The sequence below is a fragment of the Odocoileus virginianus genome, chromosome 10 (assembly GCF_023699985.2).
Source record: "Odocoileus virginianus isolate 20LAN1187 ecotype Illinois chromosome 10, Ovbor_1.2, whole genome shotgun sequence".
Lineage (NCBI taxonomy): Eukaryota > Metazoa > Chordata > Mammalia > Artiodactyla > Cervidae > Odocoileus > Odocoileus virginianus.
The window spans coordinates 12,315,738-12,439,706 of record NC_069683.1 but is presented as its reverse complement, the minus strand read 5'-3'; the positions used below and the strand labels follow the sequence as shown (position 1 = coordinate 12,439,706).

The 123,969-nt window shown below is 48.1% G+C and overlaps 4 protein-coding genes across 35 annotated transcripts; 1 reads left to right on the top strand and 3 right to left on the bottom strand.

Moving 5' to 3' along the window:
- The first annotated feature begins 8,252 nt into the window (after window positions 1-8,252).
- SLC39A13 (solute carrier family 39 member 13) lies at window positions 8,253-16,696 on the top strand. 3 transcript variants are annotated; one of them, XM_020870969.2, is made up of 10 exons: window positions 8,253-8,508; window positions 10,055-10,357; window positions 12,568-12,681; window positions 12,877-13,001; window positions 13,676-13,780; window positions 13,873-13,962; window positions 14,627-14,677; window positions 14,979-15,107; window positions 15,298-15,397; window positions 15,491-15,622. In XM_020870969.2, the coding sequence occupies exons 2-9, from the start codon at window positions 10,063-10,065 to the stop codon at window positions 15,358-15,360; spliced, it is 972 nt and encodes a 323-aa protein (XP_020726628.2). In that variant the 5' UTR covers window positions 8,253-8,508; window positions 10,055-10,062; the 3' UTR covers window positions 15,361-15,397; window positions 15,491-15,622. The 3 variants fall into 3 exon arrangements, with proteins under 3 accessions (XP_020726628.2, XP_070329132.1, XP_020726614.2); XM_020870955.2 differs by having other exon boundaries at window positions 8,259-8,508; window positions 14,979-15,111; window positions 15,491-16,696; XM_070473031.1 differs by lacking the exon at window positions 13,676-13,780 and having other exon boundaries at window positions 14,979-15,111; window positions 15,491-16,696.
- Window positions 16,697-18,560: 1,864 nt separating this feature from the next.
- PSMC3 (proteasome 26S subunit, ATPase 3) lies at window positions 18,561-24,189 on the bottom strand. The gene is made up of 12 exons (XM_020870948.2): window positions 24,082-24,189; window positions 23,747-23,830; window positions 22,981-23,106; window positions 22,502-22,606; window positions 22,332-22,394; window positions 21,952-22,089; window positions 21,405-21,548; window positions 21,138-21,286; window positions 20,195-20,291; window positions 19,831-19,976; window positions 18,996-19,077; window positions 18,561-18,717 (listed from the first exon to the last, which is right to left on the bottom strand). Exons 1-12 carry the CDS (start codon window positions 24,106-24,108, stop codon window positions 18,607-18,609), a joined length of 1,272 nt encoding a protein of 423 aa, XP_020726607.1. The 5' UTR covers window positions 24,109-24,189; the 3' UTR covers window positions 18,561-18,606.
- A 3,091-nt stretch (window positions 24,190-27,280) lies between these two features.
- RAPSN (receptor associated protein of the synapse) lies at window positions 27,281-41,753 on the bottom strand. Of its 2 annotated transcripts, XM_020870941.2 has the most exons (9): window positions 41,486-41,753; window positions 40,576-40,914; window positions 32,596-32,754; window positions 32,002-32,100; window positions 31,798-31,920; window positions 31,193-31,246; window positions 29,706-29,905; window positions 29,276-29,356; window positions 27,281-28,965 (listed from the first exon to the last, which is right to left on the bottom strand). In XM_020870941.2, exons 1-8 carry the CDS (start codon window positions 41,675-41,677, stop codon window positions 29,284-29,286), a joined length of 1,239 nt encoding a protein of 412 aa, XP_020726600.1. In that variant the 5' UTR covers window positions 41,678-41,753; the 3' UTR covers window positions 27,281-28,965; window positions 29,276-29,283. The 2 variants fall into 2 exon arrangements, with proteins under 2 accessions (XP_020726600.1, XP_020726593.1); XM_020870934.2 differs by having other exon boundaries at window positions 27,281-29,356.
- On the bottom strand, window positions 32,736-121,078 carry CELF1 (CUGBP Elav-like family member 1). Of its 29 annotated transcripts, none has more exons than XM_070473008.1 (17): window positions 120,990-121,068; window positions 105,753-105,901; window positions 105,004-105,050; window positions 89,751-89,805; window positions 88,494-88,534; window positions 74,772-74,959; window positions 73,187-73,269; window positions 72,626-72,674; window positions 70,450-70,584; window positions 69,854-69,933; window positions 69,151-69,312; window positions 66,692-66,755; window positions 65,114-65,242; window positions 64,599-64,754; window positions 63,789-63,974; window positions 61,144-61,287; window positions 54,341-60,688 (listed from the first exon to the last, which is right to left on the bottom strand). In XM_070473008.1, exons 3-17 carry the CDS (start codon window positions 105,021-105,023, stop codon window positions 60,561-60,563), a joined length of 1,620 nt encoding a protein of 539 aa, XP_070329109.1. In that variant the 5' UTR covers window positions 105,024-105,050; window positions 105,753-105,901; window positions 120,990-121,068; the 3' UTR covers window positions 54,341-60,560. The 29 variants fall into 29 exon arrangements, with proteins under 29 accessions (XP_020726451.1, XP_070329109.1, XP_070329108.1 ...); XM_070473007.1 differs by having other exon boundaries at window positions 66,692-66,767; window positions 70,450-70,581; XM_070473016.1 differs by having other exon boundaries at window positions 64,641-64,754; window positions 70,450-70,581; window positions 120,990-121,067.
- Between the last annotated feature and the right edge of the window lie 2,891 nt (window positions 121,079-123,969).

Genomic DNA, 123,969 nt, shown 5'->3' with positions numbered 1-123,969 from the left:
TCTCCTCCCAGAAGCCCCCACTTCCTCCCTCCTTCCCTTTCACCTGCCTGAGAACCTCGGCTCCCTGCTCTTCTCTGCACGACCAGGGCCCCTGACCTCCCCCTGACCTGTCCTGATCTGGGAGAGCACCGGAGCTGGGGTTCCCAGCCCTTCCCCAAGGCACTCCATCTGTGAGATGGGTCCTTGGAGACTCAACTCTTGCCCTGGCAGGACTCCCCACGTCTACTCGCACACTTCCTGCCCTCCCAAGACACCCCCTTTCATCCCCAGACAGCCACACGGTTTGAACAATGGGTAGTGTTCACCAGGCACTCTGTGCACACCACATCTTGTAATCTTCGCAGCTGCAAGTATTCTTATCCCCATTACACAGATGAGGAAACTGAGGCTCAGAGGGGCAGAGGGACTGGTGTGAGGTCAGCTGGCTAGAGAGGGGCAGCTCTGAGCTGAGAACTCAGTTCTCTCGTCGATTAACCCAGAAGAAATCCTAGGCAAACGTGGGGCGAAGCAGCACCTCTTTGCTTGGAAGACTTTGAATCCTTTGGGATGTCACTGTTGCCCAGGCTCATGTGTGCGTGCACGCGAAGTAGCTCCAGTTCAGTTCAGTTTAGTTGTTCAATTGTGTCCGACTCTTTGCCACCCCATGAACTGTAGCAAGCCAGGCTTCCCTGTCCAGTAACTTCAGTCATGTCCAACTCTTTGCAACCCCATGGACTGTATAGCCCAGCAGGCTCCTCTGTCCATGGGATTCTCCAGGCAAGAGTACTGGAGTGGGTTGCCATGCCCTCCTTCAGGAGATTTTCCAGACCCAAGGAAAGAACCCATGTCTCTTACATCTCTTGCACTGGCAGGCAGGTTCTTGGTTCACAGTCATGGCCTATTCCCAGTTCCCCAGCTCATCTCCATCCCCAGAATCTCCTGCTTCTCCTGGTTCAGACTGAAGTATGCCAGAGTTAGAAAAATTCCAGTCTCAGGTGACCGTAAGATCAGAGATTACAAAATCCAGAAAGGTGAGCAGCCTCCTGAATCAAATGCTCCCCCTGGCTCCCTGCCCTGCACATGCACACCTAGCAGTGGGTGGAGACAGGCCCAAGGGGGCAGTGTTCCCGAGTGGTTAGAACCAGGGCCTTGCTGCCAGACATTCATGGGGTCTAAATCTCAATTTTGGAACCAGAGACACACCACTCCACCCACCCCCACCCCCACCACTGCATGAGTGACAACCCTAATATGGAGAGAAAGATGCCTCTCCTGACCTGGAGATTTCACAGAAGGGAAATTTGCTTCTAAAGGCCGAGGGCTCAGCCCTGCTTCATGCATGGTCTCATTTAAGCCTCGTTACAGCTCTGACGAGTAGGTACTATTATTACTCCCATTTTACAGATGAAGAAACCAAGGCGAAGGAGTCTTCCCAAGGTCACATGGTCTTGCAGGGACTTGAACCTCAGTCCCGTGTGACTCCAAGTCAGATGCACTTACCCTGCCCCAGATAGGTCCCCCTTCCTTTTTTCCTAGGAATTTTCCCTACCACTGCCAGCCCACAAGTCAGAGGCCCTGAGTGGCAAGTAAACCTTGACTGGCTGGGACTGAAGGGCTGGGCCCTGCCCAGCTGTGGTGCAGTCCCCAAATGCCTGACTGCTCTCGCTCTTGGGCTGGGCTGGGCTGGCAGAGGGCTGCCTGGGCATGCAAGGGGGTGCGCCCAGCTGCTGCGGGGACCCCTCCAGGCCCCAGCTGTCCTGCCTTGGGCCAACCCTGCAGCTATATTGGTGGCCGACCGGCTCCTATAGGAGGGGTGTAAGCCCTTCCTTGGGGCCTGCAGGGTGGGGCCAGGAAACAGAAGCTGGACTTGCGCTTCTCACTTGCTTGGACCCCTTTCAAGGCCCGGGGAGAGGACTCAGCAAATTTGTGTTTGTGATTTTGTAATCTTTTTCTTAAACAGGGCCCCCAGAGTGTACAAGCATCCCCAAACCTAGCTCTGTTCCCCAGGTTGGGGGCAACAGAAAGAGTTCCATTCCGCTCCCCACTTGTTTCCTGACGGCTGGCTCTGTGCCTTAAGGCAGGCCCCCCAAATCCTCATCTACATAGTGGGGATCAAGCCTGGAGAGTCAGCAAGAAGAGGCAGGGGCCATAGGAGGAACGCAGGGTACCCCTTCTTTACAAAGGTCCCAGATCTACAAAGGGGTTTCACCAGCCTGCCCCTGTCCCATCCCCAACGGCCCTGGGGTGGGTAACTGGAGCTCCTACCCCCATTTGCCAGCGGAGATGACTGAGGTTGGAAACACAACGTGCAGGCTGGAGCCCCATCCCCCACGGCTCCCGGGCATCAACCCCCAGGGTTGGAGGGAGGGGGCCGCCGGGGCTGACAGTGGCTCCGGGGAGTTGGGACCGGAGGGTGCGGGGGAGGGCTGGGCGGAGGCTGGGGGGAGGAGGCGGCGTCCCGCACTGTCTCACCGCAGGACCGACCTCCGCTCTTATCTGCTCGGGCAGCTTCCGCCCCCCGCCCAGCCCCCGCCGCAGGCCTGGCCCGCGCCTCCGCCTCCCGAGGGCCTGGCCCGGGGCGCCCCTCCCCCGCGGCCGCCCGCCCCCAGGGAGCGCCCGGGCTGCTGCCCAGCGGAGCAGAGAGGGGCCCGGCCCCCAGGTGAGCAGCCGGAAGTGATAAATAACTCCTGGGAGGGGGCACCACCGCGAGGAGGCCCTCCCTGCGGCGGCACGTCCACCCCCACCCCGACGGGGGCTCCCCACCCAGGCCCCCTCCACCAAATACGGGAGGGCGGGAGGGCGACGGGGTCCCTTAACGCCCCAGGGAGCATGAGAGGCAGTGGCGTTGGTCTGCCAGGTGTTCTGAGGGACAGGAACCCCCCACACACGCCACACACGCGCCCGCGTGCACACACGCACGCACGCACACTCGCATCCCTGGCACAGGTGTGGGAGGGAAGAGAGACGTGGAGACACCTTAGAGAAAGTGAAATGCAAGCCACAAACTGGAGGAGACGTCTGCCTGTCGGCCAGGCCCAACCCGTGAAGGATAAACATCAAAAATACATAAAGGACTCTTGCAAATCCACAGGGAAAAAAACAAACAACAACGATAAAACAACCCTAGCCATGCAACAAAAAAACAGATGTAAAACACGAACAGGCCTTTTTACAGAAGAAGAAACACGTTTGTCCAATCAACATCTAAGGGATGCTCAAGCTCATTGGCAATGAGAGAAATGCAAATGAAGACCACAATAAGATGCTATTTTACACCTTATGAAGGGCAAAAATGAACAGCACCAAACGTTGGAGAAGAGGTGGGGCCACGGGATCTCCAGTGCCTGGTTAGTCAGAGTGCACTCCAGACAACCTCTGGGGAAAACAATCTGGCCTTATCTTGTAAAGCCCAGCAGATCCCCCTCCAGGCTAAAATCAAGAGAAACTTGGGCGTGTGCTCCAAGAGACAGGGAACATTCAAAGCTGCGCTGTCCTGAATAGCAAAAATCTAGGAAATATCCCAAATGCCCACTGACAAAGAGAATGGGTACGTTACAGAGGACTCGTTCACACAGTGGCACATTGCTCAGCAGTGCAAGTGAACAAGCTTCTCCCAATATTGTGAATCAGTCTTAGTACCCATGAAAGTGCTAGTCGCTCAGTCCTGTCCGACTCTTTGTGGCCCCATGGACTGTAGCCCGCCAGGCTCCTCTGTCCATGGAATTCTCCAGGCAAGAATAGTAGAGTAGGTATCTATTCCCTTCTCCAGGGGATCTTCCCGACACAGGGATCGAAGCTGGGTCTCCCACATTGCAGGCGGATTCTTTACTGTCTGAGCCCCCAGGGGAGCCCTTAGTACCCATGTTGTTGATGGAAAAAGCCAGTCCCCAAACACTTCCTACAAAGTTCAAAACCAAGCCAAACTGTGTCTCTACAACAGATGATGTGGGTCCCTTCCTTCTGCTACTTTTGTTATTAGGAGATGACGTGATTACCCACCAAAAGACTCAAGAGTAATACTGAGAATTGACCAGAACCAGTGAGAAAATGGAGTTGGCTTACCAGGTTTCAAAGGAGTGCATAAAAATCATTTGCCTTCCTGTGCACTACATTTAAAATGTGACATTCTTTTAACTACCCGTAAAATGCAAAATATTTAAAAGTCAGCTTACTAAGGCAGGAGGAGAAGGGGATGACACAGAATGAGATGGTTGGATGGCATCACCAACTTGATGGACATGACTTTGAGCAAGCTCCGGGAGATGGGGATGGACAGGGAAGCCTGGCGTGCTGCAGTTCATGGGGTTGCAAAGAGCTGGACATGACTGAGCAACTGAACTGAAGTGTATTAAGAGTTAGGCAAAACCTATATGAGAACAATTGTTAAAAAATAAATAAAATTCTGAATAATATAAAAGAGCTCTTTTCCTTTTTTTTTTAAAAGCCAGATTCGACAGAATATTGCCTGTCATATTTCTTAAAAATAAAAGAATTGTTAAAATTCAGGTTCCCCAAGAAGGAAGCAGAGATATGGAATTCGGACTGGGCAAAATGTAAGGAAATCTATGAATAAATGTGAATTAAATAGGGCGATTCAGGAGTTAAGACTCAGCCTTCCAACGCAGGGGCTGTGGATTCGATCCCTGGTCAGGAAACCAAGATCCTGCATGCCTGAACTAAGGTCCCACTTGCCGCAATTAAGACCTGGCACAGCCAAATAAATAAAGATATATATTTACAAATACATAAATTAAATGAAAGAGAGCCCTGCAGTCTCAGAACACAGTGTGTAGCGCACAGGAATTTGATCCCATTCTGTGCTCCTGAGGCAGGAGAGGAAGAAAGGGAGACATTAAATTGATTTGGACAGACTTCTCAGGGTTATAGGCAAGAGCTTGTCTTTCTTTCCAGAAGCCCACAGCGGGGTGAGGCTGAGGAGGGTGGGGGGTGGAGAAGCCCCGTGTATTCAGGGGACAGGTCTCCGGGTTCCAAAGACACGACCACTGACCCAGAAGGCTTCAGAGAGGAGGCGGCCTTGTAAACAGGCTGGATTCCAATTGACAGAGAAGGTGGGCATCACAGGGGGCAGTGAAGGCAGGGAGCTGGCAGAGAAAGCAGTGAGGCAGGGCTGGCGCTGCTGGGGCCAGCAGGGCTGGGTGGGAGGGAGCCTGGTCACAGGGAGCGCCTTCGGGGGAGTCACTGGGCACTGTCAGGCCAGGCTTGGAAATTCAGAGGAGACAGCACCCCAGGAAATCACGGGGGAGCTAAGGCTCTCTGGGAAGAAGTTGAGAAAGAGTTAGGGTCGTGGCTTCCAGAGGGGTACATCCAGTGTGGAGAGGCAGAGCCGAGGCCACAGTAAGAGCAGAGGGGCCCCCGGTGAGCCCTGGGCTCCACCTCACCTCACCCTGGGCCCCCTGAGCCTCAGACGCCCTTCTCCAAGAGACTGCTGCCTCCACAGGCCCCCACGGAAAGCCCAGAGAAGGCCGGCTTTCTCAAAGGCCACGCTCTGGAAGCTGGAGGAAGGCGCCCAGCCCCCGGGCCTCCAGCCCGGACCGCCAGAGGAGGAGAAGGTTGGCAGGGCTGGGCAGTGTGGGCCGTCGCCCGGTAAGGAGCAGCCCCACCTTCCAGAAGCAGGGGGCTGAGGATGCTGAGAAAGACCCCCCAGTAATGGGACCAGAGCCAGGAACAACATGTTACAGTCAGACCCTGGGCAACTCGGTGAAATCAGAGAAACTGGTCTGCGCCACCCCGACCCCAGGGTGCCATATGCCTCTCAAACATAAGAAAGCAGCGTCCAGGCTCACCTTGCCCTGCTGGAGTGTGTGGGCCCAGTGCCGTGACCCAGGACATCCCTGAAGCCTCCAAACCGATTGATAAGTGTGTTGGAAACCATTCATCTGTGCTCAGCAAGGAGAGGCAGGCGTGGCCCCCACCCTGTGTCGTCCTCTCTTTTCATTACTGTAATACCATCTTTTTTCTATATGTATGTTTTTAAAATTTAATTAATTTGACTGTGCCTTGTCTTCCTTGCAGCACACAGGATCTTCGATCTTCATTGTGACATGCAGGATTCTTTTTTTCAAATACTTTTATTTATTTACTTATTGACTCTTCTGGGTCTTCGTTGCTGCGTGGCGCTTTTCTCCAGTTGAGGCCAGTGGAGGCTACTCTCTAGTTGTGATTCATTGTCGTGGCTTCTCTTTTTGTGGAGCACAGGCTCAAGGCGCCCACAGGCTTCAGTGTTTGTGGGGTGTGGGCTCAGTAGTCATGGATCCCAGGCTCTAGAGCACAGGCTCAACCATTGTGGCACCTGGGCTTTATTGCTCCACTGCATGTGGAATCTTTCTGGATCAGGGATCGAACCCGTGTCTCCTGCATTGACAGGTAGATTCTTTACCACTGAACCACCAGGGAAGCCCCAGCATGCAGGATCTTTAGTTGTGGCATGTGAACTCTTAGCTGCAGCATGTGGGATCTTAGTTCCCTGACCAGGGATCGAACCTATGCCCCCTGCATTGGGAGCATGAGCCTCAACCCACTGGACCGCCTGGGAAGACTGATTTTCTTTAGTTTTTATTTACTCACAATTATACATGGGATTATATATATACACCAATACCTCTATTCATCCTCCTTGTCATGAGTTTAAACTGGCAGATATATTTCTACATTTCTATTTTCTTACTCGTCCACATCCGGAAACCCCAGGCAGGTCTAACTCACCATTTTTAACAGCCACACAATGGTTCCCCCACTGAAGTCTACCTGGGCTCTTCTGGCTCATGACCATTTTCCAGAGTCTCATCCCAACCCTCAGTACATTAGGGAGTCTAATGATGGAAATTCCGGTCCGAGTGAGAGGAAAGGGCAGAGAGAAGGCAGCATGTGGTGTTTCTAGCTGGGTCTTGCCCATCCCCTTACTGGTGGCCAGCAGTCCTCAGCTCCTAGTGGCGGGAATGCTGACTGTGTTATTGTGAAATCATTTGTATATTGTGAAGTGCTTTGCATATGATGGAGTGATTTGCATAGGTGGGGAGGGCATCTTAAGAGATCCCAAAGCAGCATCCTGGAGCGTCCTCCTCCCTTCACAAAGTAAGTAACTTGGGGCTTCTACTTCAGAATTCTGGAAGCAGAACAGGAGGGCACCCCAGCAGACCTAAGGGCCTGGTGGATGAGGCACACGGGAGTTTCAGAGGAAAGCCGATCCGCTGTGTAGCTGGGGGCTTAAGAAGGGCAAACGTGGGCGAGTGAGGTGGAATAGGGCAACTGGTGTAGCCCGTGACAGCCCTGTGCTGTCTGAGCCCCCTGTAACGGAGAGTGACACATGACGGATGAAGGACCCACCGCAGGAGTAGAAGAGGGTCAGAGGCTCGGAGACTCTCAACCCGCTCAAAATCTCTACCCAAGGGAGCACCCAAGTGCCCCTTTCTAGTATTATATGGTCCTGGCTGATTCCCCAAGAAGAATGCAAAAGTGGAAATGTCAAACCGGAGTCCCATGGTCCTGCAAGAGAGAGGTGCTCTCACATGCTCTGGGTCCAGGGACACCAGGTTTGAATCGGGCTTCTGCCATTTGTGCGACCCTGGAATAACATTCCCCCACCTTAGTGGGACAGACCCGAGGATTCAGTACAGCAGAGTGAATGGCACATCGTAGATGTTCTGTTAAAACTGCAGTTATAATCACAGTAATGATGCTACTGTTTGCTGCCTTCGTCTAAAGTGAGGGAAGCACAGAGTCTCTGCTCCCCAAGGTTCGGAGTTTACCGGGCAGCAACGTCGGGCCACCGTGCATTGGACTCCAAAGGGTTACAAGCCCTGGAGACAAAAGGCTTGAGGTTCCCAGTGAAAAACCAAAGCATAAAAATAATTCGATGAGTAAGAATAAAATTCCCTCTTCTGAGGTTCCCGGGGCTAAGCCCCTCCCTGTGGCAGGCACTTCCCCTTTCCCTGGCTCATGGAGGAGCCAGGCCCGGCTGACTCAGAGCGGGAGCGCGCGGCAGCCGTCCCCCGCCCCGCACACCCGGACCCCGTCCCGGGGCGGCGCCGTCCGGCGGCCGAGCGCGCCCCCGTGCGGCCGCAGCCGGCACCGCCGCCCTAGAGAGGAAGCGGCGGCCGGGCCCCGCAAGCCCAAGTCCCCTGGCCACTCGCGGTCCCTGCGGGGGCCGCTGCCTCCGCCCTCGCGCTGCCAGGCCGAGCCGGGTGCCCACACGGCTCCCACTTCCGCCCGACACTCCCCGCCGCCGTCCCGGGTCCGGCCCGAGCGGAAGTGCGCCAGCCTCCTGGGTCCCCCATAGCCTCGAGGCGGAAGCGCGCCCCTCTACCGCCGCTCCCCCCGCGACCCCGCGGCGCGCGGCGCGCCGGGTTCCGGACAGGTCCCGTGTGACGTGGCCGCGCGCTGGGGGCGGCTCCGGGCCCGGGTGGAGGGGGGCGCGGGGCCGGGCCGGGCGGGGCAGAGCCGGGGCGGGGCGCGGTGCCGCAGCTGGATGGCCGGGGCCGCCTGGAGCGCCGCCGCCGCCACCGCCGCACGGTGAGTGACTGCCCGACGCCCGGGGCCCGAGCCCCGGACGGGACGGACTCTGCCGATCCCCTTGTCCAGGTCAGACCTGGGCCTCTCGCCCGGGAGCTCAAACTTCCTTGGGCTCTTCTCCTGTCTCCCCATGCGTCGTTCCCCTCTCTCCCGGCTCCGCATCCGTCTTTGGCTCTCCCCCTCTGCACTCTGCCGCTCTTTCACCCCCCTTCCCTCTTCCTCTCTGACTCTCTCGGTACCCCCCATCTCCTGTTCCACACTTGGGGCCCCCTCACCTTTAACCGTGACCCGCCTCTGCCTCCCAAGCCCGGCCTCCTGGCCGCAGTCCCGCCTTTGGTCCCCAGTGGAGCCCAGTGGGTTTCATCAGGGTCCCGTTAAGGCCTGGAGATCCCAGACCCCAGCGTCTCTTCCAGCTGCTTTCCCTCCCTCCCACCGCCATCAGCAGATGAGGAAACTGAGGCAAGAACGTCACCGGCTCAAGGTCACAGCCGGCTGGAGGCTGGGCAGACCACATTTAAACCTCATGCCTGAGTTCCCAGGTTGAACTTCCCTCTTGGTTGACTCACATCCAGGTCCTGTGATCTGCCCGCCGGGTGCTCCCTTAATGTGAGGAGGGCCATCTGTGCCTTCAGCATGCCAGGCAGACTCACCTGACCAGCAAACTCATCTCACCCTCACGACCACGGGAGGGAGGCCATACTGATCTCCCTCAGAGGAGGCGACTAAGGGCTCAGAGAAGGGCTTTAGGGACTTGTCCGCAGTCAGGCGAGGAGGGCTCGGCAGCCCACTCGTCTTCTTGCCTGGAGCATCCCCATGGACAGAGGAGCCTGGCGGGCCACAGTCCACGGGGTCGCAAAGAGTCGACAGGGCTGAGCGACTAAGCACACAGCACTGCAAGCCAAGCAGCTCTCAGCGTGGAGCACAAAGTTAAGGGTGGGTCTTGGATGTGCATCTGGGAGGCTGCTCGTCACTGAAGGAGCCTCTCCAGTCTCATCTCCTGTCTGTCTCCGGGCCCCAGGATATTAGACTCATTTCCTAGGAAGAAGCCCTGATGGTCTTGACCTAGCCCAGCTGCTTGGCTTCCGCCACCTGCACTTCCTAAACTCATCCCGTCAATCTAGACAGTGCCGCCGGCCGCTGCCCCGGGGGTGTCCTCACTGGGGCGCATCCTGGCAGCCAAGCTTTCTCCCCTGGCAGCCAGACACCCTGATGGGGCGGGCCTGCCGGTGGCTGAAGGGAATCCAGCCAGCGCCTCACCCTGTCATTAAGGAAAGTTTAGCCTTAGGCGGACAGGCTGACATAAAGTCTGGAAATGGCTCCCAAGGAAAAAGAGAAATGTGTGTCCTTGGAAGTGGGGTGTGGAGGAACAGAGCCCCACTGCTCTGTGCACCCCTCACAGGGGTCCTCGGAGGCCCTGGGGGAGGCGGGCAGGACGGCGGGCGCCGTGGCTGCTGGGAGCGCGGGGAAGGTCCAGGTGCCATGTCTTCTAAGCAGGTGCACGGCCAAGGGTGGCCGCTCACATAAGCGGCCTTTGTGTGTCTTTCAGCACGTGGCATGCCTGGATGTCCCTGCCCCGGCATGGCGGGACAGAGGCTCCTCTTCCTCGCTGCCCTTACCCTGGACCTCCTGGGAGGGGCTGGGGGCTCCCAGCAGGCCCTCCGGAGCCGGGGGGCGGCGGCGGCCTGTCGCCTGGACAATAAGGAGAGTGAGTCCTGGGGGGCCCTGCTGAGTGGTGAGAGGCTGGAGACGTGGATCTGCTCCCTCCTGGGCTCGCTCATGGTGGGGCTCAGCGGGGTCTTCCCGCTGCTCGTCATTCCCTTGGAGATGGGGACCATGCTGCGCTCAGAAGGTGGGTGATGGCCCCTCTGGCACCTGGGGGCGGCAGGTGACCGGGGAACCATGCCGCTGCCCTTGCTGGGAGAGCCAGGTCTCCTCCCAGGTGGCAGCGTGTCTGAGGTAGAGGGCTGGACCGAGTACAGTTCTTCCCCGCGGTCCAGTGAGCCAGGGTGCGCTGTGCTTATTTGCTCATCCGTTTGTGCACCTGTTTATCCTGAAAGACGAACGTCAGCGAACATTCACTGCGAAGCGAGAGGCAAGGCTGGAAATAGGACGCCAGGCTGCCTGGGGTTCAAAGCTTGGCTCTGCCACTTACCGGTTGGGTGGTACAGGGTGAGTTCCTTAACTTTGCACTGCCTCAAGGTCCCAACCTTAAAAACGGGGAGAATAACAGTTATCGGCTTCATAGATGTTACTGTGACGATTAAATGAACTAATACTGGTAAAGCGCTTGGAAGACTGCCCAGCCACTGAACATCCTGGGGGATATCGTCCATCCTGGCTTCCAGACCTGGGAGGGGGGTTCTTGAACACAAGTAGACCTGCCTCCCCTGAGTGCCACCTTGTACCACATTTAGCGAGTGAGTTTGGGTTTGGGACCTTACTGAGACGTGGGGTGCTGGTACTGGTGGGGCAGGTGGGATGATGCAGGAGAAGATGGTTGCTACTCAGACTGTCTTGATGTTATACCTCTGGGGTGATACATGAAACACTGTACACAGACCTGATGAGCAGCGGGACTAGGCATTGCCTCTGGCCAGAGTTTTCTTGCTGTTTCAACCACGCTTAGGCATGGAGTGTGCAGGCTCACGTCCCGGGCTCCAGCAGCAGCGAGGCTGGCTTCGTGTGGCAGGTGGTGCCACGGTGACCCCTCCAAGGGTGGGGGTGGTGGGCCCAAGGTGGGCCATGGAGCACTCCACATCAATTAACCTGTTAACGTGGAAAAGAAGACTGCCCAGCACTGGGATCGGGCTCCATGTGCACCAGCCAGTGCCTCGTACAAAGCGCCGCCTCTCACTTCGGCCCCGTTCAGCGTGCAAAAGGGTGCTCAGACCCAGAGCCCCCAGGGTGGCCTTCCCTGGAACACGGAGAGGCCGGCAGCCCGCCTCCTCTGGGGAGGGCACCTGAGAGATGGGCGCAGGTGTGGCAGAGGGCTTTCCTTGGCTTCCCCTTCCTACGGTGTGCGCGTGTCCACAGTGACATTCTGTGATGAAAGATAAACAGGGTCAGATGGGGAGCCCTAAAGATGCAGATGCCTGTCGCCCCTAGCCAGGACAACGACACAGAAGTTCTGGACCAGCCCTGGGAAGCTTTGAAGCGAGGGTCCCCCAGGGACTTGTGCTGCCTGCCAGGCTTAGGAATTGTTCATTCAGCAGACGGTGAGGCACGCAGCCATGCTGGACACTGGGCTGAGGGCTGGCACCGCAGCTGTGAACACAGCCCTCTTCAGGCCCGGAGCTCCTTCCCCTCTCATAGCATCCCTGCAGGGTCAGCCTAGGGAGGACTTGGATTGTTAGCTCCACTTTACAAACGGGGACGGAGACACAGGCACTCTCTGTGCACAGGCACAGAGAAGTTCTTCGAGGAGCCCAAGGTTGCACAGCCTGGAAGCTGTAGCTACCCTGGGATCGTACCCCCCCACCCCCGCCACCAAGTCACCTTTTCCCTCTGGGCCTCAGTTTGTCTATTGAACCAAGGGTTTCAAGATGGCCCCCTTAAGGCATTTCCAACTCTGGATATTCTAAGTCTGCACAAGTTGTCAGATCTCTGCCACTTTGCTGAGAGTACCAGTGGCTGAGAAGAGAAAAACTCCTCTTTAATAAGCATTTCCTGTACGTGTTGTCATTTAATTTCCTCAAGATCAGTCACTGTCAGGTAGATACAATTGTCCCTACTTTGCAGATGATGAAACTGAGTCCTGGAAGTAATCTGCCCAGACTTAACCAGCTGCTGGCTTTGGGAGCCGGGACCTGTCCGGTCTCTTAGCCCTGGAGCAGTAGTGGCTCCACGGGCATCCTGGAGGATGCGGTGAATTCTTGCTGAACACCAGCCCCTATTGAGACTGGAGGCTGGGGGGCCCGGGAAGGCCAGCAGCCCACATGCAGCCTTCCAGAGACCTGCAGTCTGGTTGAGATCACACTAGGAGCCCAGTAAGCTGGGTGGGGAAGGGGTCAGGCCAGGGACTCAGGCCTCGGTTCCTAGTCCCGTATCTCTGCCTTGTAGCTGGGGCACGGCGCCTGAAACAGCTGCTCAGCTTTGCCTTGGGGGGACTTCTGGGCAACGTGTTTCTCCACCTGCTCCCCGAGGCGTGGGCCTACACGAACAGTGCCAGCTCTGGTGAGTGAGGCCACAGCCTGGGGGGCCAGGAGGGTGGTGGGCAGTGGGTGGGAGCTGGTGCCCAGGCCTGCAGAATGACTGGGAGAGGGGTTCCTGGACATCGGTCATGGTCCCGGTGCCCCGGTTCCAATGGGGGGTCCCCACCGCCAAGCTGTGCCCTGGCCGGGCCTGGCTTGTCAGTGCTGCCCCCTGCAGGTGGTGAGGGGCAGAGCTTGCAGCCGCAACAGCAGCTGGGACTGTGGGTCATTGCTGGCTTCCTGACCTTCCTGGTGTTGGAGAAGGTGTTCTTGGACAGCAAGGGGAAGGAGGAGACCAGCCAGGTGAGCCCCAAACCCCAGAGCCTACACAGGTCAGCCTTCGTTCTGTGGTGGTGCTAGGGCCTGGAGGCCCAGGTTTTGAGTCAGTTCAGTTCAGTTCAGTTCCTCGGTCAGGTCTGACTCTTCGTGACCCCATGGACTGCAGCATGCCAGGCCTCCCTGTCCATCACCAACTCCCGGAGTTTACTCAAACCCATGTCCATTGAGTCAGTGATGCCATCCAGCCATCTCATCCTCTGTCATCCCCTTCTCCTCCCACCCTCAGTCTTTCCCAGCATCAGGGTCTTTTCCAGTGAGTTAGTTCTTCACATCAGGTGGCCAAAGTATTGCAGTTTCAGCTTCAGCAACAGCCCTTCCATTGAATATTCAGGTTTTGAGTCAAGCCCTTAGAAAAGAGGGTCTCTTGGCCCTTTCCTGGGAGCTCTGGGAGGCTGGGCCAGCTTGTCTGGAAGGATCCGGGCCCCAGCCCCTGCCGTGACTGGTCCCCGTAGATGCCAGTGACAGCAGTGTGGGAGGCAGAGGGCCTGTTGGGTCTGGGGTCACCCAGCTGGTGGGGCAGCGCAGTCCAGCCAGATGAAAGGGGTGTCCCCTGACTCCTCCATCTCTCACTCCCTTTGTTTACCCTGGCCGAGTGGGGGGCATCTAATGTCACCTCTCCCCCCTTCTCCTGGCCCTAGGCCCCCAGCAAAGACCCCGCAGTTGCTGCCGTGCTCAATGGAGGCCACTATCTGGCCCAGCCGGCTGCAGAGCCCGGCCTGAGCGCCGTGGTCCGGAACATCAAAGTGAGTGGCCCGCTCGGGGCCCCCCGTCCTACAGCCGCCCCGGCTCAGGCCCGCCTGCCTGGCTCAGCCCAACCCTGTCCCTCCTTACCCAGGTCAGCGGCTATCTCAACCTGCTGGCCAACACCATAGACAACTTCACCCACGGGCTGGCCGTGGCCGCCAGCTTCCTTGTGAGCAAGAAGGTGAGTGAGGCTGGGGGGTAGGCCATCGCGATGGGCGTGCAGGGCCCGCATTGACCAGGTGGCCCTGCCTCCAGAGGCGGCCTCCAGTCCGTCTCCGCCACGCTCCCTGCACCCGGCACCTTATCCCAGCCGTCCTCTTTGGGACCACGGGCCTCAGCCAAGCTGCTAGACTCGGCCCCTGCCTGCTTCCTGATGCTTCTCCCCAGTAGGCTCCCTCTGCCCTCTGTGCTTGGCCCTGAATGCTGTCTGCCCTTGAACTGGCCCACCTCGCCCCCACCTGTGGCCTCCTCCTCCCTGCTGCCTCTGCTTGGAGTGTTCTTTCTCCTGCTCTCATCCTCAGGCCTCCATTCCAAAAGCAATCCTCAAAGAGGCCTCTGCTGACCCCTCATCTCAGTCAGGCCCCCCGTGTCCATTGGCTCGCAGTCCCTCCGGTCCCCGTGGCCCCTGTCACGGTGTGTAGTCACACGGCTCCAGTGTTTACACAGTCCTTGCCTCTCCACCCAGGATGGTTAGCTTCTTGAGGGCGGGTTCCTGGTCTGTTCTAGTCGCTGCTGTATTTTTAGTAGCCAAATGGTGTCCAGCCAGGGACCCAGAGCAGACACTGGTAGGATGAGCGGGCAGGTGGGTGCCCTCAACACAGACCCCCCACACACACTCCCTGCAGATCGGGCTCCTGACCACCATGGCCATCCTCCTGCATGAGATCCCCCATGAGGTGAGTGCCACAGGCTCGCCGTGATCAGCCGGCGTGCAGCTGGTGGGGGGTACTTTGGGTGGGACTGCCCAGCAATGGGGGCTTGGGGGGCCGCACCAGAGACCTGGGGCTACACACGCTGCAACCACCATTGCAGCCACGCTGCAGCCTCCTGAGGACTGGGGGCCCAGCAGAAGGGATGTGGGCCGGGGGTCCCAGCGATGGGGCTGCTGCTGGGGGCTCAGTGGACCTGTGCACACCTGAGATGCTCAGGCCGTCTGGCCCCACCGGGCCCAGAGTGATCGTCTGGACCTCCCCTCAGGTGGGCGACTTTGCCATCTTGCTCCGGGCCGGCTTTGACCGATGGAGCGCAGCCAAGCTGCAGCTCTCGACGGCACTGGGGGGCCTGCTGGGCGCCTGCTTTGCCATCTGCGCGCAGTCCCCCAAGGGAGTAGGTACGGGCGTGGGGGGTGGTGGCGGTCCGCAGAGGGGCCCTGGCCAAAGGGCACAGCCGCCCTGACCCGGGTATCCAAGCCCGGCTCTGCCCTGGTCCGCCCCACAGTGGGGAGTGGGGGGGCGGCGGTCGGTACACGTGGCCGCCTGGCGCCCCCAGCCAGTCAGGGCTCCTCCCCCTGCTGCAGAGGAGACGGTGGCCTGGATCCTGCCCTTCACCTCAGGCGGCTTTCTCTACATCGCCCTGGTGAATGTGCTGCCCGATCTCCTGGAGGAAGACGACCCGTGGTGAGCTGCCCGCCGGCCCTGCCATTGGCAGGCCCCCGCCCGCTGCCCGCCGGCCCGCGCGGCCCCCTGAGCCCCGGCCCTCTCCCCCCGCAGGCGCTCCCTGCAGCAGGTGCTTCTGCTCTGCACGGGCATCGTGGTGATGGTGCTGTTCTCGGTCTTCGTGGAGTGACTGTGCCCGGCACCCCTCCCCTGCACAGCAATAAGAGACTCGGATTCACTCTGTGACCGTGTGTGAGTGTGCATGTGTGTCAGAGAGCGAGTGCGCCTCCAACCCAAGAGGGTGGGGGGTGTGTGTGTGGTGTGCACATGTGACCAGAGGTGTGTGCGAGGCCGACACTGTGATCCCTGATGCCCGGGCCCGCCCACTGCGGTCTCCTCCCCCTGCCACCCTGTGGTCATGCACCCCCGGAGTCAGCAGTGAGGCACGGGAGCGCTGGTCCTGAGCAGAGGCCTCTGTGCACGCCGCCAGGAGGAGTGAGCTGCCAAAGGAGCCAGGCATACAGCGAGCCCCAAAGCTGTTCCCCCCGGGGCCTCGGGGGGGCCCTGGCCTGAGGGGTAAGCCCCTGGGCATGTGCACCCAGCCCCAAGCAGCCAGGGACCAAGGCTGGGGCACCTTTTCTCGGCCAGCGTCCTGGTCCTTCCTTCACCAGCTCCAAGGCCAAAGAGAGAGGCGGGTGCCTCGCCCCTGGCTCCACTCGGCGCTGACGGTCCTACTGCGCCCAGCGTGGAGCTGGGAGATGCTTTCTAAGACCTGTTCCCCATCAGCCCTGGGCTGGCTCCTGTTCCCCCCCTCCGCCGTGACCGCTTCCTGGCAGCACCGGCAGCTCTTGCCACCTCCAGCTGCCAAACGGCAGCCAGCAGGGCAGCGCACGGCCCCGGGCCAGCATCCTCCCCATCCGCTCAGGAGCTCCTGCCAGCCCGGGGTCCAGCAGACGCACTGGGGGCAGGAAGACAAGGAACCGTGGCCGCCTGCCCACCACGCGGGCCCCCTTGCCCGGCCCGCCGCTGGTGGGGCTGGGTGGGGGTGGCGAGGGCTCCACGTTGTCAGCGCTCAGGAATGTGCTCTGGGAGAATGCTGAAGCCATAATCCCCAGCTATTTCCCTTGGCCGACGCCCAGGTACTCAGCTGGCCCGCTCCACAGCCAGGCTCCAGCCCCGCTGCTCCGCTCGGCCGTGGGCGTTGGGAGGAGTCGCGTCAGGAGGGGCTGAGGATCTTACAGCAGTTTTGCTGTGGTTTCGTTTATATCTGTAAATGACCTGTTGTATAGACGAGATGCAAATAAATACACACGAACTGGCCGCCTGTGTTCTGCACACGAGAGCCGGGCACCCCGTGTCCCCGCCGGCGTGGCTGCTCTGCGCGCCCCGGCTCCTGCAGGCTGCCCAGCCTGTCATCCCCGCCTTCCTGCCCTTCTGCTGTCTCTGCACTCTTAGACTTTTGAGTTGCTTCTCAGAACAGGGTATGTACATTCCACATTTCCCTGGTTTGTTCTGTTGTTAGCTTTTTATACAATAAAAGCCTGGTTCTAGGTCATTATAGCCCACATCACCCCCAAGGCTGGTGTCCTCACAGGCCTACAGACCAGGGGATTTTTCCCAGCCTGGCCTGAGTAACGTCACCGCAGAAGGGAGCTCCACCCACAGTCGTCTCCAGGTTTGGCCTCCATGAAATTATTGTTAAAAAGGAAAAAAGACCTTTATTCTAAACCACACCCTCCTCTCCAGTGAACACACTGAGAGTAAAGCTGGCATCAGGCATGGGAGGGAGCTGCTTCCTGGGAGAAGGGGGATGGGGAGCCCCGCTTCCTCTCCCACCTTTGACAGGCTGGGGGTGGGGGGAACGCGTCTGCACCGCATCGCGGGGTCTGGTTCAGGGTGTGAAACCCAGGTCGGCTGGCTCCTGGCCGGGGAGGGCCTGGCTCTGACTAGCTATCTTCAGTGAAAAGGGACCTGCTCTACCTGGTTGTGACAGCCGGGGCCTGGTGGGCCCAGGCCTGGCGGAACGGAGGAACCCAGGGCTGTCCCCCAGCCCCCGCCACCCCCCCAGGAGGCACGAGGTGGCGGTGCACGCGCAGTTGCACTCAGCCCGCTGTGGGAGGCAGCCAGGTCCTGTTTACAGATGGGGCTCCGAGGTCAGGGGTGGGGCTGGCAGTCAGCAGCAGTTCTGGGATCCTGGGCAAGGCCCCTCCGAGGGGATGGGAAAACAAGGGTAAGGGGCTCTCGCCAGGGTGCACGTGAGAGCCGACGGGGCGTTCTCGAAGGGTTGCTGTTTTAACAGGCTGTTTGCGGAGCGGGGAGGGGGACAGTCAAACCTGCTAACGACAACACAGTAGGCTTCATGCTCAGTCCTGGGTTTGAATCCTGGCTGTGCCATCTAAGAGTTGTGTGGTCTTGGCCCAGCTGCTCAGATGCATCCATAAAACAGGGGTGCCCTACTGGTGGCTGAGATTAACTAGATACAATTACACAGAAGCCCCACAAAGCACGTGGCCCAGGGTGAGCCCTCAGCCAGCGGTGAACCACCCGGTCGGCTCTCAGGCGGCAGAGCTGCAAGGGTGGCGAGCAGAGAGGACCAGCAAGATGGTAAAGGGGTCTGACCGGACGTGGGGCATCACAAGGACGAGGCTGGGGCAGGACGAGGGGTGGGAGGGGACACAGCGTGACCAGGGTTAGGCCTAGAAGGGCTCTCAGTGGATGTTGCTTGAAGCTCCTTTTTCAGCCGGAGGAAGTGGGCCAACAGCGAACAGGGACGTGGAGAAAAACAGAAGGCTTGGCAGCCAGGACCCATGGAGCCAAGGCCCAGAGCCTGGCTTTACCAGGAAGCAGGGTCGAGGGCCAGAACACCAAAATTCAAAAGGAGGGGCAATACTAGTTTGGGTTCTGTGTAGGCCCCTCGGGAGAGCTGCAGGTTAAGGAGAATTTTCAGAAGCTCAGACTGAGAGGTGGGGTGGAGAGTGTGCAGTCAGAGGGGTCTGGAGGCCAGAAGACCCCAGGGAACAGCTGGGCACATACCCATCCCTGCCAGGGGGCCTCGCCCTGACAACTGGTCTGAGGCCCATGGCTCGCTCGGGTTTCCAGCAGCAGCACCGGGGCAAGGGCCTCTGGCATGCACCCCAACTCCTCCACCCAAGGCCCGGGGAAGGCGAGACAGACCGGCGGCAGGGACCGGAAACCATCCTTTATTGCAAGTGTTCCCCGGAGGAGGCTCCCTAGGCGTAGTATTGCAGATTGGCCTTCTTCTTGGCCTGGACCTCCAGGATGCCCTCCATGTAGTCCTCATGTGTGAGCTCCGTGGCACCTCTGCGCAGCGCGATCATGCCCTGTGCCCAGACAGACAGGCTCTCGGGTCCCTCCCCACGTCCCAGCCCCCAGGACGGACAGACAGGCTCTCGGGTCCCTCCCCACGCCCCAGCCCCCAGGACGGACAGACAGGCTCTCGGGTCCCTCCCCACGCCCCAGCCCCCAGGACGGACAGACAGGCTCTCGGGTCCCTCCCCACGCCCCAGCCCAGCTCCCGGAGGCCTCCACCTTCTCAGCCCCTCCCCTGACCACCTCCACCAGCCTGGGCAGGGCGGTGGCATGAAGTGCCCACACTCACCGCCTCCACACACACTGCCTTGCACTGGGCCCCGTTGAAGTCATCCGTACAGCGGGCCAGCTCCTCATAGTTCACGTCAGGACTGTGGGGAGGAAGGGGGAGACTCCGTGACTTTCGGGGAGGGGGCAGGAAGAGCATCTGTCCCCGACACACTCCCTCAGGCAGTGAGGTCGACTTGCCCGGGTCACAGGCGAGTCCCATCCCCACCATGCCTCTTCCCTCCGCTGCACAGGGCAGGGAGCAGTCAGAGTAGGTTAGACCAAGTTATTTCTAGTGTCTCCAGCCTTCGAGATGCACCTGGACTCCGGGACACGGCCCGGGGGAGCAGGAGGTTGTGCAGACAGAAGACAGTGATCTGTCTCAGGCGGCGCGGGCCCTGACCCAGCACAGCCCTGAGCTGACTCCCCTCCTGCGCTGAGTGCTGCACCAGACATGGTCACAGCCCCGTGAGGTTGGAGCACTCATCCCCAAGTCCCAGGAAGGAAACCCAGGCTTATGCCACCTGCGGATGGTCACACAGATCTGAACCCAGGTCTGCCTGGCCCCTGGCAGGGTTCCCCTGGGCCAGGCTGGGCTGTGTTCACCTGCTGGGGCGGGGGAGGCCAGGAACCGGCCCGGGCCGGCACACCTTGCAGTCCCGGGGGAGGGGGTGTGTGCAGGGGAACTCTGAGGATCCCAGGCCCCAGTAAGGTTCTGCATCAGGTCAGGCGCCTGGGAGAAACGGAGACCGCTGCAGGGACAGCGCCGTGTGAACGGGAGGTGGAGGGAGAGGGGAAGCCCAGGGAAGTTCAGTCCTAAGAAGACGTCTCAGCGCCTCGTGTGTGATTTGACCCACCTGACGTTCATCTTCCGGGAGTGGATCTGCATGATTCTGGCCCGGGCCTCCTCGTTGGGCATGGGGAACTCGATCTTGCGGTCCAGCCGGCCGGAGCGGAGCAGGGCGGGATCCAGGATGTCCACCCTGTTGGTGGCTGCGATGACCTGAGGAGGAGACGCGGCCGCTTGAAGGAGGAGGCAGCTTTGGAGAGAGGCAGCAGGCACGGCCACGACAGGCAAGGAGGCGACCCGGCTCAGGGGAGACGGCAGGGGATGTTCAAGACCGCCTCTAATTCTAACTCGAGCTGCGCCACTGAGACAACAGAAGATCCCCTGATCTCTCAGCCCCACTTCTTCCCCTGTGAAGTGATGCAAACGCTCACCTTCACTTGGGTGTTGGGCTGGAAGCCGTCCAGCTGGTTCAGCAGCTCCAGCATGGTCCTCTGCACCTCCCGGTCCCCGGCCTTCTCACTGTCAAAGCTGGGCCCCGAAGGAGACACTGGTGAGACCACAGCTCGGGGGGCGCCCTCCCCTGCTCCACCAACAGAAGCCCAACCCAACCCATCCTGGGGCAGAGAGAAGTCTCGCCCAGCCCAGGGACCAGCACAGAAATGGTGTCAGAGATGAGAGGCTTCTGGGCTCAGGTGCCAAAGTGAGGACAAAACAGTGAGCAAACCCACTGGCTGGCCTGCGCCCCTGATGAAGGTGCCATCACAAACTGAGCTAAAACTCAGAAGAAATACAGAGATCTGGCCCAGACTTGGCATGGAACAGGGGGCCCAGGCAGCTGTCCCCGAGGAACTGTCCCTCAGGCTGAAAACACATCACTGGGCAACCAACCAGCGGAGATCAGGGAAGAAGGAAAAGCACATTCCAGAGAGAAAAGAGCAGGTGGCAAATCTCTGTCAACGAGTGGGCCTGCAAACCGCGGAGCCGCCTGGAATTAAGCCCGGCGGGGGGCGGGGAGGCAAGGGCAGGGACGGGGTGGGGCGGGAGGGGAGCAGGGGCACCACATGGGGGCCCTGCAGGCTGTGGCGAGCCCAGCATGTATGCCACAGAGCAGTGGGGAGGCCCAGAAGGGGAAAGCAGGCTCTGCCTGCCCGAGGGGCTGTGGGAGCCGGTGAGTGATGCTTCGGGAGGAACCTGCTGGCAGCTGTAAGGAGAGGGGATGGTGGGGGGAAGAAACGAAGCAGGGAGGTGAGTCAGAAGAGGATGAAGAAGTACAAGCACATGCAGAGAGCCGCCGCCATCCCAGGGCAAGCAGGGTGGGAGCACGGACATCCAAAGCAACCAGCCTGCTGGCACCCTGCACCCCGCGCCCCTTACCGCTTGGTGCCGATGGCGTCCAGCTCATCAATGAAGATGATGGACGGCGCTTTCTCCTTGGCCAGCGCAAAGGCGTCCCGGACTAGCTTGGCACCGTCCCCAATGAACATCTGCACCAGCTGGGGGCCGGCCAGCTTCAGGAAGGTGGCCTGGGGTGGGGGTGACAGAATCAGGCCAAAGGCATGACAAGAGGCCCCTTCGATTCAAGCCCACCCAGCCAAGTTTCAGCTCCTGCCCGTCTCCCCCCATCCTTCCCAAGGAACTCACCTTGGTCTGCGCAGCACAGGCCCGGGCCAGCAGGGTCTTCCCCGTGCCTGGGGGCCCGTACATCAGCACCCCCTTTGGGGGCTGGATCCCTAAGTTCTCAAACTTCTCCTTGTGGTTCATTGGCAGGACAATGGCCTCCACCAGCTGCCAGGAAGAAGACCTGGGTGAGGAGAGTGAAGCCCTGTGGGCTCCCACAGCCTTACCCTATCTGTAACCCTCCTACTCAACTCAGGGACACTGCCGTCTCCTTGCCCCACATCCAGAGGACAGAACACTGGCTCCCACCAAGGCTGGCGGTGGACTCCCAGAATAGCAGGATAGGGCAGAAGGATGGGCTAAGAACAGGAGCCTGCGCTCCAGTCCTGGCTCCAGCCCTAACGGTCTGAGATCCCAAGCAAGTCACTCAGACTCTCCAGAGCTCGGTCTCCTAAACTGTTCCAGCTGCCTCCCTTGAGTGCTGCGAGGATAAGAGGCACGGGAGGAAAAGTGCTCTGGTCACTGAAGCAGAGAAATACAAAAGGCTGGTGAGGCGCCGGGGCCCCCTCACCTCCTGAATCTGCTTATCCAGGCCCCCAATGTCACTGTACTGCTCCGTAGGCCTCTCATCCACCTCCATGGCCTTCACCCGCGAGTCGTACTCCGTGGGCAGGGTCTCCAGGATCAAATAGGAGTCTTTGTTCACACCCTGGGGACACAGCATGAAAACCTCAGCTCTATTCCACCTCAAGGTCTACCTGAGTGACTGGGAGAAAGGTGTCCATAGAATGAAAGGAGAGCCTCAGGACCGGGCAACACAAGAATCAAATGGCAGGCAGCTCCGCAAATGTTCAGAACCCACAGTGACCTGGGCTGGGGGCAGGGGCTCAGCTCAGCAGTAGGAGAAACCTCGCTGGAAAAGGCCCGCTGGGGCTCAGGGACACCACTCACCACCAAGTCTCCCGGCTTCAGCTTTTCAGCATCCACCAAGCCAATCACAGGCAGGAAGTAGGTCTGCAGAAGGAGTCCAGGTGCAGCCTCAGTCACTGCCCTCAGGGAGGCTCCCGAGTCCTGCCCTGCATCCCCCTCATCCTCGGCAGCCCTTGCTGAGCCAGCCTCACCTGCCGTGTAGAGGTTTTGATCACTGCACATTTGCCCTTCCTTTGGGAGTCTAGATCAATGTTTGCACCATCTTCCTCTTGGTCGTTGGGATCAACATCTAGAAGCTGGGAAAGAAAGCAGCTCAGATCAAGAGGCCTTGCTCAGCCCCCCTGTACTCTGCAGAACCCAGCACTTCTGGGGCCTAGACAACCTCAGCACTCCAGGGCTCACCATCCCAACCTCACGCCTCAGCCTAGTCCTGAGCCCAGCAAAGGTGTCGTCTACCCCCTGAGGAAAAATACCCAGCAGAAAAAGAAACATGAAGCTTCCGATGCCTTTTCAGGCCTGTATATTCCCCTAAAAACTTACACTGGGGAGGAGAACCTAAGAGGTTTAGATCCTATGCGATTTAGGCCTCAAAAGGCCTACCCACTCTTTCCCCAGTGCAGGCTGTCTCCAAGCCGCAGTGACCCCTCTTCCCCTCCACATACACACACACCTCGATGACGTTGGAGACCAGGTAAGGCAGGGTCTTGTTCACTTTGATTTTCTCGCTGTTCTCTTTGATCTTGTCCTTCATGGCCTGGAGTTCGTGGGTGACTCGCAACACTTCGCTCTTCATGATCTGGGGTGAGGGTGAATGGAAGGTGAGGGTGAAATGTTCAGCTTTACCCCCAGCTTATCCGAGGGCCACTGAATTGGAGCGCCTTATCCAGGATGCCAGAGGAAGCCTCCTGCACCCACCCCTTCACTCAGCTCAAAGGCTCTCTGAATGCTCAGCCTGACTGTGTCCACAACCAGCAAAGGTCGAAACAGAAGGCCCACTGGGAAACCTCCAGGAGTAGTTGTATTCAAGGGAAAAGAGCAGGACTTTGAGTTGAGCAAACACAGGTTTCAGATTCTGCCTTTCGGTACAGGCTCCATACCTCACCGCGGTAAAAAACAAAACAAAACTCTTTTAGCCCTCAGTTTGCTCATCTGTAACATGGGGATTTCTTAAAAGACAGACTCTGAAGAGGAATACTTCCCAGACCAAGCTGGGAAGGGCAGTCTCACCATTCCCCCTCTCAGGCCTGGTTTCCCACCACCCTGGGCCTCTCCCGTCCCTTTCTTTCCTCTTTTTCTGGTCTGAGGAGGAAACCGCGGTCCCCACACCTGTCCGAGGGAGGCCGGGGACGACGCGAGAGAGGGAGGACGCGGTGGGAGCACCAGGACCTGCCCTATGTGTGAGGTCGCGGGCAGCGAGAGGGGGCTTCACTGCTCACCTTGATCTCACTGTCCAGCAGCCGTGTGCGCTGGATGATCTCTTCTGTGGACATCTTGAGAACCTCCTCCCCGATTCCATCTTGCTGTGAAAAAAAATAATTTTTTCTTTTTAAATTCAAGGCAGTTAACTCAGCACTGTGACTTAGCCAACTCTTCGCCTCAATTAACCCACTATACGCCAAAAAAAAAAAAAAAACCGAATGGAGTCGCGACCAAACGGCCCCAATCCCGGGACAGGGCTCGACCCTGACCCCCGCAGCCACCGCCTCCCCTCCCGCCAGCGGGGTCTCCCCGTGGCCCGGGCTCCAGAACCGCCAGCTTTCCCAGCGCGCACCTCAGCTTCGTCCCACACAGTCGCCATCTTCTCCTGCCGAGTCACTGGACTCTCGAGTTTCGGCAGCAGATTCACCACTTGGAGAAGCAGCCTGAAGGTTAATCCGGGCGGCAGCCGCGGTGAGAGATTACTATTACCTCTCTTTACGTCCGCTCTTGACTAGTGAGACTCCGTCAACAAGTCCTGACTCTTGAAAAAAATTAGCTTGGGCCGCGTTGCGGCGGCGAATCTGCTGCTCGAATTCAAAAGATGAATCCCAGGCCACAGGACCCGCCCCCGCGGCTGCTGAAAAGTTCCCGCCCTCGTCTTGTTTCTGCCGCAGTGAGAGGAAGAGCGCTATTGGCTGGCACGTCCAGAGGGAGACTAGAAAGGGGCGAGAGAAAGACCCAGTGTCCCCAGGGCCCTTGGGAAATGTAGTCATAATCAGGCGCGTCACAGGGTGCTTTTGAAGGAGGGTTGCGGTGGGCGGTCTTTCAACGGCAGAATCGGCCTAGTTAGGGATTAGGGGATTCCCCAAAATGAGTGAGCCTCATCCAATCAGTTGAAGGCCTGAATAGCTCCAAAAGGCTGAACACCCCCAGAGATAGAGGGAACTGCTTCTTCCTGACTGTCTTGAGCTGGGTTTCTTCTAGGCTTGGGTTCTGTGCTTAGTCGCTCAGTCGTGTCCAACTGTTTATGACACCGTGGACTGCAGTCCGCCAGGCTCCTCCGTCCATAGGGATTCTCCAAGCAAGAATATTGGAGTGAGTTGCCATTTCCTCCTCCAGGGGATCTTCCCAACCCAGGGATCAAACCCAGGGGATCTTCCCAACCCAGGAATCAAACCCTACAGGCGAATTCTTTACTGAGGGAGCCACTAGGGAAGCCCAAGAATATGGATCCAGGTTTGGGACTTACACTGAAATATCAGTCCTTACACTTGATCCTTGGAAGAGAAGTTATGACCAACCTGGACAGCTTATTAAAAAGCAGAGCCATTACTTTGCCAACAAAAGTCCACCTAGTCAAAGCTATGGTTTTTCCAGTAGTCATGAATGGATGTGAGAGTTGGACTATAAAGAAAGCTGAGCACCGAAGAATTGATGCTTTTGAACTGTGGTGTTGGAGCAAGACTCTTGAGAGTTCCTTGGACTGCAACGAGATCCAACCAGTCCATCCTAAAGGAAATCAGTCCTGAATATTCATTGGAAGGACTGGTGTTGAAGCTGAAACTCTAATACTTTGGTCACCTGATGCAAAGAACTGACTCGTTTGAAAAGACCCTAATGCTGGGAAAGATTGAAGGTGGGAGGAGAAAGGGATGACAGAGGATGAGATGGTTGGATGGCATCACCAACTCAATGGACTTGAGTTTGAGTAAACTCCGGGAGTTGGTGATGGACAGGGAGGCCTGGCATGCTGCAATCCATGGGGTCGCAAAGAGTCGGACACGACTGAGCAACTGAACTGAACTGAACAGGGTCTTGTGCCTGTTGGCTTTCAGACTAAAATGTATACCAGCAGCTCCATGGGATCTCAGGCCTTCTGATTCAGACTGAAACTAAACCAGCAACATTCCTGGGTTTCCAGTTTGCCAATTTACCCTACCTACCCTGAAGGTTTCCCACCTCTGTAATTGTATGAGCCGGTTCCTTATAATAAATCTCTTTACATACATATATGTCTATCTGTTCCACTGGGGACCCCTACTAATACTTCTTAAAATCTGTTATTTTGAAAACTGCAAAATATTTAAAAATTGAAAGAATAAACAATGAATACCTATATATCGTTCACCTAGATTCACTAATTGATTTGCATTTTCTTTTGCTCTCTGTGTATTTTTCTGAACTATTTCAAAGTACATTGCAGACATCATGTTACTTAACCTCTGATATTTCAACTTTTGTCTCCTAAGAGTAAAGACAGTCTAATAATGGAACTCCAATATATTATAGCATAGTATACCTAAAGAATTTAATATTGAGGCAATAAAATCTAATATACAGTCCATATGGACTTCTTCAATTATCTCCAAAACATATCTTAGAGCCTTAAAAAAAAAAATCCAGTATCAAGTCAAGAATCACACGTGGCAGTCAGTTGTCAGGTCTCTACGTTCTCCTTCGTTTAGAACAGTCTCCCAATCTTTTTTGGCCTTTCATGACACTGACATTTTTGAAGCATCCTGGCCAGTTGTCTTGTGTACTCTGTTCTCAACACAGCAACCAAGGGAATTATTTTAAAGCCTTGTTAGATCATGTCACTCCTCTGCTCAAAACCCTGTGGCAGCTGCGAGACAGAGTAAAAGCCAAGGTCCCTGAAACAGCCTCGCGGGTCCTGCGGGGGGTTTTGTGCTTGCTGCTAAGTCGCTTCAGTTGTGTCCAAACTGTGCAACCCCATGGACTGTAGCCCGCCAGGCTCGTCTCCCCATGGGATTCCCCAGGCAATAATACTGGAGTGGGTTGCCATGTCCTCCTCCAGGGGATCTTCCTGACCCAGGAGTTGAACCCACATCTCTTACGTCTCCTGCATCAGCAGGTGGGCCCTTTAACACTAGCCCCACTTTTTTCCTCCCCCCCAGTTTTCTCCAGGACCTTGACTCCCACTCCTTTCCTCCCTGCCCACAGTTACACGGCTCCTTGTTGCTTAGAGATCAGGCCAGGCCAACTCCTACCTTGGCCTCTGTTCCGCTGTCCTGAAATAGTCTTTCCAGGATATTTTCTTGATTCACTCCCTTACCTTGCTCCTTCAAGTCTTTGCTTAAATGCCTCCTTCTCATCCAGATCCACTCGAACAGCCTTTAAATGCTGCAGCCTGCACCTCCTGGGCCTTTTCTGCTCCCACACTCCGCAACCCCTTACCCTGTGCTATTCTTTTTTTAAATTATATATTTTTATTTTAAAAATCTCAAACCTAAAGAAAAGTTTCAAATACAGTGTAAATAATTTTTTTCTTGAATCTTTTGAGAGAAAATTCCTAACTAAATACCACATCATTTCAGATACTTTGGTGGGAATTTCCTACAAACAAGGACATTTTCCCACTTAAGCACAATACAACTTCAGTACCAATAAGTTAACCTTGATATGTTTCTACCATCTAACCCCTAGACTCCATTCAGATTTCATCACTTGTCCCAGTAATGTTCTTCACAGCATTAAAGGACAGACTGCATTCAGACTTGGATTCAGTCCAGAATCAAGATCGGAATCAGGCATTGTATTTAGTTGTAGGGCTTTAATTTCTTTCAATCTGGGATCGTTTCTCAGTCTTTCCCTGGCTTCATGACCTTGACACTTTTGAAGATTACAGTTACTTTGGAGGATATTTCTTTCAAAAAAAAAAAAAAAATCTGGCATTAACAGTCTTTTAAAAAGTTAATGAATGTATTTATTTTTTAGTTGCGGCAGGTCTTCATTGCTATCCACGGGCTTTCTCTAGTTGCACTGACCGGGGGCTACTCTCTAGTTGTGATGCTTGGGCTTCTCATTGCAGTCTCTTGTTGCAGGAACAGGCTCTAGGGCTCCTGGGCTTCAGTAGTTGCAGCACATGGCTCAGCCGTCCTGGTGCAAAGGCTTTAGCTGCTCCACAGCATGCAGAATCTTCCAGACCAGGGATCAAATCTGTGTCCCCTGCATTGGCAGGTGGATTCTTATCCACTGGACCACCAGGGAAGTCCTGTAGAATATTTCTACATTTGTGTTTATCTGGTGTTTTCTCATGATTTTACATTCACGTGATTCATCTTTGCAGGAGCCTCACAGAAGAGATGCTGAGTTTCTCACTCCATTCATTCAGGTAGCAGCTGATTTCATTTTGTCTCATTACTGGAGATGTCGATCTCTCTCAGTGATTAATCTGGTTCTGCAAACCTTCTCCATGGTGAGGTTTTTCCCTTAAAATTGACAAGTATTTTGTGAGGAAGTACTTTGAAACTATGTAAATATCCTATTCTTTTTTTAATTAAGATTTTCATTTGTTCATTTATTTATTAACATCAGTATGGATTTTTGTTTAATCCAATTAATCATTACTATGCACCGAATTTTGTATCCCTGCCTCCAAATTCATAGGTTGAAGCTCTAACCCTCAATGTGACGTATTTGGAGATGGGACATTTGGGAAGTAATTAGGGTTCGATTAGATCATGAGAGTGGGGCCCTCATGATGGGATTAAAGAGAGGGAAATCTTGCTCTCTCCTCTCTACATATAAGCACAGAGAAGATGCCATGCAGGGACACTGAGAAACGGCTGTCTGCAAGCCAGCAAGGGGGGCCTCACCAGGGACCAACCCTGCTGGCACCTTGATTTTGCACTTCCAATCTCCAAAAGTTCGAGGAAATAAATTTTGGTTATTTTAGCCACCCAGTGTGTGGTATCGTGTTATGGCAGCCTGAGCTGACTAGAAGAGTCTTTCTTTTTTTTTTAGGGAGGGGATGTATGTACACCTATGGCTGATTCGTGTTGATGCATGGCAGAAACCAACACAATATTGTAAAGCAATTATCCTTCAATTAAAAATAAATACAATTCATTCTGTTTATTTATTGGCTGCCCTGGGTCTTCACTGCTGCGTGCAGGCTTTCTCTAGTTGCAGCTAGTGGGGACTGCTCTCTGTACTCTCCCGCTGTAGCACGCAGGCTCAGCAGTTGTGATGCATGGACCTAGTCGCCCTGTGGCATGTGGAATCTCCCTGGACCAGGAATCGAACCCGTGTCCCCTGCGTTGGCAGGCAGATTCTCGCCCACTGGGCCACCGGGGGAGTCCTCTGGCAGACTTTCTGTGTGGCTGGTTTGCTGTGTTTGTGCTGCGTCCTCTCGCCCACCCCTGCTCGCCAGCAGGGTCTTGCCTCGGCTCCCGCTGCAGCCCAAGAAGCCGGGAGGGCGGTGGAGGCACTCGTCCTGTGTGCAGAGAGACCGGGGTGTCTGAGGAAGCCCGCTACTCTCCCCCAGCCTTGGGCAGACCATGGGCGGGGAAAGGCCGAATCACTGGGACCAGGTACCAACGGTTTTATTTTTCTAGAAAGAGCAAAGTCCAGAGAGGCGGGGGAGGGCAGGCCGCTGGGCCAGGCGGAGCCGCGGTGGGCAGGTCGCAGGGGGCGCCCCCGGCCACTGCCCCAGAAGTAAACAGGCATGGCAGAGGCTCAGCCGGTCGGGGCCCTCCAGCGTGAGGGCAGAGAAGGGGCAGGGGAGGTGAGGTGAAGTCCCCGACCTGCTGGGTCACACGAAGCCAGGCTTCATGGACGAGCGGCGGCAGTTGGGGCAGCTTCGGGTCCCGTTGTTCTGCAGGCACCTTCGGGTGGGGAGGAAAGGGCGCTGTCCACTCGGCCGGCCTGGCCGCCCACCCTGGACCCGGCTCCCTCCTCCCCTCCCCGCGGCAGGCAGCCCTGCTGACCCCTGGCTCTGTGCCCGGGGAGGCCTGCAGGCCAGAGCCTGGGCCAGGGGTCAGGCATGGGTGAGGGAGGCACCTCTGGCCCCGGGCGCCGCTCTCCCATGACTTTCAAGAAGTCTCTCTCTGTGGCCTCTTTGGGGAGAACAGCAGGGCCGCTGGGAGGCTTCGATGAGTGATTAGACAGGAAACTCTTAGAACAGGCACCCGGGCGGCCCCGAAAGCACCGCCTCTGTGTGGTCAGGGCGCTGACCTGAGGTGGAAGATGTGGGAGCAGGGCAGGGCCTGCAGGCGGCTGTTCCGCTCGCCGATGGACTCGCCACACAGGCCGCAGTAGAGCTCGGTCTCCTCCACGCACTCGTGGAAGCGCACGACGTGGGCGCGCAGCTCCCGCTGCAGCCCTTTGCTGCGGTAGATGCCCTCGCTCAGGCAGTGCAGCTTCAGCTGGCCCAGCTGCGGCACGGGGGTGGGGCGGGGTGGGGGGACGAGACCAGGTCAGCCGCGAGCAGCTGCTCGAGACGATGTCTGTCCGCTCGGGGCCACAGGATGCTCCCTGAGACGCTGTCTGTCCGCTCGGGGCCACAGGGCGCCCAGGACACAGGGGGCCTGTCCTGGCCGTGCTCCTGCCTTGCTGAGGGACCTAGGAAAACCGTCTGGCCCTTTCCTGGCCCTAGCTTCCGTTCATGCCAAATGATGGGGTGGGTGGAATCAGCAATACTCCTAGAAGCAACTGGGGACCTCATGTTTTTGAAGGATTTTTATTGACCAGACCTGCTGCCTCGATGCCCTTCCTGTTTCTGTTAATTGCATACCCACAGCAACTCAGCATTTCTGAAGAAGTTGAGATATTTGGGTAAGCCAGAAGGCGAGTCTGTTTGGCATTTTAACGGGACTGTGCCCTGACCTCTGAGAAATGCACATCTTCCACAAGACTCTGAGGCTATTTTCAACATTTAAAGGTTTGGATAGGATGATGAAATTTGAAGAGGCCACGTAGACTGTGGGAAGAACACAGGCTGTGGAGTTAAGACCTTGAGCACCTCTCTGAGCCTCGCTTTCTTCATCTGTAAAAGGGGGCTTGCTATACCCACCTTGCAGGAAGCCAGTGAGTCCTGGAACCCACAGCTAGAAGAGCCCTGGGGTGCCCGCCTCCCTATCAGTGGCAGAGTCTTAATGACCATCAAGAAACCTCTGAGGGGGGCTTCCCTGGTGGCGCAGTGGTGAAGAATCAGCTTGCCAATGCAGGGGACGCAGGTTTGACCCCTGATCGGGGAAGATCCCAGGTGCCACGGAGCAACTAAGCCTGTGCGCCACACGTACTGAGCACGTGCTCTAGGGCCCGGGAGGTCGCACCTTCTGAAGCCCTTGCGGCACAGCAAGGGCAGCCACCTGGGCAGGGAGAAGCCTGTGCACCGAAACCAGAGAAAAGCCCAAGCAGCGGTGAAGACCCAGCACAGTCAGAAAGAAAGAGACTCAAAAAAGAGAAACAAACCACTAAGGAATTCTGATATCCCCCGAGCTATGGAATTCTCGCCCTGCCCACCCCACCCCCCAAGTGCTCTCGGAGTGGAGGAGAAACAGCCAGGGTCGGGGTGACTGGGGGCATCTCCTGGAGATCACGAAAGACTCAGGGCACAAGCAGGCTGGTGGGGGCCGTGGCCTCCTCCCCACTCACCCACCCATTCAAGATCCCACCTTGGGCTCCTGTCTCCAGACCCAGCAGATGGAATCAGGTCTGACCTTGTTCCCCACCTCCTCAGCCAGGTCCTGGGCTCTCTCAATGGCATCCAGAGCCTGGAAGGGGAGAAAGGCCAGGGCTGCAGGCAGGGCCGTCGGACAGAGGCCTTGGCTTGTAGGGAAGGAAAGGCAGGGAGGGGTGAGGCTGGGGAGAGGAAGAGGCTGGGGTACACAGGCCTGAGCTGCCTCAGGTTACTTGGATACAGAATGGGAAGAACATTCGTATCTCATGGGGGGTTTGTAAAATTTGGCTCTCTTGTTCAGTTGTGTCCAACCCTTTGCAACCCTTTGTTGCCTGCCAGACTCCTCTGCCCTTGAAATTTTCCAGGCAAGAACACCGCAGTGGATTTCCCACTCCATGTGAGATTGCAGGATGTAGTTCAAGCCTCTCAAGTTTCAACCCCAGGTCTGGCCCTTTAGGAGCTGGGTGATTGGGCAAGTCACACCCTGCTCTGAGCCTGGAAAATGACCTGGGATGCCCTGGGGTGAGGCTGATGCTGGACAAGGGGTCTGAAAGAGCCCAGTTGGGAAACAGACCCACACACGGTTGGTTGACGTGTGGGAGCGCTGGGGAGAGCTGGGGGGCGCAGGACAGGGGTCCCCCTCACCTTGTCCAGCGCCTTCCTGGCCACCCAGCACTTGGCCACGCCCAGCAACACCTGCACCTGCCCCAGGCGGTTTCCGATCTCGGTCATGATGCTCATGGCGGAGTCGTACCTGGGGAAGGCCGTCTGCGCAGCCGGGTTGGGAGGATGGATCAGGCAGGCCCAGCCCGGCCCGCACCGCCGCCCCCTGCATCCTGGTGACCTCACCTGCAGGTCCCCACGGCTCCGGTGGATGTCAGCAAAGCAGAGCAGGCAGAGAGCCTGCAGCGGACGGTCCCCGTGCTGCAGTGCGATCTTCATAGACTCCTGCGACGGAGCCGGTCCCTCAGGCCTGCCCGTCTGCCCCCCACCCCGGAGGCATCCTCGCCCTGGGGGCCCCTCTGACACCCTCAGAGCCCAGTACCCCTTTCCTGGTGCTGAGCCCCCATGTACCGGACCACTGAGGACTGACACCCTGGAGACTGAGGCTCTGAGAGCGGAAGGGGCTCGACCAAGGCCACCGGTGAGGTTATTAAGTGGCAAAGCTGGGATTCCGACCTAGGTCGGTGGAACCCCAGAGACTGGCTCGCTTCAGACTTAAAATGTCCCACAGAGTGGGTATTGAGCGGGGGGCAGAGGAAAGCACCCTCCGCTGGGAACAGGCTATAAGGGAATGAGATTTGGGGCAAGGGGAGCAGGCGCACCCTTCAGGGGCTCAACTGTAGAGAAGGGGGGGCCCAGGAGCCAGCCTCGGGGGGCCTCAGCTGGCTGGGCAGGCAGGAAGAAGCCCCGGGCCCCGCCCACCCCCTGCCCAGCGCCCACCTCACAGCACTCCATGGCGCTGCCCAGGTGGCCCAGCAGGCGATAAGCGACAGCCATGTGATACTGGCTCATGGCCCGGTACTTGAGGCTCCAGCCTTTGCCATAGTCGTTGACGAGCTCTGCGGCCTTGCAGGGGAAGAACAGGGCTTTCTCGTAGTCCTGCAGTGGGCAGAGGGAGGGGCCGGGATGCGAGGGCGCTGCTGAGTGCCGGGAGCTGCCCCTAAGTGGAGCGCTCCACCGCATGCTCCTTCGCTCATTCATTCATTCATTCTGGTGTCCAGGAAAACCGTGATCCAGGCAGAGGGAACAGCCTTGCAAAGGGGCGGGCTCATGAACGTAAGGGTTTCCATCTGGTTTGCTGAGTCTGGCAAGGGCCTAGCACAGTTCCTGGCTCAGAAAGGATTTGTTGAATGAATGCATGAATGAGAATGAGAAGCAAGAAAGGCAACTGGCTTCTCCTCTCAGGCAGTCCCGGTTGGGCCCCTCGCCTTCAGAGATGCACAGTAGGGTGGCGGGGGGGCTGTCAGAGCCCACCCTGACCCCACGCTGGAGTTTGCCTCCTGGCGGCCGGGTCATCGCTGAAGGCTGGATGATGGATTGCCAGCAGTCAGCTCCAAGAACATAGGACAGACTCACTGAGGCAAAGAAATCATCCTCTCCCCCTTTCCTTCTCCTCAAACTTCTAATGTCTTAGCCTGCCATGAGCACATGACCTCACCATACACCCCGTTAGGAAAGAGAAGGAAATCAGAGCGGCTCCCTCACCCGCCTTCTCCGTCAAGCCCACCGGCCCTGTCTCCAGGGCCTCCCTCCTTCTCCTCCCTGCGCCCATCAAACTAAATGAACCCCTCCGTGCGGGCTCTGGAAGCCCCCTCCCCAGTCTCTCACTACTGAATAATCCCATCACCATAAAAACACAGTCTGGCATTTCTTACCTCACGTGAAAAACAGAAATAACCCAACAACAACCTTTGGCTTCATGTCCCATTCAACTATAGCCCCGATTCTCTGTTCTTTTTTGTAGAAAACCTACTTGAATTTTTATTTGATATCCAACAAGCTAATATGACCCAAAGAGAGCTCTTGGTAACCCCAATAAAAACCTGTTTCTAATAACATAATTTGTACTGTTTGTATGGAAATACAAAAAACCTCGAAGAGCCAGAGCAACCTTGAGAAAGAAGAATGGAACTGGAAGAATCAACCTGCCTGACTTCAGGCTCTACTACAAAGCCACAGTCATCAAGACAGTGTGGTGCTGGCACAAAGACAGAAATATAGATCAATGGAACAGAATAGAAAGCCCAGAGATAAATCCACGAACCTATGGTCACCTTATCTTCGACAGAGGAGGCAAGAATATACAATGGAGAAAAGATTATCTCTTTAACAAGTGGTGCTGGGAAAACTGGTCAACCACTTGTAAAAGAATGCAACTAGAACACTTTCTAATACCATACACAAAAATAAACTCAAAATGGATTAAAGATCTAAATGTAAGACCAGAAACTATTAAACTCCTAGAGGAAAACAGGCAAAACACTCTCCAACATAAACCACAGCAGGATCCTCTATGACCCACCTCCCAGAATATTGGAAATAAAGGCAAAAATAAACAAATGGGACCTAATTAAAATTAAAACCTTCTGCACAACAAAGAAAACTATAAGCAAGGTGAAAAGACAGCCCTCAGATTGGGAGAAAATAATAGCAAACGAAGCAACAGACAAAGGATTAATCTCAAAAATATACAAGCAACTTCTGCAGCTCAATTCCAAAAAAATAAAAGCCCCAATCAAAAAGTGGGCCAAAGAACTAAACAGACATTTCTCCAAAGAAGACATACAGATGGCTAACAAACACATGAAAAGATGCTCAACATCACTCATTATCAGAGAAATAAAAATCAAAACCACAATGAGGTACCATTACACACCAGTCAGAATTGCTGCTATCCAGAAGTTTACAAGTAATAAATGCTGGAGAGGGTGTGGAGAAAAGGGAACCTTCTTACACTGTTGGTGGGAATGCAAACTAGTACAGCCACTATGGAGAACAGTGTGGAGATTTCTTAAAAAACTGGAAATAGAACTGCCATATGACCCAGCAATTCCGCTTCTGGGCATACACACTGAGGAAACCAGATCTGAAAGAGACACGTGCACCCCAATGTTCATCGCAGCACTGTTTATAATAGCCAGGACATGGAAGCAACCTAGATGCCCATCAGCAGACGAATGGATAAGGAAGCTGTGGTACATATACACCATGGAATATTACTCAGCCATGAAAAAGAATACCTTTTTTTTTTTTTAAAGAATACATGTGAATCAGTTCTAATGAGGTGGATGAAACTGGAGCCTATTATACAGAGTGAACTAAGCCAGAAAGAAAAACACCAATACAGTATACTAATGCATATATATGGAATTTAGAAAGATGGTAATGATAACCCTGTATGTGAGACAGCAAAAAGAGACACAGATGTATTGAACAGTCTTTTGGACTCCGTGGGAGAGGGCGAGGGCGGAATGATAGGGAGCATGGCATTGAAACATGTAAATTATCATACGTGAAGTGAATTGCCAGTCCAGGTTCAATGCATGATACAGGATGCTTGGGGCTGGTGCACTGGGATGACCCAGAGGGATGGGATGGGGAGGGAGGTGGGAGGGGGATTCAGGATGGGGAACACATGTACACCCATGGAGGATTCAAGTAATGTATGGCAAAACCAATATAATATTGTAAAGTAAAATAAATAAATTAATTAATTTTAAAAAATTAAAAAATAAAATAAATTTAATTTGTACTAGGTACTTTTTAATTTGAAGCCATGTAAATGTTTTACAGACTTAAAAATAGGAAATTTAATTTTAAAAAGCCTAAGATTAGAAAATGGAAACAAATGACCTTAACTGTATATTATTATATAAAATTATAATTAATTTAATATAATTATAATTAATATAATTAATTATAATATAATGATAATATATTATATACTTATATATTATATATAATAATATAATAAATTATATAATATACAATGAATATTATATAATATATAATTATTATATAATTATATTATGCATTACATTATATATTAATTATATAATAAATTATTTAATTATATATTATAATGATAATATAGTATAATATATTATATATTATAAAATAATTATTTTTATTATATATAATTATTATGTTATGTTATATTATGTAATAATTATGTATTATTATAATGAATATAATATATTATAATATATTATAATTATATTAATATTTAATTATATATTATATATAATTGAATATATAATTAATATAATATATAATGTTATTACATAATAATTATTATATATAATTACATATATAATATATAACATTATATTTTATTTATTATATGTATTGTAATAAATATAATAGGATTATAATATATAATACATAATATATAATAATGATCTATATTATATATAAATATAATATATAACATATATAATATATTATATATTATATGTTAAAATAATATTATAATACATAATAATATATAATTTTATATAATAATTAAATAACATAATACATAGTATATTATAATTATATCATATATTTATTATTATATATAATGTATTGTATATTTATTATTATATATTATAATATATAAAATATATATTTAAAATATAACATAATTATAATGATAATATAATTATAATTAATCATAATATAATTAAGGTATATTATAATATATTATGATGATTTCATAATTGCCATAATATATAACCTCTTATTAATATAACCATACAGAAAAAGTGTTATTTCAAATGACCTTAAAACATACACTTGAACAGTTCAACCATAGTGGGATATATCATAAAGATAAAAGAACAGCAGAGAAATCTTAAACCTCGTGTCATCTTTTTTTTTTTTCAGTAATAGTGGTATATTGTCTTTTGAAATTATTTTGTGTACTTTGTTAGATAAAGTAAATATTTAGTTATGTTGTTAGAAACTAAGATTTCCAGCCTATGAGAAAAAAAAATCAAGTTTGAAATAAAGAAAATCCTGAAACATTAGGTTTGAGTTGGAGATTTCAGTATAAAGTCCAATTGTCCTCGAGACCAAGGAGATTTAGCAGCAATAACAAGCCAGTGGCAGTAAGCATCCTGAGAGCCCACATCCGGTCTTTGCAGGTCTGAAGCAGGAAATACAGTGGGCCCTCAGAACCCAAGGGCACCACATCCAATCAAAGCTTGAAAATATTGGGGGAAAAGTCCAGAGAGTTCTAAAAAAGCAAAGCTTGAAGTTGCCAGGCACCTATTAATCTAGCATTTACAGTGTTTTAGGTTTTATAAATAATCTGGGCTTCCTTGGTGGCTCAGTGGGAAAGAATCTGCCTGCCAATGACACAGGTTTGATTCTTGGCTGGGGAAGATCCCCTGGTGAAGGAAATGGCAACCCACTCCAGTATTCTTGCCTGGAGAACCCCACGGACAGAGGAGCCTGGCAGGCTACAGTCCATGGGGTCACAAAAGGGTAGGACTCGACTTAGTGACTAAAACAACAACCAGAGATGATTTAAAGAATATAGGAGGGGGGACTTCCCTGGTGGTCCAGTGGGTAAGACTCCAGACTCCCAACGCAGGGTGTCCGGGTCTGATCCCTGGTCAGGGAACTAGATCCCACGTGCCACAACTAAGACCCACTGCAGCCATATATGTAGGTTCTATGCAAATACTACACCATATTACATAAGAGGCTTGAGCATTCCTGGATTTTGGTGTCCTCGGGGATTCTGGAACAAATCCCCTGAGAATACCAAGGGGCAACTGTACACAATACCATGGGACAGGCTATTGTGCCGGAAAACAAGAATGCTTTCTTTCAAAGACTAAAGGAAGTTTCGTCAAAAGGACATAGGGGTCATGCTGAAGAGAGTTCCACTGACTAACATTAAGATAACATGAGTATCAAAAGGAACAATGGTTGCAAATGACTGAAGAATACTGAATATTTTTTTAAGTCCAAGATTTCATGATGAAATACCAAAAAGAGGAAGCAAAACAAAACTATCATATCAACTTGTTATCATGAAATATGGCAATTAAAGGAGAGGGACAAAGATGTATCTACCTTTCCTTTAGGAACTGTATTTCAGAGTAATCAGCTAGCTCTTATTAATGAGGGAAAGTTCTTCCTTATAGGAAAATCCCAGCTGATAACTGTAGAAGGTATCATAGAACTTGGAAGTCACCATTTCATGAGAGTTGACAGAATTGATTCACGCAACAGACATCAACAAATGCTCAAACCATTATGGAAAATACTGTTGCCGAACTGAATATTCACAAAGTGTCACCCCACAAATTAACCTGCTGGTCCTGCAAGGACGAAGGCAAAGCTGAAAAGAGTGGGATCAGGTGGTCACTTGCTCAGATGTCATTACGGTGTCTTATGAAGCACTCAGTCCTGCTTGTATAGGTTCTCACCAGAAATGCATGACCTACAGGACTTCCCTGGTGGTCCAGCGGTTAAGACTTCCCTTTTCAACGCAGGGGGTGCAGGTTCAGTCCTTGGCGGGGCAGCTAAGGTCCCACATGCTTTGTGGTCAAAAAACCAAAACATAAACAATATTGTAACAAATCCAAAAAAGGCTTCAAATATGGTCCACATTAAAAAAAAGAAAACATTAAAAAATGTGTGACCTAGACCTTACCAAGTCATTTTTTAAATTCTCGTTCATAGAAAGTAATGGAGACAAAGAAACAGCTTATGTGACTCCTTGAGGAAGCAATGAGACAATGAGATGGAATATTAATTAATCTGGCTTCTTCAGTAAATCATGGAGAATAAAGAGTAGTCTATTAACTTTCTATTGAAAGTGACATCATGATCACTGCAGTGTGTGGTTCTTGCTTGTGTTCCAGTTCAAACAAGATGAGGGTAAAGGTGTATTTTCAGGATAAATAGAGAAATTTAAGAGATAATTGTTCACCATGGTGTGTGTGAGAATAGTATTGTGATTATATAATAAAGTGTCCTTATACCAGAAAATGGTCTTTTTATTCCTCAGAAATGCATACTGAACTACTTCTGGGTAAAACTTTGTGATGTGTATAATTTTAAAAAATTATTTATCTGGCTGCTCCAGGTCTTTAGCTGCAGCATGAAAACTCTTAGTTGCAGCATGCTGGATACAGTTCCCTGACCAGGGATCTAACCCCAGCACCCTGCACTGGGGGCATAGAGTCTTAGCCACTGGACCTCCAAGGAAGTTCCATAATGCATGGGATATAATGTGATATAATTTTATATCACAACACTTCAGTGAAAAATATGTAAGTCAACATGGCAAAATATTAATAATTGTTAATAATATAAGTAGCCGGTATATGGTGATTCATTATATCATCCTCTATGTATTCCTATATGGTTTCTTTTCTTCATAATAAAAAAAGGTTTTAAAACACCCCTATCTCTCTCCAACCCTATTTGATCTCACAGAATGACTTTCCCAGATGTCTTATTGCTGAAAACAAAATCCTCAAATGAAGGATGATCCATCAATCCATGGATGACTCTCATTTCCTCACATCCAGCTGCTTTCCCAGGTGGAGCTAGTGGTAAAGAACCTGCCTACCCATGCAGGAAACTTAAGAGAGGTGGGTTCCATCCCTGGGTTGGGAAGATCCCCTGGAGAAGAGAATGGCTACCCACTCCAGTATTCTTGCCTGGAGAATCCCATGGACGGAGGAGCCTGGTGGGCTACAGTCCACAGGGTCGCAAAGAATCGGACACGACTGAGCAACTAACACTTTCACACTTTGACTTTCGCAAGGTTTATTAGGCATTATTATGGACCAGGCGCTGACATCCCCCAAGGGCCAAGTGCAGCCTGGCTGTCTGGAGGGAGAGCGAATGCTCAGGACCGGAAGCCTGCGGCCACTGGCTCCATCAGCTCCTTCTCACTCTGCGATCTCCCTTTCCTCTTACCTCCTGGACCCACCACCTCCCACCTTCTCTCACCCTCCTGCGACAGCCACGCTGGCCTCTGTCCTTCCTGGAATACACAAGGCAAGCTCCCCTAAGAGCAGAGCTGGGCTTTCACCATTCCCTGCTTTTCACTCTTTTGCCAGATTTCTGTATGGCTCACCCTCTCTTCTCCAAGTCATCAGACATCACCTCTGCCACCCTGTTTGAACTTGCCTCCTCGGCCCTTCCGACCCCCTTTCCTTTTTCCTCAGCACTTTCCACCACGCTGGATACTTGGCTTTGCTGATTATATTTATTCAACTTCCTCCCCCAGCTAGAAAGCAAGCTTCATGAGCCCAGGCACTTGGCTGTTATTTTCACTGCTATATCCTGACCGACAATGCCTGGGGTATAACAGGTACTCAATATGTGTTTGATGAATGAATCCTTATCGTGTTATAAGGCGGGTTCCATTCACCCTCATTTCATAGGTCTGGAGAGGAGAAGTGACTTGCCTAAGACGATACAGCAAACTCATGGTAGTACAGGTTTATAGGAGCTTCCCACTCCCTCAGGAAGTCAGACAGACTGAAGCTTGAATTTTGGCTCTGCCCTGCCTGACCACATCTCTGCATGCTAGGTCACCGCACTTGTGTCTGACTCTGCGACCTGATGGACTGTAGCCCACCAGACTCCTCTGTCCATGGGACTCTCCGGGCAAAAGACCGGAGTGGGTTGCATTCCCTCCTCCAGGGGATCTTCCTGGCCCAGGGATTGAACCTGCATCTCTTATGTCTCCTGCACTGGCAGTTGGGTTCTTCACCAATAGAGCCACTGGGAAGCCTGGCCAAGTCTGCAGCTCCCGGCTAAGTCTCTCTCTTCTCAGACTCCCATCGGCCTCGTCCCTACTTATGTGGGAGGACTGGACGAGGTGATACAACAGGGAGCACGGCCCCTAGGAGGCCCTCCGGGAGCCGGAAGCTCCGCCCCCTCCCCCCGGGGCCCCAGGCGCACCTTGACCTGAGCGTAAAAGCTGCCCAGGCTGCAGCACACGCGGCACTCGAGCATGGCGTCGTCATTGTTGTGGGCATAGCGCAGGGCCTTCTCGAAGCTCTCCAGGGCCTTCTGGAAGAGGCTGAGGCCCAGGAAGGCGTTGCCCATGCTCAGGCTGACCTGGCCTCCGAGCTGGGCAGCCGCCCTGGTGCCGGGCAGGCCGAGGCAGGTCTTGCAGTAGGAGATGGTCTTGTGGAACTCACACAGCTTCTCGTTGCTGCGCGCCAGGTTCAGGTAGCTCTCCAGGAGGAAGTTGGCGTCCTCCAGCTCCCGGGCGGTGTCAATCTGGACCACAGCAAACTGCCCGCCGTGGAGGAGGGCCGGGGCGCTCAGCCTCTGCCCCTCCAAGGCCCCCCCACCCCCCAGCCCAGAGCCTCAGACCCAGAGCACCCACCCCTAGCCTCAGATATGTGCTGGGCTCCCCAGCCAGACTGGAAGCTGCACCCGGGAGCCTTCACCTCCCAAACCCAGACCCTCTGCTTTCAACTTCCATCCCGAACCTGGTCTGCAGTCTCCACCACCTGCCCAGCCCCCCAGCCTCGAACCTGGAGCCAGTGCACCGCCCCCACTCCAGGCTTAGACAGAACCCCATAGGAAAGGACTGGAACCTTGACTCAGACCTGGCCTCGAGTGCTTCAAACCCCGAGGCTGAGAACCTCAGACACCAAAGCTCAAGGCCACAGGCCCAAATCCAAAGCCAAGACAGAGCATCCAAGACCCAGGGCCTGAGATGCAGAGGATTCAGAGCCTCAGACCTCGGCCACCAGCATGGGGGGTGCGGGCGAGTCTGAGGAGGCGGGCAGGGGCCTGGGAAGCCTGGGAGAAGCCCCGCCGGGCCCCACCTGCCCAGCCTGGCCACGCACGCTCCCACCTTGAGCATCTCCTTGTAGCGGCCCATCTCCGAGTGGGCCGTGACGAGGCAGCCCAGCACGCGGAAGCGCCCCACGAGGTCTGAGCTCTTCTCCAGCACCTTCGTCCACACCTGCAGCGCCTTCTCCGTGCGGTTAGATTGGTACAGCTGGAGCCCCTTCTCGATCTGCTGCTTCGTCTGGTCCTGCCCCATCCTCCCAGAGACCCCTGGTGGCCCCGCGCCTCTAGGCTCTCATGGGACACCACCCCCACCCCCGGTGCCCGCCGCCCACCCAGCCCCGAGCAGGCGCAGGGCCTGAATGGAGAGCGGGCGCCACCCTGGGAACAAAGCCGGTCCGGCCCCTGTGCGCAGCTGTCCCTGCCAGTTGGGGCCACGTGGCCGCCAAGGAATGTCAGCCACAAGGTCACGCGGGCCCCTGCCGCACCCGCCCCCAAGCTGGGAGGAAGCTGCCCGCCCCCTCCTGCCCTGGGGCACCCCCCTCGGGCATCTCTTTAGCACCTCTGACCTGGACCCAAGCCCCCCGGGCAGGGCAGGCTCTCCCTGCAGCCTGAGAGGTGGAGGAAGTAGGGGTGAAGCTGGGCACATGGGTGGCAGGGAGGCTGGAGCGGGTGCCCAGCTCTGAGCCCTCTTCTGAATCTCCGCCATCCCCAGAGCCACCCTCCCCGGCTCTGCTTCTGTGAGGGACTGGCCACACACCTGCGCACAGGCCCACCCCATCCCAATGAGCCCTAACCCACAGCCCAGCCCAGCCAGCAAGTTGCTCCCCTCTCTGGGCCTCAGTTTCCTCATCTGTAAAATGGAACTGTCATAGGCCAATAAATCCTCACCTATTGATGTTCTATGAGCCGCACAGTGCGATGGGTAATAGCGTGGACCCTGGACCAGGCTGCCAACTTTCGAATGCCGACTTTGCCATTTACTAGTTCTATGGGCAGCGCGCCTTTGGGTGGAGAGGAATGGTTCCCACTTCACCAGGCTGTTGGAACTATACGCCTTAGTAGCTGGCTGGGACTTGGCACAGTGCCTGACACATGGGAAACACCACGTGACAACAAGCAAGAGGTTATCTCAAGCTGCGTTCATCTGCTCCACGGCAAAGTGTCCACAAGGAACAGAAATTGGTTTTTGAAGGTTTAAAAAATATCCAGCTCCAGGGATGCACAGTTTTGAGCCTTAGTCCACTGTGGCTCTCTTTGCCTGGCAAAGCAATAAAGCTATTCTTTTCTACTTCACCTCAAAAAAATAAAAACAACAAACAAACAAAAAATATAAATTTCCAATCCCAGTCTGAAAGAGTCCCTTATAATGAGCTTGAATGCCAGACACAATGGAGAAGGGCAAGGTCTTACAGAGGGAGCAGGCAGACCCGTGAAGGCTCCCAGGGTTGAGAGAGGGCTCTGCCAAAATTACCAGCTCTTCTCACTGCATGGTTCTCTCCCCCCTCTGCAAACCAGGCTCCTTCCTGCTCCAGGGCAAAGTTGTCCTTTCAGAGCAGACAGTGGCTTTGAGCATACAAGCATCCCTCATTTTATCGCAGTTCCCAGATGCTTGTCTTTTACAAATGGGAAGTTTGCGGCAACCCAGTATCGAACAAGTCTGTCAGCACCATTTTTCCAAGAGCTCACTTCATGTCTATGTGTTGCATTTTGGCAGTTCCCATAGTATTTGGAGCTCTTTCATTATTACGTTTCTTATGGTGATGTGTGATCAGTGCTCTTGGCTTAACATCTTTTTTTTTTGTTTCGTTTTATATTGTTAAGCTTTTGGCCGTATCGCGTGCAGGACACATGGGATCTTAGTTCCCCGACCGGAGACTGAGCCTGAGTCCACTGCGTTAGGAGCACAGAGTCTTAACCACTGGACCACCAGTGATGTCCTGTATCAGTGATCTTTGATGCTACTACTATGTCTCACTGAAGGCTCAGACTATGGTTAGCATTTTCAGCAATAAAGTATTTTTCGGTTTAGGTCTGAACATTGTTTTTGTAGACATGATGCTATTGCACACTTAATAGACTACAATATAGCATAGACATAACTTTTGTATGCACTGGGAAACCAAAATATTCATGTGACGTTTTATGGTGATGTTCGTTTTATTGTGGTGGTCTGGAACCAGACCCGCAGCATCTCTGAGGCGTGCCTGTATGCACAAAGTTGAGCACTGATCTAGCCCTAACACCAGAAGATTTTCATCACCCTGGAAAGAAGCCCTGTGCTCATTCAGTCGAGTTAGGCACTGCTGCCCGTGCCCCCGTTCACATGGGATGTTGACTGCAGGCCTCAGAATGTGACCTATTTGGAGACACCATCTTTTCCTGGCTTGTGGGAGTGTCATTCCCTGACCAGGGATCAAACCCAGGCCCTCAGGAGCGAGAGCTCAGAGTCCTAATCACAGGGCTGCCAGGAATTCATCTTTAAAGAGGTAAAACGAGGTCACTAGAGAGGGCCCTGATCCCGTGTGACCAGCATCACAAGAAGAGATTAGGACGTAGACAGAGAGAGGGAGAAAGAGGGCCGTTGACAAGCCAAGCAGAGGGACCTCGGAACGAAACTAAACCTTTTAACACGTGATCTCTGACTTCTGCCCTCCAGGTCTCTGAGAAAACACATTTCCGCTGTTTAAGCACCCCCCCGCCCGCGGCACAGTGTCATGGCAGCCGGAGCAAACGGACGCACCCCGCAACGGGCTCGTCTGCCCTGGCCATGCTCATCTGTCATGTAAACGGACGCGTACAACGTGCGGCCCATCAAGCCATGTAAGTGGCCCCTTGTGACCGGCTCCGTTCAGCATCAGGTTTCCAGTGTTGTAGCGGGAATCGTCCTTCATTCCTTTTTATGGCTGACTAGTATTCTAGGGCTTCCCTGTGGCTCAGCTGGTAAAGAATCCGCCTGCAATGCGGGAGACCCGGCTTCGATCCCTGGGTTGGGAAGATTCCCCTGGAGAAGGGAAAGGCTACCCCCTCCAGTATTCTGGCCTGGAGGATTCCATGGACTATAAAGTCCACGGGGTCGCAAAGAGTCGGACACGACTGAGCACCTTTCACTTTCAATATTCATTGTACATTTATACCATTTCGTTCATCCATTCGTTAGTTAATGCACATTGGGTGGTTTCCCTTTCTGATTACGAATAATGATGCTATAAACATCCATGTACAAATTTTCATGTGGACAAGTTTTCATCTCTCAAGTACATAGGAGTGGAATTGCTGCGTCATAGGTAACTCTGTGTTCAACTTGAGAGGAACCTGATTGCCCCAGGGCCTTTGCCCCTCATGATCCCTTTCCTCTTCCCTACTTCAAAGTTCTGCCCAGTTAAGTCCCAGTTGGGATGGATCAGCTTATGATACTCACAGAGAATTAAATTCCATTCTGATATAAGATGCATCTCTATAATTTCACATTCATTGATGAGGGTATCGGCTTAGTGTCTGCTTCCCCCTCTTAAATGTGTGGGCAGGAACTTTATCTCGCTTTTCACTGACCTGTCTCCAGAGCAAAACCTGGCATGCAGTGGCCACTCTAAATTCTAAAATTAAGCTTTCATTCCTCCCTGTTTTTTCCCACTCATTCATTTAACGTATTTTGAGTAGCTGCCCCAGGCTTACAGCTAACCTGCCGCGTCTCCTTCATCCTGGGGAAACTGAGCGGTGGCAGAAATCACCACCTCCTGTTCGCTGCAAGCAAAATGGGTCCAGAGTGGTGCAGTCTGGGCCTGGGGCGGGGAGGTCCATGCCCCAGGGTCATACAGCGAGGGGACAGAGGAATAGGCCCTTGGGACTAGACAGACATGGGAACGTCCCAGGGAAAGTGCTCTTTTTAAATTTAAATTCAATTTTTAAATTTATTTAACTGCGCAGTTGTGTCTTGAATCCTTGTGACCCCACCGACATAAGCCCACCAGGCTCCTCTATCCACTGGAATTCTCCAGGTAAGAATTCTGGAATGGGGTAGCCATTCCCTTCTCCTGGGGATCTTCCCAACCCAGGGATCAAACGTGGGTCTCTCACATTGCAGGCAGATTCTTTACCATCTGAGCCACCAGGGAAGCCCATTTAATTAATTAGTTAAGCTTATCTTGGGCCGTGCTGGGTCTTGGTTACTGCGCTCAGGCTTTCTCTAGTTTCGGCGCGGGGGGGTGGGGGTGGGGGGGGTGGGGGGCTACTCTTCACTGCGGTGGGCGGGCTTCTCCAGCCGTGCCTTCTCCTGTTGCAGAGCGTGGGCTCTAGGTGCACAGGCTTAGTTGCTCCGAGGCATGTGGGACCTCCCTGGAGCAGGAAGATGCAGGTGTCCCCTGCCCTGGCAGGAAGCTTCTTCGTCGCTGGACCACCGCGGAGGTCCTGGGGGACGTTCTCTCGAACCTGGCGCACAGGAAGCTAGGCCAAGGGGGAGAGCTGGGAGCCTCCTCTCAGCCGGGAAGGTGAGTCCTGGGTTGATCTCCAGAGGGGAAGGAAGCTGGACCCACAAGCCAAGCACTGAAGAGCCAGCAGGTTCTCTCCCATTTGTGGTTGAGATACAGTCCAGCTCCGAGTCCGCCATGAGTCTTTGGTGGGAAGGAGATGGGCACTCTGCCTCAGCATCCCAGAGCAATCTGGAAGCACAACCTTCCAGGTACCTGGGAACTCAAATGATCTCAAAACTCAAAGACCTGACCGAGTTTTCTCTGCCCCCAAGTGAGCCATTTGCTGACCTCTGAACATAGTTAGGTCAGGGTCATGCTCCTTTAGGGCAAGGGGGTGGTCTTTGTACTAGCATCCGCTCAGCCCCTGGCAAAGTGGGAGGAGAACAAAGGAAGGCTAGTAAGTCACACTGCCGAGCTGAGCACTTCTTCCCACTTACAGATAACTGGGTGGCACCCGAGGGTGAAGTGACCCGCCCAAGGCCACACCTCGACCTCGAGACGGAGCAGGGAGTGCACCCCAAGCAGTGTGACTCCAGGGGTCTTACTCTTGATCATGACACTGTCCCAGGAGAGGGAGAAAAGTCAAGGGGAAGTAGTTAGCCATATCCAGGAAGCTTAGTGATTTTCACCAGACACGACCAAGCCCCCTGGGAACATGGTCCAGGCTCTGACCTGGCTGGGCAGGAGAAATGTACACAAAGAAGGCTAAGGCGGGACTTCCTGGTGGTCCAACGTCTAAGACTCTGAGCTCCCAATGCAGGGGGACCGAGTTCAATCCCTGGTTGGGAACTAGATCCTACATGTCGCAACTGAAGATCCCGCATGCCACAATGAATATCAAAGATCCTCTGTTCAGCAACTAAGACCCGGCACAGCCAAATAAATAAAAATACGTATTTTTAAAAATTGCTCTTCAAAAAAAAGCTAAGGAGAGGGTGAATGGAATCAAGCCTTACTCACAAAGCCCAGCAACGAAGGCTGACCAAAGGTCCCCGGAACCAGGAGAGCAAGTCACAACATGAGTCTTTTTCTGGGCCACTTACCCTCACAGGGTGATGGGACAGCAAGGACCTGGGGGTTTGTTGTTCCAAGTGCCTGCTTTGTCAGGTTCCGGCTACTCGGCCTACATTTTAGGGCCCTGGTTGAGAATCCAAAGTAGAAAATGAGATTTGGGCCTGAAGTGGGGCTCACAATCTGGCCTGCAAGGGCTGAAGATTCCCACATAAGGTGGCTATATTGGCTACCTGGGAGATCTCGTGTAAGAATCCGCACTTCCTGCTTCTCCTGAAGACTAAAAGCTCAAGCGATCCCTGGGCTTGTGAGTCCACAACAGGTCAAAGGGTCAGTGCCTGGGCTCAAGGGGTTGGCATCTGAAGTCAAGAGACCAACAATATCCCCCTTTACCTGCAGGCCCCATCTCCCGCTGTCCGTGCCTTGACACTGAAGTCAAGCATCACTTATCATCGTAGCTTGGCCTCCTCTTGTAGGCTCGAATCACTGGCTTGGCCGCTGCAGGCCCTGTCAAGTGTAACTGGAGGTGTCCCAGGCCCCTCCCGCCACAATTACTGGCATCCTTGAGATGTCCTCCCTCTCAACAAACTTAGCTTTCCTATTTGTGAATGGGGATTTACCTTTCTGGGAAGGTTTCTGTGAAAACCAAACAAGATGATAAAGGAAGAACTTGGCTTTGAAAACAAGACGTGGCACCAACGGCCCTCTAAAGGAACCCATGAACTTCCCTTGAATTAGTTCTTCAGTTTACAATAGTGAACAATGTAGAGATAACCTGTGTTCAATAGGAAAGTCATTGAGAAACCATGAAATGCTACGAAGCCTCTAAAAGTGAAAATCGTAGATACCAGATGGAAGGGTGCCCATGAAACAGTAACTGAAAAAAAAATGCAGACAGCAGAATATTCTGTACATTAAAGCATGATCTCATTTTTATTAACAAAAATTATATATGCACACATCTTTGTATAGAGAGAAATTCTGGGAGCGTACTTCCCCCATCTGTTTGACAGTTATCAGTGAGGTATGGGACAGGGATGTGAGCATGCTCAGTCATGTCCGACTCTTGGCGACCCCATGGGCTGTAGCCCACCAGGCTCCTCTGTCCATGGGATGCTCCAGGCAAGAATACTGGAGTGGGATGCCATTTCCTTCTCCAGGGGATCTCCCCCACCCAGGGATCGAACTCGCGTGTCTGAAGTCTCCTCCACTGGCAGGTGGGTTCTTTACCACTAGCGCCACCTGGGACTTGGGTCTCATTTGGTGGAAGAGGCTCCTAAACACACATAAGCTTTACCCACGACACATTAAACCTTCTTCTATATACACGGTGCATTTAGAAACAACAACACCTCAACCCTTATAACCTTTAAAAGGGCCACCATGTCATGTTCGCTCCAGGCTCAGGGCACTCTTTGCACTGCAGGGATGACTAGGTTGGTGGCGCCCTCAGGGCTGGGGGGCCACGCACAGGCTCCCCTCTGTCGAGGGCCTTCCCTGGCTGCCCAGCGGGCTCTCCAGCAGTGGGGCGGCCCATGGAGCCGGTGGCAGCACCAGCCTCCCCAGGCAGCCGGAAGCTGTGTCAGCAGGACCCCTGTCATGCCTCTAAGGGACCGAGCCATCATTTGCCTCACGGCCACTGGGGGCCTACAGAGAATTCGGGTACTGGCTGGTAGCTAGTGGCTTATCAGCAGGTGTGAAAAATTCCTCAGCTTTTTCTGGAGTGGATGGATTTCTAAATAAAAATCTAATGTAATGCAGTTTGAGGGAAAAAGCATACCTGGAAGCTCTTGACAGACGCAACCGTCACCTTCAGATATTTATTTGTTCATTTTGGATATTTATTTGCTCACGTACTTATTAAATGTCTCCTGGATGCTTTGTATCTACCAGCCCGAGGGCTCTGGTGAGACTTCCCACGTGCTCAGTGGTAAAGGATCTGCCTGCAATGCAGGAGACTTGGGTTTGATCTCTGGGTCAAGAAGGTGCCCTGGAGAAGGAAATGGTAACCCAGTAAAGTATTCTTGCCTCAGAAATCCCATGGACAGAGGAGTCTGGCAGGCTACAGTCTATGGGGTCGCCAAGAGTCAAACCCAACTTAGGGACTAAACAAAACAGGGCTCCAGTGAAGGACAGCGCTTCCATGGTCCTTGCCCTCATGAAGCTCCACTCTACAGGTGGGATTTGTTTTTTTTAATGTGTTTACCTGGCTGTGTCACGTCTTAGTTGTGGCATGGGGGATCTAGTTCCCTGACTAAGGATCGAACCTGGGCCCCCTGAATTGGGAGCGTGGAGTTTTAGCCATCGGACCACCAGGGAAGTCCAGAAAGGAAGTCTTCATCTTAATTAATAGCTCAATTGGCTAACAGGTAATCACAGCGGACAATGCAGGCAGGGCAGGTCTCTGGGTCAGGAGAGATCACACAGCAGGTGGCAGGAGTTGGGAGAAGTAGAAGGGACCAGGCGCTGCAGAAACAGGAGATGAGCTCAGAAGGGCTAGAAAGGGCAGGAGCAGGTGGTCCCAGGTTAGTGTGGTGAGTACTTTTGAAGCAGGCGGAGGAAAGGGAAAGATGCCTCAGGAAGTAGGCTAAGTGAAGGCCAAACACAAAAGGCATATACTGTATGACTGCATTTATATGACAAATCCAGGAGATCCAACCAGTCCGTCCTAAGGGAAATCAGTCCTGAATATTCACTGGAAGGACTGATGCTGAAGCTGTAACTCCAATACTCTGGCCACCTGATGTGAAGAACTGACTAATTTACAAAGACCTTGATGCTGGGAAAGATTGAAGGCAGGAGGAGAAGGGGACAGAGGATGAGATGGTTGGGTGGCATCACCGACATAATGGACATGAGTTTGAGTAAACCCCAGGAATCAGTGATGGACAGGGAAGCCTGGCATACTGCAGTCCATGGGGTCGCAAAGTTGGACATAACTGAGTGACTGAACTGAACTGAACTGAGGGGCTGGGAATGGGAATGGGCAGTGGGGGGAAGAAGGTGAGTGACGTCTAAGGAATAGAGGGTTTCTTTTTAGGGTGATGAAATGTTTTAAAATTAGGTTATGGTGATGGCTGCACAATGCTCAAAACCAGACCTGGATGCTTTAGTGGGCAAACTCTATAGTGTGTGAATTACATCTCAATAAGGCAGGCAGTTCAAAAACACTCAAAACCACAGGGGGCTTCAGGTCACTGGGACCCTTCATGGGGGCGGGGGGATGGAAGTGGGGCTGAGGTCCTGTAGACTTGGCTGGAGTGTCAGGCCACAGCTTCCTGGCCAAAATGTGTTCATTCTCCCATCCCCAGATCTGACTGTGATTTCAAAGAACTAGAGCCCTTTCTATAGCTGGAGCCTGTACCAGTAAGGAGAAAGTCAATGTATGCAAAAGAAATTGAACACCAGATGGTGGTGGGGGTGGGTTGGGAAGGACTCCCGAGGAAAAGAGCTTGAGAAACGCAGAAGGCGCAAGAGAAAGCCACATTACGGTCCCTCATGGAAGGGCGATGTCACCACACACTAGTTTGACATTCCCAGAGGTGAAGGGACAAACCTGCTTTTTCATTTCCTTCCTGACGGCTAGTCTTCATCAGGGATTGAGATGTTCAGGTGAGCACAGTGTGTGATGTACCTGGGAGATTCAGGGAGGTCATGTACTGACTGAGAAGGCCAGGAAGCTGGGAACTAGGACTGTGGCAAAAATTAGGTGCCTGAGGAATCTAGTAAAAAAAATAAAGGTGACTGAATGGGAGCTTGTAAAAAAAAAAAAAAATATATATATATATATACATATACCCACACACACACACATATATATAAACAGTTTAAGTAAGACACAAATACATGATTATAGAGACGCACAAACCTAAAATTTTTTGAGGTTAAAAATAGTACCTTTGACATAATCCCTTTCTGGTAAATTTTTAAAGAGAAACAACAGCCTTTAAGTATGATGTTAAACTGGAAGATGTTCAAGTCATACTTATTTTTATGTCAAGTTTTGTCTCAGGAATGCAGCTGCTGCTGCTAAGTCGCTTCAGTCGTGTCCGACTCTGTGCGACCCCAGAGACGGCAGCCCTCCAGGCTCCCCCGTCCGCGGGATTCTCCAGGCAAGAGCACTGGAGTGGGTTGCCCTTTCCTTCTCCAGTGCACGAAAGTGAAAGTGAAAGTGAAGTTGCTCAGTCGTGTCCGACTCTTCCTGACCCCATAGGCTACAGCCCACCAGGCTCCTCCGTCCATGGGATTTTCCAGGCAAGAGTACTGGAGTGGGGTGCCACTGCCTTCTCCTGTCTCAGGAATACAGGAGTCCGAACGCAAAGACTTAAAGAGAGATCTGCCACCTCATTCTCTACCGTGAATCACAGGGCACCAGGGTCAGGCAGGAGTTCAGGTTCAACCAATACCTTCTAATTTCAGAGGCAACAGGTCCTGAAGAGTCCACGGGCAAGCCCGACTTTTCACCCTGGCCCAGATTCCGGAAGTGTGAGCACAGATCCTTTGAGAAGGTGCTGCGTGGCCGTTCTCTGTGCACCAATGCTCATGTGGCCTCAGGTGTATTTAATTTTGGCTGAGCAGCATGTGTGGGGTGTCGGGTCCCTGACCAGAGATCGAACCTGTGCCCCCCCACGTCTTAACCACGGGACAGCCAGGTACATCCCTTGATGTGTATTTTAAAACATACAACTAAGGGCATCAAACCTGTGACTTCACAAATACCAACGGCCAGAGGGAGGTGAAGTTACAAAAGGTGCGTTTCAAGCTGATTTAAAACATTAAATGGTGATGGTTGTACCACATTGTGAAGGTACTGAATGTCACTGAACTGTTTACCTGAAAATGGTTAGAATAGAAAATTGTTAACGTTTACTTTACCACAATGCAAAAAAAAAAAAAAAAAATTAAACATGAGGTAAAGATGAGCTTAAGTGGCAACAAGTGATGGAGACCAGAGTCCCCTGGACTGCAAGGAGATCCAACCAGTCCATCCTAAAGGAGCTCAGTCCTGGGTGTTCATTGGAAGGACTGATGTTGAAGCTTAAACTCCAATACTTTGGCCACCTGATGCGAAGAGCTGACTCACTGGAAAAGACCCTGATGCTGGGAGGGATTGGGGGCAGGAGGAGAAGGGGACGACAGAGGATGAGACGGTTGGATGGCATCGCCGACTCAATGGACATGGGTTTGGTAAACCCTGGGAGTTGGTGATGGACAGGAAGTCTGGCCTGCTGCAGTCGGTGGGGTTGCAGAGTCGAAAACGACTGAGTGACTGAACGGAACTGATGTAAAGAAAGAACTGCATGGTAGGAATGACCAAGTTTAGGAAGCACCCCAGTATTCACAGGGAGTGGCACCTTGTAGGGGCGTGCTGGCCAACAATTCTGAGGAGTTACTAGTGAATCCCTTAGAGTGACCGAGAGTCACTCTGAGGCCAAAGCTGAGAGATATGCACCACTGAGGGAGTCAGAGGGATGTAGGGCCCCTCCCCTTGAGCCGAGGACAGCACGCCAATCACACGCGATGAGACTGCACAGGTTAAGTCAAGCACTCGGGTGCTTTTACGGAGTTCCTTCTCCTCAGGGGTGATGGCCTGCAAGCCAGGCAGACCTGGTCTGACTCTTCAGTGCCCACCCCTTCCCAGGGACAACTCGGGGTCTCCTTTTTAGTATGATCCCAGGTCTATTTCTAAAACGTGCATAGGACAAAAAGACAATGAAATACAGCAGTACTCTGGACACGGGGGAGACAGGTCGTTGGGAAAGGAGGTCTTGGTGTGCTGCTGCCATCACGTCCACCTTCAGTCTCTGAGACTTTCGCAGATTCAACAGCGCTACTATGTTGGAACAGAGCGTCTGGAGGTTCCTAACCTCTGTGGTCTGTGGGAATATTTTCCCACTTTCAGGGGAAAACAAGGGGAAGCTACTAGCTATGAAGACTTTGTACCCTGTATCTGGATTTGCTGCACCTTTATAGTAAGACACTCACGACCTAAAATATAAGCCAAGAGGGAATTCCCTGTGGTCCAGGGGTTAGGACTCTGCCCTTTCACTGCCGAGGGCCTGGGGTTCAATTTCTGGTTGGGGAAGTAAGACCCCCAAAACTGTGCAGTGTGGCTGGGGCCGGGTGGGGAATTCAGGACACAGATATTAAGGGGAGCGTTCTAAGAGGTGCAATCTCTTTGATAAAAGGATCAAACTTGTGATCTCAACATATTAGATGTCTGTAAATAAACTACTGCATTAAAAAAAAAAAAACACAGTAACTTTGGTTACCTTTTTTTTGGGGGGGGGGGGCGCCAAGATGAACGCTTTCTCCCGCCCCCTCAATGCAATTTATTTTTCTTCAGTGAAGAATTTTATTTTTATTTATTTTGGGGACCATGCCATGTGGCACATAGGATCAAACCCATGCCCCCTGCAGTGCAAAAATGGAGTCTTAACCAGAGGACCACCAGAGAAGTCCACAACCCAATTTCTTTTAACCTCAGTGCTCATCTGCTAAGTGGGGATGGGAACAGCAGGTCCCTCCCAGGGGTTATAAAGACAAGAGCATTCAGTGCGTGTTAGGTGTTCCCCGCAGCACTAGATGGTGGTCAGTGAACACTAGCTGGGACAATTACTGCATAAACATCTCGTGAGCTAGCAACCAGTAAACCCACTCTGGGAAACGCTACTCCAGACTCACCCCACATAGAGCCAGTCTGATGAGAAGGCTGAGGCTTGGCCCACCTACTGGCCAGAGCTGGTTGTGGGCTCCCAGACAGGCGCCAGCTTCACGAGGACTAGCCTCCTAGAGGAGTGAGGCTGACAGTGGTAGCAAGGGGCAGACCAGCTCATGCCTCAGCCAGAGGGCCTGAGGCTCCTGGCCCAGGGGCTGACTGCATCCGCAGTTTAGAGGTGTGGGGAGAAGCCTCGGTACTGGCCTCACTCGGAAAGTGATCTAGAATTACTGAGTACTGAACCCAAGAAATCCTAGAAATGTGACCTTGTCCTAAGGTCAGAGAGAGGGGAAAAGGAGCCCATGCACCTTGGTCTGGAGTGAGGAAGCCCCCACGCACGGCACCTCAGGGCTCGCTGGCTGCCTCCCTGGGGTCAGGAACCCCGAAGCCAAGGAAGGGACTTGCACCCAACAGGTCTGGGCCAGTCCTGCAGGGTGGCGGCCACGACTGGCAATGTAAGAAGCACAGGAATGAAGGCTGCTCCAAAATTTTCTCAGTGCCTCCTTGCTAGTGGGTACGTTGAGAAGAACGCAGGATCAATACAGAAGTTGCTTTTCTGGAAGAAATCCTGTGCTTTCAGGAGTCTGGGGTGGTCCCACTAGATACTAAGGGCACATCAAAGTGGAACCACACTAGAGTGCCCACCCCTTCCTCAGGAAGGCCGACCCCGCTGCCCAAAGGCCACCGCCCCAACAATCAACAGCACAGAAGACAACGTCAGTTCTTCTCAAACAGTTTAATAGCAAATAAACAAAGAAGGTACCACACTTGGCAGATACAAAATGACTTTTTGTCCGCGTGTCTGTGCAATTAAAACAGATTTAGGTTCCCCGTAGGGACAGAAGGAAAAACACACAAAAAAGGAAGGAGATTCCTGTTAAACACATACTCCCTTGCTCCAAACTTGTAACAATTTTTTTTTTTTCTTTTTTAATCCACTACACAAACTCTGTGATCAGGTCAGAAAAGCTACAGGGGCTCTTCTTGCCTTTTTTTTTTTTTTAAACCATTAAAGTAAAATCCATAATTTTCTACATAGTACAACACAAGTTCACACAAAAAAGACATTTTCTTTTGCAAATCAAAACAGAAAGAAAGGAAAAGCTCAAACAAGGTAAAGAAAAAGCGTTTCTACGGCTGAGTCACGACTTTGAGTTGATTGAATCCCGTTGTTGCTGCAGAACAGACTGTGCGTTTGGTCATAGTGGCAATTTTTTCTCTTCACATTGTGAAATCACTTTACATTGTTTTCTAGTAGAAAAGGCAAAAAACTGTACAAAACCCCTAGTGTTAAATACAACGTTTGTACCAATAAAAAACTCACACAGGTTTGTCTCCAAAATGTAAAGTTTCTTTTTTTTTTTTCTTTTTAAATTATTCACAAAAAGCAGCTGGAAATCAGAAAGGCAGCTGCCGCTCCAGGGTCTCAAATCCATTAAAACCACCACAGAACAATTAAAACAATCAGAGAGAGAAAAGGAAAAGGAAACAACGTCCAACGTTTGGCATTTGGTTTTATCCACAGGTTTTCCCAGAGCTCCTCTTGGAATTGAAAGCAAAATGTATTGGCAAACATGGGTTCTGAACACAGGAAGGGGAGCCTCGGCGCCTTCCGCCCACAGAGGCCGCTCTGTGCAGTCAGACTGTGGGGTGCGTGGCGGTCTCGCTCAGGCTGGGGTTCCTGGCCTCCTTCCATCCACTCACCCCTCTGAAGAAATTAAGCAGCCTACCATCCCCTGGGCCTCCACCTGGCCCCCCTCTCCTCCGGGTAAGGGGGGCCCCAAGCTAACACTAGGCCGCCTGCCCGGTCCCGGGGCAGAGAGCCTGCCGAGACCCTTCCTCATCACCTGCAGCGTGGATGATGTGGACAGTGCTTCTACCATCCCCCCCACCCCCCGTCCCTGGCCCCCCTCTCCACCCCTCCCTGGACAGCCTTACTTCCCAGCTCGCTCGCCCACCAGCCGCTCGGGCCTGGGTGGAAGCTATCCCAAATGCCGCCCCCTGCAACCTCTGACCTCCACAGACCCACCCCGCGACCTCACGTCTCCTCTGGCCTCGCCCTTCGCCATGCACATTCTCACTCAAGTCCCTGCAGACCCTGAGGCTGGACGGTGCCCCGAGAGAGGAGGGCAGGCTCCCCTCAGGGAACCAAGGACCGGGGCTTGCCTGGCACCCGGGGACAGTAGCTATTTGGCTCTTCACCCAATTTAAAAAAATAAACACAAAAAACCGCCCTGACCCCCACCCCACCAGCTAAGCAAGAGCAGAGCTCCAGTGAAGAGCAGAGTGGGGCGGCCGGGGCCCGGGGCTGTAAACAGTGTGAAGACTGCAGTGCTGTGCTTCTCACAGCAGCGCTGGCAGGAGCGCTGCCGCTGAGCGCACGCATGCCCTCCTCCTCCGAGTGCTTGGGAGCGCCCTCCGCCTCCTGCCTGCCCACAGCCACCCTCTGCGTGCGCTCTCACTCCTGCGCCTCTCTGGAACCCCCTTCCCACACGTCTCTGAGCAGAGCAGCCGGCCCCCGGAGGCCCCCCGAGGCCTGGAGGCCGTGTGAGGAGACAGTCTAAGTGCACAGGCAAACGCTCTAAGGGCAATAGAGGAGAAAGTTGCCACTTCAAAATAAAACAATACAATCTTGGAAAGAAAAAAAAAATCAACCCACAACAATTCAAAACAGCTTCTTTGAAACCCTTTTAAATCGGTCAGTTTTTGCACAAACTATAGAAAACAGAGAGGTGAAGGTGATATATACGAGGGTGTGAAGAAACAGCAGGAAACATGCAGAACTTGTTTTTTCTGGGCATAATCTCAGTAGGAAAGGAAAAAATTCAAAACAAAAACAATACAAAAACAAAAACAATCAAAGTATCACATTTTGCTGTGGAGACTGCAGGAACAGGCGTGGGGGGCGGGCACAGCGGGGCTGGCGGCAGGGGGACCCACAGACCTCCCGCTCCAGGGCAGAGCCCCAGGAGCGCGGGGGCTGGCCTGGGGCCCAAGCTGCAGCCGGTGGTCAAAAAGGAAAAAGGGTTCAGGGGTTTTCTGCAGTTGAGAACTCAGAAAAAACAAAAATAGGAACACATGCGGTCTCCTCAAGCCCTACAAACTATATCAGCAAAATGTGCTCAGGAGCCTCAAAGGTTTTAGCGACATCTTTTATTTCATTGTTTACTCCAAAGTTGTCTTTAAAACTACGCACACAGAGAAACGAAGCCTAGGAACGGACTGGCTGTGTGTCCACAGAAATACAAACACCACGCGGTATGTGCTAGTAGGGCTGCTCTGAAGACAATTACAAAGGATTGGAATCACAAAATCAAGTGGTTATCTTATGAAGTTCTAGAAAAATAGATTTTTTTATATTCAAATGCAAGTTTAAATATTTCCCCTTCAGCAGTCGTTCTAGCAAAACCAATTTGGCAGCACAAAAGAAAAAAAAAAGGAAAGAAAAAAGAAAAAACAAAGAAAGAAACAAACATAATAAAAATACACATCAGCATCAAAGGTCAACACAAGGTCAAAGGTGAGAGTTCAAGCATCAGAGAAGCTGAAGAGACAGGGATTTGGACGATGTACTTGACGCCACATCGACATGCTTTAGGCACAACGATGAACAAACGGCAGGAATCTAGAAAAAAAAACAAACCAGAAAGAGGGAGACCCACTGAGTTACACAGAGCAATACATCCAAACAGAGAGAGAGAACAGAACACTCACTGTGTGCAGCCCTGAAATGCGGAGGCGGGCAGGGAGGGCTGGGCAATGACGCGACTTTCGCACATGCTAACAATGGACACAGGGGAAAGGCAAAAAGGACATGGAGGACACCAGGAAAACATCCAACTGCCAGAGACAGAGGGAACCTAAGGCTTGGATTTCCCCAGAAGCGCCCAAACACATCCGAAAAGCAGCTCTCCGGCGGAGCAGAGCCTCAGCCTCCCGTCCCACTCCTGGTCCAGACTCAGGGAGGCAGCTGGAGCTGCCGGCTGGGGCGGGTAGAATTCTTTGGGGGAGAGGGCCAGAATTTCTCCCCCTTCCCATGGGGATGGCCCTCTGTTGCCGGAAATCCAAGCTCTTAGCTTCCACGCGGGCCCTGGCCACTCCTGTGGGACCCAGGAGACAGTGTCTGGCTGCATTCAAGGCAAATCAATTTCATGATGAAACCCAAGGAAGAAACAAAACTACAGCAGAAAACACATTTATGTAAGTGAAACCCCCACGCAACAGAAAAGGATTGCTTAAGACTTGACTGCGAGTCCCCCCTCTCCGAGCTGAACCCTTTGACGCCGTGAGACTTGTAGGGGGAGCAGCTTCTACACACCACCATCTTTGGCCTGGGGAGAGAACTGTGCTCGAGGGCAGCACTGCTGTGGGAATTCGCGGGGGAGAAGCGCCTGGGCTCCCCGGCTGCACCGAGGTGCACACCCCTTTTGGAAAGAACCCACATCAGGTATAGAAACCTCAGGGTCTGGTATCAGAGGCAGGCTGATTACACCTTTAACTTTCATGCCAACAGCGAAGGGGTCCCTGGAGCCCAGGACAAACAGGTATGCAATTAACAGTGAGATGGGGGAGGAGGGAGGGAAAGGGAAAAGGTGGGCGCAGAGTGGAGCTCCGGGCTTTGGAAAACCCCACGCGGGCCAAGGAGGAAGACAGAACAGAAGGCGAGCGGTCACAGCACCGGCAGCAGCCTGGGGAGCACAGCTCTCTCCTCCGCCAATTCACAGCTTTACTCCTCCCCCGCGGGCAGGTTAGCTGGGCTGCAGACGGCCACAGAAAGTCAGTAGTTTCAATCATACACAGCACCCTGCGTGTACAACAATCACATTCTGGATTCTACAAAATCCTGGCCTTTTCCAGAGATATAATTTAGGTAATAAATATTCTCCACCCCGGAGCTGTATAAAACTTCTATAAAAATAGAAACGACATTCTTGGTTCCAGCCGGTTGGGATTCAGAACGGCGCCTCCCCAACCTAGCATTTTTTTCTTTTTTTGTTTTCTTTTTTTTTATTTTTATTTTTTGCATTTATTTAAAAAATCCCATCATGACCCTGGAAGCCTTTGGAACAGTTTTATCCTTGAAACACAGGACACATTTCTCCCAGTGCGAGGAATTCAAGTTTACGTGGTTCAGCTTAAGAAGTATGTTTCATGTTTCTTAGAGGACAACAGACCCAAGTTATCACTATGAGAAGGGAACAGCTGTCCCAGCTTCAATGGGATAATCCACCACCACCAACTATCTGCACAACAGCAAGACGGTCAATGCTTGTCTGAGGCCCGAGGACAGCGTGACAAGGAGAGCGCTCCCGTCTGACCGACAGCAAACCAACCCCTGCGATCGCGCCTCTGCCGCTAGGGGGCAGGGCTGACGTCTGCGAGGCTGAGGACCCCAGGCACTCGGTCCCTGGCCTTGGCTAAGGGTCATATCCTGACAGGGCCACTTCTGCCCAGGGACACATTCCCGACAGCAGGTCCTTCCCGGGCCTCCCCACTAACAGCGCTTCTTGGAGCAGAGGCAGAGCCCCGAGGCTGTGTGGGTCACAGGCAAGAGTGAGGCCTGTGGGAGGCAGCAGGGAGCTGACTGTGAGCAGGAGGACAGAAATGAACACGGTAATACTGAGGTAAATGAACACTAAACCCACACGGAGGGAGGCTGTAAACGTCCTGCCGTCTCCTCTGTCACCAAGAGCAGAGCACAGGGCTGGAGCGGTTAGAAGAGGGGCCTGCCTCCACTCAGACGCCACGCCCGGGCTGTCTCAACCAAGGAGGCAAACACAAACTGCTTAATCCTTTTAAGTACTGAGTGCTGGCCGCCGGGAAATGCAGCACCAGCTCAAAGGGACCCTAGGATTCAGGTACACTGAGAAGCAGGCTCTTCTTCCCCCAACTCGACGGCTTTTGATTACTCTGCTCAGGAGAGGTGCTCCCTTCTGCCAGATACCATAAGCCCTTCTTGGGTCTACCCTCACGGGAAAACGGTGGTTGGGGTGGAAGTGACATTCCTTGCTGTGGTCAATTACAAAAAAGGAAGCCTGACAGTGGCTTCCCGAGAGGCCACCTTTAAAGGGACCTGGTAGACATGGGCCATGGTCTAAGGGTCCGGTGTTGAAATAAACGAAACACAACCTCTCTGACTGGCTTCTTCTTCCTAAGAGCCACCAGCCAGGAAGGAAGGGCCAATCCAACAGCACTGGCTGGCTGGGTAACGGATGACAAATTCCTGCTTTTTGCATGTCAGGCTAATTTAATAGGTGCTTTATTTCCAGAGACTTGTCAGCCCCTCCTTGGGAAAGAGGGGCAGAAATCCTAGATGAGAATCTAAATAATCGCTGGCAAGAACGCAGACTTTCCACCGAAGGCGGCTACAGAGGAGTTTCAGCCTCCAGCTCCCAGGGCTGCCGGGTTCCAAGTCACTCTCCCTCTCCAAAGCCAATCCCACCTGCTCTGCCCCCCAAAAGCTCTTGGTTATCAGTTCTCACGTCACCCACTCTCGTGCTCAGGAAGATTCTGGGGGTCCACTTCCGTCTAACTTCGTCCTCTCTCTTGGGATAGTTTGGGGCAAATTCTGATCCTCTTTTTTAATGTTTCTCCATTTCCCCTCCTCCCCCAGGGCAGTTTGATGTTGGTCCTTCTCAACACACACTGGTTACAAACACAGCAAACTTTTAAATAAAGGAAAAAAAAAAAAAACAACTCAGGATATGGCACCTAAACTCCAAAGTAAAACACTGGAAACCAAAGCACAAACTTGTCCTCTGAACGAAGCGCAATCCCCACAGAAGGCAGCAGCCGAGTCTTCAGGGCACGCTGTGGCTGCGGGAGTGGCAGGGTCAGGGTCCAGGGCTGCCAGCGCAGCCTCAGGGCTTCGAACCACCAAGGGCGCTCCTCCCCCACTTACCAGAAGACCCTCTCACTCCAGTCCCAAGAGGGGGGCACGCTCAGTAGGGCTTGCTGTCATTCTTCGAACGTTTGAGCTGCACTTTAAGCCGCTTCATGCCGATCTGAAAGCCGTTCATGGACTGGATGGCAGCTTGAGCCGAGACAGGATTGTCGTAACTTACAAAACCTGTGTGTCCAAGCGGAAACCGAGTGAGGGGCGTGAGGAGGCAAGGACAGCCTCAGTTCTCCTTATGCAACAGGATCCTTACATGAGCTGAGTTTCAAATCTCAATTTTTCTCAGCAGGAAGAAGACTTCTTGAAATTACATCACATGAAACAAATCAGGTTTCTAACAGTATCAGCTGACATCTACACAGTATCCTCAAGTATTTTTTGGCCAAGCCATTTTCCATACATTATTTTTACCTCTGGAGCGACAGTGTGGGTTCAAACCACCATTCCCACTAGAGAAATGAAAAAAAACTGAGGCTCAAAATGAGGTAATGTTATCTACTCAAAGCAAAGTTAAACTAAAGCTAAGCAAAGTCAAGCTCAGCTCTTCCTGCTATCAGCCCCTTCTCTTTCTGGTTCACTGGTAAAAACATTTAGCCCTCCCGACACCAGAAGAAACACCAGCATACCGAAACACTTGCTCAGGTTTGTCTGCTTGTCTATAAAAACCTTGGCAGACACGACATTCCCAAAGGGCATAAACATCTGCAGCAGGTCCTGGTCTCCGAACTCCTGGGGCAGGTGGTAGATGAACAGATTGGCTCCTTCTGGACCTGCAAAATTCCCACTGATTGACAAGGTATTGGGGTCAAGCACACTCTTCCCCCTGCACCACCTGAGTCCCATCTCCACCTGTGTTAACACCCTCAGCATCCCCAAAACACAGAAACTTGTCTGGAGAACTAAACAGACTCTCCAAACACGAAGCAGGGAGCTGAAGGGCAAGCACTGACACAGGTTCCTGCCCTCTTTCCTGTCCACCGGTCTCACGCCCTGTCTCACCGACAGAGGGCAGAATCTGACCCTGTGGGAGGACGGCATGCTGGGAAGGAGCAGGCAGATTTGCATTTGGAGCCAAAAACAGTAGCAAGAGATTATAAGTAAAATGGGTTTCAAAAGAGTGCCTAGAAACTAGAGGGCCGGCAAAGAGGTCAGTAGTTGCCAGAGGCAGGTGGGGCAGGGACTGCCTAGGAAGAGACCTGAGGGAATCTCCAGGGGTCACGGAAGTAGTCTGCACCGATGGTGGCAGTGACGTGTCAGGGCTCACAGAGCTATATTCAGCAAAGGGTGAATTTTACCATACGTAAATTGGGCCTCAGTAAAAATGTATTTTTAAAATACAGGCCTATGATAAAAAACTGGACTTCGGTGAAAGCTCAGCTGGTAAAGAGCCCACCTGCAATGCGGGAGAACCCCAGTGCACAGATCCACTGGAGAAGGGACAGGTTCCCCAAGCCAGTGTTCTCGGGCCGCGCTTGCGGCTCAGCTGGTAAAGAATCTGCCTGCGATGTGGGGGAGACCCGGGCTTGATCCCTGGGTTGGGAAGATCCCCTGACTACTCACTCCAGTACTCTGGCCTGGAGAATTCCACGGACTACATCGTCCACGGGGTCGCAGAGAGTCGGACACAACTGAGCGACTTTCACTATACGATAAACAACTCAGCTCAAAAACAGAGTACGTTTTCCTCTTCACCTCAAGGACTTCCCAACCAAAGGAAAGTTTTAAAAAGTATTTTTACTGGAGTATAATTGATTTACAACGTGGTGTTAGTTCCTGCTGTGTAGCTCAGTGAATCAGTGATATATATATACGTGCATATCCACTCTTTTTTAGATTCTTTTCCCATACAGGTCATCAGAGTACTGAGGAGAGTCCCCTGCACTACACAGCAGTCCTTACTAGTTGTCTGATGTATCTCAGTGTGTCTATGTCAATCCCAATCACCCTATCTACCCCTCCTCACCCCTCTTCCCCCTTGTAAACATGTCTGTTTCCTACATCAGTGACTACTCCTGCTTTGTAAATAAGTTCATTTGTAGCATTCTGTGAAGACTCCACATGTCAGCAGTGCCATATTTATCTTTCTGTGCCTCCCTTCCCTTGGTGTGATGATCTCTAGGGCCCATCTATGTGGCCGCAAACGGCACTGCTTCGTCCTCTTAAATGGCTGAGTGACACCCGCTGTATACATGCACCACATATCCAGAGAAGTTTTATCATCACTGCAGCCCGGCCAGCCTCCAGCCGCCCGGCCTCCCTGCTGTCATGAGACGCTACGGCACACGCTGCCTCGTGGTCTGTGCGCTTGCTGCCCCTCTGCCCCATTCCTCTCCTTCCTCGAGATACACATGGCTCGCTCCTTCCTTCCCTAAGGTCCGCGCTTAAACGTCAACTTGGAGAAACCTCTTTTTATGTAAAATGCTATCTTTCTGGCACCCTCTATTCTGCTTTCCTGTGCATTATTCTTCAGAGCGCCACTGAACACCTCACGCTTCTGCTCACTGTCTCCAGAGTCCCAACAGCTCCCTCTCAACACAGCCCAGGGCACACGGTAAATGTCCAACTCCGAGCAGGGAGGACGCACTGCACCGGGACTCCTTGGGGCCAAAGCAGGAGAGGGTGCTTGCCTTTTCCTACAGAAGCGCTTAGATGCCAGCTCCTGGCTATGAAAACCCATCAAATAGGAGGACAGAGATGTCGGCAGGATTTTCTGCTCACACAAACCACATTTAGGCCTCCTCCTGCTTAGAAAGCCCACTTTCAGGCCTCTTTCTGCTTAGAAAGCCTCTCCTGAATTTAAAACTGTTTGTGTCAAAGCACATATTCCCCACTCCATCAACCCACAGGCTGTAACTCTGTCTCATTGTCCTTCGGTTTGTCCTCAATTAGGAAAAGCACAGATGAGAAAGTGAGGAAAATGCCAAATGACAGAGCTAAAGAGGACACCTAGACAGAAGACATCCTCTAGCAGATTTGTGAGAGAGAAGACGTCCTCTCAAAAACAGACTGCCAAACGCTATCAGACACAACCAGGCTGGTATGTCTCTTCACCTGAAGCTGCAGCCCCACTTGAGGAGGGCCCACAGAGGTCCTGGTGCGACCACGACCAGAACGCATTCCAAACGCAGACCAGCTTCGCAGTGCACCCTTGGCAATGCCAAAGGTCAGTGCCGGCCTGACCCCCTACACGGCCCTCCCGGGCTTCGCCCTGCCCTTCGGCACTGCTGCGGAGGCTGTGCCCGCCGCGCCCTGGCCCCGTCCCGCCACTCACCTTCCTTCTGGCTCCCAGCGGCACCGATACTCTGCTGCGCCAACAGGCTCTGGTTGTACAGGGTGGGGAGCGCTGCGGCCGCGTACTGCTGGATCCCCGAGTAGGCCTGTGTGAGCGCCTCCACGGTGCTCCCGGAGCCGTTGGAGAGGCCGCTGCTGCCCAGTCCACCATTTAAAGCAGCCATCCCTGGGGGAGAGGCTCGACTGGCGCGAAAGACAAACTCCAAAGCACACCCTGTCATCTCGTCCTCAGCCTCTCCCCAAGAAGCAGCAGCCATCTGACGGGTCAGGTCTTAGGACACTCACCAGGGCCCATGGCTAAGGGGACATTTAAAGCTGCCACACCCAGAGGCAGCTCATCCTCCAACCTGCACAAGTGATACCACTGACACGTGACTTGCCCCACTTCTTCTCTGGATTTGCTGCCACTTTCTCCTAAGAACTGGAATGTGGTAAAATAACAGGCCCAGGACTGGGGACTAAAATGAGTCCATACACTGTATGACAGATGTGGGCAAATCCTATCATCAAGATAGCCACTAACATTTACTGAGTGTGTACTATGTGTCAGACACTGCTACGTGATGTGCTCAGCATTTCACTTGTATTCTCATTTAACTTGACAACCCTCAGAGTAGTCTAGTCCCACTTCACAGATGAGAAAATGCCCTTAGAAAGGTGGTCTTAAGGTACAGATAGTTAACAGACAGGGTCAGGTCTGACTCAAAACCTTAAGACCATCTCTAACTTCACTGGACATCCCGATCATTCACTCTAAGTGTCCCTACCAGAGCAGTTTAAAACATGCTACCTGCACAGAGCGACCGGATGGCATCCAGGGACTGGCCCTCACCTGCCAAAGAGCTGACGTTGAGGCCTGCCGTGGCTCCGGCCAGTGTCTGCAGGGCTCCGAGGGAGGCGATGGGGTTGACGGAGCTGCTGCTGCTGGAGCTGGGTGAGGACCCTGCTGTCAGACACCCACCAGTCAGACTCAGACCAACACCTGCCTTCTCGCGGCAGCAGGCGCCAAAGCACAAGCTGGATCACTCAACTGTTCATTCTCTTTGTAAGGAGGCTTCCAGTTCCCACCCTCTGCCCCACTCGCCCCAGTTAATGATTCTGGTAACATGTTCTTGCGCTACACAGAAGTGATGACTGCAACAAACTGAGAACCATGAGTACGCTCTTAACTCAGAAGACATGTGAAACTTTACTGTTCATGATCTGACCCCTCTGGAAATGGGTGTTAACTGTTCTGCAGAAGGACAAAATCCTCACGTGGGGCTCTGCCCAAGGCCCGCAGGCCCGGCCCCGGCCCATGCTCACCTGAACTGGTGAGAACGCTGAGAGGACTGCTGGACGTGGTGAGGGCACTGGTGCCGCTGGGTGTGTTCTGAGCGGCACTCGCAGCAGCGGCTAGGGCAGCCAGGTTCTGCAACTGCATTGCATTTAACCCTGCAACATCCAAAGCAAGCCATCAGCCAGCAGACAAGCGTGCGCTATACCCACTCCGGCAATGACCGTGCGGACGGGCAGAGGCTCATCTCAAAGAGGAACTGCTCTAGGTGTAAGCCTTACAGGCAATATACTACAGAGCTCCAAAAAGACTCAGATACCACTCAACTCATTAAGAAACTTGACATTTCCTCAAACAAGACATGTCGAATACAATAGCATTCCAGCCCAAGTGAGTGAGCATTAATAAATGGACGGGCAATGAGGGAATCAGAGAAAAAGGGCTGGGTTCTGTGGTCTACCAGGGAGCCAGGCAGACTGAGGAGAACAGTGCCAAAGCCCGAGGCAGAGAATGAATCTGTATCTGAGCCCCTCACTCGTGCTTTACAGGGGATCTGTTCTCTGCAGTGGAGGTGAACCAAGCAGAAAATGCAGCAGAGATCCAGAAGACCATGGAGGAATGACGTGAAAACTGCAAGAGTAGAGAGAACAAAGAAAAAACCACCGCCTGAAAAGCAGGTTAAGCAGAAAAACAAGAGAAAACAAACACTGGAGAAAAGACCTCCAAGTAGAACCTAGCGACACTGGTAAAAGGAGAGCAAAAAGTCTGAACTGCACCAGCAATGTGCACCAAGAACGTGCGGCAAACGACTTACTGGATAATGGAAAGGCAGATGGGTAGGGGTGGAGAATTAACGAGAATAAACAGGCTACAGCACAGATTTAAAATCTAGCAACTTTCTGAAAATACAGCAACCTCTGAGTCCCTGGGACAAAAAAAATGAAACTATCAAGCTTTCCCAGTGGCGCACTGCACCTTGCCTAAGACTAGCCCTTCCTCAGATGCACCTGCCGAGCCGGATCCCACCGATGGAGGGGCAGGGCTGGGCAGCTTTGGAGTGGCCCCGTCCCTGCCTCGGGTTTGACTGTGGAGCTGCCTTTTGTTAACAACTCTGGTATCTGTAAATTAAGTTTATGGTGTGTGTTAATACCAAAAACAGTAATTACCTAAGGAATAACATGTATAAGACACTGACTTCCAAGGTTCTAGCAGTTGTAGGGCAAGCCACACACACAGAAGCCAACTTAGACTTTTCTTCTGAGAACCACTGGAAAAGTCACTTTATTGTGGAAATAATTCCTGCAATTTTCTCCTTATCAAAGTGGTTGCAGACAGTCTGCAGGTACTAACAGTTCTTCTCACTAAAGACTTAAAGGGGTGGGGAGCAGCAGACAACTGCAGAGCAACATGACATCAGTAACTAAAAGAGCCTCCTTCGAGAGAAAAGGTAGTTAATCCCAGGATGTTCATCTTATATCAGGTTTATGTAATGAGTGGGAAAGAAAATTTGTTTTTTCTGCATGAAGAGTAGAAAACTCTTAAGACTTTTGTTAGCTGCGTCGGTTGGCGTGGCTGCTGCTGCTCCTCCACAGCAGTGAAACACTTACCTCCCATCGGGTGGAGGCTGCTCAGGGTGTTGAGGTTCCCAGAGGAGGCAGTCTGCTGAAGGAGCTGCAAATAAAGCTAGACATTACACCAAAAAACAGAACAAGAGTGAGAGTGAGGGCTGGTTCTGCGTCTGGGATAACTCTACAGCACAGCAAAGCGAGAGTGCAGAGGCCCCCAAAGAGAAGAGAGTCGAAGACAAGAACCCAAGCCAACACGACAAAAACACGAGGCTTGTGACAGCACAGGACGACACAGCACAGCTGAAGCCCGGGCCCAGAGGACGGCTGTTAGCCGAGCCCTAAGCCAGGCTCGACTCCGGCAACACAGTGTGGCACGGCGGGGGCAGGGCGGGGAGGACGAAGCCCAGCCAGGCAGCCGTGCGGCCCACTGCCAGCAGCGTCTGCAGACGGGTGACCACCATGTCTAGTTTCTCTCCCAAGTTCTCCTTGGTTAGGTCCACACACCTCATTTTGTAGGCTGTTCCCATCTGGAGGCCTAATTTCTACTTTGGCCAACTACTTAAAATACCAACTGGGACCATTTCAGGCTCTTTCTTGGAGTATCCTTTACCAGCCACGATGAACTTGTGACTAGATCAACCTCGTTGTGATTAGAATACTATGCATTCATCTAGTCCCATTCATCTCACTGTTGCAGATGACCAAATGATGGCTCAGTCTGCATTCATCCAGGGAATATTCTCTTTCAACGAGTGTTCCATAACTAATAAAACAAGAGCACCTGTCTATAAGCTATGAATCTCCGCGGCCTTACCCTGTACCTAGCAAACTGCAACCCTGATCTAATCAACCTGCTGAGACCTTTTGTTCCATTCAAACCCAATCAATGAATGGCTGGTATTCTTGTTTCTGGATCCTTTGTTCAATCTATTATCCATTCCTATAAACATCTGACCTGGCTCCTCTGTCATCATGAATCTCTCTAATCTACAGGCATTTCAGGGAAGTTCACAAACTTCCAGAAGTAGAATGAAAAAATGTACACACACAGAATTTTATCAGCTTCTCAAAGGGCTCCACAACCTCGAAGATTTAAGAACTACTGCTCTAGTTTCAAGTTCACACATTCTAGTAGGTCCTAATTAATGATGACGTGCTATCACACAGTCCATTCGCTCTCACATCTTTATTTTTGTGTTCTTAAATACCTGGCCAATGAGCTTAGTCCCAACTAGTGGACTGTACATACTGTACCTGGCACTTTACTTCTTCCCTAAAAGAGACCAGCTCCTAGGGCGGGGATCATGTTTAACAGAAACAAAGAGGCCACAGCTCTCAACATATACCATCATGTGCCTGCTAGATGTGGCAGTGACAACAAAAAGAAGGCTCCAAACTCTCTAAGGAAAGCAAGCACACATCATGGAGATAATTTTCAAAGCATTATCATTCTGGCAGAAGACTAAAATCTCTGAATTTTCTCAACTTTTAAGCAATGTTCTAGCACCAAGGAAAAATTTAATCTGCAGAGATATAACAACCATCTAGGTCTTCTGATTTCAGAGAAATACCAGCAAGGATAAACTTGAATTTCTTCTAATATGTTAGAAATATGGAAACCAGAGGGCATCAAATTAGCCAAAACCCAGTACTGAGGGATAGAAATCACCGCCTTTCTTCTGTTTCCATATAAAATAATATTTTAAAGGATGAGGAATGAATGACTATACTTCTGTGTGTATATTTTTAGACTATCCATACTAATCTAGTGGTTTCACCATTTATTTTCCTTCTTTGGTAGCTTCATAGATGACTTGTTCTTTCTGATTCAAAGACGAGACGGTTGTAAGCGTCTTGTGCCACCTGTGGTTCTTTTGAGGGCTGAAGCAGTGATAATCCCCTGTAATATACACTGCAGACCTAATAAATCTAACAAATTAGAGCCTGCTTTTGGATTACATGACTCAAACTTGACAAGAGAGAATTCAAATTAAAGGAAATCTATTTACTATTTAGTGAACTCAAATAGACACCTGTAAAACTCATTTAATAATGTCCATGTTAATCTCTCAAGCTCTCCGTCGATGGGGAAATATATTGTTATACTCTTCTTGGAAGGCTCAGGAAGGATTTTATTGATGGCCTCTACATCTACTAGACACAGATGGAGAGAAATACTTGGTAGCTAAGACTTCCCCAATAATTTTATTTCTTGGGGGCAGGGACACATGTTTCTAAATCTTTGTATTAGGAAATTAGGATTTCACTCTAATTGGAGCAGAAGCTCAAGATACAACCAATGATGTGTGACAAGAGAGAGTGAGCCAGTGCACACACGAGACTAATGTGACAAAGAATATCGTGTTGCCTGAATTTTTATGTAAAACTTGGATATGCTAAAAGCTGTGAGTGCCATTATATATGTTAGCTAGGGACAGCAGAAGAAGAAACAGCTGGGAGCTTGCACAGCCTGCAGAAAGCAAACCACAAAGACTCACTGCTAAATACTGGGGTCCAAGAGTATTTAGACCAGCAAGGTTTCCCCACACAGATGCCGCGCTGATTTGCTGCATCTGCTGCTGGAGTTGCTGGGCCATTCTCTTCTGTTCTTTGTCCTTCTGTGTATCAGCAAATTTTACCACCATGGGGGAGGAGCAACCCTACGAAAACACCAAAATCAAAGGGTCAAATTCCTCATTCTGGGTGGAGGGAAACCCTCCTTTCCAGTGCCACATAGGCTGCATTCTCATTTTATTCAGTGCCAAATGATTCTCCTCTTTGATAGACACAAGTGGCAAAAGGTAACTTAAAAGGGTTAACCAGTTGCAATATGCTAATTTTAAAGAAAGCACCAGTGTTTTAGATGTTTGGCTTAACTTTTAGGGCTTCCCAGGTGGCATTAGTGGTAAAGAACCCACCTGCCAATGCAGGAGAACTAAGAGACCCAGGTTTGATCCCTGGGTTGGGAAGATCGGAAGTAACAGCAACCCACTCCAGTATTCTTGGCTGAAAAATCCCATGGACAAAGAAGCCTGGTGGGCTACAGTCCATGGGGTTGCAAAGTGTCGGACACGACTGAAGTGACTAAGCAAACAGCGACTTTTAGGGCGACCAGACACTATGCACGCTGCCCGGCTCTGTGCTCCATGGTCCTAGCATGCTCAGGCTAAGGGAGCGTCCCTTTCGCTCATCTGCCCCTACCTCCATGGTCTGTGCTTGATGCATTGCCTTGATAGCTGTCTGTGCCATGGCTCTTGTTGTGAAAGTCACAAATGCACAACCTGGTAAGAGAAGAGTCAATAACTCGTCCATTCATTCAATGATTTATCTGACTTTTACTGAGCACCTACCATGTGCCCAAGTACCATGCTAACAATACAGACATGATTCCTGCCTTTAGGAATTCATGATCTAGTGGGGAAGATGATGTGTTACAACAAGGTGATACATGCTTCAGTGAGAAATCAGGGAAGCACAAATAGGAGAGAAAGTGCTTGAGAGATAAAGGAGGAATCACATTCTCTAGTTTCTCTCGTGAAAGGCGTGTTTCCATTTTGGCATAGAATCTCTCCAAGGACAGAAATAGAATTTTAATGCATGACACTTAGGTGCAAAATGTAGATTCCTTGGGGGAATTGGGATCAGTTGATACGAATCATGACGGGACCTAGAAACACAACACCATACTCAACCCTCTCCATCTTGACAGTATCATCCATGGTGGCTAGAGATCACTGGTTTCCACTGATTCAAATAAAAAGAGACTCCAAATTTAAGCTGAGTGCTTTTAAAGGTACCTCGGCTCAGCCCGTCGGGCCCCCTCAGTATCCGGCACTCCTCAATCTGCCCGAACGAGGAGAACATGACTCGGATGTCGTTCTCGGTGCACTTCTTGGAGATCATGCCGATAAACAGCTTCCTGTCTTCCACTGCTGAGAGAGTGAGGAACAAATGCTGGACCATTACTACAGGCGGCAGTGCAGCACAGAGCCCTGTGCCTCGTGACCTACTGTACTCATTTTAAGATGCATTTCCCCCCATAATTTAGCACCTACTCTTAAACCATAATTGGGAGCACTGAGATGAAATATAGTAGCTTCATGATCTTATGAAAGTTACTTAACCATTCTGTGCCTGTTTCCTCATGTGATTAACAGAGGAAACAGTTTACCTCAGAGGTTGCTGTAGGTATTAAATACCAAGAACTCAGCATCTTGCCTCATACTTCGCAAAGTCTGCTCTCACTAGTAATACTGCTGTACCGAAGGATGAGTTTTCACACTTACCTGACATGACAAAAGAAACACACATTCAGTGAATGTAACGGTCCACTTTCATACTCTGGTTATCTTCTTGAGGACTGAGTTTTCCTTCCTAATTTTTTAGGGAGGGAATTTCCTCAGTTCCCCTCCTTACTCTGGTTGATAAGAAACTATGCAGTTCAAAGGCATTCCAGTTCACTCTCAGATGTTCTTGTAATGTTTCCCTGTCAACTCTATTTATCTCATTTATTTACCATGCTTATTTTAAAGAGCAATTCAGATGACAGATTACTTACAGCACTGAACCTCTATCTTACACCAGACACAAAACTTAACTCAAAATGCATTAATTCTGAGTAAGTACTAGATAAACTGAAACCATGAAATGCCTAGGTGAGTTGGGCTTGGTAAACTCCTTTACATGAGTCTTGGTAATGACTTTTTTTGGATTTGACACCAAAAGCAAAGCAACAAAAGCAAAAAATAAACAAGTGGTGTTACATCAAATGAAAAAGATTTGCACAGCAAAAAAACCAAAAAGCCATCAACAAAATAAAGAGGCAATCTACTGTATTTGCAAATCATGTATCTGATAAGGAGTTAATATGTAAAATGTATAAAGAACTTAAAGAAGTCAACAGTAAAAGAAAAACAACTTGATTTAAAAATGGGCAGCTTCCCTGGTGGTCCAGTGGTTAAGACTCCGTACTTCCAATGCAGGGTCAACAGAGACATCAAAGGTGCTCAATATCACTAATCATCAGGGAAAGGAAAATCAAAACCACGAGATATTATCTCATATGTTTGAATGGTTATTATCAAAAAGAACAAGTGTTGGTGAGGATGTGGAGAAAAGGGAACCCCTGTGCACTGTTGGGAGGATCTATATGGTGCAGCCACTGTGCAAAACAGTACAGAAGTTCTTCAAAAAATTAAAATCAGTACTACCAAATTATCCAGCAGTTCCACTCCTGGATATTTAGCTGATGAACATGAAAACACTTACTTGAAAAGATCTATGTTCACCCATGTTTATACAGCAAAGGTACAGAAGCAACCTAAGTATCCATCAACAGATGAAGGGATACAGAAAAAGGGGTATTCTATACATACATGATTATTATTCAGCCATGAAAAATGAAATCTGGACATATGTGACAACATGAATGGACCCTGAAGGCATTATGTTAAGTGAATTAAGTCAGAGAAAAACAAATACTGTATTGCTCTCATTTAAACATGGATATTTCAAACAAAAAAACAATTGAGCTCCTAGAGAACAGACTGGTGCTTGTCAGGGGCAAGGGGAAAGGAGGGAGGCAAAAAGGGTAAAGGAGGTCAAAAAGCATTAATAAACTTATTATACATAAACTTCCAGTTTTAAAATAAGTCACAAGGATGTATGGTGACTATAGTTAATACTGCCTTGTACGTTTCAATGTTGTCAAGAAAGTAGATCTTTAAAGTTCTCATCACAAGAGAAATAATTTTTTTAACTATGTATGGTGACAGATAACTAGACTTATTGCAGTGTCATTTCACAAAATACACAGATACTGAATCATCATGTTGTACAACTAACATATTATATGTCAATTATACGTCAACAAAAAATTATAATTAGTGCACAATACAATCCAAATGCCATGAGAACAGCAAATACTCCAGAAGAAACCTTGTAAGGGGAGGACTTGCTCACGTGCTTGCTTACCATTGTTCTTCTCGCTGTCGGCAGGCTTCATCTGTATAGGATGATGCATCTAAGACGGAAGACACGTGAATATTATGATTACACACACTGAGGGAATTCAGAAACATAAATGAGGCCTCTAAAGGAAACACCAAAACTGAGCTTTAAGAGGTGTCTCTGGGGACCTCTCCGGTGACCCAGTGGCTAAGAATCCCCCTTGCATGCAGGGACATGGGTCTGCCTGCTGATCAGGGAACTAAGAGCCCACATGGCTGGCAGCAACTAACCCCATGCGCCATAACCAGAGTCCGCGCGCTGCACTGCGCTGCAGTGACGCACCCAAGAAAGCAAGAACTGTCTCTGAACTCACGCCTGCCTCATTATCTCTCAACAGAATCTCAAAATAGAATGTGAGTCAACAAGTCAAAATTCTCTTGGCTGAGAAGTACTTTCAATCTATATTCTTTGAAACATTCCCTTTATTCCTCCTTTACATCAATTCCTGTGGCAGTCACCACTTCCCCCCGTGTGTTCCATGCGTCAAAGCCACCACGGTTCCACTTACTAGTAGGAGTTTCTTACCCCTGGGAGGACCTTCATGTTGTGAAGAGCGTTCTGAGCTTCTAATGCAGCTTTTCGGGTGTAAAACGTAACAAAACAGCACCCTGCAATAAACAATACTTAATGAAATCAAACCAGTCCTTTGAAAGCAGATAATTTCCAAGAGCACTCCCTCTTCCCGGGATACACTGAAAGTCAAAAGCCAGGGCTGGGTTTATTCAAATGAGTGGGTGGGTGGGGAGAGGGGAGGGAGGGAGATGGAGAAAATCTAACAAGGAAGAAAAATAAAGATTTTCTACCATTTTCTTTATTGCTATCGTCACCTGGTTTTATTAAAATTCTTCTTTAGCTGCTCCTGTAACTTCTCTGGGAAAGATGACCCTCCTTACAAAGGTCACAGAACCATGCCATCCAACCCACCCTTCCTGGAGCATGGAGGAGCAGGCTGGGCAAGGAGACTCAGACGCGCACTCTTACAACCTGTAGTCTACAGCTCTCACTTTCTCAGAACAAGCCTTACACTGCAGCCAGTTTCTACCATATGCCCTAAACATTATTATCATTTATTAAATGATAAAATGACTTCAGAGCAAGGATCTCTTAGTATCTATTTTTTGGACTCCTGGTTCTCATCAAATGCAATTACACGTCCAACAGCACTTGACTGAGAAGACCCTGAGATTGCACTCTGTGCCTCTGCTGGGGACTGGAGGGCGTAAGTGTGTTTTGTAAATCTTAGGCCCATAGTCCCGTAAGATATGGTATAGATTTCTTTTAAAATCACCCTGCAATTAAAATTTCAAATTACTGTATATTACATTGACAGTCATTTTCAGAAACTATAATACCTTTTATTTTTGGTTAACTATGCCACAAAGAGAAAATAATTCCTCAGCTCTAGACCTTCTGCTATTAAGCTGGTTTCAATCATGACAATCATGCTTGCTTACATCTGTACTATAGAAAAGCTTTCATCACAGAAAATTACTCTGAAATGGGTTATTGGGGAAAACAAGTGTGTATCTGCGTGTGTCTAGGGGCAAAGCTAACGCCTCATCTACTATCAGTCCTATAAACCCTCTCCTCTGCTGGGTGTTTCTGGAGGCAGCTTGCCTTCCTCCCCCGGTCACTTTGGGGCTATAACAAACAGGTGATCTACAAACCCCTCCCAGTTGCTGAGCCACCCCAGAAGGCCTCTGTAACACCAACAAAAACCACGAGTGCCTAGACAGCCTCTCTCTCCACTCACCCTAGCTAAAATACTAAAAAACAGCCTACATGGTTGGTGTACTTCAACTTTATTTCTGTCGTTCCATTACCAAGATCAAATGAGACACTCACATGAGTCTGTCTCTTGAATTTACAGATCTTGAAAATGACTGCCCAAGAATCCAACTTACAAATTAAATTATCCTTGTGATGTCACTCATGAGGATTTTATTTTATTGTTAAGTCATTAAACATGTTTGGACTGGGAGATATAGCTGCAAGAAAAAGACAGTCATATCCCCCCCAACACTACCGCCATGACCACAAGAGCATCCTGGCAATGAGACAGAGCATGCGTGTGCCTGCAAATACACATAAATTCAAAGCCCTTCCTTACCTTTGCTCTGTGGAGGGTTTTGGCTCCTATCCCTTAGGACATTGATTTCATAGACAGCACCATACTGTTCAAACAGTTCCCTCAAGTCCTTCTCAGACCAGGTCCTTGGAACCTGGCCCACAAACATCTTGATAGCATCAAGATCCGGTTGATCTGGGTGGTCCAGGGTGCCGTTCATTTTCTTTGAGCTGCGTAAAATAAAACTTCTATTATGTATTCATGTTGTTTCCAAAAGAATCTTCTTTTCTTTAAAAGTCTCAATTACTTCCTGAAGAAGTAAGGGGAAAAAAACCTACTTCTTTTCACTACTCATATTCTATTTACCAGAGTTCCCCAGCCCTCCCTCATTATGCCACCCCTTCCATCTGATCCGAAACTAAAGGCATCATTCTGATTAGGACACCCTGGGCTTTATCTAAGTAAATGAATTGTCTAACTAGAGAAGTATCAGAAGAACTTAAGAGGTAAAGTTCCTCAAGAAAGCTTTAATCATTTTTAAGTAGAGCTAATAAAACTTTATAAAGTGTCCACAAAATCACAAAAGACTACTGCTTATGGGTAGGTTTCAGGATTCTCAATCTACACGATGACGGGTGAAAAGTTTTCTCTCAGCAGATGTCAGAACAGAAGCACAGGACTTCCAAGGCCTAAGAACTGACTAGAACATTAATCTTTGGTTGATGATGTCTCACACATAATCCTGGTACTCTTGAGTGAGGTCCTCCAATCAAAACAAAATAAAACCTCTTCAACTTTCACAAATGATTGTTATATAAACAATGATGTCATCATTCTAGGGTCTTGTTTCTAAGTAATCCGATTTGCTGCTATTTCTCCAAGATTTCACCAGTTAATTCCCTTACCAACTCTTAACTGTTATAGTGTCCACAAACTCCTCCAGTTTGATCACACCCATCTGTAACACCCCTACTTAAGGGCCTTCCTTCTGTCAGGCAGCGCACTCCCCTGGGTTCTGTCTGTCTGTCAAGAACCACGGGGGAAACTCCTACACTATTGAATGTTTCCACTCAGAATGAATCAAAGTCCTTCTACCACCTTTTCACAATCTTATTCTGAGTATTTATCCAAACTAGTAACAGCTTAAATTTCAAATAGTTAGCATGTTTAACTTTTTTCAGTGTTTGCTAAATCCAGAAATCACATCATTATGTTCAAACATGTCTTTCTTTCTTTCACGTATTCTAATGTTCAACCCCAAATAAAACACCACTTTTCTTTAAAAGAAAAACTAAGTTTTGTCACCACTGCTACCTTTTGACTAGTATTTGAAAATCATTAAGAATGCTGAATCTAGTAGTTCATCCTCTAGTTCCTACATCTCTTGTAACTGAATACAGGGCTATTTTCATGTCTAGGTACTAAACATCAAAAACTGTAAGACAAACATCATATAAACCAATCCTTGTTGCTTTGTCTATGAAGGTTCCCCATACTCTTCCCCAGGTTAACTGGTCAGTTCCATCAAGACTCAAACAACACTAAATTTCCAACTTGATTACAGGACTGAACACCTTTTAGCAAGCTCTGGCTCCACCTACCTCTCCCAACAAGACTGAGAGCTCCTTGAAGGAAGACATCACTTCATTCGTATTCTTATAGTCACACCTCGTACTGGTGCCTGGTTCAAAGTAATCACCCAGATGCGGGGTGGGAAGAATTTCTTGTTCTGAACAATTCCCCCATTTAAGCAACTAAACTTGATAAAAATCAATGCTGTGCACAAAGGGCTCACAGATTAAAGAGCAGGTATCCTCTCCTGTGAGGATTTCACTGTCACAGGATCAACCTACTTCCCCTCCCCGCTTTTAAGCATTTTGAACTACACGGTTTCATTGGTTTTCCCTTATTAATTTAAAACCACGTTTGGCAAGTTGCTGCAAAAAATATAACATAGCTACTTCTAAACGCCTAACCCCAATGATCGAACAGAAATCATTTTATCACAAATTTTTTTAAAAGTCCTATGACTAGTGAAAAAATGGGTATCACTTCCTACCATCCGTGCTCCACAACTTTAATTACCAGTTTTAATATTTTATTAAAATGGCGCTAGTTTTTAATCATATTTCTATTCCAGGGAGGGTTAACATAGCACCCAAATAAATGGCGCTTAGAATGTTTTGACTATAAAGAAGCAGACAGCTATTTCTGAAGAGGCAGGCGCTCACCAGTTTGTATTCACTGGAGGCAACCACTCTCAGTTTGTCCCTTCCTTCTGTATTCATGTACCACTTCTAAATTTTCTACATCGCTTTTTAGCACAAAAGTATAAATGTAGTCAATTTATATGATTTGTGCTTTACCCAAAAGTTCAGTGGAGACTCAGCATTCCAGACAAGTGCCTTTCCTTTTTCTCTTTACTCTCCAAGTCCCTCTCACTTCTTCATGTCCACCTACTGCCTGAATCACCCTGTCCCCCGAGTATACCTATTCAAGAACCAGAAGACTCCCCCAAGAACTGGAGCAATCTTTGAACTTAACCATTAAAAACTTTCACAGGAATCACACTCCACAATTTTACATATGGCTAACTGAATATTAAAAAGATATGCAAAATGCAAGCCTTTACCTCATTATTTTGCTTTTCTATGACATTATCTTATTGTATTTTACAGGCTGGGTGGAGGAAGGGATGGGACATGGTCCTTCACCAGTTTGAGAAGCACTTCTAGAGCACAGCAAATGATCAGGCCGCACTCAAGATGCAGTGGACATCATTCAACTGGAGTACTCACTGACTGATTTCTTCCTCCAATTACTACTGAGCTCTTCTTTATACAGCGCAATCACTGTGCTAGATGTGGTATGGCAGTGGTGCTTCAGTCGCTACGTCATGGCCGACTCTTGCAACCCCATGGACTGGGAACCTACCAGACTCCTCCGTCCATGGGATTCTCCAGGCAAGAACACTGGAGTGGGTTGCCATTTCCTTCTTCAGGGCATCTTTCCCACCCAGGGATCGAACCCAGGTCTCCTGCACTGCAGGCAGATTCTTTACCGACTGAGCTACAAGGGAAGCTCAAGATGTGGTATGCATCAGTAAATAAGGAAAACATGGGGTCTTTCTTTGGAGCACAAGAAGATACAATTAGAAGTATAAGTGCCAATATCAGCTGGAGAAAAAAAAGAGGAAAGCAACTACATGTGTATGTAGTAAGCAGTCACAAACTCCTCAGCAACTGTTACTGTGTCTGAAGACATGATCAACAACGCTCTTCTGTTCTCAACCTTCCACACATACTTCTAGTATGCACCTTGTCCTCAAGAAGAAACCACTACATAAAAAAGTCACCTGGGGACAAGACTACCAGTGTGACACGCCAAGGGTCCCACAGTATCCACGTATGGCATTTCCTCTGCCCACCACTAAATACGTCCTCAAACTGTGTCTCATCTGCCCACTGACAGGGAGCCCCTCAGAGTCAGTGATTCTAAATTAAGCATTCATTACATTTATTCAGGAATCAACAGACCCCCTGGAGAAGTGCCCATACCATCGCTGTCAGTCCTAAGAGGCAGGTCCGTGGGGACTCCTCATCTTCTGAGGAAGTGCTACCCGTCAGTGGGGTGCTGCCTGGGGAGCGGGGTGGGAGAGAGGAAAGGCAGACCCGCAGCAGGGAAGGGAGGCGAGAAGGCAGCCAGTGTTCCAGCAAAGAGGCATGGTACCCGCTTCTTTCTGTGTTTCTGGCTCTGGCAGCAACTGGCGAAGTCGTGAAGAATCAGAAACTAGGAGGGGTCAGGACGAGAGGCTGTGTTGTCTACCTGACTCCCGATAGAACTCGCCACAGGACAGGGGAACAACCAATTTGGAAGAGACGGGGCAGGGAAATGAAGAGTTATATCGTCAAAGTACACTTCCACTCAAAACTCTTAGCCCCTGTCTTCACCTTTTCCTATCAAAGCTTCCCAGCTCCAGGCCCAGCTCAGAGGGCAGAGTTAATGTTCTATTCTACTTTTTTTTCCATCCCTTGGCCCCCATGACTAGACCAGGAGATGGATCTTAACAAGATGATGCATTGGCTGTCTAGAAACCTAAGACTGTGACCTACGCTTAATCAAGACCTTCTATAGCTGCCCTGAGTAAGACAACAGCCACTAGCCACATGTTACTATTTAAATTTAAAAATCCAGTTTCTCTGGAGAAGGAAATGGCAACCCACTCCAGTATTCTTGCTTGGGGAATCTGGTGGACAGGGGAGCCTGGTGGGCTGCTGTCCATGGGGTCGCACAGAGTCGAACACGACTGAAGCGACTTAACATGCATACATGTATATGTAAAATAGATAGCTAGTGGGAAGTTGCTGCGTAACACAGGGAGCTCAACCTGGCGCTCTGTGACGACCCAGAGGGGTGGGATGGGGTGGGAGGTGGGAGGAAGGTTCAGGAGGAAGGGGACGTATGTACACTGGGGACTGATTTGTGTTGATGTACAGCAGAAACCAGCAGGACATTGTAAAGCAGTCATCCTCCAATTAAAAATAAATAAATTTTAAAAGGCAAAAAAAAAATAAAAATAAAAATCCAGTTTCTCAATTTGCACTAGCCACATAGGACTAGTGTCGACTACACATGATATCAGAGACAGAAGATTTTTTTTTAAGTCTTTTGGGGGACACGCCATGCGGCTTGCAGGATTTTAGTTCCCTGACCAGGGACTGAATCCAGGGTCTCAGGAGTGAAAGCCTGGAGTCCTAAGTACTGGATCAGCAGGGACTACTCAGAAGAACATTTCTAATATCACGGGAAGTTCTACTGCCCAGGACTGCTCTACAGAACCTAGAACCCACCGACAGAAAGAGGCAGTCGGTGATGAAGGTGCACGAGGAAAAGCTGCAACTCAGGAAAGCTTGAGCTAAGCTGAGATGAGCGGGTAGTGGAAAGAGACAATGGGAGTCATGCTACAATACAGCGGAAGCTTGAAAACATTAAGGTAATAAAAGAAGTCAATCACAAAAAGTGACATATTGTGTGATTCTACATCTGTGAAACTAACAGGCAAGCCCATGGAGACAGAAAGTAGGTTAGTGGTTGCTTGGGAATGGGAATTAGAGGTGGGGAGAAAGGGAGGGAATGATCACTAAAGAGGACAGGATTTCTTTTGGAGGTGATGAAAATGCTGTTATTAGTGGTAATAATCACAGAACTTTATGGATATAGTAAAAAACAAATTTTAAAGTTTGTTTTAAAATTAAAAAATCACGGATACTGTGTGCGTTGAAAGGGTAAACTTTGTGTGTGTTAATTATATGGGGGGGGGGGAGGGCGGTGTCAAGACATCCTGGAAGGGCAATGGCAAAGCCAAGTCACGCTGCAACCAAAGCTATCCAGTAGGTGAACAGCAGAAGCACATGCAGACAGCTGAATGTGTGCCCTGGGTCAAAAAGCTGGAGTTTTCGAGTCCCTGAGCGGTAGAGTTCCTGATTATATTATAGTCCAGCCCACTGTGTCCTTACAGGAAAAGCCTTTCATATATACTAGTTTGAGTGGAATCTGTTCCTTGTAGCCAAACAAGCTGGCAAATACTACCTTCACAACTGTTCAAAAATCATTTCCAAAATCTTTAATTACTCAGTTTTTTCCCTCTCCCCTTATTACCTGTTGACCTCCATTTGTTCACTATACAAACAGAAAACTTTCACATACTTACTAATCCCTCTACCTCCCCAGCAGGCATGAACACCTGGCTACATCCCAATCTCCAGACACCACCGACTCCGACCTGGTCCTCCGGCTCACAATGTGCACAGAACATCAGGATGGAGAGGACCCAGCAACACTGGCCTGAGTTACTTACCAGTTGCTCTCTAGGGGAACGAGACTAGGCACACAGAACTCAAGGGGCATCCAGGGTACAGTCATAAAGATCAGAGAAACACATCAGTGCCCCCTGAAACAACAGAGAAGCTGAGAGGTCAGGGCTGAGATATGACCCCAGCCTAGAGAACACCTCTGTCCCAGGGCCCATGCCAAGTGCTCGTCAGCGTCCCCTGTTGCTGTATTATAGAGAGTAAGTCTCTGCAGCGCCTGTCACCACAAACAAGAAAGGGAGCTAGGGAGCGGGCCCCTCAGCCCTTACACAGCTCCTCCAGCGATTTTTGTTGCTGTAATTTGAAATTTTGGAAAAGATACACTGCTAGGTCGTATTCCCAGGCAGTATCACTTCAGAGAGAAAACTAGTGATATCAAGTCTTCTGCTAGAGCAATATGAGTGAAAAGAAGGGTTGAGAATCCAAGAGGTGGGACTTCCCTGCTGGTCTAGTGGCTAAGACTCCAAGATTCCTATGCAGGGCGCCTGGGTTCGATCCCTGACCCAGGAACTAGAGCCCACATGCTGCAACTGAAGATTCACATGCTGCATCAAAGCCTGAAGATCCTGCGTGCCACAACTAAGACCTGGTCCAGTCAAATAAATAAATACAAAAAAGAGAGAGAGAGAATCCAAGAGGTGACAAGCACCCACCATCCTCTAGAACTTTCTTCCCACTCTGGCTTGGGTGTGTGGCGCCCCTGGGAGGGGGCCAGAGGACTTGCAGGCGTGAGAAGAGCTGATGGTAACTGCTTAATGATGCCTGAGGAAGCCAAGTCCAGCAGGCAGAAAATAAAGAGGTGACCGGCAAACTTGCATTTTAGGCCCAAGGTTGATACTAACTGTCCTCAGTCAAGTCAGTCACAGCCTCTCTCAGCTGGGTTTCTCAACTGTAAAACAGGGGCAATAGCCTATGCCCAATTAACCTCACAAACGTTTTGTGAAGATGGATGATTAAAACAAAAGCAAATGCTCTTGGAAAAAAATAGTAATATAATAGAGTACTCCCTGATTACTTCTACTCAGAATGAGCACTGTACTTATTCCATTAGTTTTCATACTTCAGTGTATATAAAAACCACATGGGATACTATTAAAATAGATCCTTGAGCCCATTCTAGCATGAGAATTATCTGGGCATGTGTGCAGAACCTGAATTTTTAAGTCCAGGTGACTTTTACATAGTGGTCCATGATCCAAATTTCATGGGCTACTGAATTAGGCCGACCTAGTAAAAGATAAGAAAACAGGCTGAGGAAAAATATTGTACCGAACCACTAGGCAATGGTAATGCATAGACAGAAAGTGTTACAATGAAAGACAATTCAGGCCTAATTCTAGGGATCATCTATCCAGTATGTGGCAATATTTTTATTATAATTTTTTATGATGGCATTCACTGTGATTTCACCTATAATCTACTGCTAAGGTTTTATTTTAGCAGTAAAGAGAACTCTTATAAAAAGACACTTCTAAATTACCATTATTTTGGAGACTACAGAGAAGGTACAGGATCCATTTCAAATGAGCAAGCCAACTCTGTTTGAGGCCCCCAAAACTATTCCACAAAGAACCATTGAGAATCTGCTATCACCACACTTGTTACACCGAATCCCAAGGCAAACTGATCTGCACACGGAGGCCTAATGTCAAAGACTTGCACTACCCCTGTGATCTAGGGAGTATTCTATATTCTACCACTTCCTATTCTTGGTTTTGAATGACTTAAGTCTCTTTCACTTAGGTTCCAAGGTACTCTGAAGCCTGGTTAAAGTAACTGAAATCAAGGGTTAGAAGTATGTTCTTTAATACATAGCCCAGAATTCAGGCACAACTCAGAGCCAGATTGGCATTTTAGTTGCATAAAACGGTGAACAATAACACAAACTGATTAGGCTTCTCACTTTTTACGTTCAAAATTTATTTAGGCAATTTGCCAATCAAGATTAATTCAGTTTGCCCCCCTTGGGGTGGGGCACATCTGATGTCCCCCAAAATCACATATTGTGTTGTATTTTCAATTAGTTGGGGGGACAGGGAGGGTCAAGGTTCAGGGTTAGTTTACACATCAATACAGTGTTCTGTATACACTGCTAAATACACCGTAGCTATGTAAGTTTGTGATATGAGTCTAAAAATTTGATCATTAGAAATAAAACATACAAATAAACAAATAGCTTCCTGAAAGATTATCTGAAGGTGTATACCCAACCCTAAGGTTTAAAAAAATACCTTAGAATCTATCAGACAGGAACACTAAGCTGAAGGGGCCAGAGCCCAGCACACTTGAGCTGATGTTGAGCTGGTCATGTATCAAATGCATCCTTATGTACAAAACTTAGTCACAGCTACAGGAAGTCAGCAGTAATGAGAGAGAATCAGACTGCAATAGAAAACAACTAGTGTGGACTTTGGCTTCCTTACCCAATTTTTTTTCTTCCCTCTTTTAAGGAAAGGGACTCATTTTAACAAGTAACAAAGAAAAAACAGCCAAAGTGCTCTACTTATGATAAAAATTAGACAACAAGAATACTTACACGGGACTGGAATTCAAAGAGCAATGATCCACCATCATTTCTGGAAGGAAATCCAACTTAAAGGCAGCCATCACCTCACTCTCCCCTTCAGAAGCCAATGATATTAACTTGCTGCACTTGTCTGATCCACAAATACACACAGCTTTGGCTTCCTGGGCCCCACAAAAGACACAAAGTGGAAACAGGAGCTCAGGGAGGCCGGCGGTGAGTGCCACAGAAGCAGGCGGGGCTGGGGAAGGGGCAGGGGGCGCGGGATTAGCCCGGGACGTGTGCTGTGGAGGGCGGCTCAGCCCTGTACACAATGGAAGTGCTGATGCCGGGCTGGTTCTGTGCGATTTTCCCTGGCGAAGCAGTACTAAGTGCACTGTCAGATAAATAGAGTGTCAGACCCATGAGGACAGCAGCGGCTGACAGAGCAGAAGAAACACAAACTCGCTTCACATCTTCCAAACTCCTCCCTGCCGATCAGTTTCTGAGGAACCCCCCAAAGCGGGAAACTAGCTGGAGCAAAAGAAAGGGGCTGGGGGGGGAGGTTCACGTCATGTAGTCGGAAAATGTTTTTAGAAAGAACTGGGTTGTTAGCCTTGGTCTGAACTTATTTTCCATGTGCCAAAGACAGCAATGAACGCACTGTTTGGGTTTCAAACTAACCTCAGAAGAGTTATTTAAGGAGGGATGGTTCAGACCATCCATTAGAAGCAGGCCAGAGGCAAGGTGGCTGAAGAACCGGCCACCAGAAACATATTGCTCTTATATTACCACCTGCACGGGACCAACTTTGCTTTCTTGATGGTCTTTATCGAAGTGAAGGGCTTTAAAAATTGCTGTTGCAGTGGCATTCATTTAGGGAGCACAAGGCAAAACAACTTTAGTAAGTCTGAATCTTAATTTGCCAGAAAATTTAAAAGACAAAAAATAAAAATAGTATATTCTGTCTCTTGACAGAGTACTAAGAAACACTGTTTGTTCAGTATGAAGTGACTTAGCAGTAGCAGAGAAACAAAACACAAAAGAAAAACAAACAGAAGCCACCACAGTGATAATAATGAAAAAAAACAAACACTTAGAGAAGGAGAGAGGAACGTAGACTAGGTCTCTTCACAGTCTGCCCTCTTTTGAACTGTTCCTAAAACCAAGATTAATGAATGCACACATAAAAATTCTATTATGGGTGAGCAGCAGAGATAGATATACTTAGCAGTCAAGGCAGATGTGGTACTCTCATTCTCAATTTAGCTCCACATCCCTCCAAACAACAAATGGTGGCATTTCAATATTTAGGCAGTGACTCTAAAACTATCTCTGAAGGCTCCCAAATTTCACAGGACTTCTTTCCATTTTCACCATTAGGGTTGCCTTACCTCAAAGGTTTCACTTCACTCAAGCTCAGATCACAATACAGGGAACTTTGAAAAAAAAGAAGTTATGTAAAGAGGTAAACAAATGAGCTAAAGATACAGAATGACGTTAAAACAGAAAATAAGGAAAGGCAGTTATGTCGAGGCACAGGTCTGAATGTTCTAGTCTGTCCAGCAATGGCTGACACCTGTCTGCATCTAATGGAGAAAGGTAGAAACTGTCTTCTGTCCAACATCCAGACATCACCACCCAAAATGTACAAGTAAAATAGCAGGTAACTGCTCTTTCCGTTTCGTCAGAGACCCTGGCCCATGCGATCCCGTGTAGAGACAGCAGTGAAGGAGCTCTCTGCCACCCTATTAACAAGAGGAAGCAGAGACAGGCTGCCAGTGAGGAGACGGCAAGGGGCACCCAGGACAGAGTGCACCGAGCCCCGACTGCCAGAGAGCAAGGGGACAGCGACCCCAGCAGGGGCTGGCTGAGCGACTGGCCAGTCTGGTCCTTGTTCATGCGCGCTGGAGCCGACCACACGCCTCTTCCTACAGGGAAGCACCTGACTAAGGAGTAACTGTGTGAGGTCGGTTAACAACCAAGTCAGATTTTCTAGTTCAAGGATTTCTTTAAAAATGAATCAAGTTTTCAGAAAGTCCACTGGTTGCTATGCTTTTATTATTCACCAAAAATTCATGACTCCTAACTCCATCTCTATTTTAATCAGAATCACACCTATAACGAGAGTACTGCTCAGTGTATGAAAGGATGTGTACTCCTTACAGTAATTTTTACTAAGTCAAAGGTTGTAATGTTTTAAAATTCATTCTATGATGGATAAGGCTGCAATGTTTTAAAAACCTACAAGGTGGAAATGTTATTACATAGGGGGAGGGGGGATTCTCTTTAAGCAGGTCACAAGAATTATCTTGGTATAATTAAATTCAACATGCTTGTGGGAAAAGAAAGAACAGAAATTAATCACAAGTCACTCCATTTTAGAAAAGGGTTACAAAGTGATGATAAAAACAATTATGGAAATACAAAAATGCAGCTGTTAGAGTGAAATTAAAAAGGAGAATTAAAAGTTATTCATAGCACACTATCCATAAGCAGTTGTTTAAAAGTTCTTAATCAGAAACACAGTCTAGGACTAAAATCCAGGGTCCACTGCAACAGAAGGCCCTAACCTTCCCTCAATCTCCCTTGAACCACATGTCTGTGAATTTACATTCATGGTTTCCTCTTCGCCCCTAGTTGGCTGTTTCAGTTTTCTTTGCCTTGAATATTCTTTTTCTAAGGGCAGTAATTCAAAGCTTGATTATGTGAGGGTAGGAACAATCAGTCTGTTCCCACAGTAAGAACCCAAATCATTAAAAATGATCAGAGGATAAGATATTGGGGCTTTCCCTGGTGGCTCAGTGGTAAAGAATCCACCTGCCAACGCAGGAGACACAGGTAGAAGACGTGGATTCGATCCCTGGGTTGGGAAGATCCCCTGGAGAAGGGAATGGCAACCCACCCCACTATTCCTGCCTGGAGAATCCCATGGACAGAGGAGCCTGGCGGGCTACAGTCCATGGGGTCGTGGAGTCGGACACAGCGCACACATGCACACACACACACACCACACACCATCTCTCTCACACACACACACACACACACACCATCTCTCACACACACACCATCTCTCTCTCTCTCTCTCTCACACACACACACACACACACACACACACACACACCCATCTCTCCTAGAAAACCTTCCTGAATCCCTTAGGTGCCCTGCCCTGTGTTCCTATAAAGCCCTGTGGGTACCACCAGAGGATGCGGGACGCCTCGAAAGAATGGCACACCCCACATTGGGAGTATCAGAAGGGAACAAACAGCTTAAACACTGGATTAGAAAACAGAAATGCTAGAGTCACAGCATTTGATTTGTCAAAAGAAAGAGCAAAGTATAGTTAAGCAAAAAAGCCCACGTGGAACGTGCAAATGTCAGGCTGTCGATCTTGACTGATGTAACCAGGGAGTTCAATGACAGGTGAAGGGATTTTATACTTCCATCTCAATAATCTAAATGTGTTTTAAAAGGCAAAAATGTGAAGTCTGGTTATATGAGCATAGAGAAAATGAGAGCCTACTACTAAATTATAAAAGAGAGTCTATGTCATTAAAAAACTCCATCATTAGTCTATTTAAGGAAAAGTGCAAAAATTCAGGGAAAAGTCATAACCTAACACAGTGAAGTGGACTGGATATCCCCTCAGAAGCAACGAACTGATACTACTTGGAAATAACCAACTAGAACAACTTAAAATTTAGCCTAAAATCTTCCTGGACTTGAATTTCATTTCTAAAGTTTAGTACCTCTAGTATCATTAGTGGGTCTCCTAATACTCCCAAGCTAGTACTTTGCATATGCAAAAATACACAGACCTAAATTGCTAATTATCTCTGTGACATGTCCCTTTGTGGGAGACTTTCTGCAAACATGTGAGAGTTGAGCACATCTTAAAACAGAAAACCTTTGTTGAGTTTCCATGAGTCTAGACAATGAAAAAATTCTGAAGAGAGGGATGGGGGGGTTAAAGAAGGAATAGAAGTATCGTTTTAAAAAAAAAGTTCTATTCCAAATCTAAAATCACAGTAAGACCAAAAGCACTAAGTTTCATAACTGTTATGTCTAAGACTGTTTGCCTGTTAAATTATTATGTGTATTATGGTACACTAAAAAGACGGACAAGACTGAAGGGAGGAAAAGTTACCTTTTTTGGAATCTAAAAGTTTTCCATTTCCTCTCCCTATCTTTAATCACCTATCTCCTCCCCAATCAGTATCAAAGTCCGAGCAGAAAGACATTCTTCTATGCTTAGTTCTCTCAGCAAAAGTGTAAGCTCAGAAACTTCCATGGAGTTTCTGGGACAAACCTGACCAAATAAATCATCCTGTCAAACTGATCACCCTTCAAATCAGGTCATATTTTCAGGTCCCCAACTAGTTCTGGAATTTAAGTGTAACCGTTTGATAACAATATACTTTAAGTTGAAGCTTTATTTAGGTTCCAGTGCTGCTTTAAAAACCAGTATGTTGAACAAATTCTGGTCCCAAGAGGGTCCTATCATCTTTGTGAAATTCACTAAGTTCTATCCTCATCTTTGTTCTAGTTTACTTAGGGTCTCCCAATAAGCCACCATGGCTTAGACGGTAAAGCTGTGGCTCAGACGGTAAAGCGTCTGTCCGCAATGCAGAAGACCCAGGTTCAATCTCTCGGTCAGGAAGATCCCCTGGAGAAGGAAATGGCAACCCATTCCAGTACTCTTGCCTGGAAAATTTCATGGACAGAGGAGCCTGGTAGGTTACAGTCCATGGGATCGAAAAGAGTCAAACACGACTGAGAGACTTCACTTTTTCACTTTTAGGGTCTTCCAAGTATGAGGTGGCTCAGATGGTAAGGAATCTGTCTGCAACACAGGAGATCCAGGTTCCATCTCTGGGTCGAGAAGATCCCCTGGAGATGGGAATGGCAATCCACTCCAGTATTCTTGCGAGAATTCCATGGACAGAGGAGCCTGGCAGGTTACAGCTGATGGGGTTGCAAAGACTCAGACACCACTGAGCAACTAATCCTTTTCCAACTATGAAGTAGAAAGGGGAAAGGGAGCCAGCCAGGCAGCTGCTGTGTGTAGATATACACACATACACATACATGCCCTCCCCTTCTTCCCACCCCTTCTCCACTCCCCTGCCCAGCTCCAACTATTTGAACTAGGCAGCAGTTAGTTCAGATGGGAGATAACCTTACCTTGGTAAACAGCTAAGGAGAAAGTTGGGAAGGAGGAAAAAAAAAATCTAGCCTCCCAGGAATAGGAAATTTAATCCCAAACTGTAGAAAAAAGCCATCACCACCTTTCTGAAGGCAATTTTTTCACATCTGCAAAACAAGCCTCATGCACGAAGGAAGGTTAAAAAGATAACCACAGAGCACAACCATCCAGCAGTTAGCCCATACCTGTAGCTTTCCACCTCCCTCTCTGGACTAGTGTCTTCACTCTAAAAAACCAAGGAAAGAAAAATAAGTGGACCATGCCTATACTTCTCATAACTCCAGATACATAGCTTCGTGTCAAACAAAAGCCCCTTTGTCACTGAGACTGAAGATAAACAAACTCTCCCTCTCCCCATTTTAAAGTACACAATACACAATTACATTAATGCCTCAAAGTTAGTTTAAGAACACCAGCAAGTTAAAAAAAAAGGAGAACTAAAGTACTCAAAGGTTTATTAAAAAGATGCTTACCCAAAAATGTCACAACAAACAGCAAATCAATGACTAGAATTTATGAGACTGAACTACAGCACATCGAGGTCATCAAAACAATCATTTTTAGCATCTGCTCTTGGGTGGGAAACTATCATAAAGCTAAAGGTTGTATAATCCTTTCAGCAGTTAAACGTGAAAGTCGCTCAGTCCTGTCGGACTCTTTGTGACCCCAGGGAATATATAGTCCATAGAATCCTCCAGGCAGGAATACTGGAGTGGGTAGCCTTTCCCTTCTCCAGGGGATCTTCTCAACACAGGGACTGAACCTAGGTCTCTTGCATAGCAGGCGAATTCTTTACCAGCTGAGCCAGAAAGGTAAGCCCTGAGCAGTTAAAGATCATATTATTAATGTGAAGAAGCCACGCTATTTCCCCAAAGCAATAGTCCTGAATAGGCTGGTGCTAGGTATAAAACTCTTCAAAAGCAACCTGCAAAAGGCGAGGGTGGGATGTTTCAAGAGAACAGCATCGAAACATGTATATTATCTATAGTGAAACAGATCACCAGCCCAGGTTGGGTACATGAGACAAGTGCTCGGGCCTGGTGCACTGGGAAGACCCAGAGGGATCGGGTGGAGAGGGAGGTGGGAGGGGGGACCGGGATGGGGAATACATGTAAATCCATGGCTAATTCATTTCAATGTATGACAAAAACTACTGCAATGATGTAAAGTAATTAGCCTCCAACTAATAAAAATAAATGGAAAAAAAAAAAAAAGATGGGAAAGTGACTAGCTAACTAGTTGCATTGTACCTGGTCCGGCAATTATACCAGTACCATACTGATCAATGGGCCAGTGTCAACCTGGAAGTTGTCTCTAGCACTATCACCATGCCTCTGCTCTTTCACTGATTAAATGAAAGCCAAAAATGGAAAAAAAAAACACTAATTCAGAAGACAATAAAAACTTCAAAGCGTCAAAAAAAAAAAAAAAAAAAAAGCAACCTGCAGTTCCCGCCTTGTAAACGAATACTGATGGCCCCAGGACGGTGGTGAACCACTGAAACGAACAAACAAAAAAAATTAGAAGATAGGGAAGTTAACTGAAGGTAAAAAGAGACAGAGAAACCAAAACACCAATCTATTTCATTTTTAAACCTATTGAACAATCTTTCAAGTAAAGACTGATTCTATTATTGCCCAAATTCCTACAAAAGTCCATCTACAGCTCCTGCCAGCTCTACTTCGGTCTGGCCCTGGCTACAGACAGAGAACTGCAGAAAGTCACCAAGTCTACACCGCAAAGTGTTAAGAATTCTGAAACACAAAGCCAGAACCAGAACTCACCAGGAGACAATGCACTCTACCTACCCTCTTTGAACACAAAGACATTTCCTGACTGGCATAAAATGGGTGCATGAATACTTAACTGACGCTTCATACAGACTTAACCAGTCTCCAATTTTGCTAATGAAGTAATGATGCTTCCAACCATTTTAATGCAAAGTTTACACTATGACACACAAAAACTAAAAAAACTTTCTTGGACCTGCCTACATCATCAGCAGTTATTGAGAGGAAAGGAACTTACTATTTCTAAGTTCATAACACCTCATTCAATCCTATATAATTATGGCCATTCCAAGGTGGGGACTACTCTAGGAATTCAGAGGCTAAAATGATCTACTGAATACATGAAGAATTCTAACTTCAGAGCCCAGAGTCTCTCACTCTTGAGAAATGTGCCCATCCAGGCCGCACAAACTTGTATAGGGACAGTGTCTTGAGCGTGCTCTGAAGTGCTTGTTAAGACAGCAGAGAACAAGTTAAATGTCTACTTGTTAGTTTTATTCTGGAAGATATAAAGGGCAAATAAAAGACCAAGGAGTCATGTTTCCCAGTATATTGCACGGAAAAGCTGAGCAGCACTACTGTGTGTGATCCTGTCAGTCCAGACTCACACTGCATGCTGGCTGGGGAACCTCCAGGATACAAGAGCAAAACGCAGGCTGGGGTTGTTAAGAAGGAGCAATGATATTAAAGCAGGAGGGACACACATCAAGGTCCCAGAGAAAATGGCAGCCCTGTGGGGACTGAGAACACCCTAGTTCACACACAGCAGAGAAAAAGAAAACGAATTATTTAAAACACACACACATAAGTAGATTAATCATCCTACCAAGTCACCCAAAGACTTTTTAAAGAAAACTTAGGCAGACCAAAAAAAGGACACACTGTCTTCCTCCACACAGGCCCTAGTCACTTGAAGGAGGACAGTGGGAAGATTAATACACAAGAAGGTGTTTTCTTTAAAAAGCTTTGTCATTCCAGTTTTACTTTTCTCACATTCGGTTGCCTTGTCTGTAAAAAAAAAAAAAAAAACAGAAACGCTCTGGGGAGAGAGGAAAGCTACATGGAAATTAAAAGCTTTAGGTTTGAGGGATTTTTTTTAACTGACACTTTTTCTTTCTTCCTTTGAGTATTTACGTACTTATCTGGCTGTGCCGGGTCTTAGTTGCGGCATGCGAACTCTTAGTTGTTGCATGTGGGATCTGGTTTTTCCCGACCGGGGACTGAACTCGGGCCCTGCACTGGGAGCATGGGGTCCTGGCCACTGGAGCACCAGAAAAGTCCCTAGGCTTGAATTTTCTACATCTTTCATTTCCGTAGGGAACCAAACAAAATGCACTGCAAGCTGTGAGGAAGCCTGAACTACCCTTGTTCTATACTTCCCTGGGGCTCCACAAAGTCTGTTTCTATTAACATCATCTTCATGCTCTTAATCACCATGTGTGGAAGCACAGAAGTGGTTTCAAAGATGGGTAAAAACGAGGAGTTAGGGAGAAAGGGGACACCAAAAAGGTGGGTGGGGTTGGGGTGAGGGGCAACAGACATGGACGGGGCAAGGCGGCACCGAGGAAGCGAGCAGGACCGTCTGCTTGTGACAGTCAGACGGTCAGAGCACAGCTGCTCCAGAATTACAGCCGTGCCTTGCAAGTTGGTGGTACCGAGCACTCTGAAAGGCAAAGTACTTATCCCACAACACACAACCTGGAAAGAATTTATATTTGGTTTTGGAATATATCTTGGAACTTTTATATAATCTTGACATGTTTCAAGGATGCAAGAGTGAACGAACAGTATCTCCTCTCAGAAGGAGATCTGAGAGGAAAGGTCTCAGATCTCCTACACACCTCCCATGGTGTAGGCAAGGTAATGAACCTTATTTCTCAGAGTTTTCTGCAGGCCTGTATGTTGAATAACAAAACACAGTCCTTCAAAGGAAGACAGAGTCAACTGATTCAGTCACCACCAACAGCTCTCACATCGTGTGCATGGAAGCAAACTCCACATACAGAGGCTGGTAACAGGCACAGCAACGCTCAGACCTACATGAGGCCTAAAGCTATGACTCCAGCCTCGTCAGCGTGACTCTCTGACTAACCACTGTTAGCAAGTGCTCTTACAATACCTGGACATTATTAATATGTTAATAATAAAGCAGGGAGCTAAAGAAGAACGGAACAACGATCCAGATGAGAGGTTTTTGAAATGCTTTTAAATGAAGTGCTTTTCCCATAAACATAAAGGTGAAGCTGTTCAGGTGGAAGATAGAGAGGCAAGGCAGATCCTACCTGTATGCCTATTCTGGCCCTCAGGGTAACCCTAGGTCTCCTGGGAAATTTGAAAACAGGCCTGGATAATTCAAAATAACAGATAATTCACCAATTTTATGTCCAGCTCTGAGATGAATAGTTTCTTGAACAGATTTTTCTCTTTGAATCTGACAGGTGATCACAAATCAAGGCATTTAAGATGCCATCAATGGTATTAAGTGTCTGCATCCTCAAACGGATGGGATATATATTTAAAAGCTATACACCAGAAAGTAGGGGAGAATGCCCAGTCATTTACAAGAGGCTACAATTACAAAAGTTAACATGTTTTGGATATTTACTGTACACCACGTGGTGCTTTTGGTTCTTTAAATACTTAATCCTAAAAAATAAATAAATAAATAAATAAATAAATACTTAATCCTCCTGCCTATTCTATCTCCACTTACAGACAAGACAAGGCACAAAGAAATGAAATAACACTCAAGACCACAGGAATCCAGGCAATGAAGGAGCTGGACGGAATACAAAGATAGGCAGTTGGACCCTTGATTGAAAGCCTGACAGATACACTGAAGCACATCATAAATTTTCTTCTGCAAGTCCCATCTTTTCCAGAACCTCTCCTTCACTCTAGTAAGTAGAAGTCTGGGTCCTGCAGAACATCAGATTAAAAGTTGTCTATGAGGAAGATCCTGTACACAAACCACAGAAAAGACTACTTAAATGCTGAGCTCCATAAAGCCAAATCTGACCATTTTTCTAAGGCAAATCTTCTATGTAGGTAAATGTCCAAAATCTCAATGGTCCTGAAAGATTTGACTGGGGCTAGTGAAAACTCCTGTTACTCAGGAGACCTGTGACTCTGACCAAGTTCATTAACATCTCTTAAGGGTTAGTTTCCTCACCTGTAAAAGTGGACTTAACTATACCCCCCCCAAAAGAAACCAAATGGATGCCCAGAATATAACCAAGTCACTGTACAAATCTCTAACTGGAAGAGGAAACAAATAGGAATGACTTACAAAAACTGTGCTCCTTTAAAAAACGTTACTTTTTAGACTGCGTGCAATGCCCTCATGTCTGTCTTTCCCCTCCCATTATGTGGCTGGTTCAGTAAGAAGGTTGGGCTTACTGCTTTGGAAAACTGCATGTTCTTCCACTCCCATACCCTAGAAAGCCAAACAACCAGATAAAAGGATCAACTCTGGAAGCTGTCCTACCTAACCAAGCTCTTTCTGATGCGAAACTCCACCAGGGATTAGTGCTAAATCCAGCAGGGTTTGCCTGGATTGGCTGCTCTATCTGTTTTCCTCAGGAACCTGTAGCAGGGGAATGGCAGTTGCCACTAGATCCTAATCCAGGATCCTTGACACACATATCACAGCTAACAGTGAGTAGAATCTACCTCAATGATCTGAGCATTCAATGAAAAAAACATGTGTAAAAGAACTCAGCAACAAACAGATGGACCCAAGACTGAGAAACTATTTAACCACTAACTTTTGCTCATCTGTAAAATAGAGGTGATTAGGTAATTTAAACAGATGCACTGAAACACCAAATAAATTCCCCTGTCACTCCCTCATTCCCAGAGCATCTCCTTCCACAAAGTAAACTGTTTCATGGTAAACAGCGTGGATCCTGCACCATCTCAGGCCCAGTTCTGACATGTCTTGGTCAGCAGGGGTAAACCCTGACACTTTCGCTGTGGGGTGTATAAAAACCATTTCCCCGCCTTATGACACCTGCTCTGTGGCTACTATTTCCATGATTCAGACTCAGTTTGGGGCTTCTGATGCTTTGCTGACTGAGTCATCCATGTGTGTCCTCTCCTTGACCCTAGGAGAGAAGTTTATAAACAGATCTCAACCTCGTCTCCTTCACCACTGGCCAGTATGCTCATCTTTTCTTTAGAAACAACTTTTCTCCAGCTTGAAAAAAAAAGAAAAAATAAAAAAAACTACACGCACAGGGACTTTGCAATGCAGAGGGGTGTGGGTTCAATCCCTGCTCAGGAAACAAAGATCCCACATGCTGTGAGGTACAGCAGGGTCACACAAAACAAAGAATTTACCATCTAACCATTTCTGAGTATACAGCTCAGGAGTGTTAACACTGTTATGCAATATAGCAACACTTAAAAAAAAAGTGATAAACATTTTCTTGTGAGCAGCCCATATTTAAGAATTAAGAGTCAGAAGTGGTATAAAGCCTGAATGCCAACATCATCTGTATGTAGAAATCAATAAATATAACACCTATCTGACAAAGCCAACGTAATGATTAAGCCTTCTGAAACTGTTACAAAAAGTGGTCCACAAAATAAAACGGGGCCAAAAAAAAAAAAGAAGTTGAATGGTGGTGAGCTGGGCTTTGTTCTATCTTGCCCTGATCTGCCAGCTCATCTCCTGTTGAGTCACATGATCTTTCCACATGATTACATACACATGGAAACAAGAGTTCACCTCCATTCCATTTTGGAGGTGCTCTGATGAGGCAGACAGGAAATGCAAAATACATTAAAAAAAAAAAACACTTCATACTTCCTCCCCAAATACCTCTAAGTAATTCTCAAATCCCAGCCCTCTGTTTGGGGAGGGTGGGGCAGTGAATAAGAATCTCATTCTGCCTTCAGCTCCTCCTGTCTCCTTGGCAGCAGGGTCAGTCCTGGCCAACAAAACAGCTTGATGGAGCGGCAGCGATTTACATGTGGTGGCCAAGCTTCCATGTAGCTTTCTCTGGGCAGGACTGCTAACTCTTCTATGTGTCTTTTTAGCTTGAACCCAAGGCTCCAGTGACACAATGTTAAATATTTCCCTAGTAGCTTCTTCAGCATCTGAGCCACCAGGGAAGCCCCGTGTGGCTTCCGCCTCCGAAGCCCCGGGAGTCAGAGGCAGCACAGAGTTCCCGGCGCGGGTGAGAAGTGGGGGCCTCGGGAACTGCGCCACTGCCGGAGCACCTAGTCCCAGGGCCCAGCCATTCTCCTGTCCCGGAATGCTCACGTATCCTCTGCTGAAATCTGGCGTGTTCGGAGAGCACCAGGCCCGCCTTAGTTTCACTGCCCTGCCATAAGGCCAAATCTGTCTCATCTAGTGAGTCACACTGCTCCTCCCTCCAACTGCATTTTGATTTCAGCCCACTGTTGCAGCTCATGAGGGCTGTGCCATATGTTAGTACCATGTAGGCAGAATGTGACTAATTTTTTTTTCCCTAAAACACTGTCAGAGTTACTTTTTAAATTACCTTATAATCTTGATGTCTCTGAAGAGTCATTTCTGTAATAGACAACCTTCTGGAAATGACTTTATAATTATTCTTCTGAGTGCTCAAAAGAGATCCTTCAGCATTTTTATTCCCATTTTCCAGATGAGGGAACTAAAGTGCAGATACCAGATTGAGTGACCCAGGTTCTACAGCCAGCCAGTGAAACTTATACTTTCTGGAGTCACAGGGCTTTATCTGGTAAAATATACCCGTTTGTAAAATGTGCTTTTTTGTGGGGGGAGGGGGCACACTCAAAGTATTAGTTTGCTTTCATTTTCTGAGGTGATTATTAAACTTTAGGTTTAACAACTACTTGGAATTTATTGGCTGATTCTTGTGACTGGTCTCATGACATCCACCTGAGTAGGTGAAAGAGAAAAGGACTGAATGAAATATGGACCACAAATGTTTTTCTAAGGCAGAGATCATAAATGGGTGAAACTAACATTTTGAGAGTAAAAGAACTATATCTGGCTTACAGATTCAGCTACTATCACCACGTTCCCTAAACATTTTTAAAACGGAGGGGCTACTCCTGCCTACTCTAGGCAACATGGCTCTTTTCCAGCAATAATGGTCTCTGGTTTTGATAGTCCAGCTTATCTCAGGACAGTCTCTTTAAAAAATCTTCCCTTTCAAGTCATATGCTCTTCATTCCAGTAATTGTTTGGGCTAGTGGTTTGACTGCCACTGCATTAAGATCTTTCTACTCTGATAAACAACAAGGTCCTACTGTATATAGCACAGGGAGCTATAATCAATATCCTGTGATAAACCATAATTGAAAATAAATATGAAAAAGAATATATCTATATATATCACTTTGCTATACAGCAGAAATCAGCACAACACTGTAATTCAAATACACTTTAATAAAATTTAAAAAAAATCTTTCTAGTCTTCAATAGACATCACTTGCAAAATATAAAAAATGATCTTAAGTATGTGTATCAATATTGACAACTATATATGCACTTTGAATCCAGCAACTCCAGTTCTAGAAATACACCCTCCAAATAAACTTACACTTGATATACACAAAAGGGCATTCATAAGGACATTGTTTATAACAGCAAAAACAGGAAAAACATATGCCTATCAGCTGGATCCTGGTTAAATATAGTACAGGGACACAATACCGCTGAAGCTATTAAACAGAAAAAGGCAGTTCCAATGTACCACTAAGTACTGATCAGGAGGCTGTATTTATACAGGAAAGGACTGGGGATTCCTCTGAGTCCAGTGGCACTTTCACTGCCAGGGCCCGGGTTCAGTCCCTGGAACTAAGATCCCACAAGCAGCGGAGTTTGACCAAAAACAAACAAATAAATAAATAAATAGAATATTTATAAAACTATAGAAGAGAGTATCTCTGGAAGAATAAAAAAAACTGCTAAAAAGGTTGCAGAAGTGGAACACTGACTGAATTGCTTACATGTGGATATGTTTTTATCTACTTTACAGAAATTTTTTTTTTTTAAAGAAAACTCCTGGAAGTTATGAGGACCAAAGTAAAGAAAAACCCTAACTCAATCTGTTACGAACCAAGCACTTTGTTTTTCTATTTTTTTTTTCCTGCTTTCCAGAAACGTGTGTGGAAACAGCAATGTCCAGGTGAACCAGCAGTATACCTACCACGTGTGAGCTGAGGAATGACACCACGTGAACTTATTCCAGCAGCTTAGCTGACTGCAAACCTTACAGCCGGCCTATTTACAAAGTCTGGGGCTATCTTCAACCACTCAGCTGTATACATATATATGTGTACATTTCTCCAATCAATCCTTCCTGCCAGGCAGAGTGCAACATTAGCTGGATTCCAGTAAGGAATCACCAGCTAGGCACAGGGTGAGATAACATGTCAAAACAAGTTCTATAAATACAGCTTTTGGCCGAGTATCTCAAAAAAGAATCAAAACAGCGTCAAGCTTAAAAAGAAAAATCCTACAGTCCTGCAGGAGGAGAAGGGGACGACAGAGGATGAGGTGGTTGGATGGTATCACCAACTCGATGGACATCAGTTTGAGCAAGCTCCAGAAGTTGGTGGACAGGGAAGCCTGGCGTGCTGCAGTCCATGGGATTACAGAGAGTCGGACATGACTGAGTGACTGAACTGAACAGTCCTGCCGTACCTTACCTGAAGTCTCCAGAGAACAAGCGAGGGCAGGGATCTGGAATCCTGCTTCTCACACCGTATCTTGTCTCCCTCTTTCTAATCTCAGGAGGTTAAGATCAAATTTGAGGTATCACTGAAGTCAGCATCTTCCTATCTCTTCCCTTATCTTACCCCTATGCTACCAAATACATCAATAGTCTCTCACTGAGCTCACTTCAACTCTTAGGCCAACATGCCCAATATACATCACATACAACAGTCCTTCCACAGCACCTAGCATCCAACTTCTGTCATCTCCAAACTCCCTGACCAAGCAGCCAGGAACCCTGCCTGCACCATCTGCCCCAACCTCAACCCCAACACACGGGCACTCAGGCCGGATGCTTCCATATGGTCCTGTCTCAGGGGGTGTGTCCTATTCTGCTGGAAAGCAGGAAACTCTACTCAACCTCTTTCTGTTAAGGTCCTAATTCTACAAGACCAGAAACCACTTCATTCCATGCAGATGCTCCCCGAGATACAAAAATTATACTTTTGCTTCAGCCAATCAGGCCATGTGTTCAGCATGATTTGATTCATCCCAAAGGATGTGCAGCCCTAGGGCAAATTCTAAATCTCTCTTTAATACTGTCACTTTTTTAAAAAGTGACTTCAATTTTCATGCTTTCATCACTCTCGAACTGCGCTCCTAACAATTATCATGCTTTCATCACTCTCAAACTGTGCTCCTAAAAGTGCTTCTCACATTTAAACACCCATTTATATGATCTCTGTCACCTCCTTCAAATCACTTCTAAAAAAAAACCCACTGTTCCACAAAATTAAACTTGTCAGTGCTTTGATTTCATTTTTACAAAAACAAGCTCCTTATAAAATGGGAGAGCTATCCATCAAAAAAATGCACATAGAGAACATCTAACTCTCAAAGCAGAGGGGGTACAAAAAAGGCCCAATCCTTGTCCTTGTTCAGAAGACAAGCTTTACACAAACACCGGGCCACATATATACAAGGGAAAAGCATATATGGTCAGGGAAAATCTGTCATCATTTCAAGAGAGCAAACACTGCAGGAGAGCCGATTCTTCCTTTTCTGTCTAAACCAAACTTTTGTGCTAGTTAATCACATTGTCTAAGATTAGAATAACATTTTTGCTACCCTCTGCTGAAATTACTCTGCCTACTAATAATTCTACCATCATCATTTCTTTTGAATATATTTATTATCCTGTTACCCTCACACAGATTACAAGCTAATGGATCAGGCAAAATTTGCCAGGCTTCGCTCCCCATGCTCCCCTATGAAGGCATCTCTTAAAGATGGGTAGTGTAGGGCCCCAGACTTAAAGAAGCTAAAATTAACTCTGCTTTCAGTACCTTCAACACACAGTCTGGCACTAGCAGAGATAAGTTAGTAATTTGGGGTATGCTTTGCAGGCTCACTACTTTACTTGCCTTCCAGTTTTTATCATCAATAAATGAATTAGTTGACAGTGACCTGCAAAACCAAAGTCATATATTGTAGTCATTTTTAGAAGGAAATTCTTAAAATGAAACTGGGTTAGATGACTCATGATTCAAAAATCTCCAAATAAAATTCAGAATGCTAATAAAATTAACAAATATTGAGCACAAGCCAGTAATACACCCTACCCTCATACTCTGGAGTCACACCACTGCTTTTTAGTCCCAGTTTTGACCTTACTAGCCACGTTTAGCTTTGGGTAAATTGCTTAACATTTTTATACCTGTTACCTCATCTGGCAAATGGTCACAGCAACTGTATTTACTTTAGAAGGTGTTTGTTTGAATTTTAAAAATCCATGTATATAAAGCATTTAGAACCGTGCCTGGCAGACACAGAGTACTCAATAAACTGCTATCATGATTATCCCAGGCACTGAGGTTGGTGCCCATGGCAGGACAGGATTATTTCTCTTCGAAATTGAGTACCTAGGACTTTTTCTATTATTTTTCCAATTCTTTTTTGATTTAGGTTATTACAGAATATTGAACAGAGTTCCCTGTGCTATACAGTAGATCCCTGCTGGTTATCTACTTTAAATATAGCAGTGTGCAGATGTCAATCCCAGCAAAATGGAGTACCTAAGATTATACAGAAATACCTCCTATTAGGAGGAGAGGGAGGGGTATAGATTTGACTGACAGACAAATCTTCAACTGCGTCTGTTAAGAGTCCAGTGTAAGTGTAACCTTCCTTACAAAAGACTGAACCACTTGTTCTAAGAGCACTTATTTATTTATGAACATTTATTTATTACCCTCATCATACCAAAAAGGGTTTATGGAAGCATACAATGAAGAAATACCAACTAATAAAACGAGACCAGGAAAATTATAAAAGTTTTTAAAAGATCAAGAACAAAGGAAAAGCTGAAATAAAGAGATGTGCTAAATCACGGTGTCCTTTACTGAGATTGAGCTCTACAATCTGAGAGCTGCCACTGATTTTCATCTCCAGTGACAGCCCCTAAAGAGAGTGTACAGTGACTCACGATATAAATGAGAAAACATCAGCAGAAAGGCAAACTGAGACAGGGGCTAAGCGCTACCAAGAAGAAGGTGAAGTCGACTTAATGATGCACTCAACAGAATTTTAGAAAGTCATTAAGTAATGGGACCCATGAGAGACTTAGTACCAGGTCCTAGGCCCTACACACACATACATACCCCTGAAGCCAACAACGGACAAGTCACGGGACAAGTCACAGGACTACAGACTCCTAAGTGATTGAAAGGCAGACGGCATCAGTAAATAGTCACACGGAACCCTGCGACCATACTACACAGCCACAGAAAAAGCTGCCTCAGTGAATGCATTTCTCCAGCATTTAAAGTCCTTTACCTTCCTCACCAGCCAGTTACAAATATGTGCAGAGAAGTGTCTCATCCCTTCTCAGCTGACAGTTCTATTCCCAACTTGGCATGCTTATGACTCATGGGGGGTTGGGGGAGGGGAGTAAAAGGCAAGTGTAAAACAAAGAAACCAACTTAAATTTAGACTTGAGTTGATCAAGAATGAGGTATTTATTTGTCTAATTAGAATACCTTACAACAAGGCAAGAGAGTACTCTTTAAACATATAACAAACCTAATACTCTCTGGAATAACCCGAACTCTTGTCTACATGTCATGTCCTTAAATAGACATGACACCAAAAAAATTCACGAGCTTTCTGTTAAGGCCAAACTAGACAAAGCCCTCTGAAACGATGCAAACAGCACCGTCACTGCGAAGCCCAGAGAAATGGGGCATTTCCTAGTTCCTTTTCCAGCAAAAGGTCAAAGGAAGAGGCTTAGCCCCGACTTATAAAAGTGAAAGTGTTAAGTTGCTCAGTTGTGTCCGACTCCTTGCGACCCCATGGACTGTTGCCCGCCAGGCTCCTCTGACCATGGGATTCTTCAGGCAAGAATACTGGAGTGGGCTACCATTCCCTTCTCCAGGGGGTCTTCTGGACCCAGGGATCAAACCCGGGTCTCCTGCATTGCAGGCAGATTCTTTACAGTCTGAGACACAGGGGAGCCCCTCTTACAAAAAGATGTGTATGGGAACTGGGCTTTGTGACTAGTGAAAAACAAAAGAGAAAAAACACTACTACTTCAATGAGAAAAGTTTCTAAGAGAACAAAGTCATTTCTGAAACTATGTTTATCAGTCTGGCATCCTCCCCCTAATATATTTTGTTAAAGAATACAAATCTTTCCTCGTCACCCCACCCCCAAGTTTCTGAAATATTCTTTACCATTTATAACTGACAAAACAAGGCAAACAGGTCACCTCTTTAATCTGAAACCTCAGTCCTCTACAGAAATGTACACAGCCAGAGCACGCAGGTAAGAGCGCAAGCTGCAGGCCCAAGCCAGGACAGGCCGCCCCTGCTGCTGCTGCACAAATATAGATAGCGGAGAAGTGGAGCAGCAGCCGCGCAGAACGGACCGCGCCGCGCCCGGGAGGGAGGGAGGGGCAGGGGCCGCAGCAGCTTTCCATACATGGCTGCTGAAAGGGGGCCCCCACTGAGCCCCGCTATCTCACACACATGCACTGTGTTCACATGCTCCAGACAAAGAACAGAAGCACACAGGCTGCTGCTTGAAGAAAGCGCCAAGATCCTATCTCAGCCGAGGAATTCCCAATCATCTCAGTCACTCACACCAAGAGTCCCTCTGCCACGGGAGACAGAAAAGACGTTGTGAACACTTTAGTAGGTCAGAGTCTTACCAGATCAGCAGCAGCCACCACAAGGTTTAATTTATCCTTTAAATTCTGGAATTTAACATGCAAAAAAGGTTATTCTGCATCTATGTGAAGGACCCTCCGCTGGTGTTTTCAGAATGAAAAGTCTCATTCCAACTCTCAGACTGCATTTTGGGTCTCTTGTTCTCTTCTGATTTACAAGTTAAAATAAATCCTGATATAACTTTTACAATGTATAACTTTTAAAATGTATTTCCCAGGATGCTGGCTTATATAATCAGACGTCAAATGTTTATGTTCTAAAAATTACTCTGCTCGAACCATTCACATTCATCTCAATATAAAGTATATATGAAAAGCTTCATTTGTGGCCAGAGTAAACTCTCCACAGATAAGAAATGCATGGTTTTTTTTAAAAAAAAAAAAAAAAAAAAAAGAGGGCAGGTGGAGAGGGGGCCCAGAAAATGAAAGAAATGCACTGCTGAGGGCCTCAAAAGATTCTGTACTTTAGCTCTCAATCAATCAACCAATACTTAGTGTGCATTTGAATATCTTTGATGACAAAACACTTGCTAAGTCACCCAGTCATGAAGGGGAGCTCTGGACAAGAGAGCACTGCCTAGTTCCTCTCTATCACTGAAATGTCTGCTTTACGTGCACACACAATCGTCCAGGTTACGGGACATAAACACTCAAACAACTGGGTAGCACCCCAGCAAAATGCTTTCCCTAAAACTCAAAAAAGGAAAACCCTTCAAATCCTTAAAATTAATTGGTCTACCAAAATTATTTACTTTACTATATTTCATAGGCAAACTAACCATTTGAAACCTTCTCTGTGCCTGTTGTACATAATTCAGTACTGATGAGCAAAAGGCCCAATCACAGATAAACCCATCTCTCAACCCCACCTCCGAGATCTCGAGAGCAAGGCAGAGCCTTGTCCACCCCCTCGTGACGGGCTTGAAAAAGAGCACAGCAGGGTTCCAGCAGGAGAGGCGGTCCAGGCACTTCCCACAAACGCCGACGTGCTAGTGTTCAACGCTAGGTTAAACTCTCTTAGCTCTGCTGGTGGCTTACACATGTAATCTAGTCTGACCAGGCCTGTTACAGCGACTCTGATTTCCCAAAATGCAGCGTGCTGTGGGCTAATGTGCTACTTTCTGGATGACATCACAACTTTAATTATCCATTAAGATTACTTATGTAAAAATAAACACAATGCAAAACATCACAACTATATATACCAAGGGTGATTAAAGTATAACCACAAAATCAAAATGGCTATACACACCTATAGTTTGGCCTCTGGCAAGTGATTTCTTTCCTGATACCCACATCCTCAGGAGAAAAATGGCACTGGACCAGATCAGGAGTCCATGTTTAGGGTCCACAGACCTACAGAATTCACAGTATTTCATGGATTCCATAAACTCCACTATATTATGTGCAAAATTTTACATATATATGCAAAATAAATTTATGTACTTAAATTGCATTTGTAGGGAAATTAGCTCCATAGCTTTTTACCAGATTATCAAAGGGGGGTCTATGATGCAAAACAGGTTTAAGAATCAAAGACCAAACAATACATAGTTTGTTACATCTAACATTCCATCATCTCCTCTTCTACTTCCTAGTCCAAAAAGGAGGGAATCTTCATGACTAAGCCTAGTCAAGAATAAACAAGTCACCCTGGCCAAGAAATTATTCAAAATAATATATTCCAATTCAAGAGGAATCTGAATTGCTTTACATGACAGACTAACATCATAATTCTTTTTAAAAAATTCTCAAGCTACTGTAAATCAACCATACCTCAATTACCAAAAAAAGAAGTCTAGTGCAACAATTGGCTCAGGCCTAAGCAAATTTTCCCACCACAGCTTATCACAGGAGGCCTGCAGGGAGTGGAATTCTGTGGATGTGCTCAGGGCTGTCCCACTAGACAGCTCCTCCCTTACCAGGTATACTGCTTTTTCTAAGAAGGCAAGACTTCCAGTTTCCTACTTCTAATTCTATCCTGTAGCAAAGTAACAGGAGACAGACAGGGAAAAAAACCAGAGCATGGCAGACTGGAATGAAGGAGACTGATGACAGACAGACAGACAGACAGACAAAGAAGCTGCCCATCCCGTCAGCAAGAGGCGATCCCTGAGAACAGGCCCTGACTAACATCTCATTTGTAAAAAGTCTATTAGATCAAAGAGAAAGCTAGCCTGCCTCTAAGACAATAAAAGAAAAAAATGTGTCTGTTACTGAACCATTTAAACCTAAAATTTTTAGGTTCTCATGGCAACCTAAGTCATCACACTGCACATACTGTATATAAAGCACATATTTAGAGGCTTAACTAGTAAACTCAAAATGTGACATATGTGCAATGTGGGCGACAACATTATTCTGGGAACTTTAACTTTAAAATCTTCCAACTTTTATTTTGCAGCCTCAAAGATGATATAATAGAGTCAGCTATGCAGAAGGTGCAAGCTCAAGAAAGAGGTACAGAGAGCATAAATAGAAGCAAAGAGATGCAAGACAAGAAAAACCAGGCTATCACAAAGTTTCCGAGCACAGCTCTCCCCACTGCGAATCAACCTGTAAATGGAGGCTTAAAAAACAAGACTGCTAGCAAGGACACGCATCCAGATAGCATTTGGGACAGGCTTTAATGTGGGCCCAGTCAAAAGAGGACATGGTCACAGGGCAGACCACTTGGCACAAGTGGCCAGGAGAGACTCATCATTTCTTCCTCTCTTCTAGGAGCTCGTGGAATATGGCTGTTTAGAATTAAGTAATGTCAGAGCCAAAAGGATGGCTGTGGACATGGGAGCAGAGCTAAGAACCAGACCGTAAGAAGAAGGGGAAAAAGGAACACAGCAGACTTCTATGTCACACCATTTCTCACTAAGGAACCAAATAAAGATCCAACATCTAGTTTTCTCATCTAGTAAATGACCCGTGGGAGGGATACCCCCATTTATTTGCCCATAGGAATGCCATACATTTCTTTGCAAAGACCTGAAGGTGCTATGAATGCTACCTACCTTAAAACCATTACTTCCATCCCACTTCTGTTAGGGTTAAATTACTCCTAATTTTTAACAAGAAAACAGGTAAAAACAGTTTAGGTAAGGTACACAAACAATATCTTATCAGAGCAGTTCACAGATATGCCCATTTTCCCCCTTAACTCAAGGTAAGAACTTCTAAAATGAGACACTGAACTTACATGACTGATTAACAATTAAAAATTTACTACCACATGAAAAGGAGTGGTTATAAAAATAAATTATCTCATTTTTATGAGTCTGAGCCTCTAAAAGCAAGAAAAGCAAAGGAAAATGGCACGGAATTTGGAATGTGGACTCAAAGTCCTGCCCTGACCTACCACTTGATAGCTAGATGCCCCAAATAAGTTACTCTCCTCACTGAGGTTCCTAACTCAAGTTTTCTTATCTATAACATGGTACAGATGCAACCATCTCTCTCCCTCTCTCTGTCTCATTCCTTCTCTTCCTCTCCTCCCTTCTCTCCCATTCCCCACCTCCCACCCAAAACATGCAGTCTAACAGCTAGTTTCTATCATTACACTGTAATTCAGCATACTTTCTTATCACAAAAAATTGTATGAACTTTTATGCAAAAACTCACAGGTCGAATTAAGAACCAAAACAACCAACAAAAATAATACGTTTTGGACTAAATGAGGGAACAGGGCACTGGGTTGAAGCTGGGACTAGATGTTTCTCTCAGAGCCAGGCCGCACCTGCTAATGACTAAAATATTTGATTACCTTAATTATCTTGGCTGCATAACCAAGAGGTGCTGGTGGTCATGAAATTCCAGAATATTAAAAACTCAGCCACATTTTCATTATAGCATTCTCTACTGTGTTGAAGTCAAGCAGCAAAAGACTGCCAACGGCATTTTCACTTTAATTTTCTGGTAAGACAAAAAGAAAAATTAACATTGGAGCCAAATTCTCCATTTTTAGACATGCTAAATTCTTCGAGGAAAAAATATCCGTGGTTATAAGAAACTGAAATCATTTTTGTATACTTTATTAGAAAACATGCATTTATGCTTTGCTTAAAAGGTATTTAAAAAAAACAAAACCTCAGGCTAATAACCTTAAAGGTTTACCTGTTACTACCCTTCCAGTAATTAGGAAAGAAGAAAAGTGAAATAAAAGCTGAAGCACTTACTGAAGGGACATTAAATAACTGGCATATTGAGCAACAATGATATCCAGAAAACAGACCTAAAAAAATCCTTTTTTGGTACATGCAATTAATAATTACCAAAATAATGTTGGTTTTGAATCCAAAACTCACTTCTGTGTAAATCAATCTACTCTAAACAATGAGAGTAATGGTCACAAATGTACCACAAAAAAAAAACCCCACAAAACACCTTGCCTATTTAGCTTTTGATTTTGCTTTTAAAATACTTTAAGGCCTCTTTTGAGGCCTTCTGAGAACAGCAGAACTCTTCAGCTCACCATCATTTCATCTTATTAATAAGCACATTATAAAATATTTTAAGCTGAATATAGCATTTATCATCTCTTCCCTCCCAGCTGTTAAAGGACTAGCTTGTTCCAAATATGGCATTATCTTTTCCAAGTTCTACGATTTAGGCACGACATAATTCTTCAACAAATTATTCCATCTTGTCATGACTGACAAGAATGACTTAAGTGGAGATAAACAGGCTAATGAAAAACATTCAGGTCTGATTTCCAATTGCTATTTTTGTAAGGGAGAAAAACAAAGCTTACAGCTTTAAAATGAGAAAGCCATGTAAAACTCTTCTCTTTGAATTCAGGCAGTGGGGTTTTCGCTAACTAGACAAGTAAACCCCAGCTGAGGGAAGAGGCAGAGGCCACCTGCTCAGGATGCTGTAGAAGGGATTCCTCCACTGGGTAGGAAGTTTCCCTGCATGACCTCTAAGGCCTTTTCCTAACCTCAGAAACTGAGACTTGGTTTTTGAAAAGTAGAAGCAAAGCAAATGTGATGTGTAGGCAGAGACAGCAGAACAACGCTGGAAAATTAGAAGCCATGGGTTGGAATCCTGCTTCCACTTCTCTGTGAACTTAAATAAGGCATTTCACTTTCCACTTTGCAAAATGAAAGGCTGCTGAGAGAAGAAAATGAAGATCCTAACATTCTAAGCCTATGGCTTCCTCCTATGCCTGCCTCGGCCACCCACCACCTTCCCACTACAGCACCTTGCCATAATTCTGCAGCTTTTTAAAGCATCTAATTAATGGAACACAGAAATTAAAACCTTTAACTTTCTATTTCTGGCTTGTTGCACATGTGCAACAGCATTTTACCAAGGAGTAGTTAATGCCACACAGTCCTTGATATACTGGTTTTTCTTTGAACTCCAGTGACAGTTACAGTGACAAGTTGTAAGCCAGGAGGTTGTTACCATGGGGACCCACTAGGATTCCTGGGGGTGGATCCGGCAGGCTTTTTCCCCTTTTGGTCAGAGCATTTTTTGATGGTCTGGATCTAGCAATTCAGAAAGCCTGATCTAATTTTTCTTCAGCAAGCTGCCTTTAAGAAAGATAGCAGGTCTAAAAGGGTTATTTTTGGGTGGTTTGCCAGTCCCATCACCGCAATCTGTAATCCAGAGTAATTCGGTAGTCTCCAAGTTTTAAAAAGAAAGGGGTGGGTGTGTGTGTGTGTGTGGGGGGGGGGGGGTCATCCCCTGATGGCTCACTGGGAAAGAATCAGCCTGTCAGAGAAGGAGACAGGTTCAATCCCTGACCTGGGAAGACCCCAGGAGCCTGGGCACCGCACCTCTGAAGCCCAGGAGCCCGGAGTCCAAAGCCCCAGCTCCACAGCAAGAGCCGCTGCCACAGTGAGAGGCCGTGCACTGCAGCGAAGACGGAGCACAGCCAAGAAGGAGCAACATTTTAAACCAGACTTGGAGACATATCCAGAGGCTATCAAAAATGACACGGTAAAAACAAGAGTGGCAAAATAAACACTGGTGTCTCTCCGTGGTCATTTCCCATGTAGTATACAATTCTGACAAAATACTGTTTAATGACACTCTTACGAGAGTTAAGTATGTTCAACTTTTAATCTCTCTATTCATACAAGCAAATAAACACAAGCCCACTGAAGTCTCAATGACCTACGTATGCTGTCATTTCTTTCCAGATCACCAGACCGCGTGAACTGTATTTAGTATTTCCCCATCAAGACTTCAAAGTTTTCTAAATCAAGATTCTCAAGAAATTTCAGCTCCCCTACATGATTATGTCAGAAATACATCACACATATTTATAAAAATAATTATTATAACACATAATTGTAATATATATTTTATAATTTATAAAATTATATTAAAATTCTATAAATTTTATAATTTATAATTATAGCACATAATTATAAAAATAAAAATTATAAAATAAATCACACTGATCAGACCAGAACACAGTTTAAATTGCAGGTCTGCCTCCAAAACTGCTATATATGGACAAAGGGAGATGAACTGTCACTCCCAGCTAAATGTGTGCCGGGGCTCAGGTTCCCCTGAGACCCATTCTGTTAGAAGATACCTTAAGGAAGAAGATCATTTACAAGGCTAATCTGTGGATCTGGTTTGCTCAGAGAAGTGGAGCAGTCAGAATTCAGAATAAAACATTTCTCTATGTCTTACTTAGCCCAAAGCAAAGTTACACCTGACAAATTAACATTAATAAAAATAGCACTTGATTTCACAGTAATAACCTAAAACTTCAACTATCCTAGGCCTGATCCACAATTATCTTGAGAGCTACAAAATACTTGGAACAAAGCTTAAGACGTGTCCCTGTGCTCATAAAAATTTTTCCCTGATCTCACACTAATAATTATTGAAAAACCTAAATATAAACATCACTAAGATAAAATGTGCTGAAACAGAATTCATAACCTAAAAAACAAATCACAAATTCACAAGTCTAAAGAGGGTAAGAAAAAAAAAGACCTAAGGAGACAAGCTACACTGTCAAAAAAGTAAACAACCGGCATCAAAATATTCCACAGAAACACTGCATCTGGTTTTGATTTTTTTACTCACCTAAGCTTTCCTGTAGCAGGTCCAGAAGGGTTATTTTTGAGCAGTTTCTCAATCCTATCTCCACAATCTATAACCCAAATTATTTCAGTAAAGAAGTTTGCAAGCAAAAAAAAAAAGACTTGTATCCAGAGGCTATTAAAGAAACATGGCATACGATACAAACAATAATGATATAGTAAACATGGTGTCTTTCCATGATCATGTCCCTTAAACTTTAAATGGGAAGAAAGGACAAGCCCCAAGGCACAGTCTTGTCACATTAGTTTACTATTAGATATCTAGAGACAAAAAGAGACTCGGGGCACAGGACTTGAGAAGAGGCAAACTCTTGGGTGTTTTATTTGTTTTTACTACTGGTTTACAATTTCCTTGATTTTATTTTTAAATGCATGTCTTGGCCCAGAAAAGCAAGAGAGCACAGACTGCCAACAGTATCAGATTCTCCTCTTCTTATTTTCTGGAGCTACAGAAAACAGAGCCAGAATCTGGGTTGTCAAGGAGCCTTCTGATTCTGTCCAGGCAGTATACGGTGTGAGGTTTTAAGATACACAAAGGCTTTTATAGTACAAATCTCAGCCAACTTAATGGTCTTTCAATGGAAAGTGGCTTATATTTTTTCCCCCAGAAAACTCTCTGGAGCTTTAAGGTACTGATAATTTTCAAAAGACAATGATTTAAAAAAATGGAGTCACAGAATTTCAGTCTTAAAAGTTTTCTTCCTATTTCTAATCTTTAGCACTGAACTGTCTCAAACATAAAATTGTCATTTGATATACAGTATTTCAATAAATATTTATCGATTACCTACTTTGTGCAAGGGCCTTATACCAGTAAGCACTCTGGACTGTAAAAATGTTAAAGTGTCTTCTAGGAACAGCACTTGGTTCAATACCATACACACACTACAGCACAATGCGAAGGCACAGCATTATTTAGGTTGTATTCTCAACAATCTGGGCTTCAGTGTAAAATAATGACTTTCAGCTTTTCCTACCCTGAACATCTATATACCTTCCTGGCTGTATACAAATCCACATTTCTTTTTAACTCTGGTTTTAATGGTATAGAGGAATGTTACACTTCTCTGGTGTAAAGTCTTTCAACTTAACAGAAACCAAATGATCACAGGAAGAAAAAGAAATCAAATTAGAAGCATTAAACTGTCTTTCTCAGAGCTTCCCTCTCCCCCTCATTAACATTTCTCAAAGTGAAAAACACCACTGTGATGCTCCCATTACAGACCATTCATGAAGTTCCTAGCTGAGCTGAGACCAGACAGACTCCATCAACTGGGCACACAGCCACTCGCCATTACCCTTTGTTTAGAGTCTCAACTGCCGTTCAACCCACATTATTGTATTCCACTCAAGTCCATCAACTTTCTTAAAAGACAAATCAGGAAACAAGCAAATGTGTTATTTAACTAGAAAATGAAGAAAGGATCTAATTCATATGCCTCACAAAAAAACTCTTTAAAAATGATGGCTCACTTTAAATTTTCATCTTAAATAGCAATATTACTTTATTGTCAGTTTTACATGCCTAAGAAGAACAAGTTGTAAACAAATAATCATTAGAAACTTGTTTTTAAAAAAACCCCAAGCCCTCAGTCTTGAGCTGGCAAAGCAGCAGAGAGAAGCACTCTGCACCAGAAGGGACAACAAAGATGCATGTCTACACCACACAGGTGGAGAAGCCAGAACCCCAGGCAGCCTGGCGGGGCGAGGAGGGGGCGCAGGCAGGGGTTGGAGGGGAAAGGGTAATATTCCAAAGAGCCATGATCCTAGGCTTGTCTATCCTAAAATTACAATTTAAGAAATGTTAGGCAGAGCTCTGCAGTAAGCATCTCAGTCAAAGCTCTTCTGGCTGGAATTAAGGAGAATTTCCTCCAAACTAGCTTAAGCAAAAGAGGCACTGACTGCAAAGACAGGACCCGAAGGCCTGGAGCTCAGTGAGGCCACAGCTGGATGGCCTTCACACACCCAGGCTTCTACTCTGAACGTGTCTCCAGTCTGTTTCTCCCCGGGGCTGCATTTCTCATTAGTGCGTCTTTCTGGGTAAATCTACTCAATCCCCCCCGCCCCACCCCACACTGGCCTCCATGCTCCCACATACATAAGCCTGAATTTGGCAGGACCCTGGCATCTGCTTATCTGTTTCAAGTTCTCTGAATTCAGGTGAACCTGTTTGTTCCCTGAAGGCGTGAATCTCAGTTCCAGTTTCAAATTCCTAGGAGAAACTGATTTGCTCAACTTAGGTTAAGTGCCTGCCCCTGGTCCAGCAAACTGTTAAAAGGGCTAGGTCACAGAGGACAATTAGGGTGGGGTCTGCATGCCTGACTCCTCAGAAGATGCGTACTACACTAAATAAACAATTAAAAAAAACAACAACCTTAAAATCTCACGGAAAAGATACATTAATACTAAATAATACCCTACGATACATTACAGAATGAACGGACAGGAGCAGCTTCATGACAAAGATCAGCTGTGCACTACATGACAAACGGAAACAGAACCAGCTTCAGGGAAGGGCCGAAGAGCACAAAATGCAACGCCTGCTCTGCTCGCTCTGGCCACACATCTAAGAACTATGAACCTAAGGAATAAACAGTCTTTTACCACGTAAGTATCTTCTGTGAAATACCCTAGTTGAAAGCCTGCTGTAAGGTTTAAAAGGACTCAGTTCAATTCAGTTCAGTCGCTCAGTCGTGTCCGACTCTTTGCAACCCCATGGACTGCAGCACGCCAGGCCTCCCTGTCCATCACCAACTCCCAGAGTTTACTCAAACTCATGTCCATCGAGTCAGTGATGCCATCCAGCCATCTCATCCCGTCGTCCCCTTCTCCTCCTGCCCCCAATCCCTCCCAGCATCAGGGTCTGTTTCAAAGTGCAGTAATAACCTGCTAGCTGAGGAACGTGGGTTATACATTTTCAAGGTGCTCGTCACCCCACCCTGACTTCCTTTCACCCCCTGGACCCCCTAGGCCTCTCGCTCAGGCAGCCAACAGGACCGCAGAGGTGTGCCTCACTGGTGATGGCCCAGCCCGCCATGCACGGTTACAGCGCCACACAGACAGCTCAGGCAGGAGAGAAGCAGCCGGGCTGGGAACAGCAACTCGGGGGAGGGGACGGGGGCAGGAGAGCAATGTTTCCCACACACAAAGGCTCTAAGCACAAAAGCTGGGAAAAACCTAAACTCTCTGTACAAAACAGAAACTAGTAAAAACTTAACAGATGTCCAAAAACTACTGGGTTAAAAAAGACAGTCTACTCACAGTAGACTATTAGTTACCCTACATTATCACCAAAGTATCACACATTCCCACACGCCAGAGCTTGCTTCAATCTCACAAGAAACGAAAAGGTAAAAAGAACAATGAGAAAGTGGTGACAGTTTCTAATTTACTGATTCCTTTGCTGTAAGAGTAACAATGTTATGTAAATGAAAACTACAGACCTAGCAAAATTACAGCTTTAGAACCAAAAAACTTCATTTTGTACAATCCCCAAACTAAAGACATCTCCCAATCTGGGAACAAACTTCAATGGAGTTTCAATGGGGGGGTGGGGGGGGGAGTGGTATTTAACTCCATTTTTTCAAAGCTGAACACAGCTATGGAGGTCAGAAAAAGCTAGCCAACAGTTCTAAAGCCACACTCCTAACCTACAAACTCATCCCAAAAGAGGCATATTAAAATCAATTGAGATCCATTAGATCTCACTGCAGCCTCCAAACCAGAACTCACCATTCCTCTTCATATTTTCTGCCACATTTTCTAAGTGAAGTAAAAGAAAAATCAAAATGTTACAACTCAAATGCTGTTCTAAAAGTGAGTCCATTTCTTGTATAGTGGGGGAAAGGTCAGCTGATTGCGGGTTACATCAGAACTTCACAAAGTTCTAAGAATTAAAATGCTTTAAAATCATTTAACGTAAGAAATTTTATACTCAATCTCCCCAAACTAGACTTTCTCATCTCTTCAGCATACAGTCTAATTTTAATGTAACTTTTATGAAATTCATGTTCTCTGTATGAAAATCTAAAAACAATGGCAAGGATGAAGAAAAGAAAAACTGCTCATGTCCCAATGTCCAGAAAAAAATTTTGGTATTTATCCTTCGAGCCTGTGAGGTAACATTTTTGAAGAATTAAAGATTTCCTTAGCCGAAAGAATGTGTTAAGCTAATGTGGAGTTCATGGATATAAAACATTCTTGAAAATTTTTACAGGTCTGGAACTCAAAGAAGTTAAAAATAAACCTATGCTCATGGCTTCCACAGCATAGCAGGTTAAAAAATAACTAGAGAACACGGGAATTTCCTGGCGATCCAGTGTTTAAGACTTGGTGCTTTCACCTCAGGGCCCAGGTTCGAGCCCTGGTTGGGCATCTGCAACTCAAATCCCACAAGCTGCAAGGTGCGCCCCCAGAAAACGCAAACAAACCACACAAACAGTTCTGCTGATTAACCCTGTGAGGAAACCAGTCCTTTAAGGAGAGTCCAACTGCCAATTTCATGGCAAGGACAAGTTACAATTACAAAGATCTCATCAAGAAAACTGTCTTCAGTAAATTACAAAGCTCAGATAAGGACTCTTGATACAATAGTTTACAAAGCAAACAGCTACAACCAATTAACGCTTTCACCTCTTTGTTCAGTCGCTCAGTGGGGTCTGACTCCTCGTGACCCCACGGTGTGCAACTCACCAGGCTTGTCCTTCACCATCTCCCAGGACATGCTCAAACTCATGTCCACTGAGTTGGTGATGCCATCCCACCATCTCATCCTCTGTCATTACAAGTCTAAATATTAGAATCCACCCTCTCTCCAAGCCTAAAACTAGTTAGCTATAACCAGGTGTCCCTAGAGCAAATCCAGTAATATACTCATTTGTATTTTTCAGTTTTCTATGAACACAGAAGACTCCCTATTAACAAACTCCATGTGAAGTACACAAAGTGAAGATGACAGGAAACAACGAGCTCCAAGTTTCTACAGGAAAGGACCCTCTTCCCAGCAAAACAATTCAGATGCACAAATTAGACTCTAGGAAACAATCTTATCCCTAAGCCACAATGAACAAAGGAATGTGCACAACAAAATACACCTGAAAGGGGGAAAGGAAAGGAACACTGACAGTGGCTACTGTCTATGCATGGTGCACCGAGTCATTTTACCTGTATCTTTTATTTGGCTTAACTGCATTACTGACCACTGAATAAGCAGTAGGCCCATTTTCACAGATGAAGAAAGGAAATAGCATTATCAGCACTGCACCAGGCACTACTCAGTTATCTCAGTCAATTCTCACATTACCACTCCAGGTGACCTCCGTTTTAAAGATGGGGGGAGGCAAGCAAAAAGGGAATTCAATATGACTAGATCTGTTCTTTCAGAAATGAGCTGTTATTGTTTGAAACATGTTAATAAAAATATTAATTTGTAAATAAATAAATAAGGATGAGGGGAAAGCCCAGAAATGTTAACAGTCACACAGTGATATTACCAATTTAAGGCCCAGAGCTGGAGTTGTCAAACCTACCCCTGCCAGGCTCTGCTCATACATCCTATTCAGGTCACATCATTCTTTCAAACCACAGGTTTCAAACCAATTTTAAAAACTCAAAAATCCTAGAATCAACTCTCAATTATGAGATTAATCCTCCAGGTTTTGTTCAAAAATTTCTTGTTTTGGAATATAGTCAATATTTAGTAACTATAAATGGGGTAAATCCTTTAAAAATTGTGAATCACTATGTCATACATCTGAAATATATAATACTGCAAATCAACTATACCTCAACTAAAAAGTTAGTGTAAATTTGTTTGTATTTTACTTGCTCTTTGAACATTTCAGCAGGCCATAGCACCTCTAGGAAGAGGTGTGCAGGTAAATACAAGATTATACTAATAGCAATCAACTAGCAGAATTTGTAACTTCTGCTAAGAAGGCCTACATATAAAGTTAATTCTTATTTCAAACATATAGTGTAATACTTGAGCCTCCACGATACAGTCTACTTTTAATTATTATTACCTAAAATAATCAAGAATCAAGGAACAGTTTTGAACAACAAAAAAAAATGGTTCGTATTGTTTGAAAGAGGAATAAAAGGGGCTTTCCCGGTGGTCAAGTGGTTAAGAATTCGCTTTGCAATGAATGGCACACCCGTTTGATCCCTGGAACCAAGAAGATCCCACATGCCTCAGAGCAACTAAGCCCATGCACCACAATTACGGGGTGCTCTGGTGCCCGAGAGCCAAAGCTGTCGAAACCTGTGCGCCCAAGAGACCACGCTCGGCCACTGGGAAAGCCACTGCAACATTCACCCACACGCCGGAATTACAGGGCAGCTCCTGCTCTCTCCAGCCAGTCTGAGCGCAACTATGACCCTAAACAAATCATTAAAAAAAGAGAGAGAGAGACATTTCTGGCTAACACTACAATAAAATCCCATGCATCAAGTACTGGGAGGCCTGTAATACCTCTTTAGGACAACAAAGTTGACCAAATAAAACTTCCAGTTCATCTCAAGTCACAAGAATTAATATTAATCACACTCCTTTTGTTACTGCAGAGGAAGAAAAATGGAGTTGGAGGCTACGTCCGAAAAGCAAAGAGGAAAAGTAGACAGTCAAGCAGCTCAAAATCAGTTATGAACTTCCAAAAAATAAGGAAAAGCTCACCCTAAGAAGAAAGCCTTCCATCGTGTGAATACTCTGAATATACAGAAACAACCTCGGAGGCTCATAACCTTCCGAAGGCTCTTACCCTTAATGTATTCGTTATTAACTCTAAGCAGGCCGTTAAAGGCCAGGTTTACAGCTTCACCCCCACACAGTACGGAGCACCTGGGTACCAGCCACTCCTCTAACAAAGGCACTCAGTGTTAGTGACACCGCAACAGCAGAGACCTGCCTTTGCTTTCTCTTCAGGAGATACTTTTTCTGTACACATAAATCAGAAATTAGAAATGATGCTGATAACTGTCATCTGGGTTACTGTTACATACACTGATACGTTTCAATGTTTTCAAAGATCTGAGGGAATCTGGACATCCCCCTGTAATTGGCAATTCCCATGAAGAGCAAGCATTCTAACCAATTCAAGAGCACCAAGAGGGCAAGATACCAAGATGAAAGAGACATCCCTGACTTCTATCAGTAGAGGACTTCAACCACACAAAGTCCTAATACCTGCTACACATGGATGAACCTTGAAAACTGTGCTACATGAAATAAGCCAGACACAAAAGAATAAATATTGCACGATTCCAATTACATGAAATATCCAGAACAGGCAAATTCACAGGGACAGACAGTAGACCAGAGGTTACTAGGGGCTTAGAGGAGGGAGCAATGGATAGTTATTACTTAACAGTTACAGATTTTCTGCTTGGGTTGAAGAAAACATTTTGGAAATAGAGATGATGCCTGCACAACACTGTGAATGTACTTAACGTCACTGCACCGTACTCTTAAAACGGGCGAGCTCCCTAGTGGCCTCGTGGTGAGGATTCCGGCTTTCACTGTTGTGGCCCCTGCTCAACAGCTCTTCAGGGAACTGAGATCCTGCAAGCCAAGTGGCATGGAGCAGCCAAAAACAAAAGGTTAAAATGACCTAAACCTAAAAGCATCAAACTCGTAGAAGAAAACAGGGCATGAGCTTCAGGGCACTGGTTTCTTGGATGAGACGCCAAAAGCACAGGCAACAAAAGCAAACATGAACGAGACTCCACCAAGGGACACAACGGAGCGAAAGGCATGGGATGAAGTGTGTGTGAATCATATACATCTGTAAGGGGTTAACATTCAGAATACACGAAGAACTGCAACTCAACACCACCGTTAGAAAATAACATTTTTTATTTTTTTAAACGGGGGAAGGACTTCAACAGGCATTTCTGCAAAGCTGATATAGAAATGGTCAACAAGCATATGAAAAGATGTTGATCCTTAGTCAGAAATGCAAATCAAAACCAGAGTGAGTCCTCACACCGTTAGGATAACTACTGTCAGAGAAGAACCCCGGCAGTCCAGTGGTGAGGACTCCGTGCTTCACAAAGGGGGCAGGGTTCAGTCTTGGGGCGGGGGGGACACGGGACACGGACGGGGACTAAGACCCTGCATGCTCCACGGTGTGGCCAAAACAAAGAAGAAAACAAATGCTGAGGAGCATGGGGAGATACATGAGCTCTTGTGCACTGTTTGTGGGATGGTGAAACAGTGAAATCATTGCGAAAAACAGTATGGAGGCTCCTCAAAAAATTAAACACAGAACCACCATATGATTCAGCCATTTCACTTCTGAGTACCATCTGAAAGAATTGAAAGTAGGATCTCAGAGATAAATATGCACATCCATGTTCACAGCAGCACTCACCATAAAGGCCCAAAGGTGGAAACAACTTATGTCCATCAACAAGTAAGTGGACAAAATGTGGTATGTTCACATAACAGGTTATTCAGTCTTTAAAAGGAAAGAAATCCTTCCACGTGCTACAACATGGAGGAACCTTAAAGATACTCTAGTAAGTGAAAGAAACCAGTCACAAATAGCCAAATACTGTGTGATTCCACTTATAAATAGAAAATTCATCAAATTCATAGAAGTAGTAAGCAGAATGGCAGTTATGAAAGGCTGGGGTGAGGAGAAAAGGAAGAAAATGGGAGTTGTTTAATGGATACATAGTTTCAGATTTAGAACATGAAAAAGTCCTTGAGATCTATTTTCCATTAATACGAATGTACTTAATGCTAGGGGCTTCCCTGGTGGCTCAGTGGTAAACAACCCTCCTCTCTGCAGAAGATGTGGGTTCAATCCCCGGGTTGGAAAGAACCCCTAGAGGAGAAATCAGCAACCCACTCCAGTATTCAAGCCTGGGAAATTTCATGGACAGAGAAGCCTGGCGGGCTACAGTCCATCTGATTGCAAAAGGGTCAGACACCACTTGGCAGTAACAACTTAATGCTACAAAACTGTACATTCAAAAATAATTAGGATGGTAACTTTCATGTTATGTGCTTTATGCCACATTAAAAAAAATGGTTAAAATGGCAAAACTGTGTTATATTTTACCACAATTTCTTTAAATAATGTAATATACTAAAACTATGAGATTGTATAGTATGTGAATTACATCTCAATAAAGCTGTTAAAAAAAAAGCAGAGGAAACAGAGTTAAACCAAATTATATCATGTGCTGGTTTAAGAAAAGAGAGCACTTTGTTGGAAGTACCCAGATCCCTGAGCTCAGAGAGGATCCGGTGCCTCTACTTCCTCCAATTTCTTCAGCCCAGCCTCCAGGTGACAGCCCTTTTCTTTTCCCCTCCAAGGCACATCACCACCACCTTCTAACCTCCCAATTCCTTATTAGGTCTGGCCTCACAGGAAAGTTAAAGAAGCAACAGTGGCAGTCACAGGAAAGGGCACAGAATTCAAGACTCAGACTCTACATTGAGCAGCAGAGCCAAAATATTTCTAAAAAGAAAAAAAAAAAAAAATCCCACAGTAGACATACAATACATGTCCCGTCTCTGCCCTTCCTCGCCTCTCCTTCCCGCCCAGCATGTTTAAAAGAGCAGATTCTCAGTTCCCATGCTCCGATAGCCGCTGGCCTAACTCATGTGCGGGAGCTATAAGACACAGAGAATCATTTAATATGGAGTTGTTAATGCCTATCACCTAGTATTAAATCCTAAAAACACATCACGAAACTATTAACTGGGTAAGCCTATTTTGATAAAATAATGAACTTTTCTACCAAATATAAAAAAAGATAGTGAGATAAAGACTAAACATCACCAATCACCTCTGAGTGGTGGAACTAAGGGTGAAGCTCTCCCTTTTGGGCATATCTGCATTTTTTTTATAATGAATCTGTAACTTCTGTAATAAGAAATATAACTGTCAGAAGAATAAATCATTCTGGCTTAAAATTTCACTGCCTGCCTCTGGTAGTATGTCACGGCACTGAACTGAACTGGCACCATGGGAAACGGTCATGATTTCCTCCACTTTACAGACGAGAATGAACAGGCTCAAAGCGGAGACTCGGTCAAGGCTGTACGGCTAGAAACAGAGCAAGGATGACAATTGAGGTCTTCCAACTCCAAGTCCTTTCCGTTCCACCACATCTGGAAGAGCAATTTGCATTACTGCCCATTATATATATATATATATAATTTATTAAATATATATATATATATATTTAATCTATGTTGAAACTGTCCTAAGGGCAGGTGCTACAGAATCTGGGGCAAGTAACCTGTGGGAGCCTCAGTTTCCTCATCTGAAAAGTGAAGTGGTTGGAAAAGCTATTGTATCTCACCAGCTCATCTAGCCTCACCAGCGAATGGATTTTAAGTCTAGATACCAAGTGAGGAGAAGAAAACCCCGTGGGCAAAAATAAATGAATAGCTGGAAAGAAGTTGAGGCCTATGCTCTGGGTCAAGGGCCATTCTCAATGGAAATAGGTGATGGACAGTCAAGAGGCAAGAACCCGCTGGGGAAACCATAAACTTCCTGGTTGAAACAACAGCTGAAAGCTCCGGCTTCGCTTCCCTACTAGCAATGCTTCAATCTTAGCTAACTTAGGAGGAGAAACCGCAGACTTGTAAGTAAAGTTAGAAGAACATAACAACACAGCCGTAGGGGAGGGACCTGGAGCAATAGTTTATGCACGCTGTGGCAACTGGATTATTTTCCAAGTGGACTCGTGAATATTAAAGTGGAAAGAATCCTTGGTGGTTCTCACAGACGACCCTTACTTCGCGAGAATTTCAGGACAAACTCAAACTTGGCAATACCCCTCGGAGAGAGGGCACACTTGTGGAAAATGAGCCAACCCGACACTTGTGGAAAAGGTGAGAGAATGCTACTAAAGCCTCTTCAACCTACAGAGCATCAAAGAAAGCGAAAAGACCTTTGTTAGGAGTGAAGTTCTTGCAAAGGATTCATCGGGTATCTGTAACCTCTCACACTGCAAACATTATAAAGCACTCCACGCTGTCTGACAGTATTAGGCAGCCTTCTCACTCGAAGGTAATAAAAGTACAGCATTAACTTTGCTGGCGAGAAAAAGAAAAAAGAAAAAAAAAAAGATTCCATTTTGCTAAAGCAGCCTCTGACCAAAACCTTACCACCTGCCCCTCCACTACGGGGATGAGCCTAAACCAAAGAGAAGCTGCTTCGAGCCTGGACAACCGTCCTCGAGAATTAAAACAACATCCTGCCTGGAGAACCGCAACCGAAGACACCAGAAGCTTACATTCCAAAAGCAGGTCCTTTAGCAAAGGAAGAAAGCTCCTGGCCGTGCTCTCGGCGCTCCCGGGTGCGAGAATCCAGCCCAGCTACTAGGCCGTGACTGGGTGAGCACCTGACGTGGGGGGAGGGTGAGCCAAGGCCCTAGCGGATCTGGGGCGAGGAACTGGGGGGCTCCCAAAGCTCCGGAGAAGAAGCGCGGCCCTCCGGAGGAGGGGGTCCTGGGGACACCCCACCCCTACCCCAAGGATAAGGACCGAGAACACGTGGGGCGACAAGAGCAGGGAAGGGGTGTCCCGGGCAGGCAGCCTGGGTCTGGCACGGCGGCCGGAAAAACGAGGACGGAGCTACAGACGAGGCAGGGAACCGAGCCCTCGGAGCCCCGAGGGGGAAGGCAGAGGGCGCGGGCAGAGGGGCAAGGCCACGAGGAGGGCGGGTCTCCCTGGGCGCGGGGCACGCGCCGGACCAGCGTGGCAGGACCCGGGCAGCCGAGGACCCCGACACCCGGGGAGAGACCGCGGACCTGCCTCCGGGGGCCGCGAGGAACCCGGAGCGGCCGCGCCCGGAGGAGCCCTGGTGACCCCGCGGGGCCGCCCGGACCGGACCCGCCCCGCGGCGCCTCCCTCCTGCCCCTTTCCCTCCCTCCACCCGCGCGGCCCGTTATCCCACGGCCGCCGCACTTACCAGCGGCTGCACCTCAGTCCGCCGCCGCCTCAGCTGCTGCCTGCGCCTCCGCAGCCGCCGCCGCCGCCGCCTCGCTGCTGAGGCCGAGTCCCGGGGGAGCCGCTGCGTCCCGCCGCCGCCGCCGCTGCCGCCGCCGCCAAAGCCGAACACCCCAAAATGGCGGCACTTCCGGCACCTACCACCGGCGGGGAGGGCCGACGCGGAGAGGGGAGGGCGGCTCGGGGGAACGTACCACCGCGGTGCCGCCCGCAGCGCGGAGCTGAGCGGGGCTCGGCGCAGGGGCGGGCCGAGCGCCCGGCGCTGCAGCGCCCCCTCGGGCTGGGGAGTGGAGAAGCAGCCGCGCGGGAGCCCAGGGGGCCTCGGGCGGAACCCTCGGCCAGGGGAGCGGCCGGGGCAAGTCTCTTTGTCTTGTTACTCCGCTGGAGGGAAGACGCGGGTGGGGGAAGACCCCCGGCCTGAAAACTTGGAAGTTCTCGGCTCTGCGCCCCTCACCCACAGGAGTTCTGGACGGACTGGCGGGCGCCGACCTCTGCTTGGCGCTGAATATGCGCATAATAAAATACTTGATGAATGAATGGGTGAGTGAATGGGATGGTGCTTGGCCAGCGCTGGGCACCTGTCACACCCTCCTTTCTAACCCAGCAGATAAGCTACGGGATCCAGGCCTTCCGTGTCCGCTGTGATGTGGACTGTAAGTGTCTTGCAAGCTTTCAGAGTTAGACGAATGCCCTCTGGCTGGCTGATCAGCTGGGTGAACTCACAACCTTGCAAAAATCCTTGGAGCGCCAGGAAGCTCATAAGAGTTCTACTAAAAGACTGATTTTTCCAGCTCTAACCTGCTTCTCCCAGTGGAAAAAAAAAATTTTTTTTCTGTAACCAAGGCTAGGTTCCTGAAGACCTCCTTCAGAGTGACTCAGAAATCCCAGGATCTAGGTAGAATGCAAATAGTTCAATAGTTTGTTTCTTCTTTCGTTTGTTTGTTTAAAAGGTCAACATCATTTATTCCCACAAGTTCTACATCTTGTGGGACAGTAAAATGAAGAGAAAGAAAGAAAGCTTAGTTCTGAGACCTTTTGGCCCCGACAACATGCAAATAACTCATGGGTTTGCAAATGATTTCTCTGTAACATCTGTCTTCTCAGAGCAGTAACTCTCCTACCCACAAATACTGATTATACCCTACCTTACCACAAAAAAATAAGTGGACTCCCAAGCAGAGCCCTCAAGGGTTTTCCCATGTGTTGGAAGCACCTCTTTCCCTTCTTAGAGGGAAAAAAAAATAGTCATGGTGTTTCTAGTGCCATACAGATCTAAACAATTAACCCTTAAATTGTACACTATCAGATTTCCTCCTTGTATTGTGTAGTTTATCATTTTATATACAGTTATAATGCTGATATTCAAACCAGTCAATCCTAAAGGATATCAACCCTGAATATTCATTGGAAGGACTGATGCTAAAGCCGAAGCTCCAGTACTTTGGCCACCTGATGCGAAGAGCTGACTCACTGGAAAACACTGATGCTGGGAAAAACTGAAGGAGGGAGGAGAAGGGATAACAGAGGATGAGATGGTTGGATGGCATCACCGACTCAACAGATGTGAGTTTGAGCAAACTCGGGGAGATAGTGAGGGACAGGGAAGCCTGGCGTGCCGCAGTCCATGGGGTTGCAAAGAGTCGGACAGGACTTAGTGAACAACAGCAAATAATGCTGATATATGATCTTGTTAATAGTTTTATGTGTAACTTACTGAAAATATCTTCCATTTATAGACCATTACAGCTTATAGAAGGTTGTCATATGTTGCTGTTCTTCAGTTGCTCAGTCATATACACTACAATTATTTTTATATTTGTCTCCCAGCTGCTGTAGATTGTAGAATCCTTTTAAGCAGAAAATGTTTTCCATTCTTTTGTACACCATTGAATCATCCAGATATCCTTGTGTTTCACCTCCTTGCCTCCTTCAGGTCTTGACTTAAATGTCACCTTCTCAGTTGGGCCTTCCCTGACTACCCTATTTCAGAATACACACACATACACCCATGTTTCCAATCCCCCTTTCCTGCTTTGTTTGTAGTGATGCTTCCTAAGGCCCCCTTGACTTCACCTTCCAGGATGTCTGACTCTAGTGAGTGATCACACCATTGTGATTATCTGGGTCATGAAGATCATTTTTGTACAGTTTTTCTGTGTATTCTTGCCACCTCTTCTTAATATCTTCTCCTTTTGTTAGGTCCATACCATTCCTGTCCTTTATTGAGCCCATCGTTGCATGAAATATTCCCTTGATATCTCTAATTATCTTCAAGAGATCTCTAGTCTTTCCCATTCTATTGTTGTTCCCTATTTCTTTGCACTGATTACTGAGGAAGGCTTTCTTATCTCTCCTTGCTATTGTTTGGAACTCTGCATTCAGATGGGTTTATCTTTCCTTTTCTCCTTTGCCTTTCACTTCTCTTCTTTTCACAGCTATTTGTAAGGCCTCCTCAGACAGCCATTTTGCTTTTTTGCATTTCTTTTTCTTGGGGATGGTCTTGCTCCCTGTCTCCTATACAATGTCACAAACCTCCGTCCATAGTTCATCAGGCACTCTATCAGATCTAGTCCCTTAAATCTATTTCTCACTTCCACTGTATAATCATAAGGGATTTGATTTAGGTCATACCTGAATGGTCTAGTGGTTTTCCCCACTTTCTTCAATTTAAGTCTGAATTTGGCAATAAGGAGTTCATGATCTGAGCCACAGTCAGCTCCCGGTCTTGTTTTGCTGACTGTATAGAGCTTCTCCATTTTTGGCTGCAAAGATTATGATCAATCTGATTTCAGTGTTGACCATCTGGTGATGTCCATGGGTAGAGTCTTCTCTTGTGTTGTTGGAAGAGGGTGTTTGCTATGACCAGTGCGTTCTCTTGGCAGAACTCTATTAGCCTTTGCCCTGCTTCATTCTGTACTCCAAGGCCAAATTTGCCTGTTACT

What these genes read in the sequence shown, in the direction of transcription:
- SLC39A13 (XM_020870955.2), top strand. Translation starts at nt 10,063, where the DNA reads ATGCCTGGATGTCCCTGCCCCGGCATGGCGGGACAGAGGCTCCTCTTC. An exon ending in GACCATGCTGCGCTCAGAAG is followed by an intron (nt 10,358 to 12,567) that starts GTGGGTGATGGC and finishes TCTGCCTTGTAG; the next exon opens with CTGGGGCACGGCGCCTGAAA. An exon ending in CCGTGGTCCGGAACATCAAA is followed by an intron (nt 13,781 to 13,872) that starts GTGAGTGGCCCG and finishes CTCCTTACCCAG; the next exon opens with GTCAGCGGCTATCTCAACCT.
- PSMC3 (XM_020870948.2), bottom strand. Translation starts at nt 24,108, where the DNA reads ATGGCGACTGTGTGGGACGAAGCTGAG. An exon ending in TGAAGCCGGGAGACTTGGTG is followed by an intron (nt 22,090 to 22,331) that starts GTGAGTGGTGTC and finishes CTGTGTCCCCAG; the next exon opens with GGTGTGAACAAAGACTCCTA. An exon ending in TCCCGGAAGATGAACGTCAG is followed by an intron (nt 19,078 to 19,830) that starts GTGGGTCAAATC and finishes TCCTCCCCACAG; the next exon opens with TCCTGACGTGAACTATGAGG.
- RAPSN (XM_020870934.2), bottom strand. Translation starts at nt 41,677, where the DNA reads ATGGGGCAGGACCAGACGAAGCAGCAGATCGAGAAGGGGCTCCAGCTG. An exon ending in GGAGCCGTGGGGACCTGCAG is followed by an intron (nt 31,921 to 32,001) that starts GTGAGGTCACCA and finishes CCGGCTGCGCAG; the next exon opens with ACGGCCTTCCCCAGGTACGA. An exon ending in CTGAGGAGGTGGGGAACAAG is followed by an intron (nt 29,906 to 31,192) that starts GTCAGACCTGAT and finishes CCCGTGCCGCAG; the next exon opens with CTGGGCCAGCTGAAGCTGCA.
- CELF1 (XM_070473007.1), bottom strand. Translation starts at nt 105,023, where the DNA reads ATGGAAGTAATGGTTTTAAG. An exon ending in ATGGAAGTAATGGTTTTAAG is followed by an intron (nt 89,806 to 105,003) that starts GTAGGTAGCATT and finishes TGTTCGTTTCAG; the next exon opens with TGGTTCACCACCGTCCTGGG. An exon ending in ATCAAGCACAGACCATGGAG is followed by an intron (nt 69,313 to 69,853) that starts GTAGGGGCAGAT and finishes GTGTTTTCGTAG; the next exon opens with GGTTGCTCCTCCCCCATGGT.